Genomic DNA, 105,685 nt, shown 5'->3' on the forward strand with positions numbered 1-105,685 from the left:
TGTAGTCTCACAACAATGTCAACCTCTACCTCCCCCAGATTCCACCACTGCAAAATCCTGGTTTGTTCCCAGTCAACCTGGCCCCCTGAGCTGGTGGGGAAAGGCAGGAGTGCAGCTGTGCTGGAAGTGTTGCTGGAGGGAGGGCTCTGCTGCTCCTGTCTGGTTCTGACAGCTACCTGGGGTGTTCTCCACTGGTTTTTGTACACCGAGTCGTTGGGACAAATGCAGGTCAGGGAGTGGCTCTTTATGTATGGATGTCACAAGGGTGTGCAGTGGGGCATGCTGCTCAGGTTTGGTATCCCTGCTCTGAAGTGATCTGGGTTTAAGCTGATGATCCACCAAGGTGCAGTCATTCCTGGAATCAGGCTCTGAGCAGTGCATGCTGTAGCAGAAATACTTTATGAAGGTAACAGAGGCTGAAGTTTTGTCTTCTGACTGAGGCTTCCCTGAAAGTTTCCTGTTGTGTGTTTGTAACTATTGCTGAGCTGAACAGGGGCACAAGGTCTGAGCTGGAGCCATTGCTGGTGCAAACAAAAACCCTGATTTAGCCAAAGATGTCATGAAACTGAGAGCATCTTTCCTGCTGCCACCTGCAAGGGTGGCACAAGCAGAAGTTGCATGAGATGAAGTCACTTCTCAGTCTGAAGTGTCTTAGATGGGCTGATGGTCTCTGGCAGAAACTCACTCTATTTCTTTTCTCAGACCAAAATCACAGCTATGTTGAAAACCACTGAGGCTGAAAAACAGCTGTTGGAACCTGTTGTGGGTCTTCAGGTGTCTGACAGAGTGACAGATAGGTGCACTGGGTGTCTGCCCTGGCACACAGCCTCAGGTTTGGTGATGCCACCAAGAGCACTTCACTAACGCTGCCTTTTCTCGTTCCTTGTCCCGCAGGTGTTTGGATCGTAGCATAGAGGCACTATGTACTCAGAGTGGAGGTCCTTGCATCTTGTCATTCAGAATGATCAGGGTAATACCAGTGTCCTTCACAGCTATCCTGAAAGCGTGGGCAGAGAAGTGGCAAATGCAGTGGTGCGTCCTCTTGGACAAGCTTTAATTACATCATCTGTTGGAAGTGAGAGCTTACTAAAAACAGACAAAGAAGTGAGTGCATTTCCTCAGAGATCCAGAGGGGTGACAATGAGTTCCTATAGCTGCTTTTATTGTCCTCTTGAACAGGCCAACTTTTGGGAAGTGCTGTATTTTTAGGTTACAGAAGGCTTCTATGAACAGGTAGTTCATAGCAACAGGCTGCTTTGTGACCTAGTAGAGAGTGCTCTGCTGAGCTGCTGTAGCAGAAATGTCAGGGTAAAACAAAGCCCCAAAACAACACAGAAACCATCAAAAAATGTGGCAGTTAACAGATGAAACCTTCTTAGTGATCTGATGGAGAGGGTCCAGAGGAGGCCACAAAAATGATCAGGGGCTGGAGCAGCTCTGCTATGAGGACAGACTGAGAAAGCTGGGGGTGTTCAACCTGGAGAAGAGAAGGCTCTGGGGAGACCTTAGAGCAGCCTTCCTGAAGAGCAGTACCTGAAGGGGCTACAAGAAGGCTGCAGAAGGACTGTTTGCAAAGGCCTGCAGGGACAGCACCAGGGGCAATGGCTTCAAACTAGAGCAGAGCAGATTTAGATTGGATGTGAGGAACAAGTGCTGCACCAGGAGGGTGGTGGAACACTGGAGCAGGTTGCCCAGGGAGGTGGTTGGGGCCCCATCCCTGGAGATCTTCAAGGTGAGGCTGGACAGGGCTCTGGGCAGCCTGATCTAGTGGAGGATTCCCTTTCTTTCTGCAGAGGGGGATGGACTGGATGATCTTTGGAGGTCCCTTCCAACCCAGCCCATTCTGTGATTCTATGATTAATTTTGGAAGCAACAGTATGTGTTTTGTGTAGCCTTTGTACAGTACAAGTGCTGACTAGCATTTGAAAATCCTGCACTAGGGCAGCTCTGGTGTCAGATCAGGCTGGAGAGAGGCAGTGCTGAGGCCATTGGCTCTGAATTGTTAGGAGGTTACTGTACACACAGGCACTGAGCTGGCCTGGCCTGGCAGCCTGTGGTAGGTACAACTGCCCACACCACCTAACTTCTGTTACTTGGAATTCAAACCAGTGTGCTCTGATTGTTGTTTTCTTGCTAATATTTGCTTTTAATAACTTTGCTCTGTGTCTGGGCAGGTAAAATGGACGATGGAGGTGGTTTGCTATGGGCTGACCCTGCCTCTGGACGGCGACACTGTCAAATACTGTGTGGATGTGTACACAGACTGGATCATGGCCCTTGTGTTACCTAAGGACTCCATCCCTTTACCAGTCATTAAGGAACCAAACCTTTATGTTCAAAGAATTCTCAAGCATCTCCAAAATCTCTTTGTCCCGAGGTGAGTGTTGGGGCTGGGACGCTCAGGAAGGTCAGGAATTTGGAGCTGTAGTTGGCAGGTAACCTGTCCAAGAGGCCTGATGAGCCATGGGGACTCTTGATTAAAATCTGTCTGCTGCCATTTCAGGGCTGGGAGGAAGGTGTCTTTCCAAACCTGTTTTGTAATTTTCAGTAGCAAATGAGTTGTTGCTGCTGTGTTTAGGTGATTGTAATTACAGATTATTTGTAGACTGGAATGTTTACTGCTCTCAGAACTCAAAAGAGCCACCCTTGGTAGATGGCTGGAGGACAAGGAGAAAGGTTAAATAGCATCACTGTGTCATCATAGGCTTGGTGTTGTGCAAAACTGAGACAGCTAGGGGCACACCATGGCAGTCCCACACCTTGGCTACTTAAGTTGACACATTTCTCATGTGCTGGATGGTCATGCATGAGGTAGCTTGCACCTTGCTGCCTGGTAGTTTGGCCTAGTGATGGTGACTGTCTTTCCCTGGTAGTTTGAGCAGTGCTTGCCTGTCTGACAGCCCAGTGTTCCAGGGAGCATCCTTGGGTGGTAATGGTGAGAACTAGATGCTTCTAGCTCCTGGGCAGAGTGATCTTGTCAGTGTGCTCAGACATCATGCTGTGCTTGTAACAAGTGTAGCTGCTGCTGTTGAACGCCTGTGTTGGGTCAGTAAGAGGAGGCTGTGCAATGGTGCCCTGTGAAAAACAGCACTTCAGTATTGAATGAAATGGCTTCAGATCAGTGTTTGCTGTGTGTCTGTAAGTACAAGAGTGTCACTGCAGGTGGCCTTCCAACTGCTGCCCTTCAATTGCTTAACTTCACCCAAAGGCTTTGTTAATAAAGGGCTTTGAGTAGTAACTCAGACAAGGAGTTCATTGGTGTTTACTGATTGCTTCAAAGTCTGCCAGCTTGGTTGCCAGTGCTTTAACTTGTGCTGAAAAAGGCATTAAAGGGTGGTCAGGACAACAGCGCAGGTCTGAGGAAGGCATGCTTCTGGGTTGGACTTCTGCAGAGGGTTGTCTCTGAGCTTTAACACATGCAGAGCAGAGTCTGCTCTCTGGGAACCTTGATTTCCTTGGCACAGCTGGGACTCAGTTACTCACTGGTCTGTTAAATAGCTCTTGCTGTGATCCCCTGACTGCTTTCATGCCAGGGCCCCTGGTAGCAGGCAGTTCAGTAGTCAAAAGCTGCAGTTCCAGACTTCTCTTCTGACTTCATTGATGGAGCTTGATACAGGATGGTAGACTGCATGTGATGGCTGTTGAAGGGAATTATTAACATCTAGGGGCAGGGAGGGATGGAAAGTCATTAATTTAAACACTTGCCCTTCCTCCCAGTGTAACTATTCTACTGCTCTTCTCTCAAAAGCCTCTGAGATGCATCTGAATCAGTTTTGTCATGGCTGTGCTGTCAACATTTGATGTTCAAGTCCCTACTGTTTGTAAGAAAAAGAGCTGAAAAGTTCAAGTTTTATCCTTCAGGGAACTGTATTGAAGTCACTCCAGCCACATAATGGAAATTAAATGCAGAAGGGAGTTGGTGCACACCTTGCTTGAGTAAAAGCAAAGGTTCGTTTCATTACGTGTCTTTGAGATGGAAGAGGACAATGAGTTGTGATTTAACCCAGTCCATGCATGTTGCTGGTACTGATGGACTCCTGTAGTATACTTACCCAGGAGCTCTTGTAGCTGCCTGCATTGAGCTGTGACCTGGACACATCTGCCCTGTGTTGAAAATGCCCCAGGCCTTTATCATAAACCTATGTCCTATACAGGGTTGTGATTTAAAGAACTTTCTCATGCTGGTTTCCTGGAAATGATGTAGCTGTTGGTTTGGCTGCCGTAAAAGTATGGTCCAGGGTGGTGATGAGGGTTTCAGACCCTGAGGAGAATGCAGAGTTGAGGTGCAGCAGCCTTAAGTGAGCAGTTGAACAGGATCTCACGAGCATGCACACACCAGCACAAAGCAGGTTTGTGTAAATCCTTGCAGCCTGAATGTTTAGCTGCATCTGGTGCTTGCATGCCCAGCCCTTGGTGCTGACAAAGGAGAGCAGTGACTAGGGAGAGCTGCTTGCATCCTTCCCTCCAGCACTGACTTTCTGTCCAAGCCCATGAACAAGGACTTCTCCTCTTGATGTATTTAAGCATTCCCCAATGCTTTCTGTCTTTGTTAGCCCTACAGGATTTAGAAAGCTTTGCAGGTGAATCAGCAGTAGTAGCTACAGCTGGCAGATGAAGGTTCACCGCTACAAACTCTTGCTGAAAGCATAGAAAGAAAATATGAGAACGTTTTCTCTCTGCCTCCCCAGGAGACTGAGATGTAGGTACCAGGGTCTTCTGTGCAGCTGAAATGCCTGGAATTGCTTGAGAGGCCATGAAATATTTCGTTGTGATGATTTCTTGTGAAATGAGGAGAGCAGTTCTTGTTGCAAAGGAGTGTGGGAACCAAAAGCCAGGTTCTGTAGAAATCACAGAATGGTAGGGCTTGGAAGGAACCTCTGGAGATCATCAAGTCCAACATCCCTGCAAGGCAGGACCACCCAGGGCAGGTCACAGAGGAACACACCCAAGGTGGGTCTTGAAGATCTCTAGAGAAGGAGGCTCCACAACCACTCTGCTCCAGGGCTCCAGCACCCTCACACCAAAGAAGTTTCTTCTCATACTGAGATGGAATTTCCTGTGGCTGAATCTGCATTCACTGCCCCTTGTCCTGTCGCTGGGCATCACTGCAAAGAGCCTGGCCCCATCCTCCTGACAAGCACCCTTCAGGTATTTGCATACTTTGATCAGGTCCCCTCTCAGCCTTCTCTTCTCCAGACTAAACAGCCTCAGGTCTCTCAGACCTTCCTCATAAGAGATGCTCCAGTCCCTTCATCCATGTAGCTCTCTGTTGAACTCTCTACAGTAGTTCCCTAGATGTGAGTCTGCAAAGTGCTGCAACCAAAGTCTGCCATTCAGTTGACTTTGTGGACAAGAGGAACTAGGAGGAGGATGGGGGCTTGAGAGTTTGCTTTACTAGAGTAGTTCAGAAGTATCCCATCTCCTAAATGGAAGCCTCCTTTTTTATAGACTGCCTAAAGTATTGGTGAAACAAGTCTGGAAACAGGCTTTGACATTTGAAGCCTATGAAGATTGATATCTTTTGATCAGGTTACCTGCTCTGTTGCTGCTCAGTAAAAAGCAGTACAAGAACCAGTGCAGGGCCTGTCACTCCTTCCAAGAAACTGTGAGGATCTGGCAAGCCGCTGAAGGCTGTGATCAGTAGGCTGCAGTTTTGCATGAGATCCCCTATTGGATTTGCAGTGGTGTTTCCAGTGCTGCACTACAACACTTGTTGACAGCACTTTTGAAGCATGTCGGGCCATGAGTGATCTTGGTGTGAGCTCTCTAGGAGAAGCAGGTCTCTGCCTAGTGGATCAGTGTGTTCTTGAGATGCTTGCTCTGCAGAATAACTGCACCATGCTGAAAGCGTTTGGTAGCAGTCTACTAATGCTACATAGTCCAGTGGAAGGTAACGCTCATAGATTCATAGGTTGAGTGGAAAGAGACCATAAAGATAATCCAGTTCCAACCCCCTGCCATGGACAGGGACACCTCCCAGTAGCCCAAGTTGAACAACACTTCAACCAACTTGGCCTTGAACACCTCCAGGGAGGGGACATCCACAACCTCTCTGGGCAGGCTGTTCCAGTGCTCTGTGACTCTCAAAGTAAAGAAGTTCTTCCTCATGCTGAAGTGGAACCTCCTGTGCTGTAGCTTCCACCCATTGCTGGTCGTCCTATCCCAGGGCACAAGTGAGCAGAGGCTGTCCCTTCTCTCCAGACTGAACAGCCCCAGAGCTCTCAGCCTCTCCACATCAGGCAGTGCTCCAGGCCCTTCAGCATCCTTGTAGCCCTCCCTTGGACTCTCTCCAGCAGATCCCTGTCCCTCCTGAACTGGGGAGCCCAGACCTGGATGCAATATTCCAGGTGGGGCCTCACCAGGGCAGCGTAGAGGGGGAAGGATAACCTCCCTTGACCTGCTGGCCACACTCTTCTGAATGCCCCCCAGGACCCCATTGGCCTTCTTGGCCCCCAGGGCACATTTCTGTCCCATGTAGAACTTGCTGCCCACCAGCACTCCCAGGTCCTTCTCCTTGGGGCTGCTCTCCAGCAGATCCCCTCCCAACCTGTCCTGCTGCAGTTCATTCTTCCTGTCCAGGTGCAGGACTCTGCACTCATCCTTGTTGAACCTCATTAGGTTCCTCTCTGCCCAGCTCTCAGTCTGTCCAAGTCTCTGAACGACCTCACAGGCTTCACGTGTCTCAGCCAAGCCTCCCAGTTTGGTGTCATCAGCAAACTTGCTGAGAAGACTCTGCCTGTCTGTCTCCTCATCCATGTCATGGATGAAGATGTTGAACAAGACCAGACCCAGCACTGATCCCTGGGGGACTCCACTGGTCACAGCTCTCCAGCTGGCCTTGGCACCACTGACCACTACTTTTTTGCACTCTATTGTTCCATGTCTTACTTGTTCTGGGAGCACCAGAACTGGAGGCAGCGCTGCAGGTGGGGCCCTGAGCAGAGGGGCATAATACTGCCCCTTGATACTGTGATGATTTTTTTTATCCTTTTTTTGTCATCCCTTCAAGTAAGTGGTGAGAGGGATGAGGAAACGTTTCATCTATTGCAGGTTTGAATTTGTAGTCTCCTTCACCCTTTCAGCTGCTAGTCTTCCCCAGCTTTGTTTCCCAGTGTTTCACAGACTGTCTCAAACATTTCCTGTTACTGTTTTGTCCCTGTTCTGTCTTGTCCAAGTGAACTGATGGGCAGAGACCTGCTTTGTGCTGCCTCTGAAGCACTCTGTGTTCAGTGACTCAGCAGGGACAGTCTGGGACTGGTTGTCACTATAGGGAAAACCTTGATGGTATCAACTTGTTCCCTTCTTTCCTTCCTCCCTCTTTCTTTAGTTTTTCTGCTTGATGACCCTCTTCTAGGTTTGGTTTTTGTTTCCCTTCTAAGGGAAGGGGCTGTTCGAAAGGCCTTGCACCAAGAGGGCAAATGACCGTGGTTTGAAACTGGAGCAGGGGAGATTTAGGTTGGACATGAGGAGTAAGTTCTGCACAGTGAGGGTGGTGAGACACTGGAACAGGCTGCCCAGGGATGTGGTGGAGGCCCTGTCCCTGGAGACATTCAAGATCAGACTTGATGTGTCCCTGGGCAGCTTGCTCTAGCTGGAGGTGTCCCTGCTGACTGCAGGGGTGTTGGACAAGATGACTTTTGAGGTTCCCTTCCAACCTGATGTAGTCCATGAGTCTGTGAATCTGTAAATCCAAGGAATTTGGGCTGGCATATGTATCTACATTTGGAAGCTAGAGTAGAACCTGGAAGAATTTAAATTTAAATTAATTTAAATTTAACCTCGTGAAGTTTAATAAGGACAAGCGCAGGGTCCTGCATGTGGGGAGGAATAACAGCAGGCACCAGGACAGGTTAGAGGCTGCCCTGCTGGAGAGCAGCTCCACAGAGAAAGATCTTGGAGTGCTGGTGGGCAGCAAGTTCTGCATGGGACAGCAATGTGCCCTGGTGGCCAAGAGAGCCAATGGGATCCTGGGGTGCAGCAAGAAAAGTGCGGCCAGCAGGGCAGGGGAGGTTCTTGTACCTCTCTACTCTGCCCTGCTGAGACCACAGCTGGAATGTTGTGTCCAGTTTTGGGCTCCCCAGTTCAAGAAAGACAGAGAACTGCTGGAGAGAATCCAAGGGAGAGCCACAAGGATGATCTGGGGACTTGAGCATCCCCCTTATGAGGAGAGACTGAGAGGGGATGTCATCCATGTGTATAAATGTCTGAGGGGTGGGTGTCAAGTGGAGGGGGCCAGGCTCTTTTGGGTGGTGCAGAGTATAAGACAAGGAACAACAGGTTGAAGCCTGAACATAGAAGGTTTCAGCTCAACATGAGGAGAAACTTCTTTACAGTGAGGGTGGCAGAGCCCTGGAGCAGGCTGCCCAGAGAGGTTGTGGAGTCTCCTTCTCTGGAGACTTTCCAAACCCATCTGGATGCATTCCTGTGTGGACTGCCCTGGGTGACCCTGTATTTGGTTGAACTGGATGATTTCTTGAGGTCCCTTCCAACCTCTGCTGTACTGTGAGACTGTGATACTGTGAAATGAGTTTATTAAGAAAATTTTCTCCCAATTTTGCCACTTTCCTTCTGAATTATACAGGGAACAATTAGCGACGTCTTAGCTCCATCTTCACTGTTTGGTTTAGGACATCCTTTGGGTTGTGCTTGCCCTTATCAGTGTTCACTCCCTGGTGGTGAGTGCTGCCTCTTGTACTCACAAAGGCAGAGTTAGGATGCTTAGAGACAGAGCTGGGGTGCACAGAAGCAGGTTGGCTTCTGTTCTTGGCTCTTGTTCAGCAGCATTGATGTTTGCTCTCCTAACTGCTCAAAGTTTATGTGATTGTATGCATCACTTCATGGCTCTTGTTTAGAGACTCAAGTGTTGTTTTCTTCCCTTGCAGGCCAGACCCAGGATCTAGTCAGATTAGATTGTGCTTGCAGGTTTTGAAAGCTGTGCAGAAGCTGGCTCGTGAGTCCACCATCATGGCAAGAGAGACCTGGGAAGTTCTGTTGTTGTTTCTCCTTCAGATCAATGACACTCTTCTAGCAGCTCCAACTGTGCAAGGTTTGTGTTCAACTTCCATTTGTTTCAGTTGCTGGAAAAACTTTGGCTCTGCTTGATGTGGAGCTGCTAGGGGAAAGCTCTTAAAAGCCCTTAGTAGCCACCAAAGCACAGCAGCTGGCTCCCAGTTCTGCTACACTGCAACGAAGTGCAGTCAGAGAAGGCTGGAAGCTCTGGAGCTCAGTTTTGCTGAAGGTGTGTTTGCAGAGCAGAGCCTCTGGGCAGTTCCCTGGCAGCTCTTTCAGGCAGTGCTGTTCCTTATTGGTTTCACTGAAGCCCCTTTGAGTCTTGCTCTGTGGCCTGCTGCTGGAAAGGAATATTGCCAGCTTAGGCCTGCTTTTCAGCAAAGCAATAGAGCGCAGCAGAAGACAGCCTAGGATCAGTGAATTCCCTGCACCCCTTAGTGGCAGCTCAGTGCCTGGGCTTGACATCTGGGGTTTGGTGTTGGGGAAAGGCTGATTGTCCCTAGGGAGCACTCAGAAGTCACCCTTTGGTGGTTCAGAAAAGAACTGAAGAGTCTTTACACACTTAGTGCTAGCTTCTTGGGGAGGCAGCTGGAGCTGTGTGGCTGGAAGCCTCACCAGGCCATGCTCTCTGTGTTGGCAGGTGGCATTGCTGAGAGCCTGGCAGAGAAGCTGATCGGGGTGCTCTTCGAGGTGTGGCTGCTGGCCTGCACGCGCTGCTTCCCAACACCTCCCTACTGGAAAACTGCCAAAGAGATGGTGGCCAACTGGAGACATCACCCTGCAGTGGTTGAGCAGTGGAGCAAGGTCATCTGTGCCCTCACTTCCAGGTAGGAGAGATCCCATGGAAATACACACATGTTTGGGGGTGATCCTGGCTATCCATGCTCTTCTCTGGGATGATGGTGGCTATCCCATGTTTTTTTCAGGGGTGGTCCTGGCTATCTGTGCTCTTTTCTGGGATGATTCTGGCTTTTCACATGTTTCTGCTGTTCCTTGTTTGTGGAATGCATAGCAATCCAAAAGTGAAGCAGCAGGGCAAGTCAGGCTTCACCAGTGTCCTTGGCTTTTGCTGTCTTCTCCTGCCACTTAAGCTCTGCACTGGGCTGTCTGCTGCCTCCTTTCAGCATCTCGTGGATGTTTGGCCCTTCAGCCTGTTTATGTCAGTCTCCATCTCTGTGACTCTGCCTGGTGTGAAGAAGGAGCCATAGACACTGTGGTCTGTGTGCTTGATGGCAGTCACCACCAACCTCATTAGGTGTTCCTCACTACTGCAGGTGGCTGAGGTGACTCCTGGCTGCTGCCTCTCCTGCTCTGGAGCTGAAGCCATGCTACAGCTGCCGGGCATGGGGCCACAGCCTGGCTGCAGGCTCTCCTCTGCCAGTGGCCTCTCTTCCAGAGAGGATCAGAGGAGAGCTGTGCCAGGCTGTGCTGTGCATGGGACAGTGAGGATCTGTGGGCTGCTGTTGCAGAAGGCCCTGAACAGTGAGGGGAGTCTCAGTGTCCTCAGTATGGGGGACAAATCTTAGCCACTTGGGGGAGATATTAGTTAATGTAATTAATGAAATGAATTGCTGAGGAGCAGGGGTCTGGGTCTCCTCCCAGCTCTCCCGAGAGGCCTCACTGTTTCTGTGGGAGTTCCAGGATGGATTGGCACTGCTGCACTGTGGGAATTTCAGCAGTGTGCTTTTCTGCAGGGCTTGATTCCAGCTCTCTAAACTTTTGCTTTTGAATTACCTATCAAAACTCCAAGTGTGGATAGATTTCTGCCCTCCCCCCCCAATTTGTGCAGCTCCTTGTCAGACCTGTGGGAGATAAAGCTGCAGCAGAAGTTCTGTGGGTTCCCACGCTCCTTCTGCAGCTATTTTTATCTGCCTGGATCCAGCGTTGTGTAACAGAAGATATTTTGTGATTCAGTGGTCTGAAAAGAACAGCTCTGGCTCCAAACGTGTGTCGGCATTCCGCTGCCTGCTCTGTGCCCACACTTAGCTTCCACTGTTGACTAACAAGCTGAATTCTGCTGGTGCACAGCAGGCTGCAGATTCTGCAGTGTTTTTCTCTGCTGCTCAGCAGTCAGTGTTGCCTTACACCTGATGGAGAGAGAGCTGCACTCCTTGGAGGCTAACGTGAAACTCTGGTGTTTGAAGCTGCCCTGCAGTGAGGTTCCAACTTCCAAGTGTTGTAGTGAGCAGTTTTCTGAGTTGGTTGCTAGCCATAAGCTGAGAATCTATGTTTCCTCTTAAAAATGCATGGGGAATGATGCTGGGAGAGGTGTGCCGCAGCATCAGCCTGTGCCCGTCCTGTGACTGCACAACAGCATGAAGCCAGGATCAAGGTCTGAGGAAGAAGTTTCAGTACAAGGGTGGTGAGACTCTGGAACAGGCTGCCCAGACTGGTTGTGGATGCCCCCTTCATGGAGGTGTTCAAGGGCAGTGTTCTAGTTAGATTCTGAAGGGGGTCTGGGCCCCCAGGCCTGTGGACAAAGGCACTCATACACACACACTCAAATAAGCAGAGTGTTCAGTGTGTCCCTTTATTGATCCCCAGGTACATACTGGCCTGGATGGAACCACAGAAGTGAGGGGCCAAGGTGCTGCTACTTTTCCCCATGGGAGTTATGCTGGTTGGAAGTCAGTAGGTCTAAGTCCTCACAGGTGTCCCTGTGGGGGCACCATAGGCCCTGGATCTCATAAGTGCCCAAGCTCCTGGGGAATAGTCTCCCCTTTTACTGTAGGGTGGTCCAGCCCCTGCCCTGCATGTTTGGCCAGAATGTGTGGGCAGAGAGGTGCCAAGCCCCAGCTCCACATACCTCAGAGTTCCTGCACATGCTTCTGCTAGGTTTGGGGGGACGGCACAGGCACTGCTGGGGGTTGTTGCTAAAGCTCCAGCTGTTACTTTTCCCAATCAGCCTTGCCTTCAAGACTCCCTCCTGCCCATTCCTTGTCTCAGAGCAGTGTGTTCTGCCTATACAGTGGAGAATGTTCGTGGGCCAGCAACAAACCATCTCCCAATGACCCTGTTCTAAGCCATGCCTTAGTAACCTGTCTTAATACAACCAGGCTGGATGAGCAGCTGAGTCTAGTTGAGAGGTGTCCCTGCCCATGGCAGGGGGTTGAAGTAGATGAGCTCTGAGGTCCCTTCCAACCTGAGCCATTCTATGACTCTGTGATCTAGGCTGCTCTAAGTGTATTTTAACTGTTGTGGCTCTGTGGGTTACAATTTGTCTCTCTCTTCAGCCATTCTTGAAAATATCCCAAATTTCAGTTAAGATTTGGCCATGGTCCTTGAAAAACTGCTTCTTTGCTGCTCATAAGGGGAGGAGATGAATTAGTGGAGCCTACTGCAGAAGAGGTGTGGGGCATGGCTTTGCATGGGGATGCCCAGACTCGTCTGGTTTTACCAGAGCTAGGAAGCTCCTCAGCAGAAAGCTGCTGTGGGGTGCTGGCTCTAGGGCACTGAGCAGAGATGGGTGCTGGGTCAGCAGTGTGGTGTTAGTGCCCACATAGGGACTTGAGCTCTGCTTATGTCCTGCAGCTCCTGTGCTGTGCCAGCCAAGCCCTGATTCCAAACACCCTTCCAGTGTCTTTTGCATTAGCTGCTGTAGTACTCAGCTGAAATGGTGCTAGAAGTGAGTTTAGCTTAGGGAAAGACAAAAAATTATTTCTGGAATGCTCAGATACTGAGAAGGTGTAGCTCAGATCTTGTTTACCAAGGAAGTTGTTCTGCACAGCTGGGGCTGAAGCAGGGGGCAAATCAGCCAGCAGTGGCTCACCGAATCTTCACTCTTCTGCAGCTTCCAGCTTCTCCAGAGGCTTTTTCGGCCTCTGTTTTGGAGAGCTTGCTGCTCTGGACTGCAAATCTCCTGCTGTTAGTTGGGTGACAGCCAGTGCTGCTCAGTGTGTTGTTGTAAACTGAAGTCATCAGAGCTGTATTCTCAGGTGATGTGCTGCTGTCTTTGAAACTTTAGCTAAAGAGACCTGAAGATAAGGGCTTCGGTTCCCATTTTTTTCTTCTTTCTCTCTTACGCCTTGCCAGATGTGAGTGTGGCTCTGTTACTTGGTAATCCGCCCCTCTGGCTAACCAGAGAGCACTGCTTGTGAGGGGGTTGTGCCTTAACAGCCCTTGGATTTGGTTGGACTTTGAGCAGGCTCCAGGGTATGTACTCCGCAAGCTTTAAGAGGCTAAATGGTTGTATAAGATGGGGATCTTTAGGAGAACTTGGGGTGTTGTGTTGGTGCCTATTGGCTTACCTGCAGAGGTTCTCCTCCTTCTCTGCTCTACCCCGGTTAGACTGCACTGCAATACTGTGTCTGGTTTGGGGCTCCACAGTTCAAGAGAGAGAGAGATCTGTTGGACAGGGTCCAGCGAAGGCTATGAGGGTGATTGAGGGACTCGAACATCTCTGCTGTGAAGAAAAACTGAGAGACCTGGGGCTGGTTAGTGGGGAGAAGAGAAGGCTGAGAGGGCATCTGATCAATGTCTGTAGATACCTGAGGGGTGGGTGTCAGGATGAAGGTGTCAGGCTCTTTTTGGTGGTGCCCAATGGTAGGACAAGGGGCAATGGATGTAAACTCAGTCACAGGAAATTCCATCTCAGCATGAGGAGAAAATTCTTTGGTGTGAAGGTGCTGGAGCCCTGGAGCAGGCTGCCCAGAGAGGTTCTGGGGTCTCCTTCTCTGGAGACTGTCAGGACCCACTGGGATGCATTCCTGTGTGACCTGCCCTGGGTGACCCTGCTCTGGCAGGGGTGTTGGGCTCCATGGTCTCCAGAGGTGCCATCCTACCCCTACCATTCTGTGATTCTGTGGGCGGCTCCAGTTCCCAGGGAGTGTGCAGTGAGTGACAGCTGTGTGACTTGCTTTCCAGGTTGCTGCGATTTACATATGGCCCTTCCTTCCCGCCCTTTAAAATTCCTGATGAAGACGCTGGGCTGATCCCTCCTGAGATGGACAATGAGTGTGTGGCGCAGACTTGGTTTCGCTTCTTACACATGCTGAGGTACTGTAATTGCAGCCACCCCTTCCTCAGGCAGGGCAGAACTTCTAGCAGTTAGCAGGAATAAAGGAAAAGGTCTCTGGAGATTGCTAAGATTAAGCACCAGACAGAATCAAGAGCAAAAGTTGTCCTGGTGCCCTGTAGCAGTTCAGGGCGGGACTGTGCATGGGATGTTTAGCTTTGAACTCTTTGACTCTCGCAGAATGTGAACTGCTTCATTTCATGAAGTTTTTAGCTATTTGGCATTTTGGGGGATCTGGAAAAGAGAACTTCAGTACAGTCTTATTTCTCTGAGACATCAAACAGGAAAAGCAGAACAATAGCTCCAAGAGATGGGTGCTGCTTCCATTTATTCTCCAGGGAGTTCAGTTTACCCTCTCAAAGGTTATTTTTGGAATGGGTGTATCTCTGCTTGTGTGAAGAAAGTTCATTTATCAACCTATGATACCACTGCCAGAAGCCAGTGGTATTGCATGAATGCTCTGAAGGGCTGGAACAGGAAACTTGTCACAGAAACCATCACCTGCTGATGTAAAGCTAAAACACATCAGATTGCTGAAAATCTGCTTCCTAACTAATGACGCCTCTGCTCTTTTCCTTTGTTCCTGCCAGTCCTATCTCAAGGACTGTGCTCTTCAGGTCTGAAATTGCTGTTACAGGATCTCTTATCAGTCAGGTTTTACAACCCATTCCCTTTCTTCTCCCTCTTTGCTGGCAACATTAACTCATTACTTATCTCAGAGAACAATTTTAGCAATGTAAGCACCTCATAGAGTTCAGAAGACCTCCTAAGTAATGAATATTGCTGCAGCAGTGGGATTGTTCTGTATGCTGTGCCTCACTGGGTCTTAAAACATTATTCAGTGTGTTTGGGTAGTGCTTGGAATGAACACAGTTTATGACTACCAGCTCAGGAAGGGAAAACCAACCTCTTGTGATGGAGTAACAGCTAACAATACGTTGCCACTGGATACTGGGTTGTGTTGCTGCTGTTTAAATGCCTTCAACTGTTGCATCTTTTAAGTATTTTTAAAATCCTGACAGCTGGTCTCAAGCTGACTAAAATGTCTTTTGCTCTCTTTGTGCAGCAATCCTGTGGATTTGAGTAACCCAGCCATTATTAGCTCTACCCCCAAATTTCAGGAGCAGTTTCTGAATGTGAGTGGGATGACTCAAGAACTGAACCAGTACCCCTGCCTTAAACATCTGCCTCAAATATTCTTCCGTGCCATGCGTGGGATCAGCTGTTTAGTGGATGCCTTCCTAGGTAATGCTTTTGTCTTACCTGTGCAAGGCTGGAAATCTGAGTCATTATTTTATTACCTTGAATGTTGTATTCTCTGTAAGCAGAGCCATGGCAGGTCCAGAGGAGGCCATGAAGATAATGAGAGAGCTGGAGCATCTCTCCTGTGAGGACAGGTGGAGGGAGTTGGGGCTATTCAGCCTGGAGAAGAGAAGGCTCTAGAGAGACCTTCAGGCCTTCCAGTACCTGAAGGGAAGGCTGAGGAGGGACTGTTTAGAAGAGCCTGTGGTGACAGGACAAGGGGCAATGGTTGAAAGTGGAGCAGGGCAGATTTAGGTTGGACATTAGGAGGAAGTTCTGCACAATGAGAGTGGTGAAGTCATAGAACAGCTTGTCCAAGGGATATGGTGAAAGCCCTGTCCCTGGAGACATTGAAGATCAGACTGAATGTGTCCCTGGGCAGCCTGCTCTAGTTGGATGTGTCCCTTGTTGCCTGCAGAGGGGTTGGACGGGATGCCCTTTGAGAGTCCCTTCCACCCCGATGCCATCTGTGAATCCTGGAATTGGTAGATGAGACACATAGGTCACTTTTAAGTGACTATCTGTGTATACAATAATAATAGAATAAATACAGTGCAGTGAGTCGGAGGTTTCAACTCAAGCCAGCCATCTCTCCCCCAAACAAGGCTTCTTTCTCTTGTCTCACCCTGTGCTTTCAGAATGCTGTGAGCACGGACTGCTGGTTGTAAGCTTTGTGGAGCCAGCTGTGTGCTGTGCCTGGATTTGCAGGTCCTGCGTTCCATTGCCATCTTCAGATCTTTGCAAGGGCCAACTTCATGTAGTTTCTGGTTATTATAGGGTCATAGAATTGTTTGGGTTGGAAAAGCCCTTTAAGATCATTAAATCCAGCCTTCAACCCAACACCTCCATGACCACTGGACCATATCCTCAAGTGCCACATCTGCTCATTTTTTGAACCCCTCCAGGGATGGGGACTCCACCACCTCCCTGGGCAGCCTGTTCCAATCCCTGACCACTCTTGCAGCAAAGATATTTTTCCTAATCTCCAACCTAACCCTCCCTGGCACAATTTTAGGCCTTATACAGAGGCTCTATATAAAATCCAGCAGGGCCAAGACCCTAGCTGTAGAATTTTGCTGTCAAAAGACTGAATTTACTGAAGACACCCAAAGAAAGGCCCAAGGAGGCCTTTTCCCTTTGTATTAAATTCCTTGGAAACACGTCTCCAGAGTAACCCAGGTACCTCATTTCTCAGCGTCATCACCATGCAGCCATTTCCTTCCAAAACCAAATTCCTTTGGGTTTCTTTCTTGTAAAGAACTAGCAGCGTAAGAGGCTCTTCCTCAGAAGACTTAAGGGGTGCCTCGTACTGCTGAGAAGAAAAGCTGTGCTCAGTGTCTGCTCTAACCAAGCAGCTCAGACTTGGCTGAAGGGCAAAGCAGCTGCAAGCCCTGGCTGGTCAGTTTGAGGTAGCACCATAAAGCACCTGAAATGTGAAAGATGATTCTTAATCTGCTTCAGGCTTAGTAATAATTCTTCAGAGAGAGCATTCCACTGGAAACTGAGGAGCAGACTGTCTCCTGCTGCTTTGGGGCTTAAATGTCTGCAAACACATCTTGTCAGCTGCCGGCAGTGTGAGCTGATGTGAGACTGCGGAACACTTGAGCGGATACCTGAGCTGTGTTCAGAAAGCACAACTGGCTGTGGAATTCAGCTGTCAGCTCTTACAGGCTGTGGATTTAGGGTTTTTGGGGGAGTTTTTGGTGTCTTGTTTGTTTTTGTTTAAACACAGAATCTTTTAGTCTGTTTAAGCAAAACACCTTAAGAGCCTCCTGTGTCACTGAATTCTAAGACCCCTCTTATTAGAAATAGATTCTGTGTTTCTGTAAAACACACTGCAAGGATAAGCTTTATTGGGACTTTATTCCTCACTGCAAAGAAATGTTTGCCCCTGTGGATGTCACTTTTGTAGAAATAGCTTTGTTTACAAAGGAAAGTGGTATAAAAGAGCAAATGGTCATTTTTCCTGAGCACTTAATCCTGAGACTTCTTGTGTCCACTGTGTTCTTCCAGGTATTTGCCTGCAATTTGAATGAATTTTAGTGGTTGCTTTTTGTGAATACCAGAGGTGAGATTTCAAATACTCAGTGGATTGTCAAACAATGCTGTGACTTGCTAAAGGAGGATTGTATAGTAATACAGAGACAATATATGGCTTAGCCTTATGAAAACAGCCTCCTTGTGTTACTCAAGCTCTGACAACAGGCTTGGGCAGTCTGCACTAAAACAGTAACTGGGAAAAAAAGGTCCAACTGAAAGGGCTCCTTTGAAGTGTCTTTTACTGAATTATTTCCTTTTTTTTTTTTTAAGCTGTTAAATGTGTGCTGAGGAAATCCCATCTATTTCCAAGGGTTTGTCAGTGTGGTTAGTAATTCATTGCCAGTTCGCAGGATTACAGGATGTCAGGGGTTGGAAGGGACCCAAATAGATCGAGTCCAACCCCCCTGTCAGAGCAGGACCATATAAAATCTAGCTCAGGTCACAGAGAAATGTATCCAGACGGGCCTTGAAAGTCTCCAGAGAAGGAGACTCCACAACCTCTCTGGGGAGCTTGTTCCAGTTGGCAGTGTAATACTCGTGAGGAGTGCTTCTTGCAGAGGAGGGAAAGGAAGAGGCTGAGCAGCTGTGAGCTTTGCACAGAGCCTGTGCCATGGCTGGCATAGCTGGTGTGGGGAATTCCTCTTGGACCTCAAAAATAGTCTGGGGCTCTTATCTGGGTCTTTTGCCCTGCCAGTGGTGTGGTAATCCTCTCATCTGGCTGCCTGAGAGTCATCCCCCTGGGGTGACAGCAGTCCCACACACACCTCATTGTCTGGGTGCACTGGTTGGGGGTGTGATAGTTTCTGACTGAGGCCCCCTATCAGCATGCCAGGAGCCTTGCTGTCAATAGAAGTTTTTGAAAGGTGGTTCCTGAAGGTCTCCTGTGTCCAGGTGAATCACCTGGGGTAATAGTAGCCCACATGGAGTTGCAAAGCAAAGACTGCAGCCTGGAAGAGAGCTCTGGGTGAAATCAAATTCACACTGTAGGTATGGATGTGGAGTGTGTTCAGGCAGACTGTGGAGCTGCAGTACGGAGCCCTTCAGCCAAGGCTGGTGGGTGACCTCATTGCCTTCTACCCCAGAGCCAAAGCCCATGGCTTTTCTCTTGCCCACACTTTGTGCCTTTGGCTATATACTGCATCTTCCTTCCAGAGCAGGCAGGCCAAGCCAGAACGCTTCCTGGTGTATGCTCTGCCCTCTGTGGGGTGTAACAGCAGGAGCCTGGTGTTCAGAAGCTGTGCCAGATCTTCACCCACACTTCAATTCCACATTTCATTTTTTGAATGGAGTGTGAGGGTAGTTGCAGGGAGGAAGGCTCCAATGTCCTGCTGCTTCCAGGAGAACTGTAGCTTGATGCATTTTCTTGCCCTATCCTTTGTGCGGGCTGTGGTTGGCTGTTCAGCAAGCAGAGAACTGGTGGTAGAAAGCCTTCATCTTGACTTGGTGAGCTAAAGTGTCTCTGAAGGGTCAGACAGCTTGGACATGTTTCAGAACAGGCTGTGGGAGTACAGCTGGGGAAGAAAGGCCAAAATGAGAGGCATCTAAAGGTCAGTCAGAGTGAGCTGTCTTTGGTGGTCTTCAGTCCCTGGCTTCTCTGCTGTAAGCAGGGCTTGCTTTCCTTCTGCATTTAGTGCTGCCAATAGCACAAGAGAAGTGTTTCGCTTACTGCTGCTGTTTTGGGGAGCAGGGGGGGCAGCAGTCTATTCTCAAGGCCCAGGTGGTCACCAGGTGGAACGTTGCTGAATCTTGTTTTGTTTTCTGGTCTGTGCAGGCATCTCCCGGCCACGTGCTGACAGTGCCCCCCCCACGCCAGTGAACAGGCTGAGCATGCCCCAGAGCGCTGCCACCAGCACCACCCCACCCCACAACCGCCGGCACCGGGCAGTGACTGTGAACAAGGCCACCATGAAAACCAGCACTGTAAGAGTTCCTGCTCTACATGGCAGCAGCTGACCCTCGTGAGAGCCTCCTCGCTCAGAGGAAGCAGTTTCCTTGCTTCCAGAGCTGATCTGTTGTTCTGTTCAAATAGGTAACTACTGCACACCCCTCCAAAGTGCAGCACCAACCCTCCTCTACTTCTCCACTCTCTAGCCCAAACCAGACAAGTTCTGAGCCGCGACCACTACCAGCTCCACGCAGACCAAAGGTGAACAGCATCTTGAACCTCTTTGGATCCTGGTTGTTTGATGCAGCTTTTGTTCACTGTAAGCTTCACAATGGAATCAACAGAGACAGCAGCATGACTGGTAAATATCACTGAAAACCAGACTTACACTTTGCTCTTGTTCTAGTGACCTTTCCTACCTGCAAGATTAACATACTGGGCATCAACAATGCCAACATCTGAAGTGCTTTGTTGTGGTTAATCCCTCCCACCTGAGCCAGCACCTGGTGTTAGCTGAGCAGGCATTTGAAAATTAAAACAAAAAAATTACTTTTGAATCACTCCCTTACTCTAACATTGTGGTCCCAATTATGGTAGTGGGGAATATTTGATTATATTTTTATATATATGTAAAAATATTTATATAAGATTCCAGTTCCTAATTTGAAATCTGCTTGAGTATCGCTGAGAAAGGGCAACTTTTTATAGTGGCTCTTTAGTGTCTGGAAGGTTGTCACAGCTCCCTCCAGATATTGCACAAAGTGGTGGTCCTGCTTGGTTTTGGAGGGTGTTATGACAACAGGAGCTCCTAAAATAGCAAGAGCAGCCCCTGCCTTTCAGTGGTGGCTGCTCCGGGTTCTCATGCATGGCTTCAGACCTTGGTTGTCTTCAGTCCTTAACTGCTAGGTTTACTTTGTCCCCTGTGCTTTGCTCAGCTGTAGGAGTTGAATGTTTTGAGACACAATAACAGAATTGGTACTCTGTTCAGAGAGGCTTTTGAGCTCTCTTGCTTCTGGGGATAATAGATGAGAATAGGCTTCTCTCACTCCTTGCATTTCCTGTTCCTCATGTGACATTTTGAATGTTTGTTCTAAACTTTTGGAAGAGATCTAGCCAGCTTGGGCTCACTGGCCTGGGTAAGGAAAAGAGGAGGAAGGTTTATGGTAGCAAGTTGGGACTTGGCAGCAGTGGTTAAACTGATGATGTTCTTTTGTGGGATCACAAACTCCTGTGTGGGGGCAATGGGTTTAGGATTTGGGATCTGTTAAAGGTATTTTTAGGTATGCAGCACATGGTATTTGAAAATGTTCAGTGGTAGATTTCTGAGGTAGGTAGGTCAAGGTCCTCTGAAAGGCACACTAAGAAATAGCTGAGCTTGGGTAGGAGAAAGGCATAAGCTTGAGGGTGTGTTCAGCTGCATGTACAGTTAAAGGAGTTCTGTGATTGGATCTCTTGAATTTTGCCCTGAGAGTGTCTTGAGCAATCCTGGTGAAATGCTTCACCTGAAAAGGCTCTCAGCTGAGATACTGCTTGTGCAGCAGCATCAGCTGCAAACAGAGGTGGTGTGATTCCACCAGAAGTAGTCGTCCAAAATCACAATGAGCACCTTCCTTGAAGGGCTTCCAGGGCCTTCACCTCATGTCCGCAATGCCTTAAATGCCTAACAGCAGTCAGCAAACTGTCCTGTTGCTGTCCTGCCAGCTTCCTGAAGACTTGGAACAGCTCTTCGGAAACAGCTCCATTCTGTTCCTCCTCCATGCTCTTCAGAGCTGCCCATAGTGAGACCAGGCTTTGCGTGTCTCACTTTCTGACATTTATTAGCAGCAGTGGATCTGGGTGAATGATGTGGGAAGAGACTCAGAGAGCTGGCTGCTGTGTTCTGCTTTGCTGGCCGCCTTCAAGACAGAATGAACTGAGGGAGTTCAGTCAGGTGCTTGTTGCTCTTTGGGGATGCCATGAGTGGTGTCACCACTGTGTGAAGTGCTGACCACAGCAATGCCATGGAAAGAGAGCAAACTGAAGATGGACCCCTACTGCTGAAACTCTGAAGGGAGGCACCAGAGGCTGATTGCTTTTGGGGTGAATCCTGTTGCTCAGCTTCTGCGTTTAGTGAGAAGATGCAGCACGAGTTTCGTAACGGGCTAGGCTCCGGCAGTTGAACTGAAGCCTCAGTGTCTTCTACATCAGAATGAAGTCCAAACTGGAAAGCTTCTCTTCTGAGACTCTGTCTGAGGCCTGATGCCTGTAAGGTGAAGTCTTTTCAACCAGTGTAAGGTGGGAGAAGCTGTGCTGGATGGATGGGCAGGAGGGTCATGTACTGTGTGGCCCATCCACCAGACTCTGCTCATGCTGCCCAGCTTACATGAGGCTTGAAGAGGGCAGCAGAGAAGGGACAGTTAGCTGCCACAGTTGCTACCCTTAGGAAAGAGGGCAAAACCAGATCTTCTGCTTGTGGCCTGTAACTGTACCAAGGCCCCTCTGCTACCCTCTCTAGCCTGGTACAGCTGCTGCCAGCTGGAGTGTTCTTACCACGTTTGTCACTGCTGGTGATGCTTGCATTAACTCCAGCAAGCATCGTTGTTTTTATATATGCTTTAAATGGTTTGTGGTTGGGAGATTTCTGCTCTTAAAATCAGCTTTGCTGTGCAGAATTGTCTTCCACTGCCCCACATTCAGATCTGGCACTGCAACTCTGTAAGATCTCAACAGCTTTCAACTCTTCTAATGTGCAGTTTGTTTTGATACCATGCAGTTAAGTATTTGTTCTCTCACAGCTCTCTGCTGTGATTAACTCTGTCTTGTTGCTGGCTGGAGGCCTGAGGCCCCCTTTGAAAGAGCTGAAATACCTTGATACAGATTGCTCCTTGGTCCTGCAGAGAAGTCCTCTGCCTAGGATACCTTTCTGGAACACTGCATTTTCTGGTGCATGTTTCTTACTCCTCTGCTGTCATCTGACACATTCTCTGTGAGAGTCCATGGGCCATGACTTTTAGAGGTATTGGTGAGCTAAATGTGAGTGCCTGACAGGTGACCCTGTGGTAAGCTGTGGTCTCAAGTTCTGGTTCAGAACTGAATTCTGCTCTTCCAAATGAGCCTGGCCAATGCTTAGGCACTAGCACAGTGTCCTTCTCCCATCTTACAAGTGTTTTGGAGGAGCTTTAGGAAACACAGAGAGCTGATCAAGGCTGATGTGAAAGGCTACCTGTCTGTCCTTGCTTTTCTCATTGTGCTGGAGTCTCACACATCTTCTTGAACTCCCTAACCTCTAGAAAGAAAGTCAAGAAAAATGACTGGTGGAAAAAATGTGCAGATTTTTGTAGATTCTGAGATGAAGGGTGGCTGAACTTGCTCCTGACCCTGTTTTGTCTGGGGAAGCTGACTGTAGAATCTCCAGAGGCTCTCTGCAGCCTGAGCTCCTCTGTGGGTCTCTCAGTGTAACTGTTGCCCCACTGCTGGGCAGTTGTCTGTCATCTCTTCACTGGTGAGCTGCTTGGACTACCCCTGCACGATTTAGGATGAGTGTAGGTGTTTCATGTTTGTGGTTGCTGTGGTTTCATCTGTCTCTGGGGACAGAGAAGAGTGTTCTCTCCCACGAGATGAGCTGGAAGTCATCTCTCTAGGGCTGAGTCCTGGTGAAGTTTGTCACCTGGAGAGCAGTTCCTGTTTGCTCTCTGAGCTCTGTCCTCCAGAGGGTTCTGAAGCAAACTAGCGATCTTGCATTGTTGGTGGGATGGGTTTGTGCCTCAAGCATCCTCTATAAGCTTTTATTTTCTGTACTGAGACCTTGATGGTGAAGCTTTATAGCAGGCAGCTACTGAGCAGTACTCAGTGTTGTGGCAAGAGAGGAAAAATGAACTGTTCAAAAATGCAGAGCTGGATCCTGCTGGTGTGGTCATTACAATCAGCTGGCTGTGTGGTATTTATCTGCCTACCAGTGTGGCATAAGTAGCTCCCTGTGACTGGTACTTGAGGTGATGCCTTTGTACGAACCTCACTGTGAAGCCTGTATGAAGACACCCCCAGGTGTGACAGCTGTCAGGGCTGTGCCTGTGCTGGATTTAATTTCAACTGCAGAAGGTGTTTCGGTTAGAGAAGCTTGGCCATGCCATGCATGCTGCTGTCAGTTGCTGTCCTCACCTTGGGAGAATTGGAACTGGTGAATACCTCATGGCAGCACTCCAGCAACTGACTCCCAGTGAGCTGGGGTCATTCTTTGTCCTCATACCTAGAGCAGACTGTCACCAACCTGCCAGCTGCATCTTTCAGCAGCTTGCAGGAGTCTTACCTAGGTGGGTGGCTGGCAGCACCCAGGTGCTGTTGGCAGTGGGAGAGTCTGGGGTATAGTTTTGCCCTCATCTCTTCTGGCCCTACTGTCATTAATACCAATGTTCCAAACACTCTTTCTGGGCTAGAACCAAACTGTAAGAAGGCCTGACCAAGGACATCTTGTATGTTAATGAGGGGCTTGGTCAGAGCCTGCACACACAGAGAAGCAGCTCTTCCCTTCAAGGTGGTGGTGTTCTCTCCTGGTACCTGGCTTTTGGAGTCTTCCCTGGCTGTTTTCTCTGGAGGTTGCTTTGGGGATATTGATATTTCTGGCAGGGCTGTACTTTTTATTTCTGCTTTGGAAGACTGTTGGTTGAGCTGGTGGTCAGGAACAGGCATGCCTGGGTGTACTGGCTGTTAGCAGCTTGGCTTAGGGAAGACCCTAAGGGAATGCCATCAGGAGCTCAGGGTTTGGAAGCAGGAGTATGGCTGTGAGGAGCCTCTGCAGGTAAGTGACCTTCCCCCACCAAGATACTCCCCAAGGCACAGAAACCCTAGGACAGCCTCGTGCAGCACAGGGCAGTGTCCTTGAGCTGGGAAGGGTTAATCCATCTCTGTGTGGGCCAGATGTGCACTGCTCTGAACAGCTCAGGAGTACTGTGTAACCTTTTGTTCCTCTTTTTGCATGGTACTTTCGGAACCATAATGCTGGACCTGACTGCCAGTTTCCTGTGTGGTTAACGAACTTGCTGTAGCATAAAGCTTTTGATCTATCTTTAGAAAAGCTAAAAGCTTCTGAAATTATATTACAATTTCACCATCTTAAAAGTACTGTAACTACTGCTGTCCTTTGATTTGTTTCCATTTTATTTCTATTATCTTGCAGCATCTTTTATCCAAATTCTTCTTTCTTATAAATCTTGTAAGTAGGAACCAGTAGCTTTTCCTTAATTGCGGTCATGCTTTTCTTTTCCCATCATCCATCTTTCCTTTGGCAGCTCATCCTCATTGTCTCTTGTAGCTTTTGCACTTTTACTTGAAAAAGAGCTGTAGTTTTCTTTGTGTGTGTGGTTTTGAATGGGGAGGATTGTTGGCAAAAGCAAATTAATCTGCCTGATCAGTCCCATCTTTTCTGTCCTTTAGTCTGTGATCATGCCATGAGTTCCAGGACTTTGCACTAATCATGGTTTGTTGTTTTTTTGTTTTACTTCAAGCTTATTTTACAGACCTAGTGTTTGATTTGTATGCATTTGCATGTAGTGGGTTTTTTTTTCCAACTACAATATATTGCTGGATAGCTTCTTTAGGACAAAAAATGGCTCATGGGAAGATGCATAAAGATTTGTGCTTATTTGCTACTTCTGTCATGAAAATTTGTAAGGTAACAGCAGGTGGAACCAGTAATCAAAAGAAAAAAAAATTGAGCAGACACTTGGCATTAGGATGTTTCCTTAAAAACTACAACAACAAACAAACCAAACAAAAACCCACAAAACCACCAAAACAACCAAAAAAGCAAACCAGCAAACAAAAATGAGAGAAAAAAACCCCAGACAACCAAACCCAAAAATATCCAAATTCCCCCAAAGCCCCCAGCCAAACAACAACCCCTCCTCCATAAATTCACAAGTGTTCCAGCTGCTGAGGTGCTCCTGGGCCTTTGTTTGCAAGACTGATTGTGAACTTGATGTTCCCCAGTGTGCCAGGCCTGAGGTGGAAGAAGCTCCCTGGTGCTGGGTGTGATCCTGCTAGGAGCATGCATTGCCTGTTGCATGGCTCTGTAGCTTAGAAGAGTTTTACAAATCAGTGTAGTCTTAGCTAGAAATAAGAAAGTGTTTGCTCGTTCCTCCATTAGTAATCCAAGAGTGAGCTTTTCTCAGGAAAACACCAAAACCTAGGGGGCATTCCCCCTCCATGGAGAGCAGGAGAGGTTGTTTTGGTTGACATCCTGGGTGAAGGAACAGGCTGCCCAAGGAAGTGGTGGAGTCCCCATCCCTGGAGGAGTTCCAGAAACCTGTAACCATGGCAGTCTGGGACGTGGTTTAATGGCCATGGTGGTGTTGGGCTGCTGGTTGGACTGGATGATCTTAGAGATCTTTTCCAGCCCAAACAGTTCCATGATTCTATTATGAAAGGATGGAGCCAGCAAAGCAAGTAGCTTCCTGCATCCTGTGCTCTTGGTACTACTGTCTGAGGGGGGAGAACAGAAAACTCTGTAGAAAGATGTGAATTTAACTGGCGTGGATTGGCAGAACCATCCTTCAAGGAGGCAGCACGAAGCTCAGCAGGACCACATCCCTTTTGGCAAGAGCAGTCTCCCTAGAGGCCTCTGTGAGCACATTATGGGACAGGGAGTGGGAGAGGGTGGCTGCTGTGTGGAAGCTGCCTGACCCCACCTGTATTTGCAGTCTCAGCAGATGGGCACCAAATTGGGGGAGTGGATTTTGGCAAACTTCTCTTTCTGATGGGGGACCTCAGAACCTTTCAGTTACTGTTTTTACGAAGTGTGTTCTTGCAACAAAATGGGATCAGAGCAGCTGACGTGCAGAGAGTGTAAGGGGATGAGTGGGCCAGCTGAAAATGGAGCACTTGCTTGGAGCTTGCAGTAATGATTCCTTAAATGCACTTCTCTGGAGACGAGAGCAAGGGGAAGTACTGGGTCCAGTTCTGGTGCCCCCAGCACAAGAAGGACCTGGAGCTGCTGGAGAGGGTCCAGAGGAGGCCACCAAGATGCTCAGAGCCTGGAAAACCTCCCTGTAGGGACAGGCTGAGGGAGCTGGGGCTGTTCAGCCTGGAGAAGGCTCCAGAGAGACCTTAGAGCAGCCTTCCCATACCTGAAGGGGCTCCAGGAGAGCTGGGGAGGGACTTTTGACACGAGCTGGGAGTGCCAGGATGAGGGACAATGTCTTTGAGCTGGGAGAGGGGAGATTGAGAGTGGAGAGGAGGAAGAAATTGTTGAGAGTGAGAGTGGGGAGAGACTGGCACAGGTTGCCCAGGGAGGTTGTGGATGCCTCCTTGCTGGAGGTGTTCAAGGCCAGGCTGGATGAGACCTTGAGCAATCTGGGCTGGTGGGATGTGTCCCTGCCCATGACAGGGGGTTGGAACTTACTGATCGTCAAGGTCCCTTCCCACCCAACCTATTCTGTGGATCTGTGAAGATCTTTGTCCCCCAGGCAGGGCAGGAAGCTGCTCCTGGACAGCAGTGTCTTTATGCAGCAGAAAGTTGGGACAGGCTCTAGCATATGAAGGGCATTTCTTGTCATGCTGATAAAGGAAACAGTGACACCCACAAGCATTCTAAAAGGGGCACGGACTCAAACCTAGTGACCCAAGAGCTTCATGATGACTGCTAAATTTGACTTGATCTTTGTGTCCAGGGTCCCATGAGCCTGCTGTGTCCCCTGGCCCCAGCACTGAAGCACTGCTATTTCTCTTCCCAGCTATAGCAACTCAAGCGAGTGTGGAGTTCCGCCGCAAGGGATCCCAGCTGTCTACAGACACTATGGCCTCCAACCCCGTGTTTGACACCACTGAGTTCCCAGACAACTACGAAGCAGGAAGGGCAGAGGCCTGCGGGACGCTCTGCAGGATATTTTGTAGCAAGAAGACTGGGGAGGAGATCTTGCCAGCCTACCTGTCCCGGTACTGACCACCTGCCGCTTACTGTGCTGTTGTAGCTCCATGATGCAGAGCATTCTGCTGCTGTCTGAATCCTCTGCTGCTAGCTCAAACAGCTCTGGCTAGCAGTGATTGCCTTTCACCTTCTCACCATGCTGGCTTTCATTGGGTTTTCTTCCAGTTGAAGGGAAGTCCCTTGAAGTGCCTCCCAGCTGGAAGGAGCTTTTCTTGTTGATACTTTCTCGTCTTTTGGTTTCTTGGGTTTTTGAGGTGTTTGTTTTGTTGTGTTTTGTTTTTAACTTGTCACTGAATATTACTAGGTGGGAAAAGTCCATGTGCAGCCCAGAGGCTTTGCCCAGGCAGGATTTTACGCTGTCTAACACCACAACACAAGGCTGGAATGTGCTGCTGGTTTGGGTTTTTTCCTCTCTGGACATGCACTAATCTTTCATTATTCCAAACATTTGTGTTCAGTTTTGGTCAGAAGAAGGCAATCTTGCCCTTCCCAGTGTACCTTTTTTGCCAGATTTTTGTTACAAAGTGAAGCAGCAAAGGCTGCAGGCAGAGAATCAACCTGCAATCATGACTCTCTCAAACTGTTCAGATGCATTTGTCCCAGATGGCATCAAAACTTTCTAGGACACTGCAGTATTTTATTTGTTGCACGTTGTAGTGTTGTATCTGGGCAGTTTGTGTTTCTCTTGCCCAGGCAGTGAGGTTCCTCTGTGTTTGGAAGCCTTTTGAAAGAAACAAAACCAAGAGGACACAATAAAGGGAGTTAGAAAAGTTCTCTGAAATAAGCTGCGAGAGAAACTCACCACAGGCTTGTGGGCCCTGCACACACCACACCACCACCACCCCCCACCCATTTCCATCTGAGCGGATTGTGATGGCTATGCTTGGTTTAATTTTCCACAGCCCTGACCAATCTGTCCTGTCCTACTCCCCACCCTGAGAGATTCCACCTTTTTCTTGTGTTGGGAGTTGAAATCAAGGTCTTGCTCCCATCCTTACGTGAGAGAGAGTGGGAGCGTGCATGATCCAAGTGGTGTTAGCAGCCAGCTGGGCTGTGTTTGCACAGCTCCCAGTCAGTGTGAGCCAAGCCAGAGGTTTCAGTAAAGCTGTGCTGGCTTTTTACCTAAAATCCAATGTGCTCTATGAGGGGGTTTTGCTATCTGGGAAGCTGGGCTTGCCTTTGCTTGGCCTTGAAGGGGATGCTCATGTAGACATTTTCTAACCCTGATGTGGAAACTTACTCTATGTTCAGTAGAAAAGGTCAAATAGTGGCTGCAGAGTCTTGTTCATGTGGGATGCTGATGCTTTTGATGTGCAAATAATTTAATCTTATCTCTCTTTGTCAGATTTTACATGCTTTTAATTCAGGGTTTGCAGATAGCAGACTTCGTTTGTCATCCTGTGCTCGCCAGTGTCATTCTCAACTCCCCTCCTCTCTTCTGTTGTGACCTGAAAGGGATTGATGTGGTGGTTCCCTACTTCATCTCAGCTCTGGAAACTATTCTACCTGACAGGTAAATTGATATTTCCATACAAACAGCAGCAGTGTGGGGAGGTGCAGTTTTCTTTCAAGCAATAATAATGTGTATTTCAAATGTGTGAGCTGTCTCCATAGTCCCTGATGGACAGCAGTGTCTGCAGCAGTAGGGTAAAGGAGGGATTCCCCTCGAATAGGCTGAAAGCCCACTGATTTTGGAGTGAATTTCACAGGATCAGTGGCCTTTGCTGTGGTGAATTCATTATGAACAGGAAAACTGATCGTTTAGGCTGCTGAAAGTGGAGTTGTTTCTTAAACCACGAGATAGAACCTGAAGGGGCCTACAAGAAAGCTGGGGAGGGACTTTGGACAAGGGCTGGGAGGGCCAGGACGAGGGACAATGGGTTTGAGCTGATAGAGGGGAGATTGAGGCTGGAGATGAGGAAGAAATTCTTGACAGTGAGGGTGGGGGGAGACACTGGCCCAGGTTGCCCAGGGAGGCTGTGGATATCCCCTGCCTGGAGGTGTTCAAGGCTAGGCTGGATGAGGCCTTGAGCAACCTGGGCTGGTGGGAGGTGTCCCTGCCCATGGCAGGGGGTTGGAACTGGATGATCTTTAAGGTCTCTTCCTAGCCAACCCATTCTATGAGTCTGTGAAACCCTCACTTGTTAGAGCTTTCTAGATTCCTGAGCATGCTGCTAAGGGCACTACTCTGTAGATGCCTTCTGCTTTGTCTTGGTGCTGCATTTCATTCTTCTGGGTTTAAACCTGAGCCACTGCTACTTCTGGATAGGTCTTTTAAGTAGAAAAATTTGCTGGCTCCTGAACAAAGCTGATCCATTTGCTAAGCAGTTTGTGTTCTATGCACTGTGTGCATCAGGCTGCTCTGTGAGGGTGTGGTACTGCTGGGTGGCCTTGAGCTGCACTAAGCTCATGACTGAAACCCCCGCTTTAAGCGCGCAGTGTATGAGCAGTGCTCTCATCAGCTTATTGCTGTTACCTGGGGTACAGAATCCTTAGCATGAGCTCCTTGTGCTGCTGCTGCTGTTTGAAATAAAGAAACAATCCTGCTCCGGGAAATGGCTACCCTGTGTACTGCAGAGCAGACAGGGCCACTGGGTGGCTGTGGATTTAGTTTTAACTTAATGAAATTTGGCTCCAGATGCCTGTGCAAAGTGGATTAACTGTGTGGTGCTTTGATTTGCAGAGAACTGTCCAAGTTCAAAATCTATGTAAACCCCACAGAGCTGAGAAGAGCTTCAATTAACATCTTGCTGTCTCTGTTGCCTCTCCCTCATCATTTTGGAACCATAAAGTCTGAGGTAGTAAATAACCACTTTGGCAGTTCTGATTTCATTTTCCTGTTTGGTTTGGAGGGGGATTTGGATAACTTGTGGGTTGTACCTGGTGTTCTGTTTAGCACTGTGTCCTAGTTTTGAGTCACAAACTGTCCAGGGCAAAAGGACAGAAAAGAATATTTACCCCTTTTCCAAGGAGTAAAATAAAAATGCTCCACACTGATTGGATGTTTAAATGGAAAGTCTATTCACAAATATATTCAAAAGATATTGAGATAAAAGGATTGCATTCACAAACCAGGCTCAGTCCCTCACCTGGGCCTACCAGACCAAAGCCTTCCAGAGCCTTCCTTAAACCTCTGCCCTCCTTAGCCTCAGCAGGCCCAAGAGCAGCCAAACTGGCCCCTGCCAGAACAGGCCCACTGCAGGCTTCTACAGGCCTTGTGGTGTGGCTGGAAGTTCCCTGGCAGCCAGAAGGCCACCTGCCCCACAGACCATGAGCCCGTGCCCTTCCTGACAAGGGGAATGAGGTATTGGCTGTGCACCTCCCTGAAAGAGAGGAGTACCAGGAAATTAATAACAATTTACAATATCCTGGGACATATTGCCTGTCTTCTTAGGACTCTCTCTAGGTTTTAGAAGACTCTGTGGTTATAACAATTCACCCTTGATTGCCCTTAACCTACCACCCACTGGAGCTCTTACAGCAAGTCTGTAAAGGTAAGGCTTGCTGAAGGAGCTGCAGCCATGGGTGCTGTGTGTGTTCACTGCAGAAACCAAGAACATGGTGTGATCTGGGACTGATACTGACAAAAGGTCTTTTTCCTTCAGGTTGTCCTGGAAGGGAAGTTCAGCAATGATGACAGCTCCATTTATGATAAGCCAGTAACCTTCCTTTCCTTGAAGCTGAGGCTTGTGAATATCCTGATAGGAGCTCTGCAGACGGAAACAGATCCCAACAACACTCAAATGATACTGGGTCAGTTCAGCTTTTGATTAGCTGTATTCCAGAAGTCTCTGCCTTAATCTGGCCTGGGATAAGGCAGGGGTACTGGTAGTGAGTTGCTTTGCAAGAAGAAAGATGAAATTCCTGGGGAGTTGTCACCTGTGTAGTCTCTTGGACTTGAAAAGCCTCACATTAGAGCGCTTAGAGCTTCAGGTTTTTCAATGCTGTGCTTTGGGCACTGGTGGAAAAGAAAGCACAGAAAGTGAGAGGCTGTGGATAACCCCAGGTAGAGAAGATCTTGATGTGTCTCACCTCAGATTATGAACTGACCCCTTGCTTTAGCAAACCGGGTTCATGTCTAGTCAAAGCAGTTGTTAATTTTCTCTGCGAAGCCGGAGATTCTCAATGGTATAAAATCATTAAAGGTAACCTCAGCTTTTAAATTTAGCACAATCTGATGGGAGGAAAGGGGGCCACAATGATGAGCCAAGGGTTAGAGCACCTCTGCTATGAGGACAGGCTGAGGGAGCTGGGGGTGTTAAGCATGGAGAAGAGAAGGCTCCAGGGGGACCTTAGAGCTGCCTTCCAATAGCTGAAGGGATCCTGCAGGAAGGCTGCAGAGGGAATTTTCCTGAGGCTGTCTAGAGACAGGAGAGTGGGGAATGGTTTGAAGCTGAGGCAGAACATGGTTGGACTGGAGCTGAGGAAGAAGTTCTTCAGTACAAGGGTGGTGAAATGCTGGAGTAGGCTTCCTCCCTGGAGATGTTTAAGGCCAGGCTGGATGAGGCCTTCAGCAACTTGGGCTGGTGGGAGGTGTCTCTAACCCTACCTCCAACCTCTGTCAGGGAGGTTGGATTAGATCAGCTCTGAAATCCGTTCCAACCTGAACCATTCTGTGATTCTATGAAAAGGAGGAATTGCAGACCCTTGGTGAAATCGAAATGCCTCTGAGCTGAGGAATTTGAAAACCTATGTTCAAAGCATTTTTCAAGTAGCTGAAACACGCAGTGCCAGCTCTCATCAGCTGCAGCTGGCTGAACCTCAAGCAGCTCCAGTGATTACTCAAACTTTAATAACTCTTCTAAACCTGAATGGCCATGCTGTGTGTTAGACCTCCACTGCTGCTTTGGAACTCTTAGCAGTGAATGCTCTGCTGCAGTCTTTGGTGACCTCCTTGTATCTGGTTCTGCAGGTGCAATGTTGAACATCGTCCAGGATTCGGCACTGCTGGAAGCCATTGGCTGTCAGATGGAAACGGTGAGTCCCAGCTCAGGCTTAGGGGAGCATCCTCAGGTGTGGGCAGCTTTTCGTCTGTCTGAGAGCATCCACTGATGCAGGGAGCTGTACTCAGAAGCCCTCTCACAGCTCAAACCCCCTTTGCCTTTCCAGAACGGTGGTGAGAGCCACCTGCTGAAGAGCCACAGCCGCACCAACAGTGGCATCAGCACTGCGAGCGGCGGCAGCACCGAGCCCACCACGCCTGACAGTGAGAGGCCAGCACAGGCCCTGCTCAGGGACTATGGTAAGGACAGCTGTGGACAAAGCCTGCCCTGCTGTGCCAGGCAGGTGGGGCTGGGCTCACAAATACCTGTGGGGGGTGCAGAGCCCCTTTGGTCACTTCCAGCTTGTGCTCAGATGTGCTCTTTTGGTTGTGGGGGTTTCAAGCCTACTCAGAGGCTCTGTTCACTTTATAAGGCAGGGAGGAAAAGCTTAGGAAAAAGGTGTCTGCAGCTGCTCTGTTACTCGTGTTTTCAAGAGGCAAAGCTCTCATGAACAATAATCACAGAAGTGTTTGGGTTGGAAAACCCCCTAAGATCGAGTCCAACCTTGAACCCAACACCACCATGGCCACTAAACCATGTCCTCAAGTGCCATGGCCACACCTTTCTTGAACACCTCCAAGGATGGGGACTCTACCACCTTCCTGTGCAGCCTGTTCCAATCCCTGACCACTCTTATAGGAAAGAAATCTTTCCCAATACCCAACGCAGGCCTCACCTGGTGCAACTTGAGGATTTTCTCTCTTGTCCTGTCACTCAATTCTTTGGGTGAGAAGACCAACCCCCACTTGGCTCCAGCCTCCTTTCAGGGAGTTGTAGATAGCCAGAACGTCTCCCCTCAGCCTCCTTCTCTCCAGATTAAACTCCCTCAGCTGCTCCTCACCAGCCCTGTTTTCCAGACCCTTCCCCAGCTTTGTTGTCCTTCTCTGGACTTGCTCCAGCCCTCAATGTCCTTCTTAGAGTGAGAGGCCCAAAACTGAACCCAGGACTTGAGGCGTGGCCTCACCAGTACCCAGTCCAGGGGCACCATCACTGCCCTGCTCCTGCTGCCCACATCATTGCTGAGCCAGGCCAGGATGCTTGTAGACAGTAGAAAAGTTAACCAAGGCAAACATGTTGGGATGCTCATCTGGAATATTGGTGGAATGTCCTTATCTTCTCCAAACCTGGCTTGGATAGGGGAAAATGACAATTCCTTCCCTTACTGAAATCAATCCCCAGGACACAGTGTCACGTGCATGATAAGCATTGGGACTGGAGCACCTCTGCTATGGGACACAGCAAGTGTCAGCTGGTTCATTTTGGTGGCATTCCAAATGCTTACCTGACTTTTGCAGCACTTCTTAAACTTCATTTAAAGTGCATTTGGAAGACTCCTGTTTCTCTAGAGGGAACGGAGCAGAATGCTTGTGATGTGTTATTTGTTATAAGAAGAATTTAGTCATTAAGTACAGTTTGCTGTCTTGTACTGTGCATTTTTGAGCCTCTGTAATGAAATCCATGTACTTCCAAAGCTGCCTGAATGTTGAGATCCTGCAGTTCCATTTGCTGCTTTGGTCTTCATCAGTTTAGCTGCTGCTGTCCCAGTGAGTGTGAGGACAGCTCACCTCTGGTCTACTGCAGCAGAGGCTGGCAGTTCTGCTATCACCAACCACACTTCTGTGAGGATTTTTCTCTAGGTCTGTGACTAAGGAAAGAAGGGAGACTGGCAGGGAATATTTTAGTATCCTAGGGATCCAGATGAACATGTTGATGCTTGCCCTACAGGATTTGTTTGCTTGGAATGATGAAAGTGGTGGTTTCCGGCACACCGCTTGAGTTGCATTTAATCCATATGGATGTTCATTGAGAAGTGCTGGTAAAAATACCCAGTTAGAAGGCTACAGAAAGAATTAAATACTTGACTTCCTGGACCTTTAAACTATGACATCACTTGAAATCTATTTTAATAATATAATAATTTAATTGGATTTTTAACATTTCCTGTGTATGGAAGGCAAGGCTGTGAGAAATGTATGAAAAAGATTTCTGCTTCAAATGAGAAAATTGAGAAGAAGATGGTCTGGATTTCTACTGAACTGTGGCAAAGAGTGGAACCTATTGCTGGTGGAACACTGCCCTTAGCTCTTGGTTGTAGATGTGGTGATGTCAGTTTGGGGAAGGTCAGCCCTCACTTACCATAGCTCTCATGTCTCTCCATAGCCACTCACTTAGCAGGTTTGTTTCTGAGATCTCTTTGCCTCCCTCAGTTCTGACACAGTATTGGTGTTCCTGATGAGTGAGAACAAGTGATGCTAAAAACTCCTCCAGAAGTGATGCTTTCATTGTGTTTATCTAACCAGTACAACTTTTGTTAAATACCAGGCATGGAAAGAATGGGCAAATTGGGTGACTTCTGGCATAGGTCTGTGAAGTTACTGCACTCCTAGTTCATTACTGATGCCCAGCTATACAAGCGCTAAAGTCTGATGTACTTTACCAATGCCTGTTTGTTTTTCTGAGACTACAGGACATCAGTTGACGTCCAACAGCAAACAGCAGTAAAGCCTGAGGCTGGCTGCTGTGCTGCTGCAGTGCATCAGGGGGCTGGGATTGTCCAACTGTGCTGTGCAGGAAATAAACCAGAGTGTGTTTGTGTAGTGTCTGCTGGTGCCCCTGCAGAGGGCCCAGCCCCATTCGCAGGGTGGGCTGTGCACAGATGATGTGCTGTGTGCATTGTGGCTGCTTTGCCTCCTGCTGTGCTTTGCTGGTTGTCACTAACCCGTGGTTGTTTTCCCTCCCCATGGTGTGGTCTGGGGGTTATATCCTAGCTCTTCATACAGATACAGCTGCTGGCCTGCTGATACGCAGCATTCACCTGGTCACCCAGAGACTCAACTCGCAGTGGAGGCAGGACATGAGTATCTCCCTGGCTGCACTGGAGCTTCTGTCTGGACTGGCAAAGGTGAGAGAGGTGAAGTTTTTTGGGCTCTTCTCAAAGGACGATTATAGTCCTGTGTAGGGGAAAGTCACACCACCAAACAGATGTCTGAGTTAGTCAGCATAAGTTCACACAGTCACAGAATATCAGGGGTTGGAAGGGACCTCCAAAGATCATTGAGTCCAACCCCCCTGCTAGAGCAGCATCACCCAGGGCAGGTCACACAGGAGCACATCCAGGTGGGTTTGGAAAGTCTCCGGAGAAGGAGACTCCACAACCTCTCTGGGCAGCCTGCTCCAGCACCCTCACAGTGACAAAGTTTTCCATTCTGTTCCCATGGCACTTCCTCTGCTCCAGCCTGCCCTCAGTGCCCCTTGTGCTGTCCTTGGACATCCCTGAGCAGAGCCTGGCTCCATCCTCCTGACACTGCCCTGCACATCTTCCTGAGCAGCAGCTCTGGTTGGACACTGCTTCTGCACTTCACCTCCTCGTGTCAGTCTCCAGTGCTGTGTGCTCTGGCAGTGCTTCGGGGCTGGTAGGGGAGCTCAGGGTGGCTGCTTCAGAGGGATGTGGCTATGCTGTACAATGCTGGCTGGATCCTAACCTTTCTCATGGATTCCCACATGTCTGGCTTTGGGGTTTGTTTGGTTTATACCATGGGGGATGCATCTGTCATCTGCATCTGCACAGCTGGGAAAAAAAAAAGAGCTGATAAGCTTCCAGTGGCAATCTAGGGGCTTGGACCACTGGTTCCCAGCCCCAGTGTGAACGTTTCTAATTGTTTTTCTTTGCCTGGGTGGATGCTCTGTGTTCACTGTACAACCAGATGGAGCTGTTGGCTGGCAGATTGCAAATATGCTACGGTATTAAACAACTCAAGTGCCCTTTTTGCAAGTACTGTGCCTGCTTTTCCGCTTCCTCTTATCCTGAGAATAGTTTTCTGAGCATAGAAAGTGACTTCACATTTCTAACATGAAGGTGTCACCTTCGTTAGAGCTTGGTCAGCAGGTAGTTCCTTGATTCAACAGTAGATAACTGGGCTAAAGCTACCAGACAGGGGGGAGGAGGCTGTTATTGTTGAGAAGCAAAATGCCCTATTCTGCTTGAGGGATCTTGTTCCCAAGGCTGGACTTGATGTTTACTAGCTGGAGTCCAGTGTATTTTACAGCAGCCACAATGACCTGGCTTTGACAGTTCAGCACTTCCTGCCACATTCCCCCAGGAACTTGACAGATCTCTGAAATGTGCATCTCAGGCAGTTTTGGAGCCTGGAATCAGCACTGAACCATGCTGGATTGGGTGTTTGGTCTACTTTTGCAGCAGTGTGAGCTGAGGGATCCATTGGGAAAGGTTCTTCAGTGAGTTCATGTGGGGTTATTTGATCTCAGAGAGCATCCTACACAACCAGGGCTTCTGGCAGCTCACCTGGTTAAGCCAGGGTTTGAATTTTGGGGTGGTTGTTGGGATTTTGTTTTGTTCTTTCTTGGCTTGCAGTGAGATGGGGATGAGAGAATAGATTATCTTTTCAGGTGCCTCCTGAGGCTAATAGTAAATGTTGTAGTCTTTGTATAATTGCAATGCAACTGAAGTAGCTCTTCTGGGGTATCTTGGCTGTTTGCCCTTTGGCACAAAGAGGGTAGGAGGAGATCCCTTGCTGCAGAACAGCAGAGTGGAGAATCAGTTCTGTTGTGCCTCGAGAGGTGACAGTTCCAAAAGCTCTTCTCAGGTTAGTGGTTGACCTGTCTGGTGTCTCTTCCACACCAGGCTGTAGGTGGGACTTGGTATATTAAAGAACCCTGTTTTCCTGCATGACTGCTGATTCACCAACCTGCTGGCCAGAAGCTCATGTTGAGGGGAAGGCTGTTTCCCCTTCCCCACCCCCCTGTGCAGTACAGCTGTCTGGCTCTGGTGTTGTCACCTGCAAGACCATCCATAGGGATAAGAAAAAGGAAAGCTTTATGTGTCATGGGAAAGTGCTGCAGACTAGAAAACCCCAGGTTTAACTTGGCTGTTCCTGTGCCAGGTGACAGAGTGGAGGAAAAAGAGAAGAGCAATTGAATTCTTGGGTCAGTTTTATACTGTAGGTCCTCATCCCTCTGTGCAGGAGGCTCTTCACTGGCCCTCAGACTGGAGCCTCACTCCCCGGAAGCTGGAAGGCTTCTGCAGTGGATTTTGGGGTGTTTTGCCAATCTGCTTGCTTGAGGAGGAGTTTTTGGTGCCTTTTTTTGCTGGTGGAAGCTCCTGTGCTGACAGAATGATAGGTGCAAAGCTCTGCGAGCAGAACACAGTCCTGTGGAAGGGAGACTTGGCAGTGAGGGGGTTGTCGAGGTGCAGAATGTGTTGCTGTAGCTAAAGAAGAGACATTTGATGAAAACTTCAGTTTCAAATACTAATTTCTTCAGCTTGCAATTAATTTCTTATCAAACCATATAGATACCACTCTTGCTGTTGGAACCAAGTCACGCAGTGTGGTGGCAGCTCAGTGCAGGATTTCTTTCCCTTAAATTTCAATATCCATGGATCCATGGTTGGATCACTGAATGACAAGAGTGGTATGGGTTGGAAGGGATCTCTGGAGTCCAACCCCTCTGCCAGAGCAGGGTCACCCACAGCAGCGTGCACAGGATGGTGTCCGGTTGGGTTTGCAATGACTCCAGAGATGGAGACTCCATCTCCTCCCTGTTTAGGTGGAACTTGCGGTGTTCAAGTGAGTGCCCTAGTCCTGTCACTGGGCAAGATCTTTATAGCCACAGCTGCTGAGCTGCAGTCACAAGAGCTTGCCCTGTGTAATGGTTTAGTTCAAGGGCTAAGCTGTCTGCTCCCCCAACACAAAAGTGAGGGGAAGGGTGACACAAGTCAGGGCTGAGATAAGACTTTAATGTAAGATATGATAAGCACCATGTGTAATTACCTTAGCTAATAATCAATCTAATAATGCACTGCACTGCCTTAGCTCAGCCTGGGCGTTGTTGGTGCCACAGCTGCAGTAGGTTCAGCTCTCTCCAGGGCAGCCTATGCTCAGCAGTGCAGGAAAGCCCTCCCCAGGGGGTGCTGAGGTGCTGTGCCCCGTTGCAGGTGCGAGTGTCGGTAGAGAGCACGGACCGGCAGCGTGCCATCAGCTCCGTCTGCAGCTACATCGTCTACCAGTGCAGCCGCCCCGCACCGCTGCACTCCCGCGACCTGCACTCCATGATTGTCGCTGCCTTCCAGTGCCTCTGCGTCTGGCTCACCGAGCACCCCGACATGCTGGACGAGAAGGTGAGGACCACAGCCCCCTCTGCATGCCTCACTGCTCTCTGGGAGAATGACACACATGGGCTGGGTTGGGAGGGACCCCCAAAGCTCATCCAGCCCAACCCCCTGCACTCTGCAGGGACATCCTCCACTAGATCAGGTTGCCCAGAGCCCTGCCCAGCCTCAGCTTGAATATCTCCAAGGTTGGGGCCTTAACCACCTCCCTGGGCAACCTGCTCCAGTGTTCCACCATGCTTATGGTGCAGACCTTGTTCCTAACATCCAATCTCAATCTGCCCTGCTTTGAAGACATTGTCCCTGGTCCTGTCCTTGCAGGCCTTTGCAAACAGTCCCTCTGCAGCCTTCTTGTAGCCCCTTCAGGTACTGGCAGGTCACTATTAGGTCTCCCTGGTGCCTTCTCTTCTCCAGGCTGAACACCTCCAGCTCCCTCAGCCTGTGCTCATAGCAGAGCTGCTCCAGCCCCCTGATAATTTTCTTGGCATCCTCTGGACCCTCTCCATCAGGTCCATGTCCTTCCTGTGTTGAGGGCTCCAGACCTGGACACAGTGCTCCAGGTCAGATCTCTGCAGAGCAGAGGGGCAGGATCCCTTCTCTCTCCATCTCTGGCCACACTGCTTTAGATGCAGCCAAGGCTGCCATTGGCCTTCTGGGACTGCAAGCTCACACTGCCTGCCATGCTGTGATGGATTTCACTGCTGGGGTCCTGGTGGGTGAGAAGCTGGGCATAAGCCAGGAATGGGCACTTGCAGCCCAGAAGGCAGCCTGGGCTGCATCCAAAACAGTGTGGCCAGAGATGGTGAGAGGGGATCCTGCCCCTCTGCTCCGGGGAGACCTCACCTGCAGTGCTGTTTCCAGCTCTAGGTTTCAAAAGCATGCTGGGGATGTCACAATGAGTTTCAGTGCAAACCAGTTATAAATTTTGATTTCTGAATTCACCAAGGGTGGTTTTAGCTTGAAAATTATCTTTCATAGTTCTAAGAAAGTCTTGGTCTTAGTGAAACTGGAGAAAGAAAGAAGGAAAAAACAAACAGCTGAAAAAACAGAATCTGGAAATAGAAATCTGGCAGTAACTGGTGTAGCACAGTTGCTGTTGCAAGCAGACTTCATTAAGCCACATCTTCACTAAAAGCCACATCTCTTACCATTTCTCAGCTCTGACCTGGCTTCTAGACTTAACACAGCCCGCTTGCTGCTAATAGTCATAATAATAATCATGATTGGTTTCACCAAGAAAGCAGTCTTCTAGAAACCAAGCAAAGCATCACTCAGTCCAAGTGTGTAGTGTGGCTGACACAATGGGAGGGAAGGGATCCATCCAGAGGAACCATGTCTGGGCTGCATCAAAAGCAGGGGAAGGAGAGGATTCTGCTCCTCTGCTCTGCACTGACTCCAGTTCTGGGGCTCCCAACACAAGAAGGACCTGGAACTGCTGGAGAGGGTCCAGGGGAGGCTGCGAAGGTGATCAGAGAGAGTTGGGGCTGTTCAGCCTGGACAAGAGAAAGCTCCAGGGAGACCTTACAGTTGCACTTTAATATCTGCAGGGCACCTAAAGGAAGGCTGGGGGAGGGTCTGTTCAGAAGTGGCTGTGGGGATAGGACAAGGGGTAATGGTTTGAAACTGGAGCAGGGAAGATTTAGGCTGGGCATCAGGAGGAAGTTCTGCACAGTGAGGGTGGGGAGACACTGGAACAGGCTGCCCAGGGATGTGATGGAGACCCTGTCCCTGGAGACATTCAAGATCAGACTCAATGTGTCCCTAGGCAGCCTGCTCTAGTTGGAGGTGTCCCTGCTGCCTGCTGGGGGTTGGACAAGATTCCCTTTGAGGGTGCCTTCCAATCCTATGCCATCTGTGAAATCTGTTGGCAATTGAAAGATTTGGAAAAGGATTTTTTGATGTTTTTCAGAAGATTCTATGATATCTATGATATCTAATATGCTTAGAACTTAATTAGCAGCTCTGCAGAGAGGCTCCAGAGTGCTCCATTTGTTCTCTCTTGGAATACATTTCCGTATTTCCAGTTGCACTCTTAGCAGCCCTCTGGGCAGCCCTGTACCTGTGTTAATGAAATACACTGTGTGCATTCAGCAGAGCCCTTTCACCATTCGAATATAAACATGAGCAGACATCTATAGATGGAGCAAACACCCTCCCTGCAGCCCAGGTGAGCTCATCCCACTCTGTCAGAACCATCTCCCACCTTCATCTCTGAGCTCACCTTGCCGGAAGTGCTTTATTTTCATCTGTGGTGTATTGCTTTTTCACTGAGACATTGCTCAGGGTTTTCCTGCCTTAGGCTCGTTCCTTTTCTGTTTTAGGATTGTTTAAAAGAGGTGCTGGAGATTGTGGAGCTGGGCATTTCGGGAAGTAAATCCAAAAACAGTGAGCAAGAGGTCAAGTACAAAGGAGATAAAGAGCCAAACCCTGCATCCATGAGAGTGAAGGATGCTGCTGAAGCTACACTAACCTGGTAAGTGCTTTGTCAGAGGGGCATTTGAAAAGCCAGCCAGAAGCTCCCTCTGGGCAGCACTGACCTGTGCCCTGCCTTAGCTGTCTTCCCCCTCCCAGCACAGGGGTTCCGCAGAAAAAAGATACCCATGATTGCTGTCTTCCTCTCCTGCCCTTGGTGATCAAAGCCCCGGCTCTCTGCAGCCCCTGCCAACCCTCTCTGCAGACACCCAATGATCCTGTGGTTGCATTCCCCTTTTGTCCAGCCTAACAAGATGTGCCACTGACTGGGAAGCTGGTAGAGGCTGTCTGGTGCCCACAGCATTGGCCTTGATTTGGGAAGTTGTGGTGGAAAGGCAGCAACAGATACCGTGAGGGTTGGGGAGAGGAAGCATGGAGAGAACTGAGCTGTGCACTAGAGAAAGCTTTGTTGCAGAGTGAGCAGTGTGGCAGGTGAGGATGGCTGAGATGAACGTTTTGCAACAGGCAATATCTGCTTGCTGTTGTGCTCTGCTTTGCAATCAGTGTTAGAAACTACACTGTTAATAAAAACAAGGGAAAAACAACTGCTCCTTAGAACTTGTAGGCAAAGCTTGACTGTTGCCCAAAAGTGTCTGTCCTCATTTAGAGAGATGAAACCACCTGTCCTGAGAATGAAGTAGAAAAGTGCGTGGGAAGGACTCTTGGTCAAGTGGTGTTAGGAGTAAAGTCCTCAGCTTGACCATATGATCTTCAGTCTGACACTGACTTGTTGCTGGCTTCTCCCATAGCAGATTTTAGTTCCTGATAGTGTTAGGTAGATCCTGCACAGCTTCAGATGATATGATTCAGTACTTCTAGGAGCCTCTTAACAAGATAGGTAGTGTTGGACCACACCTGGAGGCTGTGGTAGTCCTACTTATGTGATCCTGAATGTTTCTTAAAGGGCTTTCAGTTAAGGCAAAGTACCTGAAAGGGGCCTACAAGGAGGCCAGGAAGGGACTTTTGACAAGGGTTTGTAGTGATAGAATGAGAGGGAATGGATGGAAGCTTGAGGAAGGCAGATTTAGACTGGATATGAGGAATTCTCTACAGTGAGGGTGGGGAGACACTGGAACAGATTGCCCAGGGAGGTTGTGGATGCCTTCTCCCTGGAGGCGTTGAAGGCCAGGTTGGATGAGGCCTTGAGCAAACTGGGCTGGTGGGAGGTGTCCCTGCCCATGGCATGGAGTTGGAACTGGATGATCTTTAAGGTCCCTTCCAACCCAAACCGTTTTGTGAACTTTTAAGTAGTGCATCTGCAATGGCTGTCCTGCTTGGTGGTGTGAGAGTGGACTTAAAGATGGGTGATTATCTCCAGGCACCTATATGGATGGACTTAAGCTGTGGAAGGGTGCAGATTTTCACCTCTGATATGAAAAGGCTCATTCTGTGGGCAGAGTCCCATTCTGTGTAGTTTTCCTGTGGGTCGTTCTGCTGAAAAGGAGCTCATGGGAGGGGACAAGCTTGGGTTATGTTGATTCCAAGGTACGAATGGAGAGCATGAGCCAAGGTCTGTGCTTGGGTGGAGTAGTTCCTTGTCTCTGTCCTAACTCTGACCTGTTTTGTCCTTTGCAGTATTATGCAGTTACTTGGAGCATTCCCCTCTCCCAGTGGCCCTGCATCCCCTTGCAGCCTGGTGAACGAGGCCACGCTGATCAGGTACTCGCGGCTGCCCACCATCAACCAGCACAGCTTCCGCTACTTTGTCCTGGACAACAGCGTCATCCTGGCCATGCTGGAGCAGCCCCTAGGCAACGAGCAGAGTGAGTGCAGCCTTCCCTTCCCCTCCCCCTCTGCCCACAGCTCTGCATGGAGCTGCAGAGCAAAGTGTTCGTGGCACAGTTCAGGGCCTTGCCTGTTGTGGGGCTGTGCAGTGGAGCAGGGTCTGGGCTGAAGTGCTGGCAGTGGTTTTGATGCTGCTGATTGTCAGACGTGAGTCAGCCTGTCCAAATGGTTCATGCAGCTCACAGAATCGGAGAATGCACTGGGCTGGAAGGGAGCTCTAGAGGTCATCTACTTCAACTCCCCTGCAGTGAGTAGGGACATCTCAGCTGGGGTTGCTCAGAGCCCCATCAAGCCTGATCTTAAATGTTTCCAGGGATAGGGCCTCCTCTATGTCCCTGGGCAACCTGTTCCACCACCCTCATAGTAAAGAACTTCTTCCTAATGTCCAAAGACCTTACTTCTTCCTAATGTGTCCTAATCTGATCAGATTCTTGCAGCTGACTGCCATGGAAGTTCTTGCTGATGGACAGAACTGTTCACATTCCATTTTGAAAGCATGCTGCTCATAAAAGAGTGAAAATAGAGTATAGTGGGCCTGGTAGGGAGGAGTGCTCAATAGAGGCTTGATGCGACACCTGTATGCTTGCACACTTGCTTTTGGCTTCCTCTAGGTCCCCTGTTAGCAAATGTTTCTGTGGGTACTTTCAGATTAAATGGAGTGAGTTGCTCAGGAGCTGTTCTCTAGCTTACCCATGTACCTCCTGTCCCTCAGCCACACCTAATGTGAGGGACATCTCTCACAGGTCATACAGATCTCACGGGCTTTCATAGCTGAGTCTGCCTTGTTCCAGCCTCGTGCTTTGGCCAGGAGGAATTTGTATTTTAAAAGGTGTTATCAAATGATGTGATGCTTCAAAGTGAATAACTGCTAGCCCTGTAGGTCTTTGTGTTCTGGCCTGCCTAACTGTTGATAAACTCTCCTGTGCTGCCTCAGTTTCAGGCTCTTATGTGTTAGATCTGCTGCTCTGCCACAGGGAGGCTTGCTTCATCTGTCAGCAAAATGCTAGTCTTGAAAACAGAGGTTGTGCAGAACTTCATGAAGTGGTTCAGAGAAGCTGTGATTTCCAGTTATGGTCCAGAGTGCTCTGACCTCCCTGAAAGTCACTGATTAGGTCCTGTACCCCATGCTGGTGCTGGGAGCCATTGCTGCAGGTCCACCCACAGCCAGTGTCTGAGCAAGTGTGCTCCTGACTGGAATTAGAGCATGCCAGGATGGCTGAGCAGTCCCCATCCTCTGCTGAATGCATTGCTGAGCAATCTGTACAGCATTTAGAGTCTCAGATTAGGTTATCTTTTCCTGGTGCACATAGCTTGCTTAAAAATCCCCTTTGAATCACAAGGTTAATTGCACCACTACAGATGTCCATCAGATCACTCTGGAGGCAGGTCACTGAAGTTGATGATTGTGGGCAGCTGGCTGGACTTGTCTATCTGTGCTGTACCCTGGGCTTCCCATGAAAGATTGGGGAAGGAACATCCATGTGCTGGGTAACTCATAGTGCAGTTTGTGGTTTATGTGCACAAAAGATAACTGTAAATCACTTTTAAAAGAACAGCTGTAGAGATAATGGTGATCCCTCTTCTGAAGTGGCTCATAGCAGTGACCTCTTAAGTCTGAAAGGAAGACTGAAGTCCCTGCAATGTTCAAAACACCATTGTGCAAGTTGAAAGGCACCTCAGGAATCTTCAGTCTAACCCTCTGCTCTAAAGAAGGTCAATACTGCATTCAGACCAGGACAATGCAATGGTTTGGGTTGGAAGGGACCTTAAAGATCATCCAGTTCCAACCCTCTGCCATGGGCAGGGGCACCATCCACTAGCCCAGGTTGCTCAAGGCCCCATCCAGCCCCCTAGCACAGAGCATCCGTGACCTCCCTAGGCAAGCTATTGCAGTGCCTGACCACCCTTACAGTGAATTTCTTCCTTAAATCTAATTTAAATCTATCCTCTTCCTATCTATCCTCTATGACCGTTACCCCTCATCCTGTCACTGACCAAGAGGCCCTCCTCAGCTTCACTGTGGGCTCCCTTTAAGCACTGAAAGGCCACAAGAAGGTCTCCCTGGAGTCTTTTCTCCTCCATGATAAAGAACCTCTACTCTCTCAGCCTGTTCTCTCAGGGGATCCTTGAACATTGTTCAAGGAGGTCTTGAAAACCTGTACTGCTATTTGCGTGGGACTTGTTCAGGAAGTCGTGGAAGCTGTGTCTCATTGGTCTCCCTGAACAGACAGGGCCCAAGCAATCCTTCTTTCATTTCCTGGAGATAATGTGGAGAGAGATCTGCATGAAGTTGGGTGATGAAACTGAGCTGGCAGGTACCAAACAGACCACGAAGTAGGTGAGAGGATGGCTTGCTCCTCACCACGTCATGGTGCCTGTGCTGCTCCAGTGCAGTGGTTGCAGTGCCCTGCTGACAGTTTCTGATGATGTCTTCTCTTAACCTGTGTGCTTTGCAGATGACTCCTTCCCCTCTGTCACAGTTTTGATCCGTGGGACATCAGGAAGACTTGCATGGGCCCAGCAACTCTGTCTTTTACCAAGAGGAGCCAAAGCAAATCAAAAGGTCTCTGTCAAATCCTGTAAAGAAACCTTTAACTTAGCGATGTTCAGCAGCAGTTCCACTAAAAGTGAGCCAGCCCTCCCAAGCTGGTCGTTAGACTTTACTGCTGAGCCATGGGGCCTGTAGCTGTAGGTAATGTGACACACCTCTGGTGACTCTTTATGGCTTGGGATTATCATTAAATACAGGCTGGTGAAAGTGCTGTGGCCTTCTAGACCTGTCGAAGGGGAGGGGGCATTCTCCTTTTGTTCTTGAAGGCACGTTCTGGGGTGCTGGGCCATGGACAGCACATTTACTGTGTGGGGCAGTGGTGCTGGTTGTAGGATGTCAGGCAAAGCCCTTGCAGTGGGGAGGGAGCAGGGGCTGGAGGTGTAGAATGAGATGCTGCAGAGAGAACAGCTGTTCAGGCTACAAAGGCCGATGTTTCAAAGGTGGCTGTAAACTAGCTGTGAAGAAAAGTGATCTAGATGAAGTCTGGAATGGAGCTGGAGAGGAGCAGTGGAACAGAAAACACCCTGAGCTCACAGCAGAGGAAATCTCTTCTTGCATTGTGGAGCATGGCCTGCTGCTGCCAAATTCTCTGTCCATGAACTCCAAACCTTCCAACTCTTACTGTAGCCTGCAGTAATGTCACTGAGGGAGGGCCTGTCAGCTGTAAGGGTCCCATGTAGATGAGGCTGCTCTGCAGAGAGCCTTTGGTTGGACGCTGCATGATGCCTTTGGAGCTGAGCCACTCTGCAAGCAGTGCCAGCCCAGGTGTGTTGCCTCCCATGCCAGAGGAGAGTCATGGCCTGGCTGCTGACCTCTTCCCCAGGTTTAAGGGAACTCTTTCAGTTTGGAGGCATTCTGTAACTTGACCGTTTTGGCCTTTTGACATGAAGTTGGTAGGAAATGAATTTATAGAGCAGCACTCAAGGTATAGTTAAGGGTCTTGCTTACTTGGACCTTCTGCACCTGCAAACCTGCAGCTAGGTTTTTGGTTGCTTTCATTGGTAACTTCACACGTTGAGTTGCATGCCAGCAGCTCAGAACATGATGCAGTAACATGCCAAAATGCTGCTAGCCTGCATTCTGCAGGCCATCCTGACAGTGCCTCTCATTCCTGGCCCACAGTGCTGCTGCTTTCCTCTTCAGACCTCTCAGTCTGAGTGATCATCACAGCCAGCAGGGCTGGATTGGAGCTTCTCAAGCAGTTGGTGGCTTTTACTCAGCAGAGTTAGAGGGGGCTGAAGGTGCTGCCTTGTAACCCTGCCATTTATACAAGCATGTGCAGCTCCTTAGGGGTTAGATGGTGAGCAGGGTTCCTGGGTTGCAGGAGTGCAGCCACCACCAAGGGCAGAACTGTCTCTTTGATGGTGCCAGCCTCATTTTGGGTCCAGGTCTGTTGGTTTGAAGCACTTAGTGAATTTCTTCAGTCATTCTTCCACTGGTGGGTTGGTGTCCCAGTGGTGCTGAGTGGGAAGGGAAGGTTTCCCAGCTGGTGTAGCAAAGCACTGCCTGCTGCCAGGTTGTCTTGAGTGTAACAACTGCCCCTTTCTGTGCCAGACTTTCATGCCAGAGCCTCGGCCGGCTCCCAAGAACGACGTGGGGCTGAAGTACAGTGTGAAGCACCGTCCCTTCCCTGAGGAGGTGGACAAGATCCCCTTTGTGAAAGCTGACCTGAGCATTCCTGACTTGCATGAAATTGTGAATGAGGAGGTGAGCAACTCTCAGGCTCTGACTTCATTTGTCCTTGGTTTTTGCCCTGCTCAGGAGTCACACACTGAGGCTTTACTGTAAATAGTCAAACATTCATATTAATGAAACCTCTGCAAGCCTTCAGGGAGGGGACAGTGCCTTGGAAATGGTTTTGGGAGGCACTGCTCAACATACTTTACTACAGGTCCTAATATTCCAGTGTTGCTAGGAAGCAATGACTTGCATTTTGTTGCTGCTTCTGGAGAAGTGGGAGGGGCTTTATTGAGACCTGCTGGCAGAGAGGAGTACTTGTCTCAAAGACTTTAAATTTTCATAGTGCCAAATGTGTTTCAGTTTCTGTTCACTTGAAAGGGAGAAGCTGTAGCGAGTACTGGATACTTAAATTTGCAACAGCTCTCCCATGCAGTGTTTAGACTTTCACTTGGTAGCATTGCAAGGTTTTGGACCCATAGAAGTGTGGAGGTTGGAAGAGACCTTGGAGATCAAGCCCCAACCACTTAGAGCTCGTAATGCCACCACTGCTAAGCCACTGCCACTAACCCATGTCCCTCATCCACATGGCTTTGAAACCCCTCCAGGGATGGGGACTCCACCACCTCCCTGGGCAGCCTGTGCCAGAGCCTGATGACCCTTGCTGTGAGAAAATTTTTCCTAATCTTCAAGCTGAACCTCCTCTGGCACAACTTCAGGCTGTTTCCTCTTGTCCTGCTGTGAGAAGAGACCAACCCCCACCTGGCTCCAACCTGCTTTGAGGGATATGTAGAGGGTGATGAGGTCTCCCCTCAGCCTCCTCTTCTGAAGACTAAACAACCCCAGTTCCCTCAGCTATTCCCCACCAGACCTGTGTTCAGGGCCCTTCACCAGCTTGGTTGCTCTTCTTTGGAAGTGTACTGCTTCAGTCCACACAGGATGTGTTCCTGTGTGACCTGTGCTAGATTCTGTGGCCCTGCTCTGGCGGGGGGTTGGACTTGATCTTCAAAGGTCCCTTCCAACCCCTAACATCCTCTGATCCTATGATTCAGTGAAGGTCCTGGCACTGGCACTGCAGCCCCTGCTGCACCTGTGACCTACACCTTCCCTAAGCGCTGGAGATGTGCTCCTGGTGGCCTTTGTGCTCCCAATGGAGCTGGCAGCTCACCTGATGTTTTTCAGCTGGAGGAACGGCACGAGAAGCTGAGGAATGGCATGGCCCAGCAGATTGTTTTTGAGACTTCCATCGACCAGAAGAGCGAAGAGGAGTGGCGCAAGAAGAGCTTCCCTGACCCAGTCACGGAGTGCAGGCCCCCGCCGCCAGCCCAGGAGTTCCAGACAGCTCGCCTCTTCCTCTCCCACTTCGGCTTCCTCTCCCTAGAGGCACTGAAGGTGACCTGATGCTCCTTCCTGTTGTGCACATGCCCTCAGTACCTGTGTGGGCTGGCTTGGCTAAAGAAAAAAGCTGAGCTGTGCTAGTGGAAGATCTTCTGTGTCGTCCAACTCCTGTGAGCTGTCGATGAATCCAAGCAATAGGTTCCAGCCTCCTGGGGCTGAGAGCTTGGTTGTGAAGGGCCAGGTCTCCAGCTGGGTGTGTTCTCAATGGGTGGTTGTGTCTTCATTTTTGCAGTGGGTTCCTCAGCTGTCACCTTCATGTGTGTGCACCTGAGATCATTTCTACAGCTTGAATTAGGCTCTGGGCTGGGACATCAGGAGCTTCTCAACAGTGGTTGCCTTAGAAGTTCTGCTCCACAGATGATGGTGCTGCAGCGCTTCGGCCATGCATAGGCACCTGAGGTCCATATAGCTTGCAGAGCTTTCCTCTCAAAATTTATAGAGATCTTCCATCTTTCTGGTTTGAAATTCTGCCTCTTCCCTGTGGATTCTCCCTGTGATTTGTTGCATCTCCTTTCAGAAAACTGTCAGCAGAAGTGGTGGAGTTTTTGCAGAGATGATATCTAGAAGTGCTCAGTGGTTGAGATGTAATTGGTGTATAAATTGATAGGAAGCTGCACGTGTGCCGGTGCATAGCTGGGATGTCTGGGGAGTACCTGCTGCTTCTGCTGAGCCACCCGGCTCTGTCCCGAAGCAAAACCTGAGGGCTGTCCCTGGCAGAATGCTGCCTGTGCCTAACAAGGAGAGCAGAATGCAGCAGTGTGTGCTGGGCTCCTGCTGCTGATTGTTGACAGACACAGGATTGCACTGCAGCAGAGCTTAGCAGAGCAGGGGAATTGGCTTTTTGTTTTAATGGATTATTATTGAAGCCATAAAGGGCTTTTGCCTTGGGAAAGATGTGTTACTGAAGCTGTGGGACTCTGTCTGTTGGACAGGAACCTGCTAACAGTCGTCTACCTCCTCACCTGATTGCACTTGACTCTGCCCTTCCTGGGTTTTTTGATGACCTTGGCTACTTGGATTTGCTTCCATGTCGTCCTTTTGATACTGTGTTCATTTTCTACATGAAGGCAGGCCAGAAGACAAGCCAGGAGGTAAGTGTAAGTGTGGAGTGCTAGGCTGTGTTATCTTGTTTGTGGCGCTCCTCAAGTGAAAAGCACCACTGCAGCTGGCTGGAGTGCAGCACCAGGACTGTGCTTCGGGAGTCGTTTGCTTGTTGTGAGCCACAGAAAGGCGCTGCCTGCTCTTTTCCTGTGGAACCTGGGGGTCATGACCCACCTAAGGGATTGTTGTAACATCTTCCTGGTGTATGTAGAAAGCTCACCATGAGCCAGCAGTGGTCGCTGGCAGTGCAGCAGGCAGCTGTGTGCTGAGCTACATCCAAAGCAGGGAGGGAATTCTGCCCCTCTGCTCTGCTCAGACCCCACCTGCAGCACTGCCTCTAGTTCTAGTGCCCCCAGCACAAGAAGGACCTGGAGCTGCTGGAGAGGGTTCAGAGCAGGCCACAAAGGTGATCACAGGGCTGTAGAACCTCTCTCTGGGGACAGGCTGTGAAGGAGTTGGGGCTGTTCAGCCTGGAGAAGGGTCCAGGGAGACCTTAGAGCAGCATTTCAAGATCTGAAGGGGACCTAGAGGAAGGCTGGGGAGGAACTGTTAGAATGGCTTGGGGTAACAGGATGAGGGGCAGCGGCTTTGAGCTGGAAGAGGGAAGATTGAGACTGGAGATGAGGAAGAAATTCTTGAGAGTGAGGGTGGGGGGAGACACTGGAACAGGTTGCCCAGGGAGGCTGTGGATGTCCCCTGCCTGGAAGTGTTCAAGGCTAGGCTGGATGAGGCCTTGAGCAACCTGGGCTGGTGGGAGATGTCCCTGCCCATGGCAAGGGGTTGGAACTGGATGATCTTGAAGGTTTGCCCAGCAGTGTGCAGTGCCCAGGTTATTTGGATTCTTAGCTAAAGACATGCAGGAAGTTTTTCATTCTCTTAACAGGTCAGAAGGTCTCAGTGCTGGCTGACTCTTTGCCATCCCAATGTGTCTGTGTTAATCAGGTTGGTTTGTGCAAATCTGAATTGTGACTATTTAGTCTGGGACTTAGAAATTCACCAAGGCAGCTCATGGACTCACTAGGAAAGGTCCTTTCTGCAGCATCTTCTCCTCACTCCATTCACAATTGTCACAGTGAAGAGCAGAAGCACAGCTTCTATAATACCTGATCCTGCCCTCTCCTGCTGTTCCTGTGAGTGTGCAGCTGGCAGTACTCCATAGCCCCTTCTCCTTCTGCATGGAGTACCCTGAATCTTGAGGCCAGGATGGTGCTGTTGGAGTTCTCAGGTTGGAGATCAGAGCAGCCGGTACAGAGACTTTCCATCTCCACAGTCAGCTACAAAAGACAGACAAGGTTTGCCTTGCAGTTGCAATGTGCCCATGTTGAGTTAGCAGAATGCCTTTTTTTCCCATCTGCTGGATTCAGACAGAGGAAGGTGCTTCGTGCTGGCCTTTGGAAACGCAGTTCCCATGGCTTGCCAGGTAGATGTAGGAGAATCTTGTGCTTGGGAAATTCTAGACATGCCTAGACACAGTGCAAACATGTCACTGCTGCTGCATGCTGGACAGCTGCTTGTGACACTGCAGTGGAAGGCAAGATGGTTGCATTGGGTTGGAAGGGACCCTCAAAGGGCATCTTGTCCAACACCCCTGCAGGCAGCAGGGACTCCTCCAACCGGATCAGGCTGCCCAGGGACACACTCAGTCTGACCTTGAATGTTTCCAGAGAGAGGGCCTCCGCCACATCCCTGGGCAACCTGTTCCAGTGTCTCTCCACTCTCACTGTGCAGAACTTCCTCCTCATGTCCAACCTAAATCTGCCCTGCTCCAGTTTCAAAGCATTGGCCCTCGTTCTATCCCCACAGCCCCTTCTGAACAGTCCCTCCTCAGCCTTCCTGAAATGCAGCTCTGAAGGTCTCCCTGGAGCCTTCTCTTCTCCAGGCTGAACAGCTCCCACTCCCTCAGCCCATCCTCACAGCAGAGGTTCTCCAGTCCCCTGATGATCTTCGTGGCCTCCTCTGGACCCTCTCCAGCAGGCCCCTGTCTCTCTTGTGTTGGGGGCCCCCAACAGCATACTGGTCTCTATGGACCTGAGCTGATTCAGCTCCCAGTTCCCCCTTGGAGAAAGCTGTCCTGTTCAGTGTCAGTGTTAACCATCAGGTGAGGGGAACATCAAAGCCAAGTCAGGACACAGCTCCTGCTTTGAGCAGGGCTGGCTGCCTGCTCCTGTTCTCCATCTGTGTGAGCTCTGGCCACTTCAGGTCAGGGCCTGTGCTGAGAGGTGACCTGGACCTGCTGTCCTTCACAGAGTGGTGTCACCTGGGTTCTATCTGATGCTGCACAGCCTGGGATGGTAGCATCTGGCCTGCTGGTCATTGCACCAGGCCCCAGCACTGCCCTATGCTGGTGACTTTTGCAACTGGGAAGGGTCTTGTGGCATTTGTTTAGAGGATAACTAAACTGCCTGCACACTTTCTACATCATGAAATGCCCTCTGAAAGCACCTCCTGTTCCTTGTTTTGCTGGAAATTCTTTGTTTGTTGTTTGAATGGGCTCCAATGTAAATTAGCTGTGCCAAGCCTGAGCTTGCCCTCTCTGTACCTAACCTGCTCTTAGCTCAGGTTGTTCTGAGCATGCTCAGCAGGAGCAGTGATGTTCCAGTGCAGCATGGCTGTCACTGCTGAACGTTGCAGGAGGCATTAACATGGGCTGGCAGAACCGTGTAGATCTGAGGAGCCTCCTGGCTGGAAGCTTTCCTTCCAGCACCTGTCCTAGTGTGGTGCCCCAACACAAAGCAGGATAAAAGAGGCTCCTGCTGCAAAACAAAGCCTGCTGTGGCCCAGAGATGATGGCTGTGTTGTACAGTGTTGTGTTTTCCTCAAATCCCAGTGGGTTCTGGCAGACCAAAGCACACATCTTCTGTCTCTTCCTGCATGCTGCTTGGTGAAGGTCTCAATTTTCACATGGTCATAATGGGGTAAAAATTGCCTTTGGGTGTGGAAGCATTGCAGGTGTTTCTAGGCAGCAGGATGAAGGTTTGAAGTGAGCACTGCAGTGTAACATTGATTCAAATGCATGCTCAGTCCTGCTAAAAACTGTCTTACAAAATCTGTTTCATATTTGAGTGGGGTGAGGGCTGCTCTCTACATGGCTGTGTGCCATGTCCATACCTTTCTCCTCAAATGTCATCTCAGCTTAGTTGTGAATATTGTCCAGAAATTTCTCCTGTAACCTTTGGTGCCAATGCAGATTCTGCACTGAAGGGTTCTGTGGTGCACCTCTGAGTGGAGAAATCTCATCTGGCTGCATCTGGAATATTGTCCAGTTCTGGGCCCCTCAGCTCAAGAAAAACCTCAGGGAACTGCTTGAAAGAGTCCAGCACAGAAGCATAAAGCTGCTGCAGGCAGTGGAACATCTCCCTGTGAGGCCAGGCTGAGGGTGCTGGGGCTTGGAGCAGAGGAGCCTGAGGGCTGCCCTCATTGCTGGGGATAAAGATGTGCAGGGCTGGAGCCAGACTCTGCTCAGGGATGGCCAAGGACAGCACAAGAGCCACTGAGGGCAAGCTGGAGCAGAGGAGGTGCCATGAGAACAAAAGGGAAAACTTTGTCACTGTGAGGATACTGGAGCCTGGAGCAGGCTTCCCAGAGAGGTTGTGGAGTCTCCTTCTCTGGAGACTTTCCAAACTCTCCTTCGATGTGTTCCTGTGTGTCCTGCCCTGGGTGATGCTGCTCCGGCAGAGGGGTTGGACTGGATGATCTTTCAAGGTCCCTTCCAACCCCTGACATTCTGTGATCACCTCTAGCAGTTGTTTGAACTGTTGTACAGGCTTGGGCAATGATGGCAGAAAGACAACTTGATTGCTTAGGACATTGCCAAGCAGAGTGGGAGAATGCTGGGCAGCAGGCAGTAGTGCCCATGTAGAAAGTCTTTGCTTCCAGGCTTTCCATGCAGCAGTATTTGGGCAGAGCCATGCTGGGGAGCCACAGTTTTAGAGAAGTGGGAAGGAAGATAACTGCTTCCTGGAGAACCTTGCACCTACTGTGCTGCTGGTGGTTGTTTCAGATCCTGAAGAACATGGAGTCTTCCAGAATTGTTCAGCCACACTTCCTGGAGTTCCTGCTGTCTCTTGGCTGGTCTGTTGATGTGGGGAAGCACCCTGGGTGGACTGGCCATGTCTCCACAAGCTGGTCCATCAATAGCTGCAGTGATGAAGAGGCACCTGAACAAGGTAAGACACAGTCAAGGGTGTAGCAGTGAAATCTCTGAGCTCCTTTAGGAGACAAGGAATTTAAAACTTCTTGCTCCTCAGTACCTGTCTGAGCACTTGCAGGTCTGAGAACTTCTGATCAGTGCCTAGGGATGTGCAAGTGTCAGAGGAAGCTCTGAGTGAGCAAAACTGGTGTCTGTGTCTTGTTGAGAGGAAGCAGCAGAAATTCCTCTGTGCTCTGATTTTAGCAGACTCGAGGAGCGTTTAACATAGGATCCACACTTGGTGAGTTAGCTGTGTGAATGAATGAAAGCAAGCTGCTGTGTTTGTAGCTCAGCATGGTTGGAGCCCACACACAGCCCTCCTGTCCCGCTTCATTTACTCTGTTTCAACTAGAGCCAAGTCCTCTTCTGGGCTTGTCATGCCTTATCCTCTGCCCATTCTGTCAGGCAAAGTGATCCTCAGGGCAGTGAATTTCCATCCCAGGCTGCTGAGCTGGAGGTTGGGTTTGTTTCTGCCTTGAACCACTTAACCACATTCCCTGAGATTCCGATAGTGTCTGGGTTGCTTTCAGTGTGGTTCACTGCTCTAATGGCCAGACCTTGTCTTTGTGATCTTCAAAGCTTCAGCCTTCTGCTGTGGGCCAGGAAAGTCACTGAACAGGCTGGTCCAGCTTCTTCAGTGTCTTTGATCTCACATTTGCATCAGGTGCAACACCACTACTGCTGTAGCTGCTTAAGCAGCACTCTTGCTCTGCTTCCCCTTCACTGTGCCTTGGAGATGCTCTTCAGATAGGGGGGCAAAGAGAGCTGGTCAGTATCCAGCACCACCCTCTCTAGGCTCGAGATTGGTGCGCCCCATGATGAACAACTCAGGCAAGGTGGGCAAGAGACCTGCATGGATGAGCCAGGAGCTTCTGGAAAAACTGAAACAAAAGGAAGTTCCCAGAATGTGGAAAAAGGGACTGGTCACTTGGAACACTGCCAGAGTGTGTGGGGATGCAAGGAGGAGAGCTGCACCCCTCCTGGAATGAAATCTGGCAAAGGATGTAAGAAATGCCCAGAGGGGCAGCTTAAGGGAAATCAGCAGGAAAAGGAACAGCAGGCAAAATGTGGCCTGCTGCTGAGAGGTGTCCTGGTGAGAGGAGACAGAAGGTGAAGGCACTGAATGGTTGCTTTGCTTCAGGTTCTACTGCTAAGGCACAGCCCTGAGGAACCCCAGGCCCTGGAGGTAAGAGAGAAAGTCTGAAGGAAGGAAGATTCTGCCTGAGTCGAGGGGGCCTGGCTTGGAGATCATCCGGACAAGCTGGACACCCACAGCTCCATAGGCCCCGATGGGAAGCACCCATGAGTGGCGAGAGGGCTGCTGAGGTTCTTGCTAAGCCACTCTCCATCATTTTTGAGAGGTTCTGGAGAACAGGAGAAGTGCCTGAGGACTGGAGCACAGCCAATGTCACTGCAGCCTTCAGAAAGGGCAGGAGGGGGAGGACTCAGGATGGAGATCCCTGGAGAGGTGGTGGAACAGCTCATTCTGGAGGTCATCTCTAAATGTGTGGAGGGAAAGAAGATCATCAGCAGTGGTCAGCATGGACTCCCCAAGGGGAGATCATGCCTGACCATTTGATGGCCTTCTCTGATGGGGTGACCAGCTGGATAGGTGAGGGGAGAGCAGTGGATGTTGTGCACCTGAACTTCAGCAAGGCTTTGGGCACTGTGTGCCCTGACATCCTCACAGCCAAGCTTAGGAGGTGTGGGTTGGATGAGTGACAGTGAGGTGAGTGGAGAAGTGGCTGAAGGACAGAGCTCCTAGGGCTGTGGGCAGTGGGGCAGGGTCTAGTTGGAGGCCTGTGGCCAGTGGTGTTCCCCAGGGGTCAGTGCTGGGGCCGGTCTTGTTCAACATCTTCATCAGTGACCTGCGTGAAGGGACAGAGTGGACCCTTGGGCAGTTTGCTGCTGATGCAGAACTGGGAGGAGTGGCTGAGACCCCTCAGGCTGTGCTGCCATCCAGGGAGAGCTGGACAGGCAGAGGAGAACCTCATGAAGTGCAGCAAGGGCAAGTGTAGGGTCCTGCACCTGGGGAGGAACAAACCCTGCAGCAGTACAGGTGAGAGTGACCTGCTGGGAAGCAGCTCTGTGGAGAAGGACCTGGGAGTGCTGGGGGACAACAACTTCACCAAGAGTCAGCAATGTGCCCTGGTGGCCAAGTAAAGTGTGGCCAGCAGGTTGAGGGAGGTTCTCCTCCCACTCTGTTCTTGCTCCCCAGTTCGAGAACAGGGAACTTCTGGAGAGAGTCCAGTGGAGGGCCATGAAGATGATTAGAGGACTGCAGCATCTCTCTTACAAGGAGAGGCTGAGAGCCCTGGGGCTGTTTAGTCTGGAAAAGAGCAACTTGAGATGGGATCTGATCAAGATCTAAAGGGTGGAGGTCATGAGGATGGGGCTGGGCTCTCTTCAGTCTCAGCTGAATTTTCCTCTGAGGATAGGACCAGACTGGTGGTTGCTCAGGACAGAGCCCTCTCCCTTCCCTTTGCAGTTGGCTTTGTCAGTTCAGCTGTGAGTCAGTGCCCTGAAACTCTGAGGTGACCTGTTCTGAGGAGGGCTTTTTAACCTGCATTTTGATCAGCCGCTTGGATTAGATCACAGACAACAATTGTTGAATTAATTCAAACTGGGAGAAGGAGGGACAGAAAAGGCATTGAGGAAGGGGAAGGAAGGCAGCTTCTGCTCTGGTTTTGCTGCTGGAAAAATCCATAAGTGGAGTCACTCCTTTAGCAATGAATAACTAAAAACTCTGAAGTTATTTAAATTAGGCTTGGACCAATGTGTGAAGATTGCTTTGCTTTCTCCTCCATTTTTTCTGTGACTAAAGCTACTTAGTTTGCTAAATGGATTTCTCCTTGTGGAGGGCTCTGATTAAAAACCCATTGAGGTGTCCAGCATCCTGGCTTGGATAAGCAATGGTGTGGCCAGCAGGATTAGGGCAGGGATCATCCCTGTGGTGGGTTGAAATTCCCCTCCCACCATTAGCTTCACCAGATCAGCTCAGTTCAGAAGCAAATGGAGCTATATTTACAAGCAGAACTACAGTCTACAATGGAGTGCAATGAATAGATACAAATAGACAGCATTTACAATATTTACAGGGGTTTACAATTAACAGAAACAGCACAAAACCTTCCTGGCCAAAGCCAGGAAAGCTGGCTCTCTGCCTCCTCCCCCCTGTTCAAAGGGAAGAAAGAGAAAAGCAGCAGAGATGATGTTAGACGTAGCCCCAGGGCAGCACGCAGGTTGTTATCTCCCCCGTGAAGGAAGCAAGAAGAGAAGCAGAACACCCTGCGAGAGTGCTGGAGATTGTTTGGAGAAGTAAATCTTGAGGGACACATCCCTCCAATGGAATCATTTAGAATGATCATTATTTTCCTTTTTACACCCACTAGTGATGTATTTACATTCTTACTACTTTCTGCTCAAGATCTGTGAAAAATTTTAAAGGCATAGCCCTAAACCCAGCACAATCCCCCTCTGCTTGGCACTGGTGAGGCTGCACCTTGAATCCTGGGTTCAGTTCTGGGCCCCACACTCCAAGAGGGACATTGAGGGGTTGGAGCAGGTTCAGAGAAGGGCAGAAAAGCTGGGGAAGGGTCTGGAGAATAGGGGAGGAGCAGCTGAGGGAGGGGAGCCATTAGTGTAGAGAAGAGGAGTCTGAGGAGAGACCTCATTGCTCTCTACAGCTCCCTGAGAGGAGGTTGCAGTGAGGTGGGGGTTGGGCTCTTCTCTCAAGTAACAAAAGGAAACTGCCTCAGGTTGTCCCAGGGGAGATTTAGGTTGGACATGAAGTACAATTTCTTCCCCAGAAAGGGTTGTCAAGCCCATGCTGACCTGGACAGTGGTGGAGTCCCCATTCCTGGAGGGATTTAAAAGCTGTGTAGATGTAGTGCTGAGGGCCAAGGTTTAGTGGTGACCTGACAGTGTTAAAGTTTGATTGGACTCAATGATCTTGGAGGTCTTTCCAAGCTGAATGGTTCTGTGATTCTAGAACAGATTCCACTGAGATGTGACTGAAGTCTGTTCACATCTCTGCTTTTGTTGCCCTGCACAAGTCCCAAAGCAGAGTTGTTAAACAGTTGTATTGGGGTTGCAGGAGCACCTCTGTGATGGTGATGCATGGCTTGGGGGTTCCTGCAGGCCAGGGGCCCTTTCTGCTGAGGGTCACTGCTCCATTGGTTTTGAGGCAGTTACCCCAGGAACCCTTCTGTAAACTGCACCAGGGAAATACTTAAGCTTGAAGTCCTTGCCAGTCTTTCTGGAGGCAGTGTGGGGGAGGAAGGGGGCAGAGGGGGTGTTGTAATCACAGCCTGCCTCCACCAAAGGGCTGGTAAAGGGCTGATGCCCTGGGCAGCTGTGACGAGGCAGTGAGTGGGGGCTGAGAGTGAACAGCTCCCTTGAATTGGGTTGGATTTAGGACAGCCTTTGACTCTCCCTGGCAGAGCAGAAGCTGGATTGAACCCCAGAACAGTATCAGACTGAAGTGTTGGACTCCTTTAGCAGCTGAGTGGTTAACTGGGTGATGTCTGCTAGAGGAATGGTTAGAACTCTGATGTATTCATCCCTGTGGCAGATGTGCTCACTGGGTTCTTCAGCCCAAGGGAAGCAGGGTGTGTAGTGCAGTGGGAATGTGTTCAGAAGTAATCCTCCCCCAGCCCAAAATGCCCTTCCCTTCACAGGGTGGGTGGCCATGGACTGGGCTGTGAAACCTTCTCCCTTCAACATGAGATCTGTGTGGTTTCTGCTCGCTGATTACATCTTGTATTTGAAGGTCTCCTCCTGAGGCAATGTATAAAGCAGAGCTTCCTTTTGACTAAACTGTTCTTTTCTGTCCATTTCAGATGATCTAATTCTTTCAGAAGATGTTGGGGCAAGTATCTTCAATGGGCAGAAGAAGGTTCTCTACTATGCTGATGCCCTGACAGAAATAGCTTTTGTTGTCCCATCTCCTGTGGAGTCCCTAAGTAAGAGCCCTGTGTGCATGCTGTGTACAAACCCAGTGACAGTTTTTGTTAGAGAGGGTTTTTTTCAGAAGCAGAACCTAGATCAGCCTGGAGAAGACTCCAGGGGGACCTCAGAGCTGCTTTCCAGTACCTGAAGGGATCCTGCAGGAAGGCTGCAGAGGGACGTTTCATGAGGGTGTCTAGAGACAGGACAAGGGGGAATGGTTTGAAGCTGACTGGGTTAGACTGGAGCTGAGGAAGGAGTTCTTTGGTACAAGGGTGGGGAGACTCTGGAACAGGCTGCCCAGGGAGGCTATGGATGCTCCCTCCCTGAAGGTGTTCAAGGCCAGGTTGGATGAGGCCTTGAACAATGTGGGCTGGTGGGAGGTGTCCTTGCCTATGGCAGGGATTGGAACCCAACCCATTCTAGGATTCTATGAACTGGTGATTCTTCTCTTTTTGTCTCTCCCATCGTGGAGCCCATGGAGGGGCAATGTGCAGAGCTGCTGTGCAGGTGAGCACCAACTGCCACAACATCTAAAGTCAGCACACTCAAGTCAGCATGTAAATGTTCTCTGCAGTGAAAGGGCTGTGAGGAAATGCTAGCCATAGGAAGGAGACTATTCCTTAGGGAATGGCTTGGACACTTATAAATCTGTAGGGAGGGCTTTCAGTGCAGCCTGTGTCTGGAGTAACTGGCAGCTGCCCACTGCTGGATTCTCTTCCTGCTTTGAGTGCTGTGCTGGCTTGACCCTAAATCTGTTGATGTTTAGATCTAAAACCTTACAGCTTGGTTTAGTTTCCAACCCTTGCACATTGATGACAGCTTCAGGGTTGGGCAGAACAAAAGAGAAGTTCTTCCCTCTCCTTCTACCTTCCAGCTGATTCCCTGGACAGCAATACCTCTGACCAGGAGAGCGACTCCAACATGGATCTGCTGCCAGGAATATCCAAGCAGCAGTCCCTGACACTGGAACTCTTCCCCAATCACACAGACAATCTCAACCCCTCCCAGCGGGTAAGGCACGGCCTGCTACCAAAAAGGCCTTTTTTCCCCTCCCCTTCTCCCCCCTCCGTTCTCTTTTTCCTTCTCCCCCCTCCGTTCTCTTTTTCCTTCTCCCCCCTCCGTTCTCTTTTTCCTTCTCCCCCCTCCGTTCTCTTTTTCCTTCTCCCCCCCTCCGTTCTCTTTTTCCTTCTCCCCCCCTCCGTTCTCTTTTTCCTTCTCCCCCCCCTCCGTTCTCTTTTTCCTTCTCCCCCCCCTCCGTTCTCTTTTTCCTTCTCCCCCCCCTCCGTTCTCTTTTTCCTTCTCCCCCCTCCGTTCTCTTTTTCCTTCTCCCCCCCTCCGTTCTCTTTTTCCTTCTCCCCCCCTCCGTTCTCTTTTTCCTTCTCCCCCCCTCCGTTCTCTTTTTCCTTCTCCCCCCCTCCGTTCTCTTTTTCCTTCTCCCCCCCTCCGTTCTCTTTTTCCTTCTCCCCCCCTCCGTTCTCTTTTTCCTTCTCCCCCCCTCCGTTCTCTTTTTCCTTCTCCCCCCCTCCGTTCTCTTTTTCCTTCTCCCCCCCTCCGTTCTCTTTTTCCTTCTCCCCCCCTCCGTTCCTTTTCCTTCTCCCCCCTCCGTTCTCTTTTCCTTCTCCCCCCTCCTTCTCTTTTCCTTCTCCCCCCCTCCGTTCTCTTTTTCCTTCTCCCCCCCTCCTTCTCTTTTTCCTTCTCCCCCCTCCGTTCTCTTTTCCTTCTCCCCTCCTTCTCTTTCCTTCTCCCCCCCTCCGTTCTCTTCTTTCCTTCCTTCCCTCCCCTCCTTCTCTTCTTTCCTTCTCCCCCCTCCTTCTCTTTTCCTTCTCCCCCCTCCGTTCTCTTTTTCCTTCTCCCCCCTCCTTCTCTTCTTCCTTCTCCTCCCTCCGTTCTCTTTTCCTTCTCCCCCCCTCCGTTCTCTTTTTCCTTCTCCCCCCTCCTTCTCTTCCTCTCCTCCTTCCTTTCCTTCTCCCCCCTCCCTTCTCTTTTCCTTCTCCCCCCTCCTCCTTCTCTTTTTCCTTCTCCCCCCCTCCGTTCTCTTTTTCCTTCTCCCTCCCCTCCTTCTCTTTTCCTTCTCCCCCCCTCCTCCTTCTCTTTTTCCTTCTCCCCCCCCTCCTTCTCTTTTTCCTTCTCCCCCCCTCCGTTCTCTTTTTCCTTCTCCCCCCCCTCCGTTCTCTTTTTCCTTCTCCCCCCCCTCCGTTCTCTTTTTCCTTCTCCCCCCCTCCGTTCTCTTTTTCCTTCTCCCCCCCCTCCGTTCTCTTTTTCCTTCTCCCCCCCTCCGTTCTCTTTTCCTTCTCCCCCCCCTCCGTTCTCTTTTTCCTTCTCCCCCCCTCCGTTCTCTTCCTTCTCCCCCCTCCTTCTCTTTTCCTTCTCCCCCCCTCCTTCTCTTTTTCCTTCTCCCCCCCCTCCGTTCTCTTTTTCCTTCTCCCCCCCCTCTCCTTCTCCCTCCTCTCTTTTCCTTCTCCCCCCCCTCCTTCTCTTTTCCTTCTCCCCCCCTCCTTCTCTTTTCCTTCTCCCCCCCCTCCGTTCTCTTTTTCCTTCTCCCCCCCCTCTCCTTCTCCTCTCTCTTTTTCCTTCTCCCCCCCCTCCGTTCTCTTTTTCCTTCTCCCCCCCCTCCCCGTTCTCTTTTTCCTTCTCCCCCCCCCCCGTTCTCTTTTTCCTTCTCCCCCCCCCCGTTCTCTTTTTCCTTCTCCCCCCCCCTCCGTTCTCTTTTTCCTTCTCCCCCCCCCTCCGTTCTCTTTTTCCTTCTCCCCCCCCCTCCGTTCTCTTTTTCCTTCTCCCCCCCCTCCGTTCTCTTTTTCCTTCTCCCCCCCCCTCCGTTCTCTTTTTCCTTCTCCCCCCCCCTCCGTTCTCTTTTTCCTTCTCCCCCCCCTCCGTTCTCTTTTTCCTTCCCCCCCCGCTCCGTTCTCTTTTTCCTTCCCCCCCCCTCCGTTCTCTTTTTCCTTCCCCCCCCCTCCGTTCTCTTTTTCCTTCTCCCCCCCCCCCCCGTTCTCTTTTTCCTTCTCCCCCCCCCCTCCGTTCTCTTTTTCCTTCTCCCCCCCCCCCTCCGTTCTCTTTTTCCTTCTCCCCCCCCCCCCTCCGTTCTCTTTTTCCTTCTCCCCCCCCCCGTGCTCTTTCCTTCCTCATTTTTCCTTTCCAGAGGCACACTGGCAGTGCTGCATACTGGTTTTACAGTGTATGGTTTGGGTTCTTAGCCGTTCATCTTTACCTTTGGTCCTCCCAGACTTGCACCCGCAGCAGGAGATGACATCAATTACATATCAACCCCAAACATGCCAAGTGGTTGCACTCTGCATGTTACACTCCTGAGATGCATGCAGGAAATATATCTGTAGTCCCTAGGGTAGTTCAGACTCAAACCCATGCCTGGAGGTTGAGGATGAGTTGATGATAGCACTTCTGATACCTCCCCAGGTTGAAATGGTGCCAGTTGAGTCTGAAGTGTGATCTTGCTGTTGTATGGTAGCAGAGCAGAACACCATGAGCTGCTGGTGCTGCTTTCCTCTATGGAATTCACTTCCAAATGGCTATTTAGTTCCTGATTTATCATCTCTGAGAGCAGTAAGAAGAACTTGAACCACTTTTTGAAGACTGACTGCCTTGATTTATGTTGAATGTAAGTCTTGTGCAGACCCAGATGGCTGTTCCTCAGTGGGCAGTTCTACCACACCTCAGTACCTGGCAGGGCCCTGAGGTCTGACAGACCAAGCAGCAGCTGTGGAAGTGCTTGTTGGATACATTGCTGGACTCATGATGTTTGCAACTGCTGCTTTTCCCTTGTGTTCCAAACAGCTCAGTCCTACTTCCAGATCCAAGAGGGTGCCTCAGGGCCGGACCATTCCCCCCATGGGACCTGAAACCAAAGTGTATGTGGTGTGGGTGGAACGCTACGACGACATAGGTGGGTGAGGGCTTTGCTCTTCTCTAACAACAGGGGGAAAACTCTGCTCCATTTCTCTGTGAAATGCTAAATCCTTGTAGCAAACACCTTCAAGGTTCTGAAACTGCTCTTTAATATGGGAGTGGTGGGCCATGGGGTGGGGTACATGGATCAGTGGCATGGAGTTCTGGAGATACTTGAGCTGAAAGGCTGCCATGCACCTCCTTACGGTCAACAGACCAGGCAAGTGTGCACCCTTGGGTTTGAGTTCCCCCCAGCTGCTGTCTCCTCAGAGTGGATCTGTTGTTGTTCTTTCAGAAAAAAAAATACTTCTTTTACCTGCTTCTGTGCTGAAGGGTGCATCATCCTTCTGGTTAGAGTCACAGCAACACAGAACATTAGGGGTTGGAAGGGACCTTGAAAGATCATCCAGTCCAACCCCTCTGCCAGAGCAGCATCACCCAGGGCAGGACACACAGGAACACATCCAAGGAGAGTTTGGAAAGTCTCCAGAGAAGGAGACTCCACAACCTCTCTGAGCAGCCTGCTCCAGGCTCCAGTACCCTCACAGTGACAGAGTTTTCCCTTTTGTTCTCATGGCACCTCCTCTGTTCCAGCTTGCCCTCAGTGCCCCTTGTGCTGTCCTTGGACATCCCTGAGCAGAGCCTGGCTCCAGCCCTGCACATCTTTATCCCCAGCAATGAGGGCAGCCCTCAGGCTCCTCTGCTCCAAGCTCCAAGCCCCAGCTCCCTTAGCCTGGCCTCACAGGAGATGTTCCACTGCCTGCAGCAGCTTTGTGCCTCTGACCTGGACTCTCTCAAGCAGTTCCCTGAGGTCTTTCTTGAGCTGAGGGGCCCAGAACTGGACACAATATTCCAGCTCTCTCCAGGGCAGAGTAGAGGGGCAGGAGAACCTCTCTCGACCTACTCAATGGCAGAAGACCTGCATGGATAAGTAAGGAACTCTTAGTAAAACACTAAAAGAAAAAGGATGTTTACAATATGTGGAAAAAAGGTCTAATCAGTTGGGAGGATTATAGAGATACAGCAGAAAATGTAGAGATGCACCATGGAAAGCCAAGGCTCTCTTGGAACCGAATCTTGCCAAGGGAGTGAAAGAACAAGTAGAGTTTTTCAAAGGAAGAGCAGACAAAAGGTAGGCCCCTGCTGAATGATATGGGAGAGGTGGTAACTGATGATGCAGAGAGATGGTAGAGGTACTGAATGCCTTCTTTGCCTCAGTCTTTACTCCTAAGGCCAGCCCTCAGGAACCTCAGTCTCTAGGAGCAAGGGAGCAGAACTGGAGAGATGTGGACATTCCGCTGGTCAGTCAGGACAGGGTTAGAGATCTCTTATACCATCCCAAGACACACAAATCCATGGGCCCTGATGGCATGTATCCACGAGTGCTGAGAGAGCTGCTAATACTGTTGCTGAACCTCTCTCCATCATCTTTGAAAAGTCCTGGAGAACAGGAGAGGTGCCTCATGACTGGGAGAAAGCAAATGTCAGTCCAGTCTTCACAAAAGGCAAGAAGGAGGACCCAGGCAACTACAGAGCAGTCAGCCTCACCTCCATCCCTGGAAAGATGATGGAGCAGCTCATCCTGGAGGTCATCTCTAACCACATGGAAGACAAGAAGGTTATGAGGAGAAGCCAACATGGATTTACCAATGGGAGATCCTTCCTGACTAATCTGATAGCCTTCTATGAAGTTATGACCAAGTGGGTAGATGAGGGCAGAGCAGTGGATGTCATACATCTTGATTTCAGTAAGGCTTTTGATACTGTCTCCCATAACATCCTCATAGAAAAGCTCAGGAGATCATAGAATCAAGAAGGCTGGAAGAGACCTCAAAGATCATTGAGTCCAACCTGTCACCCTAAACCTCATGACTCTCAAAACCATGGCACCAAGTGCCACGTCCAATCCCCTCTTGACCACCTCCAGGGATGGTGACTCCACCACCTCCCTGGGCAGCACATTCCAATGGCCAACCACTCTGTGAAGAACTTTCTCCTCACCTCCAGCCTAAACCTCCCCTGGCGCAGCTTGAGACTGTGTCCTCTTGTTCTGGTGCTGGTTGCCTGGGAGAAGAGACCAAACCCCTCCTGGCTACAACTTCCCTTCAGGTAGTTGTAGACAGCAATGAGGTCACCCCTGAGCCTTCTCTTCTCCAGGCTAAACAGTCCCAGCTCCCTCAGCCTCTCCTCATAGGGCTTGTGCTCAAGGCCTCTCCCCAGCCTCGTTGCCCTTCTCTGGACATGCTCCAGCAATTCAACATCTTTCCTAAACTGAGGGTCCCACAACTGGACACAGTACTCAAGGTGTGGCCTAACCAGTGCTGTGTACAGGGGTACAATGACCTCCCTGCTCCTGCTGGCCACACTATTCCTGATGCAGGCCAGGATGCCATTGGCTCTCTTGGCCACCTGGGCACACTGCTGGCTCATGTTCAGGCGCCTGTCAACCAGTACCCCCAGGTCCCTTTCCACCTGGCTGCTCTCCAGCCACTCTGACCCCAGCCTGTAGCTCTGCATGGGGTTGTTGTGGCCAAAGTGGAGCACCTGGCACTTGAATTTGTTGAATGCCATCATGTTGGACTCTGCCCATCTGTCCAGCCTGTCAAGGTCCCTCTGCAGAGCCCTTCTACCTTCTAACAGATCAACATCTGCTCCCAGCTTGGTGTCATCTGCAAATTTACTGATGATGGACTCAATCCCCTCATCCAGATCATCAATAAAGATATTGAACAGGATGGGGCCCAGCACTGATCCCTGGGGGACACCACTAGTGACAGGCTGCCAGCTGGATGTGGCACCATTCACCACCACTCTCTGGGCTCTGCCCTCCAGCCAGTTCCTAACCCAGCGCAGAGTGCTGCTGTCCAAGCCACAGGCTGACAGCTTGGCCAGGAGTTTGCTGTGGGGGACAGTGTCAAAGGCCTTGCTGAAGTCCAGGCAGACTACATCCACAGCCTTTCCCACGTCCACCAGGCTGGTCACCTGATCATAGAAGGAGATCAGGTTGGTGAGGCAGGACCTGCCCTTCCTAAATCCATGTTGGCTGGGCCTGATTCCTTGGCCATCCTTCAGGTGCGCAGTGATTGCCCCCAAGACAATCTGGTCCATGATTTTCCCTGGCACTGAGGTCAGGCTGACAGGCCTGTAGTTCCCAGGTTCTTCTGTCCGTCCCTTCTTGTGGATAGGTGTCACATTGGCCAGATTCCAGTCTTCTGGGACCTCTGCAGTGAGCCAGGACTGGTGGAAAATGATGGAGAGAGGCTTGGCCAGCTCATCTGCCAGCTCTTTCAGCACCCTAGGATGAATCCTATCAGGTCCCATGGACTTGTGAATATCCAAGTGACTCAACAAGTCTCAAACTAATTCCACATGGATTTCAGGAGTACAACACTGCTCCTTGACCCCATCAACCAGCTCAGGAGGCCAGTTATCCTGAAGTCCTCCTGCCTTACTGTTGAAAATGGAGGCAAAGAAGGTATTTAGAATCTCAGCCTTCTCCTCATCCTTAGTTACAATGTTACCCTCCACGTCCAATAAAGAGTGGAGGCTGAGATGTGCCATAGATGGCTGTCAGGGGGGTGGGTTGCAAACTGGCTCCACAACAGAGCAAAGAGGGCTGTCAGCAGTGGCACAGAGTCAGCTTGGAGGCCTGTGGCCAGTGGTGTTCCCCAGGGATCAGTCCTGGGCCCAGTTTTGTTCAATATCTTTATCAACAACCTGGCTGAGGGCATTGAGCAAGTTCCTGATAATACAAAACTGGGGGGGCTGACACCCCTCAGGCTGTGCTGCCATCCAGCGTGACCTGGACAGGCTGAGAGCTGGCTGCAGGCAAACCTCAGGAAGGTCAATAAGGACAAGTGCAGGGTCCTGCATCTGGGGAGGAATAACAGCAGGCACCAGGACAGGTTAGAGGCTGTCCTGCTGGAGAGCAGCTCCATGGAGAAAGACCTTGGAGTGCTGGTGGGCAGCAAGTTCTCTATGGAACAAGAATGTGCCCTTGTGGCCAAGACAGCCATTGGGATCCTGGGATGTATCAAGAAAGGTGTCCAGCAGGGCTAGGGAAGTTCTTCTACCTCTCTACTCTGCCCTGTTGAGACCACATCTGGAATATTGTGTCCAGTTTTGGGCCTCCCAGTTCAAGAGAGACAGGGACCTGCTGGAGAGAGTCCAAGGGAGAGCCACAAGGATGATCTGGGGACTTGAGCATCTCCCCTGTGAAGAGAGACTGAGAGCCCTGGGGCTGTTTAGTCTTGAGAAGACTGAGAGGGGATCTGATCAGTGTCTATAAATATCTGAGGGGTGGGGGGCAAGTGGAGGGGGCCAGGCTCTTTTGGGTGGTGCACAGTGATAGGCCAAGGAACAATGGGTTCAAACCTGAACAGAGAAGATTTCACCTCAACATGAGGAGAAACTTCTTTACAGGGAGGGTGAGAGAGCACTGGAACAGGCTCCCCAGGGGGATTGTGGAGTCTCCTTCTCTGGAAACTTTCCAAACCCACCTGGATGCATTCCTGTGCAGACTGCCTTGGGTGACCCGGCTTTGGCAGGTGGGTTGGACTGGATGATTCTTGAGGTCCCTTCCAACCTCTAATGTACTGTGGCACTGTGATACCACAGCCCTTCTGTGGTAGTTTGAGCTTTGAGTTTAGGAGCTCAAATGATAATAGATATAAATTCCTCCCCCTGCCCCTCTCCCTTTTTCCTCGGCAGGGTGGAGAGAGAGAAGAAAGGAAAAAAAAAAAGGGTAGGGGAAAAGGAAAAAAAAAATTGTGAAAGAAATATTCTGAAGTCGGTTTGGAAGTAGGAGGAGTAAATTTTTTCTTTTTTCACAAAAAGGAAAGGAAAAAAATAATTTTTTACATATATATATATATATATATCAGTAAGGGGGGGGGTTCACAGAAGGTGAGGGATGAGGGTAAGTGGGAAAAAATATATACAAATCCAAGCCTGGATGGCCTTGTGTTCCCCTGGATGTCGGTGGATTCAGTTGGGAGAGAGAAAGGGCTCCAGCCACGTGGTCCGGTGCAGGAGACAGTGACAGCAACAGCAGCAGGAAGTCCTCTCGAGCAGACGAGGCAGGAAAAAAGGGCAAAGCAGCAAGATATCCCCCCTTTTATAGGCTTGCTGGACAGGAAGGGGAAGTGGAATAGACCACCTCTGAGTCAGGGGACCACCTTCTCCCAGCAGGGGAGGGGCCAAGCCCTCCCCAGATTAAATTCCTTTTGTCCACCTGTGGCTGGATTCTTCTCAGCCCCATCCAGGATGGGTGTGCCCCAGCACAGTCCACCCCTTCTATTTCACTTCCACTTTCCTGTCACAGTTTCTTTATCCAGTCATGAGCTGTGGTATTAGAGTTCATGTTCATCTTTATGCTGGCTGTGTCTCTCTCTCTCAGGGCAGTCTCTCTTTATCCTGGCTGTGTCTCTCTCAGGGCAGTCCCTCTTTATCCCGGCTGTCTCTCTCTCTCTCAGGGCAGTCTCTCTCTCAGGTGCCAGTTGATGCAGGTGGTGCTTGAGCTGGGCAGGAACGTGGGGAAGAATAAGAGAGAACAGGAAACCATCTTCACCTCTGAAGGGGAGTCAGGAACAGTCTATTGCTGTATGGGAAGCAGGAGCAGGTGTAGGCGAGATGATGCAGAAGTCCTTTTGAGCTGATGCTTGTGTGCAGTGGGTTCATGCTGGATCCTGGACACCAGGTTGTTATCAAACTAGGAGAGAAAACTTACAGTGACTTATAACTATTATACAATGATTAGATTGCATTAATTGGTGTTACCTTCAGAGGCTATACCTTTTCAGCCAACGTCACGTTTCGTTGTGGCACACATTGAATATCCCCAGTCTCTAGCATGACCCAGTATGTGTGACCAGGCCCCTCAGCAGAGACCACCCCTCGGGTTGGTTTGCCCCCACCAACAGCAGGGAAAACCCATACTGATTTTCCTAGTAGGTTTTTCTCATTGATCACAGGAACTCCATCTCCATCCACTGTTTGCAGCAGATTGGACTGGGCAGGACCAGCTTGGTTTACAGACCCTCTGCTATTCACTAACCAAGTGGCCTGAGCTAGATGTCTTTCCCAGTTCCTAAAGGTTCCACCCCCCATGGCTTTTAGAGTGGTCTTCAACAAGCCATTGTAGCGTTCAACCTTCCCTGCAGCTGGTGCATGATATGGATATGGTAAATGCATTCAATCCCATGTTCCTTTGCCCAGTCCCTTGTGAGATGGTTCTTGAAGTGGGTTCCATTGTCCAACTCGATCCTCTCTGGGGTGCCGTGTCTCCACAGGACGTGTCTCTCCAGGCCCAGGATGGTGTTGCGGGCAGTGGCTTGAGGTACTGGGTAGGTTTCCAGCCCCCCTGTACTCGCCTCCACCATGGTCAGTACGTACTGCTTGCCACTGTGAGATTGAGGAAGGGTGATGTAGTCGATCTGCCAGGCCTCTCCGTACTTATACTTTGACCATTTCCCCCCATACCACAAAGGTTTCATGCGCTTAGCCTGTTTTATGGCAGCACAGATGTCACACTCATGAATAACCTGGGAGATGGCTTCCATGGATATGTCCACTGACCTGTCCCGAGCCCACCGGTATGTGGCATCTCTCCCTTGGTAACCTGAAGTGTCTTGGGCCCAGTGAGCTAGGAATAGCTCACCCTTGTGTTCCCAGTCCAAGTCTATCTGGGAGATTTTAGCAGCCAGATCTGCTTGGTGGTTGTGCTGGTGTTCCTCAGTGGCTCTGCTTTTGGGAATGTGTGCATTGATGTGCCGTACCTTTATTGGCAGCCTGTCCAGATGGGCAGCGATGTCTTGTCACAGGTCTGCAGCCCAGATAGCCTTTCATTTCCTCTGCCATCCGTTCTTCCATTCCTTCAGCCACCCCCATAAGGCATTTGCCACCATCCAGGAGTCAGTATATAGGTAAAGCACCGGCCAGTTCTCCCGTTTTGCTATATCCAGGGCCAGCTGGACAGCTTTTACCTCTGCATACTGACTGGATTCGCCTTCTCCATCCCTTGCTTCTGCCACTTGCCTTGTTGGGCTCCAGACAGCTGCCTTCCATCTCCGCTTGCTCCCTACAAGACGGCAAGATCCATCTGTGAATAGAGCATAGCCCTTTTCATTATCAGGGAGGTCATTATATGGGGGAGCCTCCTCAGCACAGGTCACTGTTTTCTCTGGTGGCATCCCAAAGTCAGCATCCTCTGGCCAGTTGGTGATCACTTCTACTATGCCAGGGCGTTCAAAGTTCCCCATTCGAGCTTGCTGAGTTATCAGGGCCATCCATTTACTCCAGGTGGCATCTGTGGCATGATGTGGGGTTGAGCCCATCCCTTTAAACATCCAAGTCAGGACTGGAAGCCTTGGAGCTAAAAGGAGTGGTGAATCAGTCCCAATTACCTCAGAAGCAGCTCGGACTCCCTCATAGGCAGCTAGGATCTCCTTTTCTGTTGCAGTGTAGTTGGCCTCAGAACCTTTGTACCCCTTACTCCAGAAACCTAGGGGCCTGCCCCTTGTCTCACCAGGAGCTTTCTGCCACAAACTCCATGTAGGACCACTCTCACCAGCCGCAGTATACAGCACATTCTTGATCTCTGGCCCAGTTCGAACAGGTCCCAGAGCCATAGCATGGACCACTTCTCATTTTATCTGGTCAAATGCTACCTGTTGCTCAGATCCCCACACAAAACTATTTTTCTTCCGTGTAACATGGAAGAGGGGTTTCACTATTTGACTGTACCCAGGAATGTGCATTTTCCAGAAGCCCACAAGCCCCAAGAAGGATTGTGTCTGTCTCTTACTAGTGGGTTGCACCATAGTGGCTACCTTATTCACCACATCCTGAGGGATGTGGCGACGGCCATCCTTGCCATCGAACTCCCATAAACTGGATCTCTCTGGCAGGCCCTTTTACCTTGCTTCTCTTTATGGCAAAGCCAGCCTCCAACAGGATATCGATTATCCTCTTACCCTTCTCATAGACCTCCTCTGCTGTCTCACCCCATACAATGATGTCATCAATGAACTGCAGGTGCTCAGGGGCTCCACCCTTCTCCAGTACAGTTTGGATCACTTCATGGCAGATGGTGGAACTGTGTTTCCACCCCTGGGGGAGATGATTCCATTGATATTGGACACCTCTCCAGGTGAAAGCAAACTGTGGCCTACATTCTTCTGCAATGGGAATGGAGAAGAAAGCCTTAGCAATGTCTATTGTGGCATACCAGTTGGCTGCCTTCGATTCCAGTTCGTACTGGAGCTCCAACATGTCTGGCACAGCAGCACTCATCGGAGGAGTCACTTCATTCAGGCCACGGTAGTCCACAGTCAATCTCCATTCCCCGTTTGCCTTCCCCACTGGCCACATTGGGCTGTTGAAGGGTGAATGAGCTTTGCTGATGACCTTCTGGCTCTCCAGTCATCGAACCAGTGATGTATGGGGTGCAGAGAGTCTCAGTTGGTCCTGTATTGCCTGCGATGCACTATGTGAGAAGCAATTGGTAACTTCAAATCCTGCACTTTATGGCTGCCAACTACGGAGGAGTCACCTGACAGCTCAGGCATGGCAGACAGCTGTTCCTTGTCTGCAGTCCCTACAGCTGCTACCCCAAATGCCCACTTGTGCCCCTTAGGGTCCTTAAAACATCCCTCCCGCAGAAAGTCAATGCCAAGAATGCAAGGTGCATCTGGACCAGTCACTATGGTGTGCTTTCCCCACTCATTCCCAGTCAGGCTTATCTCAGCCTGCAGTACAGTCAGATCTTGTGAGCCCCCTGTGACCCCTTGAATGGTTATGGGCTCGGTCCCTCTGTAGCTTGATGGTATTAGGGTGCATTGGGCCCCTGTGTCCACCAGAGCTCGGTACTTCAGGGCTTCCGAAGTGCCAGGCCATTTCACAAACACATCCCAGTACACTCTGTTGTCCCTGACCTCCGCCTGGCTGGAGGCAGGGCACCTCTAATGCTGGCGGCGATGCCCGCATTTGTCACAGGGCCCTGTGTTACTGGGAGAAAGGTCTCTTGAACGGGAGGAACCACCCTGGGAAACTGGGGCTGCCCTTCTCCTGGGCGAGTTATTCCCATTGGGGCCACCTTGCAGTTCCCGTACTCGGGCCCAGAGTGCAGAGGTGGGTTGGCCATCCCAGCGGTTCATGTTTTCCCCATGGTCACAGAGAGCTCTCCACAGAGCCACCCTTGACATCCCCTGATTAGCTTGGGGTGATTTCCTAGGGGGAGGAGAATGACGTTTATTCCTGATGGCTGAAACATGGATCCATTCTGATGGAGAAGGTGAAGGGAGAGAAAAGGTGTCATCCCCTTCCTTCAGTTCAGGCTTGGAGGCCTTAATCTCTTTGATGATGTCTTTAGTCATAGCCTCTATGGCTGAGATTACGGGCATGTGACTGACACTGTCCTCATATTCCCTCAGGTCACTAGCAAACTCACCCACAGTTTTAGTACTTCATCCTGTCCAGTCAGAAGCATCCCTCCTAGTGTGTGTGCATATCTTTGAGGGGCACCCTGGGTGAGTTTCTTTACTAAGGACTGTTTCATGGACACCTGATCTGGGTCCAAGGGGAGCTGGCCATTTCCATAGATGATCTCCAGCACAGCCATCTGTCTCAGGTACTGAATGCCCTGTTCCATAGCCGTCCATTTAATTGGGGCCCAAGGCAAATCCTCTCTGGTAGGGTACCTGCGCTTTATAGCATTAGTAATCCGAGCCCAGAGAGTGTGTGTTCCATCGAGTTTTGCTAATTCTTTATCCAAACCAGCATCATGAGACAGGGAGTCTAGAAGCTTTGCCTCCCTCTTATCTAGATCTACAGTTTCTGCACCCTCATCCCAACATTTTAGGGTCCAGTTTAGTATTGTCTCACCCTCTCTCCGTGCATAGTCCAGACAAGTTTGCCTTAATTCTTTTCTGGGCAGAGATGTGATGGTTATGATCTCCTGATCTGAGTCCTCTCCATCTGCTGGTGGGTTCTGAGTTGTGCTGGGTCCTGCTGAGGTGCCTTCTTCACCATCCGTATTTGGAGCTGATTTTTGCATCTTTTTCCTGCGTGTGGTAACTGGTGCTAAGGAAACTACAGGTGGAGGAGCATCAGGGGTTATGTGTGAAGCTGTTGGTGGGGGGTCAGACCCTCGGGGCTGGGCCTCAGGTTTGGCCAGCCTCCATCGGGCTGGACAGCATTCACAGCAGCCAGACCCCTCCCTCCTGTTTTCATAAACATTATCACAGTGCCTGCAGTGCTTACAGCTCTCAGCCTTTGGGCCATTAAGGCTTACAAAAGAATTCCCTAAACCCATTGTCCCTCCACAGATAGCTCTTAATGGGTTGGGGCACCCCCTTCCCCAGGTGGCCAGAGCATGATTATCAAGATTACATTTAAGCCTACAGAACATATTTTTACATAGTCCCATTCTCCTTCAGCAATATTTTTATCCACACGTTTAGTTTCATAATAGGTTTCAGAGAAATTCTTTATGTCAGAAAAGTCTGAGAAGTGCCCACCGCCAGTAAGATTGATGGAATTCAAGAGGTACATGCAAAACTGCATTGGCAGAGTTTTTATCCAGTCAAGCAGCATCTCTATAATTAACCAAAGCACATGGTAAGTCAGTAGTTTATACACATGTGTCCAAAAGATCCAGCCAACAGCCCATCCAAAAACTTGAATCATAAGAGTCTGTAAAACTACTATCTCTACTTCCAAACCCTTCTTTCCCAATCAGGTGTTATTTTCAAGCAAAAGAAAAAAAAATATTATTTCCCAAGCCTCACGTTGGAAGCGCCGAAAGAAATATTGTGGTAGTTTGAGCTTTGAGTTTAGGAGCTCAGATGATAATAGATATAAATTCCTCCCCCAGCCCTTCTCCCTTTTTCCTTGGCAGGGTGGAGAGAGAGAAGAAAGGAAAAAAAAAAGGTAGGGGAAAAGGAAAAAAAAATTGTGAAAGAAATATTCTGAAGTCGGTTTGGAAGTAGGAGGAGTAAATTTTTTCTTTTTTCACAAAAGGGAAAGGAAAAAAAATAATTGTTTATATATATATATCAGTAATAGGGGGGGGTTCACAGAAGGTGAGGGATGAGGGTAAGTGGGAAAAAATATATACAAAACCAAGCCTGGATGGCCTTGTGTTCCCCTGGATGTCGGTGGATTCAGCTGAGAGAGAGAAAGGGCTCCAGCCACATGGTCCGGTGCAGGAGACAGTGACAGCAACAGCAGCAGGAAGTCCTCTCGAGCAGACGAGGCAGGAAAAAAGGGCAGAGCAGCAAGATATCCCCCCTTTTATAGGCTTGCTGGACAGGAAGGGGAAGTGGAATAGACCACCTCTGAGTCAGGGGACCACCTTCTCCCAGCAGCGGAGGGGCTAAAGCCCTCCCCAGATTAAATGTCTTTTGTCCACCTGGGGCTGGGTTCTTCTCAGCCCCATCCAGGATGAGTGTGCCCCAGCACACCTTCTAACCCACCTCAGGATGCCCTTGGCCTTCTTGGCCACAAGAGTACATTGCTGGCTTGTGAGCATCCTTCTGTCCACCAGGACCTCCAGGTTCCTTTTCCCTATGCGGCTTTCTAACATCCCAGCCCCCAAACCTATCCTGATCCTCCTTTGTGATATGCAGTCCAGCTTCTTTTCTGTACCTTTGTTCAGGCAGGGTCCTGCTCCTCATACAACTTCATGTGTCTGAGCTCCTCTCTGACTGTGGGTACTGGCTGACCTAGGAGAGACCCAGCTTTGCCCATCTTGGCCACTCTTTGTCCCCAAGAGCTTCTTGTATGCTGGTTCTAAGCCAGGACCTGGCTTTATCATGGAATCATTTTGTTTAGAAGAGACCTTTTAGGATCAGTTTCTTTAAGGTGAAATCAATCAAGCAGTGCTCAGTGCTGTGTGAGAGCCCTTCCGTACTGACCCAGCCCAGCAGAGGCTGTGACACTGGGCCAGTAGCGAATACTTAGTTCTGGTTTTGATTTCTAATCCTGGTTCCCATTCTGGCAGTAAGAGTGGACCTTAATTAAGCCCTTAGCTCCTCCCAGAAGAAAGCAGCCATCAAGATGATGGAGTCATCAAGATGAAGCTTCCTGCAAAGTGTAGGTGTAAACTCTTGAGATGCCTACCTTGCCTACAGCACATCCTTCAGAGCTTCGCTCGGATCAAGAGGTGGACATCAGGTTCTGCAGCATCACTTCCTTATCCAGATGTTGGCCCAGAAGGTGTTCCCTTAGCTACAGGAGTCTCTCAGCTGCTTCAGTTCCCAAACTGGTGTCCCTGACCTACTTCTTTCTTGGGTGGCAGCCAAAGCCAGCTCTGCAGAAGCAGCAACTGTGCTACACATGCATGTTTCTGCTTGGCTGCTTCTTTCAGCAGCTGTAGGAATCTCCCAAAGCTCTTGAGTCTGGAGATCAAGAAATGAGTTTGTGATCCTCAGTAACTGTGGCAGTTGGACTCGAGGGGGAAAGGGGCATGGAAGGGCTTTTGAGAGTGGCTCCTAGCCCAGAGGCTTTGCCTGATGCCTCTGCCTATGCTTCTGGTATGTCTTTGATCCTGGGCAGTGGCTAAGCTGTCACTTTGTAGTCTAGGCTGTTGCCCTTGTGCCAGCTGTCTGCCTTCCCTCTTGCTGCATCTTGAAGTACTTCCAGGGCCTTCCATGCTCTCGCTCTGCTAGCTTCAGCTTTTGTGTACTCATAATGTCCCAGCTCTGATGTCAAAGGGGCTCTCAATCCTTCCTGCTGGAGGAGGCACCGGCACTGTCTTGCTGTCTAAAATGCATTTTTTGTGGATGATTCTCAACGTCTCTTTCAGTTCTGCCCCTAAGGAAGGTCATGGGAAGTGTCACATTCCTTTCCAGGGATCCAAGTTTCTACTTCCTGCACCTTAATTTTCCAGTTGCTTGTTACCAGAGTTTTAGGTTGTGGTGAGGATCTACAGAGCTTGGAGTTGAGGGCTGCTGTTTGAAGCAGGGCTGAAGGGCACAGAGGATGTGGTGTGGTTTGAAACTGCCAGCACTCTTCTTGAGGCTGATGCCTTGTGGGCAGGTGAAGATGATGTTGAATAATAATTTGAATAATTTGTGATTGAAGTACTTCACCTCCTTCCTGCTTGCACTGTTCCTGTAGAGATTTTAACCTTTGGGACTGAGAGAATTAAGGGTCTGGGCCATGCATTACCTGCTGTGTTGAGCTCAGGATTGGCTGAGGTGTTTCTGCATACCCTGTGAATGCTAAGCTTAAAACCAAACCTGTTCACTGCTGTCAGTATGACAGCAGCAGTGGTGTCAGTGTTGAGCACTGCAAGGGTTTGACCATAGGTAATCTTCCTTTGTACAAAACCAACACAAACAACAACTTTGTTCAGTGCATCCTCTCCTTACAGAAAACTTCCCTCTCCCTGATCTGGTGTCTGAGACCAGCACTGGTGTGGAAACCACAGCCAACAGCAGCACTTCCCTAAGGTAAGGCTGCTCCTGAGAGCTGCTCTTCTGCTTTCTTCAGGACAGCAGCTCAGGCTGCACTTCAGAAGTCATGACTCAAACTGTTTGCATTCTTAAGCTTTCACAGCCCTGCAAACTCTAGGCAGTCAGTTAAAAAAGACAGATTGAGTTTCCTCAGTGGATTTGTTTTACTGGGAAAAGGAAAGAGCTTTTCCTATCACTGCACTTGAAACATAAATTAAGGAACAGAATTCATTTTGAGTCTGTGATTAGCCTCCCTCCTGATTTACTCCCTTGTGAGGCAGTTAAAACACTGCATTTGTGTTGTGAGGCTTAAGACCCTGTCTGCAGGACTCTCCAGCTCTGAGGTGGCAGAAGTTCATGGAAGCAGTACAGCTGATAGAACCCTCTGGAGTCCAGAGGAAGTGCTAAGGAGTGCTGCTGGTTCACTCCAAGGACATCCTTTCAGCCCTTAAAGAGGTCATTTGTCAACTGTAGATTGATTGAAACAATGCTGTAAAACTGATTGAACAGCTGTCGGTTTTCCCTTAAGATCTACCACTCCTGAGAAGGAAGTTCCTGTGATCTTCATCCATCCTTTAAACACTGGCTTGTTCAGGATAAAACTGCAAGGAGCAACTGGGAAATTCAACATGGTTATCCCACTGGTGGATGGGATGATAGTCAGCAGGAGAGCACTAGGTAAGCCAGAGGACATCTCTGGGTGTTATTAGTTTTTTTAGAAACATAATAGTCTGCAAAAGCATGGCCTGGAACCCTTCACTGGGCCTGGCAGAAAGTAAACACACACCTTTGGCAGCAGCAGCAGATGGAACAGGTGATCAGCACTTGGCTGGTGGCCAAGCCAGGCTGCCCTGCCAGCATGGTGGGGAGGAGTTGGAGGGCTGGAACTGGTAGTGGTGGAAGGAAAAGGCAAATGCCTGCTGTTTGGATAAGAGAGGTCAGAAATGTGCCTCTGGTGTGTAGCAGTGAGAGCCAAGGGGCTGGTGCTGGCTGACTGCCAGAGGGCACTGCTGGATCTTTGGCCTGTGCTTCTTGCCCTGTGCCTTCTGTTTTAGGCAGTGGGCAGTGCTCAGATGCTGCAGCAGCTGAGGGTCTTTGTATTGAGCAGAAACACTTCACGGGCTGTCAGCTGTGTGCTGCCTGCCTTGGCCTGTGCTCCTGGGTGGGCACTGGTTCCGGCTTGCTCTCTGTGCCACTATAGCCCCTGAAGTCTCTCCCAGGGAGAGCAATTCACAAGGCAGAGCAGAATGAAGATGCAAACGTTAGGATCCTTGTACACAGCCAGGCAGGCACGGCCCTCCCATGGTGTCCCCTGGGGCCCTAGCTCTCAGTTTGTGTACTGGCTGTCCTGGGTGCTTCCCCACCTGAGTCCTGATCGTATTGCTATAGGTAGCTGCTTGGCTCTGGCAAAGCAGAGGAATCTCTCCCCCTCCTCCAACCAGGTGAGGTTCCCACTGTCTTAGCCCCTTTCTTGCTCATGGTTCACAGCAGTGTCCCCTCACAGGCCTGGGGACCATTGGTTGTCTGGCAGCAGCTACTCAGGAAGCCAAGTTCTTCACTTGGTGGTGCTGAGGTCCCCCGGGGTTGCAGATGGGACAGAACCCAGAGCTGCCTGTAGCTGTGCAGGCAGCCGAGGGGCAGAGGCTGGGTTTTGTCTGACCTCGGCCCCACCGCTCCCCGGCAGGGTTTCTGGTGCGGCAGACGGTGATCAACATCTGCCGCAGGAAGCGGCTGGAGAGCGACTCCTACAACCCGCCCCACGTGCGCCGGAAACAGAAGATCGCAGACATCGTCCACAAGTACCGCAACCGGCAGCTGGAGCCCGAGTTTTACACCTCGCTCTTCCAGGAGGTGGGGCTCCAGAACTGCAACCCCTAGGTCAGATCCTGCCGAGACAACTAGATCAGAGCTTGGTGGCTACGGTAAAGGAAGCAGGTCAACAACAGCGACCGATTTGCTCAGCCCTCTGGAATTCAGGAAATGCGATTCAAGTCAGCAGGTAGCGTGTGGGAGGGACGAGAGGTGAACTAGAACATGCAGCTGGGGTATCCACTTCACTCACTGCTCTCAGAAGATTACTTAATTCCAGTCTTCCTGGATGCTAGCAACATAATCTCTGCTCCTAGCCTTCTACTGCAGACTAATTAGGAACTGTTAAGTGTCTCATTCTAGGAGAGCAGAACAATCAAAACAAAGTCATCTCTGCCTATAAGGACGGAAAACAAACTCCAGACAAACCTGCCTTCAGACATCTCTATACCACCTGGTACAGGAGAAGGTAGCAGGATCTTTCCTTTGAGGAGAGTCTGTTTCAGGGCATTAACTGCCCCTTCAGGAACTGAAGAGACACTTTAGCCCCTTCCAGAGCTCAACAGAAGATCGCTCACTGTTCATAACCAATTTGCGTCCCAAAAGCAAGAGGAGGAAGATTTCTTAGAAACATCAGGCCAAGGTGCAGAACCTTGCAGTTCCCTCCGTGGCTGGGAGTGAGTCCATCTACAGAGGAGGTTTGTCAGGCTGACAGCAAACGGCACCTGAAGTGACCTGAGTGTGCAACAGAAGCTGTTACTGGGTAGAGCTCTTGATTAGACAAAAACAAGGTGAGGACTTTCAGGTCTGTTACAAAACATCACAAATAATTTTAGTAGCTTGATTTTTAATTTTTTTTTAATGCAGTTACTTCATTCACTTGCATCACCTGCTCACTGTTTCCATAGCAAGTGTGAGCATCTCCTGCTTGCCTTCCATTGGACTGAAATGGTTCTGGGGCTGCCTTCTGCTTGGTGTTTATAGCATAAGCAGCTTTCTCAGCTTCTACAACACTTCTCAGAAGCTGCTATTAAACAGACTAAAACAGCTTGAAAAGAAAGGGCTTTGCCCCTTCCCTTCCCCTTCGTGCAGGGCACCTTTAGAGGCACAGCTTGCAGCAGGCTAGGATCTGCTCTCGGTGCTATGCAGTGGCAGTGCCCTCTCACCTGGCTCTGCTTTCCGTTCCAGGCTCTGGATTTTCACACATTGAGGCTGGAAGGAGATGTTTAGAGCTGCAGGTGTAATGCTGGGCAGAGGGAAGCTGTGCTGGGCTCCTGGTGCCAGCCTGTGCTGCAGTAATGAACCATCACTGGTGCTGCTGGATGGAGGCAGTTTGTGGTGGCTGGCAGCAGCTCCTGGGATCCTCTTCTTTCCAGTGAGCAGGTAGTGCCCAGGTCTGAGTGTGTGCAGGGGTTTGGGAGCTTCTCACCTTGTTCCAAAAGTGTTTATTAGACTTTTAAAATGCATTGCGGTAACAGCTATCAGTGATAGAGTTGTGGTATTTCAAGGTTACTGTTTGCATCAGTTCTGAACTGAGTCTGAATTATTTCACTGCAGCTGCCCTGCCAAGGGCACTGTCTGCTGCTGTCTTTGGGCCTGGCTTTTCACAGAGATTTAATGGAAGTAGGCCTCTGAAAATAGATGTGAAAGGACTTCCAGGATGTCAACCACAGAGGGGTCAGGTGATGTTTGTTGCAGGGGACAAGCATGCCAGCCTCTCAGCTCAGGAGCCCTGGGTTCTGACCCAGACCAATCACATACTGCAAAGATGGCTGTAAATGGCAGGAGGAGCTGCAAGGCAGTGCAGAGTTGTGATGGTAAGCCTGGAGAGCTTCATTCCTCTGCCAGACTCTTGCCAGTATCAACTGAACGCACGGACACTAAATTTAGCCACCTTGTACCTATGAGATCTAATTAATGGCCAAATACATTTTAGTCCACTGATTTCAAAGGCATGACCAATGCATGTGTAACAACCATCAGTCTGCACACCCTCAGTAACATAAGGACAGGACACACTTGCCATGGCTTGGTGTGTGATGGGCACACTCACTGGCTGCAGAGGCTCCTTCTGTCACGCCTTGGGGTGTCTGGGGCAGCACTGCAGAGTCCCTGCATAGCCCAGGCAGGAGGGTGATCAGCTGAGGAATGGTCTGGGGCTGTGTCCAGGCTCCCCTCGCAGCTGGCAGCACCCACATCAGGAGGAAGAGGAGAAGCCACGTACCCTCTGGGCTGCTGGAAGAGGGACATGGCTGCTAGTCCCAGTGCTGGGGAGCAGCATTTGTCACAAGCTTGGCTTGTTTTGTGGACCCAGCCAGGGCAGGGTTAGCAGAAGTGCTGGGACCTGGCCCTCGCTGCTGGCTCAGGACAGCTGAGCCCCCCAGGAGGCTGCAGTTCAGCACCAGCCTGTCACAGTTACTGGAACCCTGCATCCCTCTGGGTGTTGGTCATGGCAGCAAGGGCCCCTGGCAGACCTGTGCCAGGAAGGTGTCTGCAGGGAGCATCCCTCCTTCCTTTGAGGCTTCACCACTAAATGTCAAACATAGATTTGGGAATTGATCCTTGTCCTGGTGAGGTCAGACTGCGATGGCTCCTGTCAGTCCAGGGTGCAGCCTTGAGCTGCTTTCCCCAAAGGGTCAGAGCAAGGGGGCTTGTTCCAGCTGTGGCTGCAAGACTGTGAGTCAGGAACCCAGACTCCATCACAAGCTGCTATATTGAGCTCTTAAGCTGACAGCCTGCATGGCTTGGGGTTGTGACCCTGTTGCCAGAGTGAACATGTCCTGACCCTGCTGTGTGACCTTGGAGTAGCCTTCACAGGGGACTGCTGCAGAAGCTGGGTTGCAGATGTGGCCTAAGAATTCAAGTGAGACTTTCTCTCTTCTGCTGGGTTCATATTTCTGCTTTAAATGAGGGCATCCTTCTAACAGTGCAGAAAGGGGGAGCATTGGTGCTGTGTTAAACACAGCCTCAAGATGCTAGACATTACAGTACCCTGACAGAGACTCTTGGAAAGAAAAGTGCCTTTTTTAAGGTACTTGTAAAAAGGCTTTTGCCACCCCACAGCCAACAGGAGAGATGGAGCCTGTGGGGATTCAGGTATCCCTGTGGACAGCACCATGGGCACAAGGCTCTGGGGCAGATCAGCCCCTGCTGCTGGGCTGGTGACAGGGGCTGAGTTCTCCACAGGTGAGGAGGGCAGGTCTGTCCTGGGGGTTCTGGCCAGAGGGATGAGAGGGCTGAACTTGAGCTTCTGAGACAAATGTGATGTGGTTTGATGATGGCTTAATGGAGGGATGTCTTGGAAGGCAGACAGAGACCTTTTCCAGGTGGGTTTTAGCAGGAGCAGTTGGGAAGGAGGAGTGCCAGGTACCACGTGCTTCAGCTCACACCCAGTATGTCTGGATTCCTGGAAGTTGCCAAGAGATATCTTTGTTCTTACTGTATTTTCTGTAAATATTCCTGATGCTGAGTTGTAAAGTAAAGGCAGATGTAAATACGGAGATGTCAACTACGTCCCCTCGTCTCTAGTACTCGATCTCTTTGTTTAGGGAAGGCACACAAAGGCTTGTTTGTATTTATGCCAATTCTTTGTCCAGGAGAAACACATCAAATACTGAATGTAACACAACTAGTCCAATAAATTTTAAAGATTCTTATCTAGCGCTGTTGCAGTTGTCAGTTTTTGCTGTTCCACAGGGCTCTGGCAGAGCCCTGCCAGTGCAGCCAGTGCATATGTTTGCCAGGGCAGTGGCAGGCAGATGGAGCCATGGTAACAGAGCAGCAGCTTCTCTTGAAGGAAATTACCTTGCCTGGGGAATGAAAACATGGAAACAGCCTTTGCAGGGAGCCCTGGGGCTCCTGCAGTGTTCTCTGGCTGCTCAGGTCTCTGCTCTGCAGGTCAGGCACAGGTCCTGCACTGCCCCTGCCAGCAGGGCCAGCGGAGCTGCTGCCATAATGCGGTGGCCAGAGCAGTGCCAGGCTGCAGGCACCAGGCAGCTCCTGTGTGCTGAGGAGAGAGAATGGCACTGCTCAGCTTGTTGGGCAGCAGTGCAGGACAGTCCTGTCCTGTGCAGGTGATGTACCTAGTGAGCTCTAGGGAGTTGGGGAAGCCTCAGGAGACCTGTGGCAGAGGGTCAGGTCTGTCAGTGCCCTCCCCCTGGGTGAGCCAAGATCCCCCCTGGCTGTCTCCAAGCTCCCAGGGAGGTGTTAGAATCCCTCTGACTCTCACGGTGGTTTCCTGGGTCAGGGGGCAGCATTTGGTCTTGCAGGACTTTTTCTGTGTCTAGGTGCTGCTGAGGCACTGTGGTGGTTACTCAGCAGCTGCACTGCATTGTCTGTGGCTCTCCACCCTTCCCCTGCAGTGCTGCCTTTGGCCTCTCCTCACCTGTCCATGGGGCAGATTACCTGAGCTCTGGAACAAAACCACTGAGCTGCCCATTCGAGAAACCTCCTCAACCAGGGCAGTGTGGACGTTGGGTTTTCTGCCAGCTTCCTCTGGTAACTTCAGGAGGTGCCACCAGCCCAAACTCCTTACTGTGCTGCTTCCAGAGGAGGTCCCACTCAGATCCCTGAAGGAACACAGAAATCCCACAGACTGAAATTCCTCCAGTCACAAAGGGCAAATATCAGAGAGGCCTTTCTGGGATTGATTTGGGGGGCCTGATGCTTTGCTCTGCCCTACAAAGGAAGCAGGAGAATGACTCATCTCCCCTGGAGGCTGGGAAACCTGGACTGTCCCTGCCACGCATCCTGCCCACTGCCACGAGCTCCTCCCTCGCTCCAGGCTCTTCCCCTTCCTTCCCAGCAGCTTTTCCCCAGTTCTCGTTTTGTGGAGTGCAGTTTCCAGCCATGCCTGGAGCTGCTCTTCAGGCACCATCTGCTCCTCAGCAGTGCTCTCCTTTGCTGTGATTTTCATCACACAGGTGTTCAGCTGGAAGTGGCCAAGTTCTTTGTGAAGAAATGCCCTTGCACTTGGCTGGAGCGGGGGCAGGCTCGTGGCAGCTCACCCAACAGCCAAATGCTCCTGCCAGGTGCTGTGCCTGGCTTGCCATGGACTCATCCTGCCCCAGCTCTTGGCACTCCAAGCTACTGCCAGCCCTGCTCTGTATTCCTCAGTTTTATTGATAAAGTCACTGCCTTGGGCTGGGTGTTGAGGACATCTTCTCACCCTGCTCTGTGCCAGTGAACAGGAGGTGCCTGCAGCACCACAGCCTGGCCCTGAGTTACAGCAGCCCTCAAGTCCTCCCACTGGCAGCTCCCTGCAGATCTGCCACCAGCAGGAGTGAGATGGCACTTCCAGTTCCTTGGCAGGGTCCCTCCAGGCAGGAGCACTAGGGAGCGATCAGCTGCTGCTGGGCTGTTTTGGGAGGCTGGAAAACTCAGGAAGTGCTTCTTCAGCACAGCCTGGGGGAACGGGAGCTGGGTTGGTAGCCAGGAAGCTGTGTTGGGGGTGTGGTGGTGACCAGGCTTCAGGTTCAAGCAAGCCCAGGACCTCAAAGGCAACTCAAATCATTCCTCAGCTGGCTCCTCTGGCTGCCCAGCTTCCTCAGGAAGCTGGCTGGAAGCCAGTTCTGAGTCATCATTTTTTTATTAAAGCTGCTCCCAGGCACAGAGGTGGTTTTGGTGCTGAGGCAGCAAACAGTCAGCAGCTGCTGGGTCATTCCTCCACAGAGTGTTTTGGAGGCACCATGCAGGCGACTGCTGTGAGCCCAGAGGTATCAAACCCAGGGGGCAGGAGAGGCTGCTCCATGGGGTGCACAACAACCGGCAGCACCCCACAGCCATGCTGCAGCCCAGGTCCTGCCCAAGCAGAGCAGCCCTGAGGCAGAAAAAGCTTCCCATGCCAGCTCCCTCTGCCACCCCCTTTGCCAGCTGGGCTCCTGTAAGGCTGTCTGCATGCATTCCTCTGGGTGATGCTGCTTTGGCAGGGGGATTGGACTCGGTGATCTCTGAAGGTCCCTTCCAACCTCTGATGTGAGACTGTGACACCCAGTGCCCATTTCCCACTGCAGCATGGCTGATCCTGAGCACAACTGGTGCCAGGCTTCACTGCACAGGATGCCCAGGGTGAGATGCAGTGCAGTGACTGCCCCCAGCTGAGGGAATGGCTCTGGCTGCTGACTGGGGACCCCATGCCTGGGAGGAGGCTGAAGATGGAACTGGGCTGGGCTGTGGCTGTGGTGCATGCCCTGCAGCATGCTTGCTACAGTGGTGGATGCCAACAGCTTGTCCCTAGGCCAGGCAGACTGACAAAGTGTCCCTGAACTGTGTCAGTGCCACCAGACTCTCCTTGGGCTACATCGGTGCTGCTAGGATGTCCCTGGGGTATGACAGTGGCACCTTGGCATTCACAGGGCACACAGACAGGGCAGCCCAGGGCTGTGGGTGCCACTGGGGTGTTCCAGAGCCATGGACTGGGTCAATGCTGTGGCAGTGGCCCTGTCCCAGCCAGGGGGAGCTGGCAGGTTGCTGCAGGAACCAGGAGCATCCCAGCCCTGGCCTTGCCAGTGCCAGTGAGGCTTGGCAGGCTGCTGGGGGGACACCTCAAGCCAGCACCTGGGCATGGCAGTGGCCAAGGGCAGCAGGCTGGGGGCTGCCCTGGTTGCACTTGGGGTTCCAAGCTGCCCTCTGCTTCCTGCCAGCACAGTGATGCCTTCTACTTGCTCACAGCGGCAGCTGCACAGGCCCAGCCCTGCCTCTTGCCCAGGCCATGCTGGCACAGAGCAAAGCAGTGTGGTGCTGGGGTTCATGCCAGTTCTTCCCACACTGGTTTTGCTGGGAAAGGCAGGGATTCATCCCAGCTGCAGAGAGAAGGGCTCTCTGGGCTGCTCTCAGAGCAGGGGCTGGTGGGAGCCAGGGCTGAGCCACAGTGAACTGGCACTGCCACCTTCTGCAGCTCCAGGGGCTGGGCTGCTTTGAGTGGCAAAATGGCCCTCAGCAGCAGTAAGCATGTCCCAGAGAGGCTGGGGGTATGGGACTAGGGCTGGCACTGCCACAGGGGGCCTGTGCTCCCTCCCTGTCTTGTCCTGACCCCAGCTGCTTTCTGGGCTTTCAGTCCCCCAGCACAGGCCACCTATGCCACTATGCCCAGGTCCAACACTTCCAGCAGCATTCCCATCCCTCAGCACAGGCTCGTCCTCCTGCTCCCTGTGTCCAACCACCCCAGCCCCCCCTATGCACACCTCCACCCCAGGGGTGCTCTGCTCTCAGAACAGGGGCCCAGCACAGCCTCTCCTAGCCACCTTGATAGGGAGCATGGCACTGTGCCTCCCCCTTTCCCTGGCACCTTCCTGCACTGTCCTGGGGCACTGGGTGTGCAGGCTGGGGTCCGTGGGGGCCCCTCCATGGTGCTGCAGCCCCCACAGCCCCACGGAGGTCGGTGCTGGGCCATGAGCACTGTCAGGGAGGGGCTGGGTGCCCCAACGCTCACCCAGCAGCCCTCGGTGGAGGCACTTCTGCTGACATGATTAAAGGACTCTCAAAGTGCTTCCTCCATGTGCCATGGATTCATTATTATTATTATTATCTAATAAAAGATTATCTGACTCACTTTCATGTTTCTACCAATTACAAATTGACCTTGCAGCTGCTGGAGTTTCTAAAATTAGCCATAATGATGCATTTTACTAAGATAATTAATTAGCTAAACTGAGAAAATTAAGTGGTAGAACTGCTTCACATGCTGCTAATTATCTTTTATTATGTCATCTTTGCATGCAAATACAGAAATATTGTGATTATTTTAAATGCTGTTTTCATCAGCTCAGGCAGGTGGTGGCACAGCCATGGCTGTGCTAGGCCCTGGGGACTCCGCTGCTTCCTGCCTGCAGGACTCTGCCTTTCAGCTGCAGAAAATAAAGTTATGGCCCAAATTAGGTTGATTTTGTTGATTGATTTTAGCAGGGGCTGTTGGCTGGCAGGAGGGGCATGGTGGTGGCAGGAGAGCTGAGAGCCCTGAGGATCATAGAACCACAGAGTGATCTGGGTTGGAAGGGACCTCCAAAGCTCATCCAGTCCAACCCCCTGCACTCAGCAGGGACATCCTCCCCTGGATCAGGCTGCCCAGAGCCCTGTCCAGCCTCACCTTGAATAGCTCCAGAGATGAGGCCTCAACTACCTCCCTGGGCAACCTGTTGCAATGTTCCACCACCCTCCTGGTGCAGAACTTGTTCCTCACATCCAATCTCAGTCTGCTTTGCTCTAGTTTGAAGCCATTGCCCCTGGTCCTGTCCCTGCAGGCCTTTGGGAGCAGTCCCTCTGCAGCCTTCTTGTAGCTCCCTTCAGGTACTGGCAGGTCATTATTAGTTCTCCCTGGAGCCTCCTTTTCTCCAGGCTGAACACCCCCAGCTCCCTCAGCCTATGCTCATAGCAGAGCTGCTCCAGCCCCCTGATAATTTCCTGCCCCTCCTCTGGACCTGCTCCATTAGGTCCATGTCCTTCCTGTGTTGAGGGCTCCAGACCTGGATGCAGCACTCCAGGTTCCTTCTGACTGTCAGGGGACTTCTGGGTGAGGGGGAGCATGGTGCAGGGGTGCTGCTCCCACAGGATCACAAAACCACTGAATACATCTGGTTGGCAGAGCCCTCCAAGCTCACCCAGCCCAACCCTCGACCCAGCTCAGCACCAAACCATGGCCCTAAGCACCAGGGCCACAGCTGCTGGATCACCCCCAGGGAATGGGACTCCAGCACCGCCCTGGGCAGCCTGTGCCAATGTCTGAGAGCCCTTCCAGGGCAGAAATATTTCCTCAGCTCCAGCCTGAGCCTCCCCTGGGCAGCTTGGAACCATTGCCTCTGCTCCTGTCCCTTGCCACCAAGGAGCAGAGGCTGTCCCCTCCTCACCCCAACCTCCCTTCAGGGAGCTGCAGAGAGCAATGAGGTCTCCCTCAGCCTCCTCTTCTCCAGCCTCAACACCCCCAGCTCCCTCAGCCCCTCCTCTAGCCCAGGGCCTCCAGGCCCTTCTCCAGCCTCCCTGCCCTGCTCTGGACAGGCTCCAGCCCCTCAATGTCCTTCCTGCAGGGAAGGCCCAGATCTGAGCACAGCACTCGAGGTGTGGCCTCCCCAGTGCTGAGGGGGATGGTCACCTCCTGGCCCTGCTGCCCTCCCTGCTTCTGATGCCAGCCAGGATGCCTTTGCCCTTCTTGGCCCCCTGGGCACTGCTGGCTCATGGTCAGTGCCTGCCAACCAACACCCCCAGGTCCCTCTCCCAGCTGCAGCTTTCCAACCACACATCCCCAGGTCTGCAGCTCCCCATGGGGTGGTTGTGACCCAGGTGCAGGACCTGACCCTTGCCCTTGTTGAGCTTCACACAAAGAGCCTTGCCCATGGCCAAGACCCTGCTGTAAAGCTTCCCTACCCTCCAGCAGATGGACACAGCCACCCAGCTTGGTGCCATCTGCAGACTCACTGAGGGAGCCTTGATGCCCTCAGCCAGATCATTGCTAAAGACATTAAAGAGCACAGGCCTGTGTCAGTGTGAGCTGAAATTCCCCTCCGACCGACAATAACCAGGCTAGCCCAGTCTGGAAGCAAATGAAGGCTGTATTTACAAGCAGATGAAATGCAATTAATATGTACAAATATACAAAATTCACAACATTTACAAATATATACAATCAACAGAAAAGCACAACCGATCTCCCTTTGCTTCCCCCCAAAGGGGACCTTTCCCAAGGGGCCTCTCTCCCAGGGGCTTCCCCCCCAGACTCCCCTAGCAGAAAGCAGAGTTAGCTAAAGCAGAGAAGTTGTTAACTTAGCTCACCAAGGTCAGTGTGTCATCTTCAGCTAGAAGAGAAGAAGAAACAGCAGCCAGACAGCCCAGCAACTGCCCCCACTGCAGAATGCAGAATGTGCAGAGTGCCTACTTTGTTTTGGGTAATAATTCTTAAACATTTTTATCTATCCAATGGAAGTGTTTAGAACAATCAGTATTTTGCTTTCTTACACCCAATAGTGACTTATTTACATTCTTTCACTTTCTCTGTTCTGAACTTTGCAAGGAAAAATTAAAAAGACAGTTTCAAACCATCACAAGGCCCCAGCACTGAGCCCTGGGGGACACTCCTGGTGACTGGCACCAGCCAGGTTCAGCTCATTCCCCACCACTCTCTGGGCTCAGCCATCAGCCAGGTTTTTACCCAGGGCAGAGGGCACTGAGCCAAGCCTTGTGCCAGGAGTGTCTGCAGGAGGATGCTGGGGCAGAGAGCAGCAAAGTCTTTGCTAAAGTCCAGGCAGACAATGTCCAGGCCCTTCCCTCATCCCTTAGGCAGCTCACCTTGCTGTAGATCAGACCAGGCAGGCAAGAGATGCCTTGCACAACCCCCTGCTGCCTGGCCATGATCTGCTGCTTGTCTTGTGTGTGCTGTCTGATGGCACTCAGGGTGCCCTGCTTCATCACCTTCCCTGGCACCCAGCTCAGACTGCCAGGCCTGTAGCTCCCTGGATCATCCTTCCAGCACTTCCTGTAGATGGTGTCACATTTGCTGACTCCCCCAGTCAGCTGGGATCTCCCCAGTGAGCCAGGACTGGTGACAAATAATGGTGAGCAGCTTGGTCAGCACAGCTGTCAGCCTCTGAAGTACCCCTGGGTGGACCCCCCTGGGTCCCACAGACTTGGGCACATCTCAGTGGCACAATAGGCCATTGCTCATTCCCTGTTGGATTGTGGGGGCTGCTTCCTGCTCCCCATCCCTGTCTTCCAGTTCCAGGGGCTGACCCCTCAAGGAGCAGCTGGGGTCACTGGCAGACACTGAGGCAAAGCAGCCCTGCAGCAGCTCAGCCTCTTCCTTGCCTTTGGTCACCAGGTTCCCTCCTGCACGAGCAGTGGGTGAAGGTTCTCCCCAGCTCTCCTTTTCCTATTTCCATACTTATAAGAGCATCCTTCCCAGGGCCCTTCTCGCTCAGATTGTGACCTGTGACTCCAAGCTCCAGTGCAGCCATCCTGGAGCAGTTCCTGGCACCTCACAGGAGTCTGGGAGCAGCTGGGTGGGCACTGTGCACAGTGCTGTGTGGAGACTCTGCCCTTGGACACCAGCCACACACACTGGGCAGCAGCGTTGGTGCAGCAAGGAGCCTCCTGGGTGCATGCTGCCATCGGAGCTTTCCCATCCCAGGTGCCTGCTCGTCAGTAGGAGTCAGCCTGGGATGCTGTGAACTGCCCCAGTGCTCCCCAGCACCCCAGCGTGGCATGGGCAGGGCTTTGTGCACCCGGGTTTATTTCACCCTGTACCCTCTGTGCCCTGCCTGCTGTGGCTGCCAGCCTTGTCCTGGAGCAGGCAGGAGCTGCTGTGCCTGGGCAAACCACGATGTCCTCACACAGCCACCCACAGCTCCAGAGCTCATTTCCAGCTCAAGGGGCGCATGGGCAGCTGCTGCTGGGGGAGTTGGTGCTCCTGGCCTCGACTTTGGTGCTTGAGTCCCTTCCCAGCACAGGCAAGATGGGGCTGGGGCTGCATTCTGCTCTCTCCAGCCGTTTCCTCACAAGCAGCAGCTTCCATTTGTGCCTGTGGGCAATTCAGGGCAGGGGAAAGAGCTCTCTGGGCAGTTGGCTTTCCACAGCCCTACAACAGCCCAGAGGGATGAGCAGGATTTGATGACTGGCTCCATAGGGACGCTTCCTTCTGGCTTGCTGGTCTATGCTGGAGATATGGCAAAGGCAGCACTGATGGGTGCCCCAAGTGCCACTGAGCAGCTGGGACCGCAGTGCCCTGTACCCAGCCCCCGCAGGCACAGCCCACGGCCGTCAGCAGCTCTGAGGAGAGTCAGCGCTGGGGCTGTGCACAGGGGAAAAGACCGTTTCAACGACCACAGGACTATTCTGGAGCTGCTGGCGGTGCTCGGAGGAGGTGTCTGAGGCCCTGGGGGTGGCTGCATGAAGAGCAGGGCTGTGGTTCATCAGGGCTGGCCACTAGGAACGGCGCCGAGATGCTGGAGCTCCCGGGAAGGGCAGGCACTTGAAGCCTCGTGCACAGGAACCACGAGCAGGGACATCTCCCTGGGACAGAGAGCAAAAGGGATTGGGACAAGGGAGAGGTAATGGGAAAGTGCCGTGCCTTGATGGCAGGGAAAGATCAGAAGCACAGAACAGAGTTCTCTCACCAGGGTTTGAAAGTGGCCACCAGAAGCACTGAAAGTGGCCACCAGAAGCACAGAGCTGCGAGTCCCAGGCAAGACCTGCTGGGGTTTGTTCCTTGACTTCATTATCCATGAGGGACAGGGGGGATGCAGCCCTCCCCATACAGCCCCAGCTGCAGCCCTGCCTACAGTGCTTACAGAACCACAGACTGGTTTGGGCTGGAAGGGACCTTCCAGGCCACCTCGTCCAGCTCCCTGCAGTGAGCAGGGACACCTGGAGCACGCTTCTCACAGCCCCATTCCCCCTGACCTGCAATGGTGCCAACCTGGGGGCATCTCCCACCTCTCTGGGCAGCCTGGGCCAGGATCTCCCCACCCTCAGGGTCAAACATTTCTTCCTTCTTTCCAGTCTCAATCTCCCTTTTTGAGTTCAAACCATCCCCCCTTGTCCTGTCACATCAGCCCCTGCTCAAGTCTGTCCTCAGCTTTTTGATTTCCCCTTGAAGCACTGCAAGGCCACCAGAAGGTCATGCTGGAGCCTTCTCCTCTCCAGGCTGCTCAAGCCCAACTCTCTCAGCCTGGCTCACAGCAGAAGGCTTCCAACCCTGCCAGCATTGCTGTGACCTCCTCTGGCCCTGCTCCAACAGGTCCCTGTCTGTGCTGAGGACTCCAGAGCTGCCCCAGCACTGCAGGGTGGGGCTCAGCAGAGCACAGCAGAGGGGCAGAATCCCATCCCTGCCACTGTTGCCCACACTGCTGGGGATCAGCCCAGGGCAGGGTTGGCAGTGCACGGTGCCCACCAGCAGCCTTTTTTCCTTTGGCAATACTTCAGCTTTCCTGCCCAGGTCACACCCAGCACATGGCTGCTGGTGAGGCAGCCTGGATTGCCCTGGGGATGGGGTCAGGTATTTGATCCAGAGCCACAGTGGACATCCATCCCCTGCATGTTTCTGGTGAGGCAACCAGGGTCCTGGGGGTGCTGGGGCATGAGGACACCTTTCACAACCCACAGAGTTTATTCTGCAGAAGCCTGTCACAGCAAAACTGTGCTGAGCTGTGTCCCAGTGCTGGCACAGCCCCCCCACTGGCAGCAGCTCCCTTCCCAAGGCCAGCACTGTCACGGTGTTAGGATCTCACCTCAGAGCAGACCTGAGCACTTTCCTTCCTCATTTGTGCAACCAGCAGTAACCACTGCCGGGGCATTGCTCATCTGCTGGGGTGCCAAGCAGGATTTCTGCCTGCTGGCTACAGGCGGGCAGCAGTGGAGCACAGCTGTGCTCAGGGCTCTCCCATGGCACAATGGCATTGGAGGGCCAGAGGTGATACTGGGGGGTAGCTGGTGCCAGGCTGCCCCAGGACCCTGGGATGAAGGCTGGGCCGGGGGTCTCTCAGGGACCTGCTCCATGCTGACAAGACCTCGCAGCATGGTGGGCAGGGACACCCCAGCTGCCTCCGCCAGCAGGGTGTGATGGCTGTCATATGCCCAGCCCAGCTCTGTGACAGGCAGCCAGTGCCAAGGCCATGAGCAGCATGACCCTGCCCATGGTGGGGAGGAAGAAGAGCCCCAGCCCCACTGGCAGGCAGGCAGGCAGGCAGGGGAAGGACTGACCAGGGGTTTGTGTGACCCTGTTCAGAGGGAAGCCTGAAGGGCACAGGAACAGTCCCCATGTGCCGAAAGCAGAGCTGCTGGGGAAGAAGTGGCCTGGCTGCATGGAGAGAGCTGGCTGGAACTGAGGGGGAAAAGAGGAGTCTGTGGTGGTTGGAGGAAGGGGCAGGACACCTGGGAGGACTGCCAGGTTGTCCTGAGACTGTGCTGGGAGAAAATGAGAAGGGTCAAAGCCCCATGGTAAAGGTGAGAACAGGAAATGCTGCTACAGAGACAGCACCTAAATGAGACCCAAGGAGAATCTCTGGCCTCTGCTGGATGCAGAGTGGTCAAGGGTGAGGAAGAGGCTGAGGGACTCTTAGCAGTCAGACCAGTTGCTCACTGGGTACTCAGCCACCTGAGCTGGAAGATGGGGAGCAGAATCATAGAACCATAGAATCAGTCAGGATTGGAAGGGACCACAAGGATCATCCAGTTCCAACCCCCCTGCCATGGGCAGGGACACCTCACACTAGATCAGGCTGGCCAGAACCTCATCCAGCCTGGCCTTAAACACCTCCAGGGATGGGGCCTCAATCACCTCCCTGGGCAGTCCATTCCAGGCTCTCACCACTCTCATGGGGAAGAACTTCTTCCTTACATCCAGCCTGAATCTCCCCACTTCCAGCTTTGTTCCATTCCCCCCAGCCCTGTCACTCCCTGATAGCCTAAAAAGTCCCTCCCCAGCTTTCTTGTATCTCCCTTCACATACTGGAAGGCACAAGAGCCTTCTTTTCTCCAGACTGAACAGCCCCAACTCCCTCAGTCTGTCCTCATAGGAGAGGAGCTCCAGTCCTCTGCTCATTCTCGTGGCCGTTCTCTGGACACTTTCCAGCATGTCCATATCCCTCTTGTAACAGAGGCTCCAGAACTGGATGCAGTACTCCAGGTGGGGTCTCACCAGAGCACAGTAGAGGGGGAGAATTACCTCTCTGGCCCTGCTGGCCACAATTCTCCAGATGCAGCCCAGGATCTGGTTGGCTTTCTGGGCTGCAAGTCCTCACTGCTGGCTCATGTTGAGCTTCTTGTCCACGAGCACCCCCAAGTCCCTCTCCTCAGGGCTGCTTTCCAGCCAGTCCCTGCCCAGCCTGGATTTGTGCTTGGATTGCCTCGACCCAGCTGCAGGACCTTGCACTTTGTCTTGTTGAACCTCATGAGGTTGGCTTGTGCCCAGCTCTCCAGCCTGTCCAGGTCCCTCTGGATGGATCCCTTCCCTCCAGCCTGTCTGCTGCACCACACAGCTTGGTGTCATCAGCAAACTTGCTGAGGGTGCACTCAATGCCTCTGTCCATGGCACCGACAAAGATGTTGAACAAGCCTGGTCCCAGGACTGAGCCCTGAGGGACTCCACTTGTCCCTGGCCTGCAGTGGGACATGGAGCCATTGACAGCCACTCTCTGGGTGTGGCCATCAAGCCAGTTCTTTATCCATCTGGTGGTCCACCCATCAAACCCATGTGTCACCAGTTTGGGGACCAGGATGTGGTGCAGGACAGTGTCGAAGGCTTTGCTCAGGTCCAGGTCAATGACACCAGTTGCTCTCCCCTCATCTATTAATGTTGTGACCTTGTCATAGAAGGCCACCAGGTTTGTCAGGCATGATTTGCCCTTGGTGAAAGCCCCCATAGTCCAAGAGGAGATGGTTCAGTGACTGCTGCACCACCTAGACACACACGAATCTCTGGGGCCAGATAGCTTACACCCAAGGGTACTGAGGGGGCTGCTGGCAGTGCTCCCCAAGCCACCTTCCAGCACTGCCCTGACTCAGTGGGCAGGCCCCAGCTGACTGGAGGGCAGCAAAGGTGATGCCATCTACAAGAAGGGCTGGAAGGAGGACCCAGGGAGCTCCAGAGCTGTCAGGCTGCCCTCAGTGCCAGGGAAGGACATGGAGCAGGTCACCTTGAGTGCCAGAACACAGCAGACACAGGATGGCCAGGAGAGCAGAGCCAGCCAGCATGGCCTCATGAAGGGCAGCTCCTGATTCATCAACCTGATCTGCTATGAGCAGCTGACCCTGCAGGGCAGGCTGAGGGACAGGCTTGTGGCTGTTGTGTGCCTGGGCTTCAGCAAAGCCTTTGGCACTGTCCCACAGAATCCTCCTGGAGAAGCTGCTCATGGCCTGGATGGGGGCACGCTGCTGGGTTAGAATCTGCCTATGCCAGGCTCAGAGACTGGTGGGGAATGGAGTGGAATCCAGGAGGTGGCTGGTCACAGGTGGGGATCCCCAGGGCTCAGGGCTGGGGCCAGCTCTCTTTAACATCTTTATCAGTGACCTGGATGAGAGTCCTGAGGCTCCCTCAGTGTTACAGTTTTAAGACTGATGTCTAATTGTAAATAACATTTTCCAGAGGATTTGAATGCTAGGGATGGACCTCTTAGAGGCTGTACACAGAATAATGCAAGAGAAGATTATCTTATTCCATTGGCCTGCTGAATATCTTACATTTTGAGCAGAAGCTTCTTTCTTTCTCTTTGTGAGCTGGCTCTTGCTTCTTGCTGCTGCTCTGTCTCTGCATCTGCCCTTGCATGCAGCCTGACTAATCTTCCATTTAGGCTGTAAGGCATTGAGGGTAGACAGATAGCTGTGGCTAGCTGGAATGCACAGCCCTCTGGGTCCTGTTGTGTCCAGAGGGGGTGGGGGGAGTGGTGAGAAAGCTGAACTTTGTACAAGGGGGGAATTTTGGTGTTAAACCATAAATTCATGTAAGTATATTTTATATATGTTCATTGCCTTTGATACTTTAATATTTAGTTCATTTTTGTAAATACAGTTTCATTTATGCTTCCAAAATTCTGAGTGTGGTAATCTCCCCCTTGGGGTAACTTTCCACATTTGTGGGTGGTCTAATCCACCCCACCACCCTCAGCAAGTTGCAGACGACACTAAATTGGGTGGCAGTGTTGATCTGCTGGAGGGTAGGGAGGCTCTGCAGAGGGATCTGGCCAGGCTGGATCCGTGAGCTGAGGTCAATAAACAAGGCCAAGTGCTGGGTTCTGCACTTGGGGCACAACAACCCCATGAAGGCTCCAGGCTTGGGGCACAGTGGTTGGAAACTGCCCAGCAGAAAAGGACCTGGGGGTGCTGGGTGACAGCAGCTGAACAGGAGCCAGGGTGTGCCCAGGTGGGCAAGAAGGCCACCAGCAGCCTGGTCTGGATCAGCACTGGTGTGGCCAGCAGGAGCAGGGAGGTGATCATGGCCCTGTACTGGGCACTGGGGAGGCCACACCTTGAATCCTGGGTTCAGTTTTGGCTGCCACAGCATAAGAGAAACATTGAGGGGCTGGAGCAGGTCCAGAGAAGGGCAACAAAGCTGGGGAAGGGTCTGGAGAAGAGGGCTGGGGAGGAGCAGCTGAGGGAGCTGGGGGTGTTCAGTCTGGAGAAGAGGAGGCTGAGGAGAGACCTCATTGCTCTACAAGTCCCTGAAGGGAGGCTGCAGTGAAGTGGGGGTTGGGCTCCTCTCCCTAGTCTCAGGTGATAGAAGGAGAGGAAGAGGCCTGAAATTGTGGCCATGGGACTTGGGGACATGGTCTAATGGCCATGGTGGTGTGAGGTTGATGGGTGGTCTGGCAATGACAGGAGATGTGCTGCTGTTGGGCACCCATGGACAAAGATTCACTTCTGCTGAAGCCTTTGTAGGATGTTTGGCTTCAAGACGGTCAGCTACAAACCCCCAAACTGCAGCTGTGTGAATGGGGGGAGACAGCACCAACCTCAGCAGCGTTTTGTGACAGCAGGGAGAAGGGCACTGCAGCGGTGTCAGAGCAGAGGACACCTCCTGAGGTTTCTCTGGCAGGCAGGGTGCAGCAGGAGGTGCTTGGCAAAGGTCAGCTCCCCATCAATGCAGACCTCTCTGTTCCCAACACAGGTGTGTGTCAGCACCTCCCCTCCAGGGAGACAGAGACAGGAGTGGTGTGGAGATCAGAGGTGCTGCTAGTCCAGCCCTCTGCCTCCTCCTGCATGGATGGGCTCCTGGCTGCAGCCACAGCACACAGCCACATTTGAGCTGCCATCAGCCATGGGCACACAGGAACGGTGCACACTGGGACATGCTGGTGAGGCTGGAGAGTACTGGGACGTGCTGGTGGTGCTGGGGCACATATGGGGATGGTGCTGCAACTGCCGAGCTGCACCACCATGACTGCTCTCACAGCAGCAGAGCCCCAGCCTGCAGCCAGGTGCCAGCCATCAGTGCTTGGAGGGGAGCAGCATCTGAGCAGATAATTTTGGCTCACCGAATGCCACATGCCAGCCCCTTCCTGCACAGCTGCAGGAGCCAGGGTCACCCAGGATCTGGGGGACAGGGACCTCAGGTTTACCTTTGGTGACTAGTGGGTCAGGGTGAGAGCTGTGGAGACACAGGAGAATGCAGTCAGCATCCCTGAATGGTGTCTCACAGCGTCCCACGTGTGCTGCAATCTTGGGCTGAGTTTTGGTTGCTCCTTCAGGGCCCCTTCAGCTTCAAAGGGCACCAGAGGGTCACCAAAGCAGGCTTGCACCCTCAGAGCCACCCCTGCTGCCCTGGAGTTTGCCCGTGCTGGAAAACTGCTGGAGGTGGCTGCTCCTCATGCAGTGGTTCCTTCCCCCCCGCCTGACCTGTGCTACCAGACACCAAAATAGGGCTGAGGGTTGGTTTGCTTGCTTTTGCCTAGCCCTGTCCCTGTTTTCCTCCTCACCCACAACTTCTGCTTTGGGCCTCAGTAAATCCTGTCATCCTTGTCTTCCTCTGGGACGGTGCTGGCAGTTATGGCACATCCCTGTCACCCTGTGAAAGTCTCCCCAGCAGAGACAAAACGTGGCAGGAGAGACCCTTCCTCTGTGCCAGCAGCAGGCTCAGCAATGAACCAGTGCTAGCTGGCACCCGTCTCGCTCTGGGATTTGTTCTCTTCAGTGGCTGGTGCTTAACAAGCCCTTGGCACGGCAATGCCCACGGCGTGGCCATGTCCTCAGTGTGACTGTGCCCTCAGAATCGCCACATCCTCAGCATGGCCGTACCTTCAACACAGCCATGTCCTCAGTGTGACCATGCCCGTGCCCACAGTGTGCCCATGCCCTTAGCGTGGCTCGGCCCTCAGCATGCCTGTGCCCACAGCATGGCTGTGCCCACATGCTCCCAGTGAGGAGCACCAGGACAGGGTGGGGTGGGTGTCACTTTTCCAAGCCTCCCAGCACAGAGCCCTGCCTGGCAGGAGGGGGATGCAGCCAGCAACCCGAGCCCTTTTCCAGGCACGCTGGGCAGGAGGTGGTGGCCCTGCCTCAGTTACCCCATCAGTAACACCCAGCTGATGCCATGCATCTGCCAGGCCTGAACGGTGCTGGGGAACTCTGGGGCACCTGAGGGGTCTCTGGGTTGCAGGGTGCCACCTGCAGCAGGACCCCTGAGCCCCACAGCACATCAGGCATCAGCAACCACAGCAGCCCAGTGCCTGCTGGTGGGGACTCACAGGTGGAGATTTACAGCTCAGCCCTCTGCCAGCAGGGAACTGGGAATGTTCTGTGCCATTACTTCCACTAAGTAATTGTGCTGAATCCCAGGCTTGGAGCAAAGCAATGCAGAGTAAACTCGCTCCGACTCCCCAGGCGCCACCGTCAGCATCTCCCAAAGAAGGAAAGGATTTCACTGCGTCGAGGGAAACGAAACTGAGCTCTGCCTTCAGAGGGGCAACCTGCCCCTCACAGGGCCTGGGTGCTGCTGCCTTCACACATGGGACCTGAATACAGGCCCTGGTTAGTTCCTTCCCTCTTCAGCAGAGACCCTGGCTCAGAGCATCTTGAGGTGGCTCATGGGACTTCTGCAGATGTCCAGCACCACAGAATCACAGAACCACTCAGACCCCTGGGATCACCAAGTCCAACCACTGACCCTACTCTACAAGGGTCACCCCTAAACCATAGCCCCAAGCACCACATCCAAACCACCTTCAGACACCTCCACTTTTGGTGCCTCCACCACTTCTCTGGGCAGCCTGTGCCAGTGTCTGACCACTCTTGCTGGGAAATAATTCTTCCTAATGTCCAGCCTAAACCTGCCCTGCTGCAGCTTGAGGCCATTCCCTCTTGTTCTCTCTCTAATTACCTGTGAGAAGAGACCAGCAGCAACCTCTCCAAAATCTCCTTTCAGGGAGCTGTAGAGCCATGAGATCTGCCCCCAGTCTCTCCTCAGCCTAAGCTCCTCGTGTCCCATTGCTGCTCGTTGCCCCACGCCCAGCTCTGGTTTTGCTTCTGCAGCTGTGGATGCTGTGGGCACCCTGCGGCCAAGGCACACCTGCCTTATGCTGGGGCCACAGGGAAACAATCCCTGCAAAGCTGTGGAAACAGCCCGGCGTGGAGAGGTGCTGAGACCTGGGCTCCTTCCCTGCAGGGCCAGCGGGTCCCAAGAGCTTTTTGCATCCCTGCAAGTTGATTCAACAAGGTTGGCAGCAGGGGTCCCTGTGATGGGACGGTGCCGCCCACGCCAGAACTCTTTCAGGGTCGGTCGGCACATCCTGCCCCTGCTAAACAGCTCACACCACACACAGCCCAGTCTCACCCCTCGTCCCGGGATGCTCGAGTGGCTCCCATGAGCTGCTCGCCTCACCCACCGCCAGCCCGGGCACGGTCAGCGCCCACGTGGGCACGGGGCACACAGGGCAGCTCAGCAAACGTGTGCCCTGCAGCTGCCTGGAAGCGGTCGTGCCTCTGGATCCAGCAGCAGTTGCAGAGCCGCAGGGGCAAGCCTGGAGGGCTGCAGTCCTCCGCGGGTGCTGCCCGGGAGGCAGACTGAGGAGCAGCTTCTCCATCACACCAGAGACTTCCCTGCGCTGCCTGCGGGCAGACAAAGCTCCGCTGCGCCGCCCGACGGCCACAGAGGATGCGGCACAGAGCGGGCAGGGAGCAGCCACTGCCAGGCGAAGTACCGAGAAGGGCTGCTGGAGATGATCGCTGCAAGGTGCTGCGAGTGGGAAAGCACTGACAGGAAAACTACAAACACACAGACACACACACATACATATACACACACACTCACATACACACACGCACACATACATACATACACACATCCACACACACATACATGCACACATACATACATACACACACACATACACATACACACACATACATACACACATCCACAGACACACACACACATCCACGCACATGCACACACATCCACATCCACACACATACCCCACACACACATATACACACATTCACACACACATACACACACACACACAATGTGATGTGTTTAAGACTCTCTCTGCTTGAACTTTGTGAAGAAAACTTAAGTGAAAGAATATAAATAAATCATGCTTGGGTGTAAGACAGCAACATAATGATTATTCTAAACACTTCCATTGGAGAGAGAGAAATGTTTAAGAATCCCTACTCAACACAAGGTTGGGTGTTGGGCAGTCTCAGCTTACTCGCCTGGTTTCTGCCTGCCTGCTTCTTCTTCTTTTCTGGCTGAAGATAACACACTGACCTTGACAAGCTAAGTCTAACAGCCTTTCTGCTTCTTGACTCTCTGCCTTCTGCCAGGAGGGTCTGGGGGGATTCCTTCTGGCTGGGGGGGAGGCCTCTTGGGGGAAGCAAGGGGGGTTTGGTTGTGCTTTTTCTGTTGATTGTACACATTTGTAAATGTTGTGAATAGTGTCTATTTGTACAGATTCATTGCATGTCATCATGGATTGTAGTTTTGCCTGTAAATACAGTTTTCCTTTGCTTCCCGACTGAGCTAGCCTGGTCATTGTCAGTGTGGGACGGGGATTTCAGCTCTCACGCTGTTACACACACACATACACATATACACACATATGTGTGTGTTCCCCTAGGCTCCATGTCCCTGCTGGACCCTGGCTGTGACTCCTGCTCTGTGCTGGGCTGTGCCCCGGCAGTGTCTCCCCTGCTCAGCAGCTGTCTGCAGCAGTGCCTGGGGCTGCTGCCCTGAGCCGGTGCTATTCTGAGCACAGTGTGGGTGCTGGCTGCTCACCCCCCAGCTTTCCTGCCCAGCCACCCTCCCTCCATCCCCGGTGCTGGAAGCAGGGGTGCCTGGCCCCACACTGTCTGTCTGCTCTGGGACTGCCTGGCACTGGGTCTGGCACCCAGAATCGTTTGTAGCCCCATGCCCGCATCTCAGAGGAGTCTCAGGTGGCACTGCCAGCACAGCCCTTGGGTACAGAAGAGACAGAGGGGTCAGCCCAACACACCTGCCCTGTTGGGGCACTGGGAGGGTATAAACAACAGGAGCTGGAAGTCTTCCTGCCTGCTGAAGGTGCTGGTTTCATTGGCATGGGAGAGGCTCGGTGGCTGCTCATGACTGGAATGTCCACGGGCAGCATGCAGCTGGCTCTGTGGGGAGGCAGGGATTAAGGGTGCACAGGAACATGCTGCTTGGGATCTGAGTGCTGGGGACGGCTGGGCTGCAAGCCAGGGAGAAGGACCTGGCTGCCAGCCTGCCCTGGTGGCTGCACTGCATGCCCAGAGGCACCAGCGACGCACACCAGGCTCGGGTCACTGTGGTGGTAGAGGATGTCCCTGGCCAAGGGGCTGGTGTGGGAGCAGGACCAGCAAAGATCCCGAGGCTTTGTTTTGGGAAGAGGCAGGAAGAGACTCTGCCTTTGCTTCTGACCTCCAGGGAGTGGACACAGAAGGGGATAAGGGAGACGAGTGTGGCTGAGACACGAAGGAGCTCCTTGTGGCAGAGCCTGGGACTGAGGAAAGGGTCTTCCAGGGACGCCAGGTCTGACACACTGCTCCGAGCAGGGCCAGGCAGACCAGGGCGCTCAGAGTTTACTTCAGGTGTGCTTCAAATGTCTTCACAAACAGACAGCCCAAACCTCCGGAGTCCTCACCCAGGGGCTGACAGCCCTCGTGGGTCAAGTCTTGTCCGACTCAAGTTCCTCGAGCCTACTGGGTCTTGTCCTGCCTTTGTGCACCCTAAGTGTCCCATTCTCCGACCCTTGCTATTGACTGTTTCTGCCATCCACATCTCACCAGCCTGGCTGCAGGGAGGTTGTCGGAGATTACGCCCAAGCCAGGCCAAAGGCCATGGCAAGACGGAGCTCTGGTGGTCTCTCCAAAGCACTGCCTCCGGGCAGGTGGCTGAGGAGTGGCTGGGCAGCAGGTTGGAATGCAAATGAATCAGCTTGTCATGCAAAATCAAGGAGGGCAAAGGGAAAAGCAAAAGATTGGGCAAGCAAGGAAAAGAGAGAGTGTGGGTTGGAGGGGATGGGCAAAGAGGGGCTTTTGCTGCAGGGTAGGAAGGGGAAGTCCTTGGCAGGGACACGGGTACCACGGGCATCTGCCGCCTCGGTGCCTCAGCACGGATCGGCCCGGGTGTGCCATCGGCAGTGGCAAAAGGGCAGCAGCTCTGCCGGGAACGGGACTGGGAAGCCTGGAGAGGTAGAGCCACGCCAGCAGCCGGGCCTGGCAGCCTCGCCGTGGACGCAGGTGGCGCTGCGGGCAGGAGAGCCTGAAGCAGGAGGGGTTTAGCCGGGGCCGAGGCAGCTGGGGCAGCAGCAGGGCGATGCAGAGCAGAGTGCTTAGCACAGCTTCGGTCCCCTGGGAGTCACCGTGACAAGCAGCCCCAGAACCCCACAGAACAGCATATGGCAGCTGCAGCCACCAGCTTCTTACACGCAAACCCCTGAGCTGTGCCAGCTTTGCCGAGAGAACTGCTACCCAGGACCCCTGCCTGCTGCAAATGCTGCTTTTTCCCACGAAAACCTGAGATCCGTGAGTGGTTCAAGGCTCCTTGCTGGTCAGCAGCTCTCGGCTGAGCCCATCTGGTCCCCTGGAGTGCACAGGGACCGGGATGGTTGCCTACAGAGGGCACAGTGTTGGCTTCCCCAAACGCAGTGAAATGAAGAGGCCTGGCTCAGCAGTGCTGTGGGCAGCAGGACCAGGGCAGAGATCGTCCCCCTGCATTCAGCACTGCTGAAAGCCACACCTTGAGTACTGGGTGTGGTTTTGGGCTCCTCACTCCAAGAAGGACATTGAGAGGCTGGAGCGGGTCCAGAGAAGGTCAATGAAGCTGGTGAAGGGTCTGGAGAAAAGGGCTGGGGAGGAGCAGCCGAGGGAGCTGGGAGTGTTTGGTCTGGAGAAGAGGAGGCTGAGGAGAGACCTCATTGCTCTCTACAGCTCCCTGAGAGGAGGTTGCAGTGGGGTGGGGTTGGTCTCCTCTCACAAGTAATAAGGGATAGGATGACAGAAAACGGCTTCAAGTTAAACCAGGCGAGGTTTAGCTTGGATGTTAGAAGAAACTTCTTCTCTGGAAGGTTCTAAAGCCTGGCACAGGCTGTCCAGGCTGAATCCCCATCCCTGGAAGTGTTTCAGAGAGGCATAGATGTGGTACTGTGGGCCATGGTTTAGCCCCAGCCTTGGCAGAGTTAGGGAACAGTTGGACTGGATGATCTGGAAGGATTTTTCCAACCAAACAATTCTGTGACTCTGTGATTGCCTCTGTTGACAGAAGGGAGGGGGTGGTGTGCATGTCTTGATGTTTGTGAGGCTTTTGACACAGGTTTACAGAGGAAGCTCAGAAGCAAGTTGCAGATCGTACTGAGCTCTGAAGTGAGTGCTGGTCCCGGCTCACAGAACTGCCTCCAGCCTGCAGCTGCAGCCGGGGGGGGTAGTGGGATATGGGATGTGGAGACAAAATAGGAAGATAGGAAGAGTGGGAATTATGTTGGAATGCACGTTCCTAATCCCAAAACTCCCTCCACAACCACCCTCACTGACAAACAGGCTTGAGAAGCGTGGTGTGGCACACCCTGGCACCAGCAGCGTCCCAGCGCAACTGGGCGTTGTACACAGGAGGAATGGGCAGCAGGAGTGAGGGAGTGGTTCTGGGGGAAGGGGCTGAAGTTCTGCTGAAACAGAGCAGAAGTGATTCTGGGGGAAGGGGCTGAAGTTCTGCTGAAGCAGAGCAGAACAGGGGGCTAACAGCAACAGAGGGGCAAACACCATGCCAGGATGAGATGCTGGAGACAACTCTGCCTTTCACCACAGGCCTGGGTAGTGGTGGTAGGAGAAGACAGCTATGTCTGGACATTGCCCTTTGGGCCAGTTGGAGAGGATCCACAGGAGACTTCAGAGCCCTGGAAAACATGACCAGCAAGAAAAAAACAGCATGGCACGGGGCTGCTTGATTGGCAGGAGAGAGCAGAGGGGGCTGCAGTGGCAGCCTGCGGGAATGGGAACAGCTCCTGCAAGGAGGAACAGATGCAGATGCCTGTGCTGGGTAGGGTGAGGAAAAGCACGGGGAAATCCAAGGCAGACACTGGGAAAATTCTTCCTGGTCATGAGCAGGGAGGGCTGGAATGTCCATTGCTGGGGTTTCTGGGACAGCTGGGTGCCAGGCAAGGTGGCATTAGCATTGTACCCTTCCTGGGCACATGCAAACAGAGCACCCCTAATGCACAGGCCTGGCTGGCTTCACAGGCTGTGAAGAAAGAAAGGCAGGACAACTGCACAAGCCCTCAGATTAACCCCTGAAGACCCAAAGGTTTGAAAGGGTCTGTAGGGACCACAGGGGTGGCACCAGCAGCAACCCACACGGGGTGGTGCTGGGGTCAGGTATCAAACCAGCTTCCACTGGGAACTAACAGTGAAGCCAGGGCTGGAGAAGTCACAGGAATGACCCTTTTGGGGTAAAGAAAAGACCTTGTGGGCAGCAGACCCCATGCCAGGCTGAGCGCTCAACAGGAGCCTGGGGAAAGAGGAAACTAGCAAGGAAACCTTCCTGGAAGCAAAATCAGTTGGAGTCAGGGAAAAGAAAATAGGCCAGGAGACAGAGTGCTAAACAGGGCTGAGGGCTGTGAATTTAACACCACTATTGTCTGTACCCAGGGGTGGCCATGGCCAGCGGCTCTGCTTTAGCTGTAAGCACAGGATGAGCAGACCCCAAGTGGAAGGCTGGGGACAGACGTGCAAGGACCCAGCTATTGCTGAGCAGCACGCTGAGCACTTTACACTCTGCTTCACTAGAGGAGTGATTGGAGGCACCTCTGTTTGTTGGCAGCTCTGAAGCAGCAGGAGCCACAAAACTTGAGCAGAAAGGAAGTCCTGGGGATTTCACCGAGAACCCTGGGAAACTGCTGCAGGCGAAACTTCCTCCTTCAGCTAAAGCTGCCGCGCACAGGGTCTCTCTGGGGTTGTGAGGTTTGACCAGATGGAGACGACAGCTCCTGCCACTGGCTCTTGCTGCGGCAGAGCTGCGTGGGGTGTGCATGGCGAGGGTCCGCGGGGCAGCGCCTCGGCTGCCTGCTCGGCCCTTTGCTTTCCAGCCCGGGACTGCAGCAGCTGCTGAGGGGCGGTGAAAGAAGATTCAGACTAAGGTCTCCGTAGTTTTGTGTGCAGTTGATGCCCTGTACGCATCTGTGGGATAAGGTGGATTGCATCACAGGGACAGCCTTGTGCCTCCCTTGGTTGCAGGGAAACCATGTGGGGAAGGAGGCTCCCAGGTCCTCACAAGCTTACCCCAGCATCATGGGCAGGCTGCAAGGTTGGACGGTGCCCAGGTTTACAGCAACAACAAAGCAGAGGCAGGGTGAGGAGTGCCTCATGAACAGCATCTTGGCACCGGGGAACCATGATGGCACAGAGGATTGGCCAGGAAGTTCACAGTTCCTGGGAGCACCCCATCTCCTCTGCCATCAATCATCTGCAGCAGCAAAGCCACTTAATAATCCCAAATAATCCCATAGGAAAATTTACAACAGCAGTCATATAATTTGTCTGATAGAAGCTCCTGAGGGCAGGGGAATTTCCTCAAATAACCACATCCATGGAAACCTCTGTCTTTGAACAGGGAGTTTCCAAAGCCTGCTTTGTGGAGTCCCTAAACCAAGGCTAAGGCAACATTGCCCCATGGGATCCCTGTGGTCCCCTGCATAGGCTGGAGGTCTCCTGGTCCTGCCACAGTCCAGCAGCGGGGAGCACAGGCAGGATACCCCTGCAGGCAACAAGCAGAGCCAAGGCCGAGAGGTGTTTGGGCCACAGCATCTCTGATCCCGTGCAGTTTGGCCACCGCTTCGGATGCCCACCTTGTTTCCATGAGGGGCCAGCCCAGGTGACTGCTGAAGTCGGGGGTCCTGCAGTGCCCACAAGCCTGAGCAGGGGCATCCAAGTATCTCAGGTGGGTTCGGAGATGCCCTTTAGACCTTGCACTGGAAAGAGAGCCTGCTTTAACCCGACCTGCCCTGCTGGTCTTTGAGATGCTCAGCTCTGCCCTGTGATGCTGTCGCTGTTATTTACTCAGCATGCTTACAGGCTGCACAGGTCCTTAAAGCCTCTTCCTTCCCCTCCAGCTGCCTGCAGGCTCTGTGTTTCACAGGGGCACAGTTATGTTTCAGCAGACAGGAAGGCAAGGACATGTGCTGTTGCATCCCAGTAACTCCTTCTCCTTCCTGCTGCTCCGGATCTGGCTGGGACCTGACCGTGGCTGCAGCAGGTGGAAAAGGGGTTCCCTGCCCGCCTGACCTGACAGGGCAGCTCCAGCCCTTTTCTGTTTTGCTGCCTCCCCAGAGGCACTCAGCTGTCAAGCTCTGCTTCTTACCTGCTTTGCAGCATGGCAGAGGCTGAGCTGATACCCCCATCCCAGGTGGGACCTGGCAGCTGGACCTGCATGTCCCCCTTGCCAGGTTGTTTGGGTGTGACTGCCTGCCATCAAGTTCTCCCAAGTAAAATCCTCACAGAAGAGCTCAGCAAACTGCTCAGCAAACTAGCTGCTGTGACACAGCCTCCATCTCTACTTCCCAGCTCCTGTGTCTGACATGGCCCCCACTCCCCAGCTGCTGAGGAGGACCTGCGGCTGCAGCCAATGGATTTGTGCACAAGGAGAGACACATCTGATCCAAGCAGGACCAGCACCAGCAATGAGCCCTGGTCAAGCCTTCACTGGGTGGTGGGTCCCAGGCAGTTGTCTCTGTACCTAGCACTGAGCTGTGATCCCAAGGCCATCACCCCTTGTCTCTGGTTCCAGGACAGAACTTTGGAGCACCCTTCCCACAGCTCCAGCCTTCAGATGCTCAGCTTTAGAGAATGTCCCTTCTAGAGCAGGAGATGGTTGATGCAGGCAGGGATAGGTTCAGCCAAAGCATTTCCCAAAGCGATTGATCTTTGCTTCAGGCAGCACAAATATTTGCAACATCAAAACCACTTTTGTGACATAACTGAATCAGCTTGAAGGAGTTTGTTCTAGAGACAGACAGATTCAGGTTTGCTCTAACAGATGTGACTTTAAATGTCCTCTGACAATTGTGCCTCAAACTCCTCTCCAAACCCCCAGCCAGAGACCAAGTGTTGTCCAGCCCCTGCAGACAGTTCTGCACAGTCTGGCTCCCAGACGCAGGGCTCATGCTGAAGTACAACCCCCAC

At 51.6% G+C, this 105,685-nt stretch overlaps 1 protein-coding gene across 2 annotated transcripts; it reads left to right on the forward strand.

The window, feature by feature from the left end:
- The first annotated feature begins 921 nt into the window (after positions 1-921).
- RALGAPB (Ral GTPase activating protein non-catalytic subunit beta) lies at positions 922-78,108 on the forward strand. 2 transcript variants are annotated; one of them, XM_054392097.1, is made up of 29 exons: positions 922-1,104; positions 2,175-2,377; positions 8,883-9,046; positions 9,650-9,836; positions 13,873-14,004; positions 15,090-15,268; positions 19,137-19,285; positions 19,395-19,611; positions 26,957-27,158; positions 28,496-28,663; positions 29,834-29,948; positions 30,756-30,903; positions 32,063-32,127; positions 32,260-32,392; positions 34,961-35,094; positions 38,146-38,328; positions 40,641-40,792; positions 42,367-42,554; positions 45,033-45,139; positions 46,682-46,834; positions 47,987-48,196; positions 49,135-49,293; positions 53,304-53,469; positions 58,334-58,456; positions 59,317-59,453; positions 62,232-62,340; positions 75,718-75,796; positions 76,329-76,477; positions 77,484-78,108. In XM_054392097.1, exons 1-29 carry the CDS (start codon positions 922-924, stop codon positions 77,675-77,677), a joined length of 4,488 nt encoding a protein of 1,495 aa, XP_054248072.1. In that variant the 3' UTR covers positions 77,678-78,108. The 2 variants fall into 2 exon arrangements, with proteins under 2 accessions (XP_054248072.1, XP_054248073.1); XM_054392098.1 differs by having other exon boundaries at positions 34,973-35,094.
- Positions 78,109-105,685: the final 27,577 nt, after the last annotated feature.

This window comes from Indicator indicator, chromosome 24 (genome assembly GCF_027791375.1).
Source record: "Indicator indicator isolate 239-I01 chromosome 24, UM_Iind_1.1, whole genome shotgun sequence".
Lineage (NCBI taxonomy): Eukaryota > Metazoa > Chordata > Aves > Piciformes > Indicatoridae > Indicator > Indicator indicator.

Excerpts from the sequence above, each read along its gene's own strand:
- RALGAPB (XM_054392097.1), top strand. The coding sequence starts at position 922 with ATGTACTCAGAGTGGAGGTCCTTGCATCTTGTCATTCAGAATGATCAG. Across the intron at positions 29,949-30,755 it reads TTGGAACCATAAAGTCTGAG|GTTGTCCTGGAAGGGAAGTT; the intron begins GTAGTAAATAAC and ends TTTTTCCTTCAG. Across the intron at positions 38,329-40,640 it reads CCGACATGCTGGACGAGAAG|GATTGTTTAAAAGAGGTGCT; the intron begins GTGAGGACCACA and ends TTTCTGTTTTAG.